Source organism: Cryptomeria japonica, chromosome 6 (genome assembly GCF_030272615.1).
Source record: "Cryptomeria japonica chromosome 6, Sugi_1.0, whole genome shotgun sequence".
NCBI classification, from domain to species: Eukaryota; Viridiplantae; Streptophyta; class Pinopsida; order Cupressales; family Cupressaceae; genus Cryptomeria; species Cryptomeria japonica.
The window spans coordinates 115,902,829-116,047,007 of record NC_081410.1 but is presented as its reverse complement, the minus strand read 5'-3'; the positions used below and the strand labels follow the sequence as shown (position 1 = coordinate 116,047,007).

At 35.4% G+C, this 144,179-nt stretch overlaps 1 protein-coding gene across 3 annotated transcripts; it reads left to right on the top strand.

The window, feature by feature from the left end:
• Positions 1–28,770: 28,770 nt before the first annotated feature.
• Positions 28,771–98,913, top strand: LOC131074801 (subtilisin-like protease SBT6.1). Of its 3 annotated transcripts, none has more exons than XM_058011480.2 (10): positions 28,771–29,453; positions 35,158–35,286; positions 57,645–57,797; positions 69,282–69,398; positions 88,575–88,759; positions 93,549–93,812; positions 93,994–95,065; positions 95,166–95,843; positions 98,148–98,208; positions 98,289–98,913. In XM_058011480.2, exons 1-10 carry the CDS (start codon positions 28,902–28,904, stop codon positions 98,375–98,377), a joined length of 3,300 nt encoding a protein of 1,099 aa, XP_057867463.2. In that variant the 5' UTR covers positions 28,771–28,901; the 3' UTR covers positions 98,378–98,913. The 3 variants fall into 3 exon arrangements, with proteins under 3 accessions (XP_057867463.2, XP_057867464.2, XP_057867465.2); XM_058011481.2 differs by having other exon boundaries at positions 29,316–29,453; positions 35,207–35,286; XM_058011482.2 differs by having other exon boundaries at positions 29,323–29,453; positions 35,216–35,286.
• Positions 98,914–144,179: the final 45,266 nt, after the last annotated feature.

Sequence of the window (144,179 nt, the reverse complement as noted above, 5' to 3'; positions counted from 1 at the left end):
TGTGTTGAAGTGATTGATACTTTGTTGGATGTTTGTATGGTTTTCATCATATTATTATATCTTTTGGATCATATTAGTTACATGATTGGAGAATTCCTTTGCAATTAAATATTTATTTGGATCTCCATGTGTTCAAGTTGCTTCATTACTCAGATTTCACTATCCATCACCTTTGGGTGACTTCAAAAAGATTGTTGTGAATTATTACTAATTTTGGCATTTATTATGCCGATTGATTTGTATGTTTTTGCAGGTTTTTCACATTATGGTTCTTACAAGTGGCGATTAAAGCTAAGTTTTTCTATGATCGGATGTTCACTTGGTACCACACTCTCAATCTAGTTCTGTATTTTCATTTAGTCCTAAGTTTTGGGTATATTGTTTCATCATTTTTCTTTGTTGATGTCCTTTCCTCATTGGTTATTTAATAATCCCCTTTGGTTCTTTGTAAACATGCTTTTTCCTTGGTTCTTTGCTTAGTGCCATCAACAATGGGTTCTCATTAGTGCATTTCTCTTCTGAGGGTTTTATGGAAACACAATGACACAATGGATTTCAACAAAGAGAAATTGGGTAAAGATTGCTTTCTCCCGCACACTCACATTGAGTTGGCAATCAAACTATTATCAGGCAGGATTGATTATTGTCACATCCTCATTCTTTATTCACCAAGGTGGTATCAGTTTTTCTTTGTACCTGCATGGACTAATGGATGTATCTATGGTTTCATCTCTAACAAATACTCTTATTCAACCATTCATATTCTCGCTAATGGAATTAGAAGTTTGCTTGAATTCATTTTGTCTATGCACTTGTGAATAGCTTGTTGGTGGCTCTATACCCAAGCAACTTCTGGCTTATGCAGATTTGTTGCTCGTCATTTGATCAGGCCCCATTTGTGACTCCTTTGATGACACTCTTTTGGATATGGATCATCTTCGACCGAATCGTCCTGCTCACATATTGGATGACGTTGTTGACAAGTTTTCGTCATTACAACTGCTACTCAATTATGCTAAGCCCATATCTGTGGTGCCAATTTTGTCTCTTCCACCAATGGTTTCTTCTAGCTCTTCTAATAGTTATGGTTCTTTGGTTTTGAATTTCTCTGGTGCAGGTACTGATGGGTAATATGTCAATCATACCTTCCTTTTGAGATATTTGACTCAACGCTTATGGTACTTTTGGTTCAGTCTTGATTTTTTTTAGATATTATGGTGTCCTGCATGGGATTTTGGTATATCATTTATGTATAGGTGTTCAATCACCCAATTCATGCATGGGCTTGATATTTACTGGTTTTTATATGTACATATGATATGATTAATACAATATTTCATTGAACTATTCACCATTTACAATATTTCATTGAACTATTCACCTCTTATCAAAATATAAATAAAGTATTTAGTTGATTTTCATCCAATTGTTTGTTTCAACTTTCAAGGATGACATGTGTGGTGGCTCTATGATTATTGATACAAACTATAATTTACTAGTTTTCATAAGTTTTTTAGTTTGATTGGAAAAATATATAAGTTGGTTTGAGAAATTTGAATTGAATGAAACAAAGTTGAAGGTATGCATCTCTATCACAAAGTTTGCCAGAAAATTTGTATAAGTCTCTCAATTTTAAATAAATAATAGTTTGTTTTTATCTATTTATATGATATTTAATAGTTTCAATACATACAGTCTCTTGATATTGTATTGTCTTCTAAATTCCAAACATAAATTGAATCAAAATATGATTATGTCTTCATATACAAAGAACAATCTTCCATTCTAAAAATTAGAAAGAAAATATGAATGTGCTAATGATTTCACTTTGAAAGAGGAGTGTATGGATGCATAAATATGTCATAATTAAAGTGAGCAATATTTGTGGGAAGGTGTCGTTGACTCAACAATTCTACAAAAAGGTACTATGGATATAGTCAATCCATTATGATTTCAAGATAATATCTCTTATTGTACAAATTAATTGCACCATTTGTCCATGTTACACCATGGAAACATCTTTTATGGTAGCTTATAGGGTTTAAGGTACATGTTTTAATAAAATTGTTCATATGTGAAAATAATGTGTTAGCATCTCTTTATATAAATAACATTTAGCAACACCTTGAAGTTTTAGCATCTAGTTTTTTTAAAATATCTTTTATTTAGAGTGATTACTAATTTAATTATAATTATTTTTATTTGAGAAATCTAGATGCTCTAAACATGCACATGTACTTGGCTTAGCAGTATAACTGGAAGAGAGGTTCCTAATTCAGTACAAATGGATCATAATTGATTGATCTAAGAGTATATACATAAAATATTATAGGTATAGGATTAAATTACATAACCACGTCACTTGGATCCAACATAAGATTGTCTCTAATTAATAGATAAGCAAATTGACCATAAGGTGTTCTACCCTTTCACTTTATCAACTCATCATTCAAAAAAATGATATATTTTAAATATGAGTTATAAGGCTTTCTTAACTCTTTCATAATCTTCCAATGCCTATTTGTGTTAGGGTTTCAAGCAGATCCGAAGCAAATATGAACTAACAATTATATGCAAATTTAAATACAAAAGATAAAGAAATAAAACAGGACACAAATAACACAGAGATTTAACGTGGTTCACCCAGAATGGGTTACGTCCACCATACACAGCCGTCCAATCTTTCTTATTATCCAGCAAAAGCAGTACACCAACCTTACAATGCCTTAAGCATCCCAGCCGCTTATAAAATGTGTTTTTAGGGCAAAAACAAAGTCGGCCTTTTTTTAGGGTTTTATTACAATGTCGGTTTTCATCAACAAAAAATGGCAAAAAAAAATTTCTCGGGGGCTGCCGCCCCCGAACCCTCGCTTTCTCGGGGGCTGTCGCCCCCGAACCCTTGCCCGGGGCCCGGCCCGACCCCGGACCCCGACGAGGATACGTGCTGAGTGTACAGTACTTTGCTGATCAGTTGCCACATTTCAACAATCTCCCACTTGGAGACTGATCAGGCTCCACACCGAACAATTTGGTCTCAATTGAAGCCTACTAAAGAGGAAAGTTTGACAAGTTAGGAACAACCCCATACCTTGGAGTTATCCCCCCTAGACCCTACCCCTATGGACTTGAGGTGACACGGGCATCCTTCACCCAAGGACCGCCCATAACTCTCACTTCCAAATGGATCAAAGTCACACATAGTTCTCCTTACAAGTTCTCTCAAGGACACCTTCACTTAGGTTCCAATAACCAAAATTTGTTAATGTTTCCCTAAAAATAATAATAGTTAACAATATTTAGATGATCATAAATAAGTTCTCCATTTAGAAACCCACACTATAACCCTTCCATCCATGCAATTCATTATCTCAAATTTGAACCTCATCCCATCATTCATCATGAATATTCTAAACCTTTTCTTGGTTCAACTCAAACATAGAGGTTGGGTTGATCTCCTAATTCTCTTGTTAACATGTACACTACTCTTATTCGTGGACCAGAACACCAATCCATAATGGGGCATAGATAATAAATTACATTATTGTAATCATAGTCACCACATCTAGGATGTTATATCCCGATGCAAGCAATGTAAGGTTTTAATTGACTAGCTCACTATAATGAACACCTATTTGATACAACATTATAGAGTTGGGGTGCCTTATAACTCTAATTAGGCATGATTAGTACCCAAGTCATACTCGAGATATATAGCATCACTAAATATTTTCTATCATCATATGAAGATGTATATTTAATAATATGAATATTAATATTCTTAGCCTCCTAATCTCTTCTACCTTATGGTATAATCTAATTCTTTGTCCAAATAATATTCGCACTCACCACTTATATCTAACTATGATCTTAATGCTCATCAATAAGATATTTGGACATGTCATACAATATGCTTGCAAATAGTTCTTAACGCCGTCTCATTGAAATAAATGAGAGCCCCCTATTATATAATCATGCAATAATTTGATACAACTATGGTACCGACCCCCAGTTCACAATATAGTTCAAATATTAGGTTTCTTATTTTGATGAAGTCCATAGTCTTCATGTAGCTATGCAAAGCCTATGACCCAAATAGGAAACTAATTACCCAAAAACGTCAATTATAACAATGTTCTAGTATAAGAATATAATATAGTTTTAGTTCTAGTGATGAAGTCCCTATTACTTTTAATAGTAGGTGTTGTATGCCCACACTCATATCATGTAACTATGGAACAAACAAGATAATGCTAATAGGTCACAAAAGAACCTAGCATTGTGGAAGGAATCTATAGAATATCCCAATAGATGTAATAGTTGCTTTTCTCGACAATTATGCCAGCTAAGAAACCTCTTATCATGATTCCATGAAGAACAATGGAATCAAGATAATTTATATTCCATGTAAACTTCACATGTTCCTCAAGTGAACCAAATATATGTCGTTTATTTTCCCAAGAGTATATTTAGATAGTCTTGTAATAGTCTTGGTAAAGAAGGTTAAATATATTCCAAATTGTATATTATTTGTAGTTATCTAACCTTGCTAGTTTTTAAAAATTATGCTCATCATGCTATTGCAAATATCCAATTACAACTTCCTCTATACAAACTAAATCCACTCATAGAAAATGCATAAAGTAACTAAGAATAAATTATGCTAAATCTCTAATGACAAGAAGCACAATACCATACATTTAATTCTAAATAAGTTGTTCGTTCCTCATTTGTTTGCGAAACAATTTATAGCATATTTTGTTGTGCCATATAGGTGAAAATTTCCCAATCAAATGGTTGAAGTTATGGGTAAAGAAGAGGAAAATGAAAGAACTAATTCATCATATGCCACCATTTTCAAAGTATTCACATCACCTATAAGATGTAGCAAAAGAGACAATAGACGGTATATTGCCACACTCCTCGAGGACATTACGTATAGTCTTTTCATTAACATAACTCGACCTTCATTAGTTATTAAATATAAAGCACGCCTTCAACATAATTATACCTCATGGCAAGAGTAGATGTTTTTTTTTAATATTATTATTTCATTTCTTTTCTTTCAAAAGAGAGAACTGTGAAAGCATATTGTTGTGTAGGGGAAAAAATGAGACTAAGTGAGTAAACCCTCATCCCACTCTCACATGCACGCTCGTGGAATACAAAAGAGCCTAGGGAGGTAACACACTTCAGCTACTTCTTGTGAGAAAGAGAGAGCCCAGGATTACCTCTTAGGGTTACTATTCCCTTGCTACAAATAAGAGATAGGAGAGATGCAAAGTGCAGATTTGAATTATTTAAGCTAAAATGCAAGTGTACAAAGCTTCACTAATCTGAAAATACAGAACTGAGCATAACTGATATACTGCTGAAAAGTACAAATTAGGAGACAAATTCAAAGGTACACCTGTGCAAGAAATCTGAATCAAAATGTCCAGGACTAGAGTGTTATGCCCATGTCCTGATTCTACAGACTAGAAGCTATACCTGTCAGATAGAGATATGAAGATTGAGACATGTTGCCCTACCAAAATATACCCAAATCTGGGAGGACCAGGGTGCCACGCCCTTGTCCCAGGGGTTTATGTCCAAATTTCACCCTTGGTACAGTCTCTGTGTGCTCTATTGATCCTGAAATTCACAGCGACACTCGGATCCCAAATCTGCACCAGTAGTTGAAAATGGGGTTTTGGGTGGCTATATAGGGTTTTTCCTTAGTCAAACCTCACCTTCGGTGATTTCCACCTCAACAAATAGTCGATTTGTATAGTAAAATAGTGTGTGCAAGATCCTAGGATGAATGCAAACAATCTAGAGCAACCCTAAAGAGTAAACCCTAAATTAATGTAATTGACAAAGTAAATGCTCTAAATCAATGATGCAAAGTGATCTAAAGCATGAATGTAAATCAAATTGATGTAATGAATCTCATACAAAGACATGGAAATAACATGAAATCATACCCAACCCTAAGGGAGAGGTACAAGCCAATCTTCAGTCGATGATCTCTTGTCGCTTTCCTACATCTTCAAAAGCCCCTAATTGATGAAAGAATGCTTGATAGATGTTGTTGAATTTTTTTGAAGACTTCAAAAGATTTGCTCTTTTTCTACATAGAAGGCTCCTTGTAATCGCTCCAAAAGCTTTTTCCTAGATTCCCTTCTTAGACCTTCATATAAAGAAAGAGAGCTCTTATTTATGAAACCCTAGATCTTAATTACATCTTTAGGCCGCCCTAGGATTTGAAATTCTTGCCAATCTTTTTCGGTTAAGCATTATAATATCATAGAATTATGCTCCCAAAATTTTGGGAAAAATGTTGAGGACTAGGTGCAAAGTGCACCTAGTCTGACCAACTTTTCATCAAATTTTTAAGGTCGTGAGATATGATGAAATTAGAGTGAATCCCAAAGTTACAGTTGATTCTGAAATGTTTTGATATGCGAAATCAGGTCTTAAAGATCAATAGGACATAATTAGGGTTTATGATTTAATGATTTATTGAAGGAATATAATGAAAAGGGTCACGCTTAGGGTAAAGGGCCCAACTTTATGATGTGTGAAGGGATGAAATATGAATTAATATTTAATTAAATTAATTAATGAAATGCTTAAAGGATTTTAGAAATGCAGGATGCAAAACACACTAAGGCGGGTGCTAAACCAAGCATTGAATTATACCACCCTGGCAAGGGTGTACAATTTATGACACTACATTTAGCCCCCACTTTAGCGGTCATATGACACTACATGCATATGCAAGCTAAAGTACAAAAAAGGTAAACATTATTTGAAAAAGGATATATCTATAAGTTGTCGGATGAAGCCCCTAGCAGTATTTGTAGTACACAGTTAGGAACCATACCCTACAAAATGACATGTTAGATCACAAAATCACCTAATGCTTACTAAGGAAGGTGATGAAAATTGCGAGTAGCTATATGCCCCCCTTGTTTTAGCTTGCTTATTATTAAGGTGAAACATGGTATCATGTTTACCATGACGAATTGTGATAAAGACCTTGATGAAACATATTAACAACAAGGCTCAATTATACATCCAAGCGCTTTATGGAACAAATATGGAGCAAGAGAGCGAACTCACGATTCTGATGCCACCGACAATGCAAAAATCAGAGCCTTCTAGCTCGAGTTATGATAGATTAAGTGAAAAGGGCAAAATTAGGGTTTTTAACTTAAAATCATAAGAATGAAAAAAGTGCATACCTCGTAAATATGAAAGTGACACTTTCAGTCACTTTTTGAATTTTGGCACTGATGCCCTCCTAAATAGCACAAGGTTAGTTCAAGATCAAACAACATAAAACACACAAGATGTTAGAGTTAATCAATCTAAAAACCAAACACAATGAAGGCATTCCAAAGGAGACACTAAAAACATGCTAAATATATCTAACTAAATAAGTAAAGACAAATGAGATATCTCCAACTATCTCTTAGCATGAGATTAGCTCCTTCTCCCTTGTTCCTCTCCTCTCCAAGTTCCAAAATAGTGTAGCTCTCAGCAGCTTTTTGCACTATGGATGCTTGTGGAGGATTGAGATTTATAGAATAGCTCTAAACATGAAATGAAAAGCTATTTTTATGCTAAAATGATGTGTTTTAACCAAAAGACAATACTTAGTTATGCTATGCTGAAATGCTCTCTAAAATGGCTATAGTCTAAATGCATACAAGTTTTCAGGATCTGGATTATGAAGGAATGGGCTCTATTTATAGGAAAAATGGAGCAATGGATGGCCAGGATTGAAGGGTTTAATCAAGGGTCAAGCTTGAAAGTTGGGGATCCATGTGCACAATTGGCACCAATGAAATGATGACAAATGTCCACATAGGGTTGGGTTGAAAGAAGAGGTTGGAGGCATTAAAGGCCTGAGAAGACCTCATGGTTATCTAAAGGCTAAGGGTCAAGTCTAAATTAAGATTACCCATTGAATTAAGAGTTAATCCAAGGATAAACCTTTGTGCAAATGATTAAGAGATAATCATGGTCAAAGCATTAAATGTTTGATGAGACCTTTGGGTTGGGTAGAGGTTGAGTCAAAACAAATGTTTTAACTATGTGGGAGGGTTTGGGTTAACCATTAATGGTTTTTGAAGACTTTGGGGATTAAGTGGTTGAAGGTTGGAAGCTTTCAAAGGTTATCCAAGACTTTGAGACATTTAGTGGTTGAAGGTTGAAAGCCTTTAATGGTTATCAAAGACTTTTAGGCTCTGAGAAGTGACTCCATTTTGTTTAGGAATGTGACAATAATTAGGGGATGGATTAGACTAATTAGGAAGGGGTTAGAAGAATCTAGAAGGGGATTAGATTTTGTAAGTGGATTTGGTGGGTGAGGGAAAATTGGATTTTATTTAAAATAAAAATTCATTTATTTCAAAATGTGTGCAAGTTGCATTTGTAGAAAAATGCAAGTGGGGTGGGGATAATGATTTAAATAAATGTTTTATTTAATTTATTTAAAAGAGGAAAAGGGAATTTTAATTAAATAAATAGATTTTATTTATTTAATTGAATGGAATTTGATTTAATGAATTAATTAAAATAAATTGAATAATTTATTTAATTAATAGAAGAATGTTTGGAGATGAATTAATTAAATATTTATTTAATTAACTGATGGCTAGTGGATTTTTAATCAAATAAATACGAAATATTCATTTAATTAAAATGGACAGATTTATGTGACTACAGGCACTATTCACTATAGAGGAGCCCATGCATCAGCCACCATGCCTTGACGTTGACCTGAGCGACCCACACAGATGGAGATCCTGTGCCAGGCCATGTTGACTAGGAGACCGCTCAACGAGGTGAGTTGACCTTTCGTTGAGTTGTTATTGACTTTTATTGTTTGCATTGGTTTTCATTTTGATGATGTCAGCATCGAGATCATGCACATGCCCCCTTGTCCAGACATCATGGTGTCCTAGAGCGTCCTGGTCCCACAGGGGTGCTCTGGTCCCACCTGGGCGCCTTGGTCCTCCCAAGGCGCTCTAATCCCAGGGGGGCACCCTGGTCACCTTGGGCGCCCTAGTCCCTGCTCAGAGCGACCAAGGGTTGCATAGGATTAGGCGTCTTATGTGTAGAATAGATGCGATGATGTTTTCAATGAAATGATTGTGATCGATGATTGATTATTGATGATTTTATGGTTTTGTTTTGTAGATTCTTCCTATATACGCGAGCACACTGTCGACCATAGGAGCCTCCAGAGTCAGATTCTGAGGCTTTCACTAGAGGACAGGGAGTTTCTATACTCAGTAGGTTTATGGTATGTAATGACCATGCCCGCCATCAAGTTCCACCTTGCGATGTTGATGGCCTTGATGGAGAGATGGGACGTGGATACCTCCACCTTTCTTCTACCCATGGGGGAGATGATGGTTACTCTCGAGGATGTGTACCGCATACTTCATCTGCCCATTAGAGGAGAGATAGTGAGATACTGAGCAGATCACATCGCTACTGATTACAGTAGGGAGAAAATCTACTACATTGGGAGACAGATTCTCAGTGAGATGAAAGGCCACATTATGATCAGTTGGCTTTTACATCCCACTAGTGAGGTTCCACTAATGAGACAATTGATGATCGTTATCATTGCATTATTCATGTGCCCTAATGGGTGTGATACATGTTCATGGAGGTCTCACTTATGCGGTGAGAACCATGGAGAGACATCAAAGGGTATTCTCCTGGGGGCGGAGCATGCTAGCCCACCTCTATCATGACCTAAGAGAGTACGTTTTTGGATAGGGATGCAACCTGATGACCAACACACTTCTACAGATCTAGATACTAGAGCACATCACATGCACTAAATTTGTTATCTGTGTATTCTGCAGGCAATTATTCCACAAAATGCCCATTGATTTGGTTCTAAAGCAGTCTAGTGTGTTCGCATATCCTCTTACCCGTGAGTGGCGGTTCCAAGATTTATTGCATTGGAGAGTGACCTTTGACAGATTGAGACTGGAAGTTATCAGATGGAAACCCTACCTCGGGATGTACATGTGGGTGGGTATACATAGGTAGTTGTTTTGCATGCAGAGGAACCGTCTACTAGAGGGATGGTACAGTCACATTATAGTCCCATTCTACTTCGATCGAGTTTGGTGGCAGTTTGGGTTTGAGCAGTGTGTTGCTACAGATGTGCCTATCTATATCTAACACTCCTGTGTGACTCCTAGGTCGAGAGACATTTCGAGGCGTACCAGTGATGAGATTGATATCACATATTCAGATGGGTCAGATAGGGATATCACGATCGACTAAAGAGATGATGTGGGCACACAACAGTGGTACATCACATGGTGGGGTAGGACACATCCTGGAGCCATCTTTCCAGCCGACTTCCCTAGAGGGAACCCCAGACCATGGAGACACATGGGTAATGAGGAGGACCCTGATACATTCAAGGACATTGGTGAGGAGGACATAGATGATTAGAATGATGATGTAGGACAACCAGAGGTTGGTGGTGCAAAAGAGGGAGATCAAGATGGTGATGATGAGGAAGATGGAGAGGAGGAGGAGGAGGATGAGGAGGAGGACGGGGATGAGGAGGTTGATGAGGATGAGGATGGTGAGGAGGACGAGGAGAATGAGGAGGAGGAGGAGGAGGATGAGGAGGACGAGTCAGATGCAGTTCCTCATCACTTTGGGGACGACACAATAGCCCTAGATCTACCGAGCATTCCATTGCGAGGGGAGAAGGAACCTATAAGGGATCCTTATTCTTGTCTCCACCGTCTTGTGCCCATCATGCAAAGGCATTGTGAGCACGGAGATCCTATCGGGTCCTAGTCATAGGAGGTCCCTTTCCATGATCCTTATTGGCGAGAGGGAGATCCAGGTAAGGTTTTTCACGATTGTACCATTTATGCATCTTTAATTAGTTAGATTTGATGATATAGAATGTTGCTGATGAAAACCTCTTTCTATCTCTGCAGTTGGTGGTCAAGAGTGGCACTCCCTTATCTAAAATGCAGTTACAAACCTCATCATGACCGCACACATTCCTAGCTCCTCATGGATAGTGCACAAACCACAGAGGAGTATCGGGTGGCATGTGGACCTATTCACCCCCTTTTAGGTGGAGTTAGAGGTCTGGAGAGAGAGGGAGAGTACCTTGTTAGAGAGGCTACAATGGACAGAGTGTGATCTAGCAGCGGCTCAAGCCAAGGCAACCACATATTGCGAGATCATGATGGAGAGGGAGAGTAGGAGCTCCATGTGGAGTCACTTGTGCTCCACATCATGATACACACCCATGGGTCCACCCCCATAGCTAGATCAGGAGGGGACATCTAGTCACCATCCTCTAGCTGCTAGTCGTAGGGATAGGAGATGACTATTTTGTAGTGTGTGACACTTTTTGATGTATAGTGATAAACATGTTATGACATTCATTGATATGTATCTATTTATGCTTACGTTTGATCTCAAATATGTTATTTTAATTCTTGAAACAATGTATGCATTGCTTTGATTAAAAGTAACATATTTGGTAATGAACATGTATGTGTAATTTAATTTCCATGTGATTTATTTTTCAATGCTTCATGATTAAACGGATACATGGGTGATTTAATTAAATACTACCTTGGTGATGTAGAAGGAAAATATGTTAAGCTTAAGAACTATATGACTAATGTGATTTAATTAAGCCCAATTAAACACAACATGATATAATCCTACTCAACATATAAGAAATTGTATAACATGCTATCACATATAAAATGTAAATCTGTTACAATTTACATAAATGAATCCAAGACAAACAATAAAGTGAAGAATCATGCTTGTCAAGAATGAAGTAATGTAGACTAAACAATCATTTAATTCCACATACTTTAATGAAGATATGCTAACATATTATCCAATTTGAAGAAAGAAAAGGCGCAAGGAGAGAGAATAAACTATAAAGAGATAGAGATAGAGAGAGATAGATAGATATAAACTAGGCATAGTATCTACGAAGGTGCATAGCATTTATGGTTTCTTTGAAAGACGTACCTTCCACATCTGCTATCTTGTAAGCACCCAATCCATAGACCTCGGCAATGATGTATGGTCCAAGCCAATTGAGGCTTAATTTTCCTTTCTCCTTAGGTAAGGTATTCATGTTGTGCTGATTCTCATAAAGTACTAAATCACCTATTGAGAAGGAACATTGAATGACTTTATCATTGTAGCTTCATTGTAAAATCTTATGACACGCTTGAATATGCTCAAGAGCGTTTATGCACCATTCATCGAGCATCTAAAGTTGTTGGAGCCTTTGTTCTCTATAGGAATCATCATCCATTATACTTTTAAGAGAAACTCTTAATGACAAAATTTCTAACTCCAAAGGCATAATGACATCGACACCATAAACAAGATTATAAGGAGTACAACCCGTAGCAATACGTACGCTCATTCGATAGGCCCAAAGAGCGTAGATTAACTAAGTATGCCAATCCTTACCATGCTTGTTCACATTCTTACAACGAATTTGTTTAATTATTCTATTTGAAGATTCAACTTGACCATTTGATTGAGGATTGTAGGGTGTAGAAAATTTATGTTGAATATGATATTTCTCGAGAAATTTCTTCACGTCTTTGTTTTTAAATGATGTTCCATTATCTGAAACCAAAGCGGAAGGTATTCCAAACCAGGAAATGATGTTATCTAAGATGGATTGACAGATTACTTCAGCGGTAGTAGATCGAAGAGGAACTGCTTCTACCCACTCCGTAAAGTAATCAGTAGTTGTTATGATGAAAGTATGTCCTTGAGATGAGGGAGGATATATTTTACCAATGAGATCCACCCATGTAGAAAAGGGCCAAGACGCTACTTGAGATCGAAGTTCTTGGGCAGGAGAATAGATCAAATTGCTATGTTGCGAAGACTGATGACATTTCTTAACAAACACAAAGGAATCCTTTTCCATGGTTTGACAATAATATCCCATTCAGAGCAATCTTTGAACTAAGGATCTACCCCCAAAATTCCCCCCACAAGCACCTAAACGTGCTTCCTCAAGAGTAATAGGGATTTCAACTTTGTTAAGACATCGAAGGAGAAGACCATTATAACCCCTACTATAGAGAACATTAGAAAGGATAATGTATCTAGAGGCCAACTTGCAAATCCTAGCCCTAGTATTCTTGTTCGTAGAGGCGGGAAAGGTACCATCACTTAAATATCTCACGATATGCGAGTACCACTCATTAGAATCTATAATGCAACAGTATGCCACATCACCAGGATTATCAGCAATAGTCAGGGTAGTGAGGTTGTGAATAGTGAATTTAAGATCTACCAAGGGATCCTCTAAAGATACAAGAGAGGCCACACATGCCATCGCATTAGCATGTTGATTATATTTTCGAGGAATAGGCTCCATGGTATAAGAATCGAACTTCTCCATTAAGGATATAGCTAAATCTCTATATTGTGATAATTTATCTTGCTTAGCTTGATAAATTCATGTCACTTGCCTTGTGATTAATTGAGAATCTCCATATATACGTAGATGCTTCACATTTAATGCTAGCATTGTTTTAATTCTAGATATGAGAGCCTCGTATTTAGCAATATTATTGGTACACAAGAAATTGAGATGATATCATAAAGGGATAGGTTTCTTTTTAGGAGAAATTAAGACAACTCCTGCCCCCGATCTCGTATGACACCTAGAGCCATCAAAATATAATTCCCGAATCTCATCAACCTCAATAGATAGAATGCATTCATCGGGAAAAGACTCTGGGTTAGGTAGGGAGAAGGGTGAAGGAGCCTCAACTAAGTGGTTAGTCAATGCTTTACCTTTTATTGCCTTCTACAAGACAAACCTAAGGTCAAATTTGGTTGACATCACAACCCACTTGGCTAAGCATCCCGAGAGATTAGTTTTTGAGAAAAGATGCTTTAGAGGATCGAATTTAATGATAACATGGACTTCAACATTCAAAAGATAATGCCTCAATTTTTGGGTTGCAAAGACTAAAGCAAGGCAGTGTCTTTCTATCACAGAATATCGAACTTCGTAATCGAGTAGAGTGTGACTTATATAATAAACCGAACATTCTCTACCATCCTTATCACATTGTTTTAATAAGGCTACAAGAGCGTGAAGGGAAGCAGTTGTGTATAAAAGAAATGGTTTGGAAGGGTCAGCGGGTTGAAGAATAGGAGGATTGGCCAAATATGTTTTTAAGTTCTCAAATGCCTAACGACAATCCCCATTCCATTGAAAGATGATATTCTTTTTAAGCAATTGAATAAAAGGAAAGGTATGATTTGCAAGTTGAGAAACAAACCTACGAATAACTTGAATCTTTCCTTGTAAACTTTTTAGTTGGGAAACATTTTTAGGAGGCAACATGTTAACAATGGCATCTATCTTCTTTGTATCCACCTCGATTCCATGATGCAAAACTATGAATCCTAATAGTTTTCCACTATCCCCACCGAAAACACACTTTCGGGGATTCAAGCGTATGTTATACTTATGAATTCTCTCAAAGACTTGATGAAGGATCTTAATATGATCTATACGAAGAATGGATTTAGCTAAGATGTCATCAATGTAATCTTCTAAGATTTTATGCATGTAATCATGGAAGACAAGGGTCATAGCACATTGATAGGTAGCGCCTACATTTTTCAATCCAAAAGGCATCATAACCCAACAAAACATGCCCCAAGGCGTTGTGAAAGCAGTTTTGAATCGATCTTGAGGATTAATGAAGAATTGATTATATCCTAAGAAACCATCCATGAAGGATAATAAAGCATGGCCTGCTACAAAATCCACTATCATATCGATATTTGGAAGAGGAAAAGCATCCTTCAAAGAGGCTTTATTAAGATTTCAAAAATCCATGCACATCCTAATCTTGTTATCAGATTTAGCCACAACCACAATGTTGGGAATCCATGGGGAATAATCTATAGGACGGGTGAATACGACATCCAATAACTTTTCAATCTCAGCCGTAACAAGCAATGCTACTTTAGGATTCATCTTTCGAATATTTTGTTTCACAGGTTTAGCATAAGGAACTAAGACAATGTTATGAGTGACAATCTTAGGATCAATACCAGGCATGTCAGCGTATATCCAAGCAAATATTTTAGGGAATTTGGAATATTATTTTTATTCTTCTTGATCCAAGAATTTTCCTATCTTAATGACTTTATCTTCAATACAAGGATCCATCCTGATATCAATAGTGTCACTTATGAGAAGATTGCTTTGTTGAGGAGTGTCTTCCAACTGAGGAAATTCTTTAACTATCTCATCTTTATTTCTTTCTTTCCTAAAGTAATCTTATGTATTCAAAAAATAGGGAAAACCGTGATTATGGTGATAATGAGGAAGGTTGTCATAAACTCCTAGGAATTCCACTAAGGAATCATCAGTGGGAAAAACATCTAAAGCAAAGACACTAGAAGAGTCACTGTCAATATACTCTAGATATTTTATTGAAATAGAGGTAGAGATGACATTAACACTAATAGATGGTCTCATAGAAGCTTTAGTATGCTCAAAAGGATCATAGCCAAGTCTGAATGTTGTATCGTGGAAGTTATTTTACAAGGGAACCTTCATCCCTCATTCTTGGGCTCTGTAACCATTACCATTGTATCCACACCTAGCTAAGATGGAAAAGTCAGGACCATAATGGTTAGCCATTTCTGAAAGAGAAGTAGGATTTTCATAAAGTGAAGGATCAAAATCCTCTAGATTAGAAACCAAGGGAGATAAAGTTTGAGAAGCCACCACAAAGTTATTACTCAACGGCTCGGGTAAAGTGGATTGATTTTTAGGTTATTCTTTTCTTTCTTTTTGACCTCGAGTTCTTTAGGGGGAATTTTATATTCTCCTATGAAAGTAGGATTAAATTCAAGGGATTCCCAATCATCTTCTGCAAGAATTTTTTCAAGGGAGAAGGCATCTTCAGTAGTAGAATCATGCTGAGAAGATTCTTCCTCAAGAACCTTAGGTTTACTTGAGGAGTCATTGGGAGACGAACTAGAGGTAGGAGATGGACTTGAGGAAATAGACACATTAGTAGGAGTAGAGGTTTTGGAAGAAACATCTAGGATAGTTGGGGAAGAACCAGTTGAAGAGGATTTGGATGTTGATGTTTGTAGACAAGCTTGGAGATTGGTGTCACCTAGCAAGGTATATGTTCTATTGTTGTAAATGAATTTAACTCACCTATGCAATGTAGAGGGGACAACTTGCATGCTATGAATCCAAGGTCTCCCTAATAACAAGTTATATGTCATATTTCCAGGCATGACATGAATAGGTGTGGGTAAAGTAACAGGACCTACCTTAACAAGTAAGGTGATGATACCTAATGAAGACTTAGCAACATTATTGAAGCTTCAGATAGTAAGACAATCGGGCTTAATGAGAGATGTATCGATATTGATTTTATGCAACAAGTTAATGTTAAAAACATTAAGGCCAGAACCATTGTCCACTAGTGTTTGTCTTATTGCACTATCATTTATGATAACCACAATCATTAAATGATCATATTGATGTTGGATCTCACTAGTGGGTAACTCATATTGGGTAAACACAATTTGAGCTTTAGGAGATGTGATAGAATTAATCAAGGAACCCATATTATTGGATGTCACTGCGGGTGCGACATTCAATATTTTCAAGGCATCTTGTAACATTCCATGATGAGTTGAAGAAGTTTGAATCAAATCCCAAAGGGATATCTTGGTAGGAGTAGCTTTGAGTTGTTCAATAGGATCATATTCCTTACCAAGAGTTTGTGAAATGTGAGGTTCCTGAGGAAGAATAGGTTGAGGATCAGGAAGAGAAGTAGGGATAACTAGAGGAGGATTAGGTTGTTTATTGTTTCTTGTGTTATAAGTGTGGGAAATTGCATGGTGATTCTCCTTAGTTAGTTGTTTAGCATAACTATAAGGACTTTAAGTGGGATTTCTTCCTTGCAAAGTAATGATAGGTTTATTAGCAGTACTAAAGGAGTCATGACCATATCCACTTTGAACAGTGAAAAGAGGTTGATTGGGAAATTGTGAGGTTGAAGAAGGATAAGAACGTTGGACTATAAAAAGAGGCTTGCTATGTTCATTCACATTTATCATGTTGATTAACCTTTTAGATGTATTGTTTTTATTTGAAGATTTAGGCAAAGACATAAAGTCATCAAGGGCATCATCCAACAAAGCATGGTCATATCGATTGAAGGGTTTATCTTTTGATTCAAAAGGAGATATATCCTCGTGAATGGAATTGTTGTAGACAACCATGTCGCTAGATATAGTGGAGGAGTTGATAGGAATGTACCCATTAGAGGAATCATTCAACCTATTTTTCTCATCACCACAAAATGACATAGTAACAAGGTTGATTAATTTTTGGCAAAATGAAGGTTTAGAAGGTTTAGGGTTCAAAAACTCATCTAGAGTTTCATCTAATTCATCCTTACTAAACTCATAATCAACATAATTGCATACATCATCAAAAGTATGAACATCCTATAAATAAAAATATAACATTTTGAAATGGAAATTGAATGAAATCTAAACACACAATGCAAAATAAATAAAAGAAATCTTTTTTTCTTTCTTTCTTAAATTTTTCACTTTTTTTTTGAATTTTATGTTAAAAGGCAAAATGAAAGATACTAAATCTAGATCTAACAATGCAATACAATGAAAATGAGATTGGATTCATGTCGGGTCCACCAAAGATGTATAGGGGAAAAAGTGAGACTAAGTAAGTAAACCCTAATCCCACTCTCGCGTACACACTCGTGGAATATGAAAGAGCCTAGGGAGGTAACGCACTTCGGCTACTTCTTGTGAGAAAGAGAGAGCTAAGGATTACCTCTTAGGGTTTCTATTCCCTTGTTGCGAATGAGAGATAAGAGAGATGCAAAGTGCAAATTCGAATGATTTAACCTAAAATGCAATTGTACACAAGCAACCCTATTATGAAAATACAGAACTAAGCATAATTGATATACTATTGAAAAGTACAGATTAGGAGACAAATTTAGAGGTGCACCTGTGCCAGAAATTTGAGTCAAAATGTCAAGGACCAGAGTTCTACGCCCCTATCCTGATTCTACAGACTAGAAGTTGTACCCATGAGACAGAGATTTGAAGGCTGAGACCTACTACCTTGCCAAAATCTGCCCAGATCTAGAAGGACTAGGGCGCCACGCCCCTGTCCTGGGGGTTTTTGTCCAAATTTGACCCTAGGAACAGTCTTTGTGTGCTCTTTCTGTCATGAAATTCGCAGCGACACTCATATCTCATATCTGCACCTGTAGCTGAAAATAGGGTTTTGGGTGGCTATATAGGGTTTTGCCTTAGTCAAACCCCTATTTTGGTGATTTCCACCTCAACAAATAGCCGATTTGTATAGTAAAATAGTGTGTGCAAGAATATTGTGTGTGTGCAAGATCCTAGGATGAATGCAAACAACTTAGAGCAACCCTAAAGAGTAAACCCTACATGCTTGTAATTGACAAAGTAAACATCTCTAAATTAATGATGCAAAGTGATCTAAAGAATGAATTTAAATCAAATTTATTTAATTAATCTCATACAAAGACATGGAAACAACATGAAATAATACCCAACCCTAAGGGAGAGGTACAAGCCAATCTTTAGTCGGTGATCTATTGTCGCTTTCCTACATCTTCAAAAGCCCCTAATTAATGAAAGAATGCTTGATGAATGTTTGACATATGTTGTTGAATTTTTTTTAAGACTTCAAAAGATCTTCTCTTTTGCTACATAGAAGGCTCCTTGTAATTGGTACATAGAAGGCTCCTTGTAATCGCTTCAAAAGCTTTTTCCTAGATTCCCTTCTGAGACCTTCAAGTGAAGAAAGAGAGCTCTTATGTATGAAAACCCAAATCTTAATTTCATCTTTAGGCTAACCTAGGATTTGAATTTCTTGCCAATCTTTTTGGGTTAATCATTATAATATCATAGAATTATGCTCCCAAAATTTCGGGAAAAATGTCGGGGACCAGGTGCAAAGTGCACTTGGTCTGACCAACTTTTCACCAAATTTTCAGGGCCATTAGATATGATGATATTAGAGAGAATCCCAAAGTTACAGCTGATATCGAGATGTTTTGATATGCAAAATCGGTCCTTAAAGATCAAAATAGGACATAATGAGGGTTTATGATTTAATGATTTATTGAAGGAATATAATGAAAAGGGGCACGTTTAGGGTAAAGGGACAAACTTTATGATGTGTGTAGTGATGAAATATGAATTTAGATTTAATTAAATTAATTAATTAAATGCTTAAAGGAGATTAGAAATGCAGGATGCAAAACACACTAAGGCGGGTGCTAAACCAAGTGTGGAATTGTACCACCCTAGCAAGGGAATACAATTTATGATGCTACAATTGTACTTAGCTTTAGGAATGAACTTGATGACATCATGAATTAGGCATTGAGATCCTCTCGATCATTGGTATGACACTACTCCTTCAACTACCTTGCCTCACGTTGCCTCTACCACTGCTAGACAAGGTACCACTAATCTCTCCATGTCCTGTAATTGCGGTTGATTGAAAGTTTCTATACCCTCTTTAATGAAAGCATTTGTGCTTATTCTCTTAATCACAATTCTCGAAGGAACTTAACTTCTCCTCGTATTCCTCTTTTTTGTACACCTTCCATTTTGGAGAATAGCCCCAAAAAGCTCATTAATATTCTCTACATACACTCTATCAAAGTGATCACCTCTATTCCCATGTTCCTTTTGCATTCCTCCCCTTCCTCTATCTACAATTTTAATCTTTTATTCTTTCTAGTCATTCAATCCCTATTCCAGATTCGTCATTATTGTGTAGGCAAGGAAGATGCTAGTGATGGTCGTGGACGATTTCTCTCTTGTCCACTCTCTCTTTTCTTCCCTTGGTTGTCTTCTATTGCTTGGTAGTTTCATTATGTGTTAGATCAGAAGGGATGTTATCATTGTCGAGATAGGTGTAAATGTCATGATACCGAGGGGAACTGGGACCAACAATCTTGCACATTATTTGGATTTTGGGAAATTGTATGTTAGAAACATTAATTATTCAACACAAAATTGACATTACCTAGCATCCTATCACATCTCAAGAAATTAATGAATGATATGTATGACATTGGCATGTTGAATGCATCCAAAGATAATATCCTAAAAATAATCTTATTCTTTTGTAAGGGGAGACTATATCATCTTTGGCATAATTCTTACCGTTGAGGTATTTTATGATGAGTTAAGAATCACTGTATATTGAAAAGTATTAAATGTTCCACTACAATGCTAATTTGAGGATCGATATGAAAAATTTACACTCAACAATATTCTAGTGTGAGGAAAACTAGTTTTGAATGCTTTGGGGATGAGATCACCTTGTGGCATACAGGAACAAAATTCATGTCCCCAACCAATGCATAGTGAAGAATATATCAAAATATTTTTTTCATTCAAGTGATTCATTAAGAGATATAATAGACTTGTTCAATAATTCTAAATGCAAAGTTTGATTATCATATAATGGTGCTTCTATAAATCAATTTACAAATTCTTGCCCCTTTTATCTTTTTGATGTACGTAGTTAGTGTTGCTCTCGTTGAGTATCTTGATCTTATTTTTCATTCTAACTATAAGAGTAAATTTTAATAGAAGATGCTTTAAAGTATTAATATTAGCAACAAGTTTGGTTTGGTCGTTGACCAAATAGTGTCATGTTTTTTAAGAATAAAAATAACTAAGAACACCTTCTCAATTTGGGTATAATTGAGTTTATATAATTACCAATTTATGGCTCAAATAGTAGATGGAGATTTTTGTTCCTTGATGATAATGTTGATCTTGAAGGGTTCCAAAGAAAAATTATGTCATTAAGATGCAAAGCAATAGGGGTTCTCTTGGTGGGTTTGAGAGATATTGTTTAAGGTGCTCTAGACCCCTTTAACATTCTTTATTCTAATAAAATATTATGATCTACTAGTATATCTATATTTAAAAAATATAGATAAATTATGCTGAGAGATATCTTTTAATAGAAAGGAATTTGACGATTGCAACAATATTAGTAGTATACAAGAGTTTAAAAAATATGGATAATAATAGAGTTTATTGTTCCCTTTTTAAATATTATGACACTCTTCCACTATCATTTGAATGTAATGGTTTCATATAGTTGGAGACAAGTGGCGAGGTTTCTATTTTATTTGGAGTAATAAAACAACACCTCCACAAAAACCAAAAGATGGCATATTTCATGCATTTACTTGTCATTTGCATGTCAAATTATTTCAAAATTGAATTTTTGTTTACGGAAATTTTGATGTCATTGTAGATGACTCTCGACATAACAAATTGTGAGGTGAATCTTTTGGTTGCATTGATTTTTTTCATAAATTGTTTAGTTGTATGAGAATCTATAGAGTTATTTTTATGATCTCTTTGGTCTTGGTTCGATCAGCTTCATGCCTCTTTTGGAAATGATAAATCCCAATAGCTTTCTGATTGTGACACTAAAAATAGACTTTATAGGATTCAAACAAACTTTGTATTCCATCGATATTTTAAAATTCTTTAAAGAGTAGTGGGATGTTCTCGTTTGATTTTTTTATACCAAATATGTTATAGATGCAATCCTTGACAATATTGTGAAGCATGACATGGAAAATAATAATCATAGCTTGTTGATAGGTTTCACTAGTATTATTCAAGGCAAAAGGCATGACTTGGTAACAAAATTTTCTTAGGTGGTAGTGAATGCTATTTTGTATTGATCCTCAAATACAAGTTTGACTTGGTTATATCCTAGGAAACCATCCATGAGAGATAACACCGCATGTCCTATTGTCAAGTTGATGATCATGTCAATATTGAATAAGGAAAAATTTCTTTTAGAATAGTCTTATTGATGTCTCAAAAAGTTGTGTACACTAAAAAACTTATTGGTTTAACAAATTAATTCTCGATATTCATTCGGAGTAGTTGATTGGTCTTATAAACCTACCCTCCAAAAGTTTTTCAAGCTCTTATTTGATGAGAAGAGCCACCTTGGGATGCTTATTTATTAGTTTTTATTTGATCAATTTAGAATTTGTATGTACAACAAGGTGATACACCACAAGGAACATATGCAACCTAGAAATGTCAACATATGACCAAGCAAAAATGTCTACACATTTAATTAGGAGGATGATAACATTTAATATTTTGAAGGACTAAGATAAGTTGCAAGATTAATTATTTGTGTTTTCCTTTTTTTCCAATGCTCACATCATTGGTATCCTCAATTAGAAACTCGGGACCATCTTGTAACTCAGATGGTGTAGGGAGAAGGTTGGGGAGAAGGTTGAGTTTCTAATCTATTAGCATCTAAAAGAAGTTTTTGCCAATAAAATCATCTTTAGTTTGTTTATTTGGGTTTTTTTGGTTCAATAGTGCCTCAAAGAGGTTTCCACTAAGGTGCTTTAATTTTTATTTAAAAATATAAATTTTTGGTTTCTTTTAACTAAGAAAATCTTCCTACTCCCTAAAATATTTTGATCTATCTAGGTTGGTGTCAAACCTTTTTTATGATCTCTTGGTGGGATTTCAACCTCACTAATTTTGTGATAGCTTCAACAAATTTGAAATAAATCCATTAGTATTAATTCTTTTTGGTCCTAATCAATGAGTTTAGAGTGTCAAAGGTCGAGAGTATTTTAAAGTACTATCCTAACACTTATTGTCACACTACAACAATAATAATTATGTAACATGTAACTTTGCATCTTTGTTTCCATTAAATGACTCTATCATTAGTGCATTAAAAATAATGTGCATCATAAACCAAATCATCATGAATTAAAAATTCATCATCCACATCATGAGAAAATACAAAATAATCACTACATGCCTCACTAAATATGACATTGATAGACCATATGACAAGACTTATATAAGGTATACTATTATGAGCTATACAAGGAGTAAAGCACTTATGTTCACAAAATGAGGTGAATTGTGTAGAGGCATATCACTACTGATATAAAAAGTACAACCAAAATAGATTTTATCATCAAGTTAATCATCATATATAGGAAATCCTAAAGATAATATATATCTTGGGAGAATTATTAAAAGTATATTCATCAACAAACACTTTAGACATGGGGAAAGCACACCACCTTTACATTTAAATGAAGGGGAAATAATTTATCAATAAAAAACGGTAGAATTTTCAAAGAAGGATCAATAAAGAGAGGCACATGGAAGGGAGCTATCCTAGGATGTAGAAAGACTATGATCACTAGGTATAACAAAATCACATGAATAATTATTATCACATGTATCAAGTGAATATATGTGATATCACAAAGCATCATGTGATAAGATGCAACTATGTCTAGGATAGTAGGAAAGGTATCCATATTGAACGATCCAAAAATGAAATGGTTATAAATTAGGATCTTAGGATACTAATCATTATAAACAAGATATAGATAAATGCATTAAGAATTGTACACCATAAATTAACACATTACACAAGATATACATGGGGAAAAACCTTTCGGGTAAAAAACCCCATAAAGTATCATTTTATTGAAACACTTAAAAATGTAGCCTATCATAAAATAGACTAGAACATGGGGACACTCCTCCAATATGTCCACATGACCAATAATACCTCTCGTGCATGGTGATACAACTCACCACAAAACTCCAAATTCACCCACCTCTCAAATGAGAGATAACCTCCTTAAATATAGGAGGAAGTATGACTTCACTAGCCACACCTTTTCTATAACCCCCATTTATAAATAATTAATAATTTAATAGTTATTAGATTATAATTATTTCAAATGGGATATGCTTATAAACCATATAATATATATAAGGTTCTATAGCCTTATATTAGAACATTATATATAAATGCTATAAGGGTATGACCGCTAATAACGTTATGTTCTAACACTCCCCCTTAATATTAATATGGAGCATCACATGTCAATTTTCATAAAGGAATAAATGAAGTACCCTAGTAACATGAGTCTTCTTTGACATTGATAAATAGGGACACAAATATATGCCAACATAAAGATCATGCATTATGGACTACGTGAAAGTAATATTGTCTTACTTATAATCCCAATGTTTTAAAAATGGTACTATGAGGTTCTATAATTTATTTATTTTTATATTGGAGCTATAGTCTACTAAAATTAAAAATTAGCTTGTCCCCAAGTTCATTACATAGTGCTCATAGGTCTTAATACAATGATTTTACAAGTGGAAGATTCACAAGGAGAAGAATTTACAATATGCCCATAGGACTAATACAAGAAGCCCAAAGGATTTAAAACATCTATCAGAATTACAATAATATGCCTATAGGAATTGAAACACTTTCTTGTATGAATTATTATAATGTACCTATAGGACTTAAAAACATTTGCCCATAGGAGTTGCAATAATGAGCCCGTAGGAATTAAAACATATGCTCATAGGACTTATGATAATGTTCCTATAGGACTTAAAACATCTTCCCATAGGACTTACAATAATGTGCCCGTAGGACTTAAAACATCTACCCATATGACTTACAATTATGTGCCCGTAGGACTTATGATAATGTGCTCATAGGACTTAAAACATTTGCCCATATGACTTACAATAATGTGCTCATACGGCTTAAAAAATCTGCTTGTAGGACTTACAATAATGTGCCCATAGGACTTAAAACAAAGGATTTGGCAACTAGGTGGTGTCATTGACATGCACATGCCCCCTCAATGGTGTTGCCAAAAAAGAATCACTGCACAAAGGTTCTAATAAGTGATGGCTAAGAATCCAATATATAGTATGTGCCCATGATCTCCAATGTGATTGAACTGGAGATAACTTTTATGATGCAATATTTTCACATTAATGAGGTTCCCATTATCTTCAACGTGCTTTTCTCTCTTTAGAAATATACATTTTTTGGAACAAGTAAAATAACTTCAAGCAATCTATGGTACTTTTACATGTAACCAATTGGAGCTCTTCCACGAATCTTCAAGAGCTACATATTTTACCCTATTGATTCAAATACACATTGAAGATAGTCATTTTATTAAAGTATTGCACCATCCATGTAATAGGACTTGCACCATATATTTTGAGGGCATAATCTCGCTAGAGAAGCATCAATATAGATAGTAACATAATAATTGAAATTAAACTTGATTGTTGGTGCAAAGAAAAACCATAATATTATAAATTTGCCATTCCCAAAGATCATATAATATTCCTCGTAAATTTAGAATATAATCTAATGATTAGTAGCAAGGAGATCAACATATATTTTCATAAGCACAAGCATGAATAAATAGAGAAGTAGACATACTACTACACAACAATGAACCATAAAAAGATTAAGCAATGGGCGAGCTATCCTTTCTAGGTATACTCCCCAAATAATGTATTAGGGTGATAGCCAACCATTATAATTAGGTTCTTCTAGACTGAATAATTTTTAGTTTTTATCAAAAAATGAAGTACCTAAGTAAGATAATTGAATGGTAAGCAATCATTTTTTATAGTTATCATTATATTAGTCAACCTTGTTGTTGTATGAAACAAGGTAAGTAGATAAAAATCATTGATTAGAATAAGAGACTCTTTTGTTAAGAGGAGTTACAAATCTCAATTGTTTATTAGCTGAATAACATAAATGTTGAGTTCTTTTATCCTTATTACTCATGAAGGATTTAATTATGTGCCCATTTCATAACAATTTAGAATCAACCATAAAGATAATCATAGAGGGGTAAAAAGATTAAATTTTATGTAAACTTCCATAAGTATTACCCAACACAAGACATATTATTGTGAAGACATGAATATAATACTATAACCCATATTTTCTTAAATTTTTAATTTGTTTGAAAATTGATCGACAATAAAATACATGATGGTTTTCTTTTCATGATTGGTAATGGATGAGAATCAATTTCACTTTTTTTTTCTCATTCACTCCTTTGTACATGCTACTAAAGTTTTCTAGAAGCACTTAAAATACTCAATTATAATATCTATGTGGTTAGCATGATACTTTTTAAATGAATCACAACATTTAAAAAATGATAGGTGAAGTTTCTTAGGTTAATAGAGTTGAGATCTTCCTCTATTATCAAAGGAGATATCCATACTAAAAGATTCAATATGAATCTTAGTCAAGTATATAAAGCAAAAAAGAATATTGACAATGAAAGCGTAAACCTAAGTCAATAAACTAGTTGTAGAGTACAAATAAAGGGTGGATCCAAACACTAATAACAATTGAAATGAAAGGATATACTCATAATTTTTTTCTCTAAAACCCTAGTTTAGAATGAATAAAAACTAAGGATGAAACCCTAAGACGTGTAAGAAAGTTAGACTCGATAAATGAATGACTTGTCACATGTCTAAAACTAATTTACCTAAGTATCAATAAAAATGGATTTGGTAGATGACAAAATTGAGATAATGCAATTCTTTGTTATCTCTCAGGTTCAAGGTTGGGCTTTTGAAAGCGAACTTAGATTGCAAAATTGAACTTCTCCTACATAAACAATTTATTTTAAATATACTAATTCAAACTAATTTTCTTTGATCCAATATACTTGTGACTAACATGAGATGGTGTAAGAGATACTATTTGAGAAATTGTCGTGTAAGAATTAGTTCTGTTTTGCTCAAGCCCTTATGTGGATTGATTTAATGATAATGAAGAAATAACAAAATGCATAAACAAACATGCAATATGCCCAAGATGACATAATGCTAATGTTATAGGTATGTTCTCTATAGATGTTTCACAACGGTTCTAGGATGTAGATAGTAATAATGAATTAGGTCATTTTCGAAATACACCACTCTTGCTTGTAATTTGAAATAGTTTTTTTTACTTTAGTTAGCTCACTGTGACAAATTTGAAGGGAAAATATGGGCCCAATTAGAAAAATTAATTTTAAAAAATTAGGGTTTGAATCCATGCATGTAGGATTGATCTAGATTGATTTTGTAGCCACAAATTTAAAACAAGTGGATGAATGGTGGAGATGAAATTAGGCCAAGATATAATTATTTGTCAACTTTCACCAAAAAATATGCCAACTTACACATGATCCAATGCATAATGTGAAAGCTTATCAAAATGGACTCCAAAGAGAAGGGAAAAGGGCATGGGTGTGTGATATATATTAATTATTAAATGGGGTAATACTTTTTACCCAGAGAAATAAACCAATGAGGTCACAAATGAGGGACCTCATCCCAATTCAAACATTCAACAACACCACAAATTAATCATCACACCATGCCATTATCGACACAAGTATGTGATTTTAACCATTAAATTTACCTATAAATTATTATTAAATTTGACAATAAATTTTACCTACAAATTTTTATGACAAATACAATTGCAAGGGAATAAAATATTTTTTTACATTAATCCAAACTAACTAAATAAAAGAAAAGCATAAGCATACATCTATCCTAGATTTAATTAGAAGTTGGGTGAATAAACATTACTAAATATTAAGAAATTAATTATAAGTGATATTTGCACTTAGCTTCTCCAATAAGGATGAAGATGCATTGTTCATGCCATGTTCAATTTGGAATATGTCTTGGGCATTATGTAGTCTTAGAAATTTTTTATGGTTCAAATCCAAGTCCTTTGAGTTCAAACTTGAGCACCACAACCTTCATATGATACATGAGAATAGACTTGGTCATGCATGGATGAATTGAAATAACACAACTACAAAGACGATTCACTTTGGCCTTCCTTGTGTCTTAGTTTATGAAAGGGCAATATTTACAAACACCTTTATGGAGATTATTAGATCGCTAAGGTCAAGTTTTCATGGGCCAACCTCCTAGACAAATCAAAGAATCATGAATGCCATTCACAAGCATGCAAATGACCTCTACAATTATTATGCAAATTATGACTCTTTATCCAATTATTATGCAAATTATGACTCTTTATCCTGTGAAAAACAAAATGTGGTATAGTGATTTCGTCTCATTTAACCATCCAACATATATGAATTAACTACACATTACATATTTAAATATCAAAACATAAAAATAATTTGCACATGAATGTATCAAGTTGACTCACAATAACTAATGAAAAGAGAAGAGAATTTAAATATTAAAATTTCATGTTCTTCCTTGAGATTAAATAAAATTGATGACAAAATTATCAAATTAAAACATAAATCAAATGCACAAAATTATATCCAAATTAATAAAATGAATAAAATAATAAATATATTAGTAACTATTATTGTAAGAAAGTGTGCTTGAGTTGAAGTAGTATTGAGATAGGTGACCTCTTAGGAAGGCCCAATTCTTCACCTCTACGAGCATCACCTAGATGCAATAAGTGATATGTAGACCATTCATTTTCATGAAATATGGGTTCCTATGAACTACTACTTATGAAACATGGATCAATGAGCTTGACTCAAAAATTATAGAATTGAATCATAATAATAATATCATAATTTGATTTCTTGTAAAAAAATATCTCCTACTTATCAAAACCATAAAATTTAAGCCATATGATTATCCCATATAACCATGAAATGGATTAATGTTTACACAACGTATTAAAATGTATTTTAGCCATGAACCTAATCAATGTAAATAAATACCCATTGCGTGAATCCTCACAGAGCTCCTACGCTCCGCCATACGACCGTGCTCGTAACCCTAACCGGTTCCTTAACCGGGCAACGTTTAGTCAACAAATACACGTCTTCCTTCTATATATAATCTGCAACAACAAATTCCCTCCTGTAAATGAAGCAGCAATGTTGTTTCTCTCACCATCCCAGACCCAGCTGATTGCTATAGGATTCATCGTTTCAATCCTCCTCCTTCCACTTCCCCTGGATCGGCCTGCAGAGTCCTCGACGTCAAAAAACGCCGAATCTTTGCGGGACCAGGGATTTAAACTTCAGGAATTGGTGAAAGGCCGCTACATCGTAAGGTTCAAGCAGTACAGGCATGGCCAAGAGCATAAGCTGGCCATGGAGGAGCAGCTCGGGGCTTATGATGGTTGGAAATGGATCGAGCGCAACAATGCCGCGTCCGCTTATCCCACAGACTTTGGCCTGCTGGAATTAGAGGATGACCATGGCTTAATCGAGGAAATTAGGAAATTAGGGTTCGTTAAGGATGTTTCCGCAGAGGCTCGTTATTCGCGTGGATTGTTGTTCGATGAAGGAAAAAATCGTGGAGCCGGTCACGATAATGCTGCAGGGTTTGGAGAGAATAAGCGCCCAGGGAAATTATTTACGGCCATGTCGTATGAAGGCGTCAGTAATGGCTCGTATGGTTGGGGTCGGCAGCTACTTATACAGGTTTGTTTATTTTTTGAATAATTACAGTGTTAGGAAAATATTTTCTTCTGACGTTCTTGTTTTCCCTTGAAATCAAACATTACATTATTGTCTCAGTAGTTATGTTCGCCAAGAACCAAAATAAAAGAGGTAATTAAAAATAGTTAAGCTATATTTTGAGAAAATCAAATACAAGAGATAAACAGCATGTATAATTTACTTAAAGCAGATATCTCCAATCGTCTAGATTCCTCTATGAATAATTTTTGATATTCATTTACCTTTACCCAAGGTTAGAGGGAGTGAGTCAACTCTGTAAAGAAGCAAACAAAACTTTCTATATACATATCTACCGATTGAGTGGTCCTTTGCTATTAGACACATTAACAGGAGAAACATATTTATCCAATTGTAAGGTCTTTTTCTTGGCAGAGGTTGTAGCTAAGTAACTAAACAACATGAAACTGACAAAGTCCAAGTAGAAGACAAAGAAGCTTAAAATCTGAAGCAACCCAAATAGTTCAGAGCCATGCATACAAGGAAGTTAAGAATGCTAGAGAATGCACCTGTTCATGAATTAAGCTGTTCTCCGAAGTTCTCAGATTTTTTCATTAAAGTTCTTGTTGAACAAATGGGTCCTTGTCAATATTGTTGGCCATGCTTCCAAGGCGGAATGCCAAACTTGCCATAGCATTCTCGATCATCCTGCATATCTGATCTTGCACATTGGGTGGAGCATGGTCAATTGCATTGGTGATTTGCTCAGCAGAATTGGGCTTCTTAATGACATTGCGAGCTCGGTAGTTATGCTTCCAACTGTAGCATTCAGTCCTGTGTCAAGTTTTTGATCCAATCTGTTTTTATAACCAGTTGCTGCTGAGTTGATAGCACTGCTCAACAGACAGACATGCCTCTGCTTTTAAAATCCAAACAGCTAATTGGCTGCAGCTGTTGTGGGTTTATTCTCCTCAATTTCCTTCATGTCACCTATTCCATTAGGATAGTTTAAAAATTCAGTAGCAGATACATATCAAATGTGAATGTTTGTCTTAATGAAATCGAATCCCCTTCACATTTTGAATGACTACCATTACTGCCAAATTGATTTGAGTGACATTGAATCCTCCTTGCATTCTATCAGCCCCTATACCTGTCCTCTTTGTGGGCCTCATACTTCTCACTGCCATCACTCTACCTCTGTGTGATCCCATTTCATTGATTCTGATCTCTAAGAGTGGTGACCTGCACCCGCACATGGGTCTGAATCCCCATGGGAAAACTCTATAGCGAAGTTGATTAGAGGTAAAGCTTGAATTGCAGGTCATTGGTCCTGCCCAAAAATTATTATTATAATTCAAGTTGTGTTGAGTGTTGCCCATAGTCTTGTGCACTCAGCTTTCTCATTTTCTTCTTCTGGTTTGTGCTATCATGCATAAGGAGGAAAGGCTGTCTGTTGTCTGTGAATCTGAAATTCAACCAAGGTCTGAAAGAGGCATAGGCAATTGCAGCGTTTCCTGTGTGACACACACTTATGGTCTTCATATGCCTTTAATTGAGAGGAAACATGACCATGGACTGCTCTACCTCGTTCCTTAAAAAATGCTCTAGGGTATATCAGATAATGTACAGTATTACATATTCAAAGTTATTTACAGAGGATGATCTAGAAATATCTAATATATGATATGGTCAATTCTAGCACTAGCTCCTCTCTTATCCGTCTGACCTTCCAGTTTTCCCATCCATAATTTCTATGTACATGTTTTCTTTTTCTTGTTTTCTATCACGTTTTCTTGTATAAGATGGTCAATAACAGTCGCATTAGAAAAAAAGGGAAGGAATTCTCTCAATGTCCAGAAGCAAACAAAGTAGGCCAATAGGAATTCATCATACAACCTATAACAATAGCACGTGGGACCCAATAAGTAATGTCAATCCTAATAGAGACAAAAGACTGCAATCCTAGTAGTGTTGATTTCAACTAGGGGAGAGAAGCCTGTTATTGAGTTGGATACAATACTTGTGATGTTACTTGGAAATAAGAGGGCAATTTGTTGTTTGAGTAAATCTTGTTAGGCGTGACTTTCAAAACTAGTAATTTTATAAAAACGTACTCATAATGATAATTCAAATTAAACAAATAGCAAATAATGTGCTTATGATAATTCAAATTAAACAAATAGCTGTATACGGTGAAAAATGATGATAAACTATTGCAAAACCTCAAAGAGCCAACCACAACAAACCCTAGGCCTACAATAAAACATTTATTATACACCAATGAAGATACCTAAGAACATGCAAATCAACACCTAAGAACATGCAAATCAACAGATAGAACAATAATACTATTCACATGCCAAGTAGGGTTTCAATCTCCATTGTCTCCTATCTCCGTTGATCTTGTTTGTATATTTGCTCTAAGATTTTGTATGTGCACAGGAGCTCAACAAAGAACGGATTGTGGTTGTGAAGTTGCTTGACTGCAAGAAGGCTTGATAGTCGCATTAGGTAGACGCATTAGGTATTAGAAAGAAAGAAAGCAAGAATCCTCTTATATAGAAGATGCTTTAGAAAATAGAGGGATAGGATTAAGAGGTGAAAGAAATAAATGTTTGACTAGGATTAAAGGGTAGGTCGAAGAAATAATAAAATAATGAAGAGGTAGGTAAAAAAAAATTAAGAGATAAACGACATTTGTCATAGATGAAAAAGCTAATCAATTAATTAAATAATTTATTTAATTAATAGAGGAAGTGAGACCAATTAAATAAATAAAATATTTATTTAATTTAGCGAAAAAGATAATTTAAATAAATAAAAAATATTTATTTAAATGAGAAAAGGGCTAGAAGAGGCTAAATGAATTAATTAAATAAATAAGAATTTATTTAATTAATAGAAGACTTGGGATAAAATAATTAAATAAATAAAAATATTTATTTAATTAAAAAGGACAATTTTAGGTGTCTACAATAGCAAATAATGTGCTTACTCATAGGCACATGAGAAAGACATGACTTAATGTACAAGTTATGGACCAATTTTTTTTCTTTGTATTAAATATCAGTGAACCACGGGGACGCGTCCCCCCCCTTTTTGGGTGCGTCCCCTCGTCAGAAACGTCTCGGAGATGGGGGGACGGGGACGCGACGTCCCCCGCCGTCCCGCCACCGCCACCCAAACGCCGCCGGGACACGGAGACGTCCCCGCGTCCCCGTGTCTCCCAGGGAGACGTGGAGACGTCTCCTTGGGAGACGTTTGGGCATCTCCCTGTCCTTCAAGAGACGTGCAGATGTCTCTCCAAGGACGGGGAGACGCCCAGACGTCTCCTGTCGCCCCCACTTATATGCAATGTTTAAAATTAAAATTTTTTAAAAAAGTGAGTTTTTAAGTTTTTTGAGGGTTAAGGGGTAACTCTAATTGGACGTGGGCCAATAGAAAAATAACACCCGACGCCTTTAGAAAATAATAAAAGTATTTTTGGGAACGCGCAAGGGGCGCTGCCCCTTGACCCCGCAAGGGGCGATGCCCCTTGACCCCAACTTGGGGGCGCTGCCCCCAAACCCCCGTTGAAAAATATAGGGGGAAACCGCGCCGATAGAAGTAGGGAAAATCTAACCTCCGAGTTTGATTAGGCTCCATATAACAACACAACTTAGAAATCTTGGTATTTAGATTTAGTATTTCAAATTTCCTATAGTCTCATTTCAAATGTAATTCTTACACTGTAATACTGTCATACATCTTTTCAAAACTAGTTTTTCAAGTACTATATGTATATGTACAAGTATATGAGCACCACCACCCCGCCACCCCCCCCGCCGCCGTCCCCCCCGCCGTCCCCCCGCCGTCCCCAAATTTAGGCCCTTGGTCCCCCCGTCCCGGAAACGCGTCCCCCCTGTCCCCCCATCCCCCCGTCCCCAACGCCCGTGGAACACTGTTAAATATAGTCTTTTGTAGAAGCTTTAAAAAACAACCTTTCACATGATTCAAATCCTTGAAATGAAAATTGTAGCTTAAACGAATATTATATTTCAATGATAAATTTTTGTCCAATGATGTGTCTCCTAATGAGCACAATGAGCCTACCAACAGGGGGTGCCCTACTATTGAGCGTTATTCTTGAGGATGGGTAAACCCAAAATGGACTTTGATCATATTAGGCTGAATAATGTCATAAATTTCAAACATTACATATAATGACAAGAGAGCAAGGTTTGTTGCAATAAAAGAAGTTATGGCTAGTGGGGGGTAGGAAAGGAGACAAAGGTTGGTCCTAATTTATATTAGGAGGACCAAAATAATATTAATTATTTTGGACGAGCCAATACAACATCTATAATGTCCATAAAATGGCATATACAAAGTGAGCCTTGTGCAATCCTTTGTGGGTGGCATGGGTGCATAAATGTATTCCACAAACCTCCTAATAGTCATGGCTGATGCTTTCCTTTGGTAGTAGGGAGGAGGTGGGTAATACATGGTTGATTGGATCTCTTGGAATGTGGGCAAGAAGGTGTAGCTGAGCCAATAGCATGAGGAATTGACTCGTCATGTCTACTACGAGAAGTGGATGAAGAAGGTATTGTGGTAATTGATTGCAAAGCAAGTTTTAGTCTCATTTGTCTATAATCTCGATATGGGTAATTATAGCATTGCAAGGATGCTCAACATTCTCAACTATTGGAATAGGTTGAAAGAATGAGATAATTAATTTGGTAGTGTGTGGAGCTATTTTAATCCTAACACGTGAAGGTTCATGTCTCTTAGAGGTAAAAGGAAAAGTATATCTGCAATTGTGTCAAAGAGTCACATTCATAAGGGTATCTTGGAAATATATAAGTTTAAGAGATAGCACTTGTAAGTTAAACTAGACTTACTAGATTCTTCCCTTCCAAATTTGGATATTGGTATTGATGTGCCAACTATATTCCTGGATATGACATGGATATTGTATTCTGACGTATACATATATCTATCTTTAAGCCTTATCCAATATATCTATAAATGAAATTGCACTATTTGATACCATATCTCATTTAGGATTAAAAATTTGCCAAAAAAATAACATCAAAAAATTGTTCACATATTATTTGCAAGCACACACATACACATACTTTGCTATCCAGGAATTGGTAACCCAATGACTAGGATCAACCACTATGAGAACATGAGAATATGGCAAACCACTATAACTTGGAGCCATATATATATGTCTACATTTATTGTGTGCATGTGTGATATATATATATGCATATGTGATAACCAACCTAGATTTTTTTCTGAAAATATTGCCACGTGCTGCAACATAAACACAAAGCATAAAATGATGTGATCAAAGTATTGTGAATTTTGGATATTTGTTTAATGTTAATATTTCTGTTTATGTAGTATTCCTTTTGTGCCCTTTTTTTGTCTAGCCTGGGCTTTCACTATGTAATGCAACCGAATATTTTTTGTTAAATTTTTTTTTGTAGCAAGCATATTCTTTAAGGAAGCATGAATTGTCCTTTCAATCTATTTTGTTACCTTTGCCAGAGGTAGACAATTATTAGTTCATCCAGAGCTTAAGTAGCAGTATTTTTTTCTTTAGTAGAGCTTTTTGTATGTTTCATGATCCTCTAGAACTTTCCATTTTGTCTTCAGAACTTATTTCTTAATTGTATTGGATGTCTCAACTTTTTCTTTACTCATATGTTTTGTTTTTGCCTATATCTTGAAGCGTTCACAAATCACTTCAATGTTTGGAGCTGACAAGCTATGGGCTAAAGGATTTACAGGTTCAAAAATAAAGATGGCAATATTTGATACTGGAATAAGAGCTGACCATCCACACTTTCGAAACATCAAGGTAATATACTAATATATTTTTTGTTCAAGTAGAAACTGATTTATGTTGGATTATATTTTAAATTTGTGCTGCAAAAGTGGGAATTGAAGAGAAAGAAAAATATAAGAGTTTTGCATCTTTCTAGATCTTACTGTCATATCCCAGTTTCTAGAATTTCTTTCTGTTTTTTCTTAATCAATTGAAGTGGGTTTGTTTTATACCATGCAGAATATTGGGTTTATTCTTATTTTAGTTTTGAATGGATTGTCAACATAAGTTTCAATGAATGGTCTGCAAGCTTCATATTTTATCTTATTCTTCTATTTTACCTATTCTGGCCCCCAGCAGCCTGGATCAGGGTCCAGTACATACCCAGTTCAGGTCCTGTTCTGGCTGTTATGTGGTTCCAGCCACTGGCCTGCTAAATGGGCCCAGATTTGTCTGGTTTTGCTCTGCAGCAACCCGGGCAAACCCTGGAAGAAGCTCATCATATTTCATAGAAAGAATGAGTAAATTGTCCTCACACCTCATCACCACAAATGCCGTGCACGTTGCTGCTACATATGCCCTGCATATTGCTGCTACAAATGCCATTTCTCTGTTAATGGTGGGGGACTCAATTGATGATTCCATTACAGTTAGGGAGCTGAGAAGAAATGTGGTAGGAATGCCGTTTCTTTGTAGTGATGCCTTTACTTCTTCCAAGGATGGCTGATAAGTATGTGTTAGAAAATGATGTTTTAGTGGTGGTGTTATTATCTGCTGCATTGTCTGCATATACCTAGATATCATTTGCCTTTTCTGCATGTACCTAGATATCATTTGCTTTGACAAGGCTGTGTCCAACCATTCAGAGAATTGAAGTGGCTCTAGTGTCTTATTGTTCATCAACCATAGAGGGCACATTGTATACTCAGACTATTGGTTTAATATTGAATGTTATTGTTGCTTTTAAAATCATACAGGCTTTCAAATGGCAGAAGGAGATAATGCCATGGCATATTATTCTCTCATTCATTTAAGTTTTTTGTCCCCACTAACCTAAGTCCCTTACTTCACATCTGCTCATTATTATTCTATCACTGTGCATACTGATAAGGCTTCAATAGCCTGACAGGAAATGGACACCTTCATTATTGTATTTTTTGGTGTTATGGCAGGCCTCATTTTCTTCTCTTGTTTAACCTGATAGATTCTCTGTACTGCTTTATTTATCTTCATAAGTCAAGAGAAAATTATGACACTTGAATTAAAACTTCAATGACAATCATACTCTGCAAATTGGAGTACCTTTTGATTCCTGGTATGATAGTACTCTCTATCATTATTTATAGTAGTCTTTATGTCTCCGTCTTCAATTTTTCCAGAAAACATTTTCAAGATTTTGATTATTAAAAAATGTGTTCTCTCAACATTAAAAATACTCACTCCATTTTTTGTTTGTATGCCTATATGTTTTTTTTCCTATTTGAAATGTTTGTTTATAATGTATTCATCTCGGCGTAACTTGAAAAATTCCGTTCATATTAACTTTCTATAGTTTGTTATGTAGCTCAAATAAAATGACTTGAGATACTTTTCAATGTTCACCAATAAGTTTAACCAATTAATAATTTAATAGTTTATGATATGATAGGTTTAATACATAACTAACAACACTGTATACCTTATCAATTCTAGTGTACTCATAGCTTGTAAATCACGTTTACAACCCTACTCACATGCCTCTTTTGTTGAATACAAATAAACTATTACATATTCACTCATACACACCTATCTGTATATGTTTCTATACCTTTTGTATACTTCATAACTTCAAGTGGCTCTAGAGCTTAATTTTGAACCCGAGAAATTTGCTGCTTGAAGGAAATCTGCTAGTAGGAGTCATGGAGGATAGCTACGGAGATAACAAGTGGTTATACTTGTCAATGTTCACTAATTAGCATTAAAAATTTAATAGTTTATGATATTATAGGTTTAATACATAATTAACAATGCTGTATACCTTATTAATTCTATTGTACTCATAGCTTGTAAATCAGGGTTACAACCCTACTCATATGCCTCTTTTGTTGTATATAAATAAACTATTACATATTCACTCATACACATCTATCTGTATATGTTTCTGTACCTTGTGTATACTTTATAACTTAAAGTGGCTCTATAGCTTAGCTTTGATCCTGAGAAATTTGCTGCTCGAAGGAAATCTGCTATTAGGAGTCATGGAAGATAGCAATGAGGATAACAAGTGGTTAGAAATGGCTTCTTAAGATTGGTATGAGCAGCTTTGCTTGTCCATTGTGGTTGGCTGTGTATGTAACATCAAGATGGATAAACTTTTAATGAAAACTAAGTTACTGATTTGGGTACGGGTACAGAATCAGGTACGGCATTTTTTTCTTTCTTTGGGTATGGGTATGGGTATGGGTACGGGTGCATCCATACACACACATGCACACACGCGCGCGCGCACACACACACACAACGGGTGTGGGTGCGGGTGCGGGTGCGTCCGCACATACACGCAGTTACCAGTGCTCAACTGCACACAATCAAAGAAGCATTTGAAAAGATGAAATCAGATTACTTGCAGCTATTAATGGATAGGGATCTGGCTACCAAATTTGCAGAAGACAAGGAAAGAGAGGTGGATGAGCTTTGTCTACAGCTGAGTATGACTCAGTATTCATTATACAAGGGTAAAAATCAGACTTGTTTTGCAGCCACTCACACAGAAGATGGGTACAATCCTAAAACCTAGGAGATCATACAGATTGTTGAAGGAATCAATACCCTTTGTCATAATGAAAGTAAGCATAATGTTTCCACCATTCTCTATTCTGATGAAGCACATTATATTAATGAAGGTCAGAATGACCAGCAAGAAGGCCCATTCATGAATTTTGGTGACCATTTTTTCTATGATGCCTCAATATGCGACAATGAATCAGCTGTTATAATGGATTCTAGGGGCAGATCTCAGAATTGTCTTTGTCATGGAACAAAAATGATTAATAATCTCCCTATGTTAGGAGGAGTTGGGCAGGAGGAGATTCTCAAGCAAGACAAAGATAGAGAGGACTATGCAAGTTCAAACAGCAGTTTGCTGATTGGTATTGATAAACATAAGGAGATTGATATGCTCTATGTAAGTAATCTTGGTAAGAAGCGTCACTTGCTTCAAGAAATAAGAATGAAGCTGTAATTATGAATCCTTTTCCTTCAATAGTTTTTTCAGTGAAGCTGGGAGCTGATAGCATGAGGGTGAGTGCTCAATATAGTCATTTTTTCGTATTTGGGAAGTGAGCATGGACAAGTTGTTACCAGCAAATGATAAGAAATGCATTCCTGAAGTTGTTAAAAATCAGATTATTAATTTTAATAGTCCTCATACCATTTGTTACAGCAGGCTTGCAAATTGGTTGTCATGTGATAATAGGCTTCCAGGCTTCAGTTTTGACAAAGTAGAGCAGCGTAAGCATGATGGGTATGCGTCCAGTATATGTGAGCCATCAGTCTTTACAAAAAGAAGGGAGTACTTATCAGCTTGATTGCATTGTGAGGAGTATATATCATTTTTCTTTTAGGCTGCAAGTTGATGAGTTGTATATGTTTAGGATGCCAAATGGGAAGAGGTTGAGTGAGTGGTATAAAGAGAATCATATTTCATCATGGTATGAGATGTCCACTTCTTTGGAGGGAGGATTTGCGGCTTGCGGGATTGTCAGTTTATATCTTTCAGATGGTTGTTATGCTGGGTTATAGAGAGGAGGAATAAAGAATGAGTTGACTTCTCTAGATAATCAGGGCAATAGATTTTAGACTTGGCCATGGGATCCAAGAAACATATGTAGTTTGGGTTGCTCTTTGTGGATTGTTCAGCGGTTAGCAGAATTGGACAGGGATGTCGAGTTCAGTTGTATCATGCAGATACATCACAGGAATGTTGAAACATTTTTTCAGATTTGTTTGGGATCCTGGTATTGCTCGAGGACAAGCAATTTCTAAGGAGGGAGGACTGTAATGTCCCTTTTTTGGGACATTAGAAAATCAATTATAATTAAGTTTTAAATTGTCAAAACACAATAACTTTAAAGACAACTTAATTTAATTATTTATTAAAGCAGATTAAAGTGACTTTTATGTCAACATCAAATTATAAAACAAAGTCACTTTATTATTAAAGGGGAATTCCAAGAGACAGGCAGAGGTTATGCGAAGAGTCACAGGGATGTGCTTTTTAAGAGCATGGAGAGGCTCATTTGCATGCTTGGTTTAGACTTGGTTATTGTTCTCTCTTGGAGAGTTCTGGGAAGCTTTGGCTTTCAACAGGTTTGAGGACGAAAACCCTTGAGTTGGGAGGCAGTGGACGGAAACCCATTGTCTGTTGGAGATATCACTCAGGTGTCTCACTTTGTGCTCCAAATTCATATTATTGGTTATCCAATCCGACTATAAGTTCTGTGGCTATGATTGGATTTTTTTCTGTTGTTAATCATGTGAAGATTTAAAGGCAATATCCATATGTAATTTTTAGGTCTTTGTTCTAAACTGTTATTATATGATTTACATTGGAATTTGTTGCAAGTTATTGAATGAATAGAAAACAGTTGCATTTCAAATTGTTTGTTAAAATTTTCTGTGGAACATTCGGTAAAAATCTGGAGCAAATATCCATAGGGGATATTTCAGATTGGAGGGGAAAGCATGATAGGGTGCCCAAAAACTATTCGCCAAAACTAAGCCCGAGGGTGCGGAACATCCAACCAACACAATTCGACCCCTTAGTCCACAAGTCGCAAGACCTCTAGTCCATCCAACTTGGGGTGGTCTACTTACATTGTGGGATCTGGTCTGCTGCCTCTCCCAAACATGTTTACCTACTAACCCACATATGGTTGCTTGTAGGGAATTAAATATGTTAGTTTACTAATTATAAGAATCTAGATAGATTGGTAATTTCAATTAATAACTAGATCAAAGATACATAAGAGATCACATATTAAACAATATACTTAATCATACTGCATATCGATTACTTGCTAAATTAAATGGCTGCTGTTTTCCGAATGCAGATTATATATTAGAATTTCTGATCTGATTCGATGCCAAACACTACTTACAAATTCAAGGTTGATACCACCACTCAGATTTCTGCTTTATTTTCTAATTTTCTGATTTCCAAATATACACTCGGAACATTCCCTTTCCTCCATTGGTGACCACTTCAATTGAACTCTTCTTCCTTTTGTACCCTCCAATATGAGGGAGAAGTCATGCCTCTTCAATATTTCTACCACTTTGAAAGAGTCACAACTCTTCCTCTTAATTGCTGGCTTAAAACTTAATTATATTTTAATTATCTCTTACTCTAGGAAATTGCTGCCTTTTGAGATTTAACTACTTTATACTAATTTCTGCCTTTGAAAATTTAATCACAACCTTTTATTTAATAATTGTCATCCTCTCTAATATGTCTTCACAGAACCAATTCTTGCTTTGGTGATCATATTAATTTCTGCCTTAATGAGCTGTCATTAATTATTAGAAATCTGCACCGTAATATATCTAATTACTCCTTATTATATATTAATTGCTGCTCATAAATGTCTTTTATGAATTCGCTGCTCATAAATATCTTTTATGAATTCGCTGCTCTTCTTAATATATTTTCTGCTCATTAACAAATTGTTGCTCTCCTTAATCATGTTGCCTCTTACTAATGCTTGATTGCTCCACGATATATAGTAGTCGCTTCCTAGCATGTGATATATATGATGATATCTATCTTTGGTGCCAAATGAAGTCGGCCACCATATATACAAACATGAAAGCAAGAGAGTTTGGCCCATATTTTAATTTCAAGTCAGCTTCATTGAAGAGGTTTGGGCACTTAACAAGGAAGGAGTCGGCCACAATGATAATAAAGTCGGCCAAGTTTAATATTGAATGCTCAGCGATGTTTACATAGTGTGGTTTATTGGCCTTTGGCCTTAATGATTTATCTCATATTTCTTTTCTAACGAAGGGCATGACGTGATTAGAGAAGGATAAGCTGCATAACTCATGATTGTTACAATGGTGCACTCAAATGATAAATTAGAGATCAAAACATAAAATGTGGCTGAAATGAAGTGATTTGATCTAAACAACACCTTCCCAAGTGCCAACATGTCCAAATATTCCTCTAGAATGCAAATACGGTAAAAACTGAATAAAATGTACATGAAGCTGAATTTGGAGAAAATGTATGGATGACTTGATAGAGCTCCTGAATATCTTTCCCATGTTGCAAGAATCACAAAAATCGAAGATCTAAGCAAGAAGTTATGAGCTTGAGAGCCCAAAATGAAGATCTGACTTCAATCAACAATAACTTTTAACCAAAAGTAAGATCTGATAATGAAACTTGTACTATTGAAAAGTACACAGAACCAGCTTTCCAATGATATTTTGTTTGCAAAAATTTGGTTTCTAGATCAGAAGTTATGATTTTTTTTAAAAAAGGGCTCAATTTAGCCTACAATGATGACCCTCTTAGCAAAATAAATTTTGCTAAAAACCAAATTGGTCCAAAGTGGACATATTTTATATGAAAATAGGGTTTTTTGGGCCTTCTAAATGCATTGGCAACATCCATTGTGGCTAAAAGTGCTCAAATAAAAAGCTGTTCACTAGATTTGAGCTTCAAACTCTAGTTTGCTACTGTATCATGTGGTAGTCAAATTCAGTGTAACAAAAGCTAGATCTGATTTTCTTAGGCACTCTAAGATCAATGGTGAGCTTATATTTGCACCAACAAGCTCCAAAATAAATCTGCAATATAAAGCCAGAAAAAAACCCCCAAATTTGGTATTTCTATTGTGTTTTCTAATTCTCTAGGTCATCATTCGATGCAAGAGAAGAGCATAATCGAATTTTTGAGATCCTCCAAGGTTTGCACCCTAGAAATAGCACATGCTTGATTACTTCTTAGATTTGATAAGGGGCCTGCACATCTGAAGATTTGATACCATGTTAGAGTCACTAATGGACTCAATCCTCCAAGATCTCTTGCAAAACCAAAAGATGCCTTCCACAAGAAAGCAATAAAAGCAAAATAATGCTTGATTATGGGAACAATGGATTTTATTGATGTTGGACTTACAATGTACATTAGGCAAGGTTGAGAGATAGGATTAAACGAGATCATGAAATGTGTCTTTATCTTATACAATGAGACAACTAACTTGACAAAGATTAAATGATCTAGGACGCAAGAATTAAATAAGAAAAGATAAGATCTAGTGCTAATTAAGACTTCTAGAAATATTCGTAGTACCCAAATAACCTTAGCATGTGGATTTTATTGATGTTGGACTTACAATGTACATTAGGCAAGATTGAGAGAGAGGATTAAACAAGATCATGAAATGTGTCTTTAATCCTATACAATGAGACGACTAACTTGACAAAGATTAAATGATCTAGGACACAAGAATTAAATAAGAAAAGATAAGATCTTGTGCTAATTAAGAGTTCTAGAAATATTCGTAGAACCCAGATAATCTTAACATGTGAATAGGACGTACTAGTGAATGAGTTAGGTGAAACACTTTATTCATATCAACACCCTTGAATAACAAATCTGCTTGAATTAAACATTCTAATCATCTAGTCATATTTCCACTTATTGGAAATTTACATGATTTTCACGCTTCAACAAAATTAATTGTAGTCTTATACAAATGCTTCATTTCATCAAAACCAATAATTTGAATTCTTGTCCTTGTAATTTTTGTGCCCTAGATTAGTAATCAGATTTATATCCTTTAATTATGCCCTAGATTGTAATCAGATTTATAACATTTTAGTAACTCATAATTCAGTAAACTCAGAGATGGAGGAAGTAAACAAGAGACAAACACAAATACCCTGGGAAAACCTGCAAGGAGGAAAAACCCAGCATTAAAGACCCACAGGTCAGATTATATATTCTCCCTTAATAACACAAGTACAATACTTGGCTTCCTTGACAAATCTGAATCCTTCTTGAATGACATATCTGCACTTCTAAGCTCTTCAAGTCTGCACCAAAGATTGCCTTTGTCCTCTAGAACAAGTTCGCATAAGTCTGGACAATTTCTCACCCTCCAAGTGTAAGTTCGCACTTTTCATGCAGAGCTAATTCGCTTAATGAATGAATGATTTGTCTTTGCAAAGTATCTTTATTTATATGCATCTTTAACCTTTATTATTGCAAGTCGGCCTCCTTCCTTTTTTTGGCGGCGTGGGGTTTTAGGATGGCGCGCAAGCGTAGGGCTGGAATTAATCTTGGGGCACGTTACCCTTTAGGATAGGGCCCAGTCATTACCCATATATTACCCTAGTTACAAACAACAGTCCTTGCCATCAAGTTATGTCTTCTACTTGATGCATCGTCTACTTTATTAAATTTTCCACTTCTATGTATCAACACAAATGAATAACTTTGTAAAACTTCAATCCGTTTAACATGTTGAGTAGTTGACTTAGTTTGACTATTGAAATATTATAATGCTCGATAGTTACTATACAGAACACATTTTATTGAGAGCAAACATTGTCTCCATTTCTTCAGTGTTTGCACAATTGCATAATTTTTTATGATCATATACAATATATTTTCTCGTCATCATTCAATTTCTCATTTCAATATGCGACAAGCCTTCTTCTTGACTTCAATTGCATTCCTTCTAGAAATAACCTTATATAAGTTGTTCAGTTACTTTCTTCTTTAGGAGTTTAAAATTTTAATCAGCTACACCAGTCCACTTAAATTCCTTCTAATTGTTATTCATGGCATTAGTAATTGGTGTACATGTTCATTAATTTTTTTGATAAACTTATGTTAAAACTTGGCCAACCCATGAAAAGATCTAAATTTAGAAATGCTTGTTGGTTTTGACCATCCAACAATACCTCTGGTTTTCGCAAGATCCATCATTAATCCATTAGCAGAAATAGCAAAACCTAGATAAACCAATTCTATCTTCATAAAATTACATTTCTGCACATTCATTAACAATTTTTCTTCTCTCAACCTCTTTAGTGCTAATATGATATGTTCCAGATGCTCTTCATTTTGATTGAAAATCAAAATATCATCCAGATATACAATTTTTTTTTATCAAGATACAGCTTCAACACTTATTCATTAATCTCATGAAAGTACAAGGTGCATAAGTCAATTTAAAAGGCATAACCACCCATTAATCAAAGCTTATTTTGTCTTGATGCAATTTTTCACTCATCTTTGATTTTGATTTGATGACATCCATCCTTTGAATCTATCTTATTGAAATATTTTGCACCAGATAAACAATCCATAAAATCATCCATGCTTGGTAAAGCAAATTCATACTTGACAATAATTTTGTTTATTACTCTGGAAAATTTGTATATATTCTCTATTCTTCTCCTTTCTTTAGTGCTGTTATTGTTGGTACTGCACATGGACTCAACTTTCTCTTATCAATTCTTACTTAAGCAATTATGCAATTTGCTTGTTGAATTCCTTACTTTTAATTTGTTTCAAACTTTCAACCTATGTGTTGTGTCATAGCCCCTCAATTTTCTGTATATTCATGTATTCTCAAAAGAGAGAATAATAAATTAATATTCCCTGGTTATTATTTACCAATTAAAATACTATTTAAATCATAATAAAATATTATTCACTGATTATATTTCTTATTGTTAATAATAATAAAATGGCAATAATTGATTACTGTTAGTGGTGACTGATTAAATGATATTAAAATATTATTTATAATACTAAAATAATTAATCACTGATTTACAAATAATACTATATTGTTCATTAAATAAAAATATTAGTAAACTAATATTGGGAATAACATAAATCAATCATCGAATATTATGGAGCGGTGATTATCTTACTAATAGGCATCGATAATGGAAAGCGGTGACTTTCCAAGGAGTCACCGCCTTCCAAACTTTTCCCAAAAGTCATGTCCTTCCACTGCAGACGTGGAAGAATAAATAGGACTTGGAGAGGAATCGTGGGGGGAGTTTAAGAGGAGAGAAAGGAAGGAATTACGCCCACACAGGAAAACGATTTCCACAGGTTCGTATATCTGCAGCCATATCCTCTCAGCATGAAGGGAATTTCTGAATTAAATATTATTGTTTTTGCTGCAAACAGTATATCATCTTGTTAAAGTATTCGATACGTATATATATAAATATTTATTCAGTAATATAATTCCCAGTAAGGATTAAACTTTGCAATAAATTAAATGATTGGTCCAACTCACATTTGTTGCTGTATAAAGATTTATTCATTAACCATAATATTAAATTTTGTGTTTTGATAAATAATTGGTAAGATCATATTACCCTGAGAAGCATATAATAAAACTGAATAATATCACACATTTAAATAACTGAGAAAATTGGAAACTACGCTCCAGCACCACGCCCAGGCATACAATAATTCCCTGGTACGAATACTTGTATAAGTTAATTGGAACTCTGCATTATTACTCTGATCATTAGATTTCCCTATGATGCAACTGTTATATTGACTTATATCTGTATAATATTCAGAAGTCAAATACATTCTGTGTAATAATATAATCCTCACACAAATGCTTATTCTACAATAATCACATTAATGTCTGATAAATAATTCAGTCTGATAAGATTAACTCATTCTGTATATATATATATATATATTTCGTTTTCATAAGAATAGATTCTCTGAACAAAAACACAGTCTACAATAATCATGTTAATTCCTGAGATATGTGATTCAAGCTGTAAATCAGTACTATATAGTATATGCATTTAATCCATTATTATCTTACTGATATTTGTAATGTGATTAATAAATGCTGCAAATGCTAAAAAGTGGATAATAAACTATTATATTGGCTAAAGGATAATATGAGATGTAATAGTTACTGATATTGATGATAAATTGAATACTGGTAAACTGACTGAATAACTAGAATTTCTAAAGCATAACATGAATTTGTTTATGAACAATCTAAGCAACTATATAAACCTATGATCAGTAGGGGAACTGCTATAGGACACCCTATGTGATCACTATCAATAGGGGAACTGCTTCAAGACATCCTACATGATCACAACCGGTAGGGGAACTGTTGTGTAAGACACCCTATGTGATCACAATAGGTAGGGGAACTGTTATAAGGCACCCTACGTAGGGGAACTGTTGTGTAAGACACCCTACAAGATCATACTTACTAACTGAAAAGAAAACACCCTATCAACCCTATGTGACAGCATACAGTATTATAGTTGCTCAAACACTGAATATTGTTGTTTCTGTTTCTTTTATATATAATTTTACATGGTTATCTCTTATATAATGTGTATGTATCTCTCTGACCTTGTTTTTGCAGGTTAATGGCAAAAACATTGTTAGAAATAAGATAATTGCATTCTTTCAACAATTTAGAAATTTTAGGATGCAATGTCACATTTTCTTCTACTTTTGTGATATCTTCTTTTCTCATAATTATAAAACAAATCTTTTGTTTCTTCACATTCTTTAGGATTTGCTTGCCAGTTTATAGCGTTACTCTTGCAATATCAATTATTCATTCACCATCCTTATTTGAATCGTAAAAGGATATGTTCCACTCCATTCTTGATCAATTTATAAGTGCTTTCTCTCCCATCATGTATAGCTTTATTGTCAAATTGCCAAAATCTATGCAACAATATATGGCAGACGTACATTGACATAATATCACACAAAACCTCATTTTCACATGTCTAGTTTAAATTTCATAAGATATTTTCCACTAACCAAAATTCTATGATCTTTTGCAACTAAGATACTCTCTAAGGGTTTGGATGCTCTAGCCTTTTTAGGTTCAATTTCTCCAACATTTCACTTGCAACAAAAGTATCTGTACTACCACCCTCAATAATCACCTTACAACATTTTCCTCTAGATTTACATAAAGTTTTAAAGAATTTTTTGCTTTCTATTGGTCCTTATGAGTCATTCGGACTCCGGAGGACTTAGCAAACTTCTTTACAGCAATATCATGAAAATACCAACAAATATGATGGTTTTGTGTAATGTCCCCTACTAGGTTTAGGCCTGTTTTAATCATAATTAACCTATTTCAATGTACTTAAACTAAATTGATTAGGAGACAATTCTATCTTAACATGAATCAAATCAATGATATTCCTTAGTTCAATCAATTAATTTATTAATAAGTAACTTGCTCATTTATCATACATCCATAATTCTTAATGCAAGTGTCAAACTTTGTTGCTACTTCAGTTTTAAGGAAGAAGAGGATGTGAATGTTACCAAAGCGCTTAGATACCAAATACAATAGGTTCCCTCAAAGTTTACAGATCCAAGCCCTTACCCTATCTTGGGACCCTGCCCCTCAAGGTTCTCGGTACGCTGATCCCCACCCTCTCTTGGGAATCATCCTATTGTTTGGATTTAGACTGCCCCTCTCTGGAAACATCTCAATTCCCAACTTCTTAAATATTGACAGTAACAAGAATTAGATATAAACAAATTCTTCTTACTGTTTATAAGCTCTTTCTGATTTACAATCTAGTATTGTTATTTATCTGATTAAGACATTATAAATATATATTAAATATTTTTATTTATTTTCAGATATTATTATAATATAATTTGCTATAGAGTAGTTTCAACAAAAAATATTATAATATATATATATAATACCATTAAATCCTCTATAAGAACATTAGCAGGCTTCATATATTAAGCATACATATTAAGTCCATACCATGCATACTACTTGTTGTGAGGTATTCACACATCACCCCATTGCAAATGGGGACCCCCACTTTTTCCATTTTTTGGGTTGGTCGTCTTAGCTTAGTTTGTAGTAATCGTGTCTTTGCTATTAGCCTTTGCATTGGAGATGTATAGGTGCTCAAATGGTCAAGAGGTCAGGTCAGTTGAGTGATTAGGGGTTATTTAGATCATTCCTAAGGTTTTTGTGTACTATCCAGTCACACTTCAAGTTGCTAAATCAAACCTTGGTTGAATGCATAATGTCCTCCTAGGTCCCGTCCCTTACATCAAGGTCAAAACGAACTTGCCTTAGAAGTCTGGAATGTCATCCTGATCCTGAAATCGCCTGAAATTTGACTAAAATTTGACTAAGTCTGGAAATTTGAAGGATCTTCCAAAAACTAGATTTTGTAATGTCCCCATTTTGCGAGCATCAGAGTTTGTAAGAATTAGCCTATCATTTGACCCTCGTAGGCTAACAATTATTGATAGAGGGCCTCGTGTGGCAGTTACTTGGTGATTAGAGACATTACTCTTCAGCTGGATTCAGGTTTTGGCCTTTGCACAGGTTTTTTGACTCAGATTGGCACACTTACTATTTATAGTAAGTTACTATTTTGGGAGAGTCAGGGTTCCTATTAATAGAAAGACACCTGAGCAGAGCTTATTGGCAGTGTCAACCTTGATTGGGCCTTTGCAGCTATTTCTAGACTCAGTTCCACATACTTACTATTTATAGTAAGTCACTATTCAGGGTTTCTATTTTTAGACAGGCATCCAATCACATGGAGAATGGGGAGAGTCGACTCCTGGCTCAGACAGTTTAGCAATCAGACAAGTACATCAAGAGATATTAAAGTTTAAGTGACTTAAGTGATTTATTTAATATTTTAATATTATTATAAAGTTCTAAAGTAACTTTATAATAATGAAGTCACTTTAATATAATAAAGTGCGTTAAGTGAATAATTTAATGTAGGAATAAATCTTTTATCCCACATTGGCCAGGAAGGTGTTTGAGCTCTCTTAAGGAAAGAATAAAAGGAAAGGCAAGAGTTCATTCTCGACATCCAGTTGATGAATAGTATTTTGATTGATTTTTATTGTGGAGCCTAGGGCTTTCGCAATTTTCTTCTTTGATCATAGGAAACGAAAACTTCCTATTGATAGCAATTTTGAAGGTGTGAAATAACATCTGAATTATTGCAGTTGTGGGAAAGAATACTTCAGTTCTTTCATTTGTGCAAATTGGTGAAGTTTTCTACAAGGGTTTGAAGTTTATTGTTGAAGAACATTTATAGTTGGTTGTGAATCATCCTTATTTGGCAACAAATTATTCAAGGTTTTAAGAGCAAATTGCAAGTTTGTTCTTGCTGCTACAGTGCGCATGAACAGTGCGCGTGAACAGTGCCGTGAACAGTGCGCTACAGTGCTGTGAACAGTGCACATGAACAGTGCCGTGAATAGTGCGCTACAGTGCCGTGAACAGTGCGCATGAACAGTGCGCTACAGTAGTTGGAGTTCTATAGAAGGGGATTTAGAGAGGTTGAACAGCTATATATATGTGACAAGGGATTTGCATATGAGGAGATTCAAACCAATATATCAAGGCAGCCATTGAAATACCAGGTTTTCTATCTATGGTCATTGTATTAGAAAATCATTACTTCATTGCATCATTTTCTATTATGATTATATCATGAAATATTTGGAGGTTGCATATGTTTAATGGAGATATAATTTGCATATTCCACATTCAACATTGATCAGCCATTTAGCTTTCATGCCAATTGTTTGCTTAAATGCCTAATGGCTGTAGGTGTACTTTCGGATGCATGACAAGTGTTTGTCTTAATGTCAACTAGCTGTACTAGTTAATTTCAGTCATTACATATGTGTGGAAAGGTCTAAAACAGCTAGTATATCATTTCTATAACAACTTTGCATTGTTAGAAGCTTTCCATAACTTCATTTGCAGCCTACAAACCCAAAGAAGACAAATAAAGAATTCACTATAGCGGCTTCAAACGTTGTATGCCAAATGTTTGACAATATTCCTTGGTGTTCATATAAGCAAAACAGGGTCAGATTAGCCAAGGGATATTATAGCATTATAACTCCCGGAGGTTCGAAACCACTCTCAAACATCCTGACAATATATATGGAATATAACTTAAAGTATAAGTGGCATTTACTCACTTATACTTAAATGTTATATTCCATATATGAATCCTGACGGAGAGACTAACTTGTCAAATAACTTCATGACTTGACCAAGATGAGCGAAGTTGATAGCTTTGGGAGTTGCAAGAGATGAGTGAAGTTGATAGCTTCGGGAGTTGCAAGAGATGAGCGAAGTTGATAACTTCGGTAGTTGAGGGAATGGAGCGAACTTCATGATCTCACCAAGGAGAGCTAACTACATGATCTCACCAAGAGGAGCGATTTTACAACTTCAGCCTCAAGGAGATTGGAGCGAACTTCAGGTGCAAAGGTTTTGGAGCGAAAGCATTGCTTCATGAGTTGCACTTCTCAAGCGAATTTCACAAGTTAGAGTGAGATTCAACATCTTCATGACTTAAGCCTTTGGAGCGAAATTCATATTTCATGAATTGAATGATTAAAGCGACGAACATACTTCATGCATTGAGAGATTTGAGCGAAGTTCATACTTCATGCATTGGGGGATAGGAGCGAAGTTGACAACTTCGGGAATTGAAGAAATGGAGCGAAGTTGCTAACTTCATGAATTGCTGTTTTGGAGCGAAGTTGAACTTCATGTTGGAGGCTTTTAGAGCGAAGTTCCTAACTTCATGACTTTGCATAGTGGAGCGGATTGTCTACTTCATGAGTTGGGATGTAAGAGAAAACTTCATGATTTACTGTTTTGGAGCGAACTTCAGGTTTGAGATAACTTCAGGAGTTCACCTTTAGGAGCGAAATTCCCTACTTCAGCAGTTGCAAGCCTCAAGCGAAATGTCTACTTCATGCTAAGACACATTGGAGCGAAGTTCTTACTTCGGGAGTTGAGTGATAGGAGCGAAGTTCATACTTCAAGTTTGAAGCTTTTGGAGCGAACTTCAAGTTCAAGATGTTTGGAGCGAAATTCATAAATAAAACAACTTCATGACTTCATACTTTGGAGCGAGTTTAACAACTTCATGACTTGCCTTTTAGGAGTGGTTTTTCAACTTCATGAGTCAAGGAATTGGAGTGAACTTCATGAATTGTCTCCTTGAAGCGAAGTTTGCAACTTCATGTTAAAGGGATTAAGAGCGAACTTCATGTCTAGAGGGAATGGAGTGGATTTCACACAAGCACAATGAACTTCGTGAGTTTGAGATCATGAGCGAATTTCATAATTTGGAGAGGAAGAACAAATTTGATGAGCAAGGTAAGAGAAACAAACTTCAGGTGCACCCCCTTTTGAGCGGATTTTGCAACTTCATGAGCTATTGGTTTGAAGAGATTTTATTTCTTCATGAGTTGTAGGATGGGAGCTAACTTCATAAGTTCAAGGTTTGGAGCGAATTTTCTACAATGGTAAACTTCATGACTTAGAAGATTGGAGCGAATTTCATGAATAAGCAAGGTGATTGAAACAAGTTGCAAGTACTCCATCTAGAGCAATCTTCATCTTTACGCCTACACAAGCAAATCTCGACTTCATGAACTTCACAAGTTCAACATGCAAGAGTAAACTTCATGATTTGACCTACATGAGCAAACTTCACAATTTGAAGGGTATGAGCGAAGTTCAAGAAAATGAAGAAGATGAAGGTGAGGAAAGCTTAATGAACACCAAGGATGGAATACGCTTAAAGAGCTCCTCTCTAAGAGTGAAAATCAACTTCAAGAAGCTCCTTCTTGAAGATGAATTCCTCTAGATCTTCTTATCAAACCTGCAAAACACATAAAATCAAGGGATATATCAAGCTAAGAAGAACTATCAAAGTTATATATTATGTATTTGATATCATGTTTGTTTTGTTTTGCAGATGGGAGGCGATGGTGATTGCAAAGCAAAAAGGAGGAAAATTGTAAGACCTACACCACTGTGCAAGAGGAGAAACTTCACGCCCAAGAGGAATTTCAACCTTCACCGCACCATGGAGACATGAAGAGAAGTTATACAATCACTCAAAAGCAAGCAAGTAAAGATTCAGCTACATCAATAACTCCCATCACAACTACTTTGAGCGAGCTAGATAATGTTGAGTATCAAGAGATACCTCTCAACATCCCTTCATCATGATGAATCAACTCAATTCTACAAAGTGCAAGAGTGAAGTGGCATCCCAGATGGCGTTCCGGTCACCATTCCTCTAGTCAATGAAGTCCACATCAACGCATCCAAGTTCAATAAACCAAACTCACCAATGATGGCACAAACTTCGAGGCACCTACCCTTGTTATCTATTGGTCAAGCCAAGGTGTTGTAATCATTTCATTGGCCAATTTGAGTTTGTTGTAACAAACCCTAATTAGGGTTTTCATTGTAAAATCTTAGCCATTGATGGAGATTCAATCCTAGCCATTCATTGTAATAAGCTCTCTATAAAAGCTCAAGCTCTTCATTTGTAAAGGTTAATAGCGAATAGTTAGTAGCAAGAGGAGAATAGAATAGCAATTAGAATAGAAGTTAGATTAGGAGGAGAAGGCAGAAATTGTTGCCTAAGTTGTAAATGAACTCCATTTTCATTGAAGTTATGGTGAAGTGTGATGTTTCTTTACAATGTGCATGGTTTCTTGTTGGATCTTCATGTTAGATGATAAATTAATTAGATTGAATGGAGGAATTTGTTGAATGCATTCATGTGGAATCCGTTTAGTCCATACTACTAGCCTCTTGCTGATTGTAAGTACGCCTTGCGTGGTCAACTGGAGTGATATGAGTCTAACTTTGAATCGTTATACGTCCATTGCTTATGCATTAACTTGGATGGTGATCAATGGTCGATGGTAATGATTTGAATATCTTTGAAACATCAATAGAAGATTGCACCGAGCTTGTGTCAAATTGTTTAGTTTGATGGTGAGACCTGGCCCAGTAGGATTCCGGCTAATCATTCAACTATCTTCTTACATTCTTAGGATTAGAATAGACTCTCTCAACCCTTCATCTTTTGTCTTTTTTTCAATTCAAGCTAGTTTAGGATAAAAAAATTCACCATATAGCAACATCAGATGATCGAGTTCCAGCAAATCAAGCATTTAGGCATTCAAACGTAAGTCTCCTTGTGATACCAGCAATCACATCAACCAACTGTGCTTATCCACACGTAGTGACCCTACATTCATGAACCTTGGAGTCTTCTCAAGTGATCCTTAAGCTAATCTTCAGCATTTGAGAGATTTTGTTCAAGAGAGGATAAGATACTTTTGTGTATTTTTTTTTGTGTTCGCATGTGTATTAAAAACACATCAACACCACCCAGAACAAGAATGTTACTGCCTGTAACTTAATATCAGTTCCGATCTGATTTTTATTGGTATTATTTGTTTTATATATTTTTTAATATCCCTCCATATATCTCCCCGTCACTTCTACATCATCTTTATTAATACCCTCACCTAACTCGTCATTAGTGGGACACATCTCTTCACAAAGGAAGAGTCATACTTCATAATTTCTAACCAATTCTTATCTTGGATCGTTAGACTATTTGCGTTTTACTAATTATTATTGTTGGGTTGCAAATGCTATTATATATGTTAAACGTTGTCTTCCTTTGTTTCTGTTTATGGAACCAGTCTTACCTTAGTCACTGCATGCTTAATTTAATCAAAGTCATGATTATTAATCCTTAAATGTCCTAGATGCTCTGAAATGGATTGGTTTGTTAATCATACAACTGAAGGTTTTAACTTGCAATTTCCATGATAAACATGTGATCATCAATTACCATTTTGATCTTAGACTTCCTTAATATAGGTGCTGACTTCATTTATGGTTTATTTAATGGATGGGAAGGCAGACAGATCTGACATGCGTCAGATCTTGTCTGCCACTTGTTTTATATTGTTTATTAATGTTTTATTATTCTTAGTAGTTATTGTTGCCTTGTCAATATTGCATTATGATTACCATGTAAATAAGAATATTAATATTATGTAATATTTAATGTAAATGTGTTGTTAATGTAAATATGCGTAATAATCTATTTATTATGTTTATGAAACTGATTACATAATACTAAAGAGTTTGAGTCATAAACTCATATAATTAAATAACTGATACATAAGTATATTCAGATATCAATCACTATTATGGGGACATCACATTTTGTGCTAGCATTACTATCAGCACACCTTTAAAGAAGATGCCATTGCTCCTTGAATACCATGAGAATGCTCATGAAGGAGACGGTTTTGTGAAGAGGATGGTCTTGTAGATTCCATGCTATAAGATTACTTCTTAGGCAGGTTTTTTGTGTGAGCTACATACTATGTGAATACTCTTGAAAGAGATAATTTTATGGGCCTTGAACAATGAGAGAACTCTTGAATGAGTTGCTTTTGAGGGCTCCATGTTGTGTAAACACTCTTGGAGAAGGTGGTCTTGTGTGCTCCAAAGTAGATTAATTCTGTAGGCCACATATAATGATAAACATGGTTCAAAAACTTCAGACTCAATAAAAATTCTTAAGGCCTAAATTTGATCCATACTCGGTGACTTCACATTTCTGATTTTTAAAAAAAACATAAATTTGTAAAATAATCTTTAAAAACATGTGTAAAACTGAATGTACAGAAGTTATAACCAGCTTTTCCTTCATTTATAGATCAAAAAATTAGTTTAATGCATATCGTAGTTTCATATGATTATAAACTACAAATCTATATTAGTATTTTTACAAGTTTCATATGTGGAAAACATAGGCCGAAGACAAATTTAGTTTTTGCTTTCATAACCAAAGTAGGGTTTTGCGGGCAGGTTCCTTTGTGGGGTTTGGGGTAATTAAAAACTACGTGAGCCTTCAGACTCATTAGTCTATGAGGGAAATCTTCGCTCTCTTATGACAAGGAGAGTTGTGAGTTGCCTAGCCAATGGGTGCCAGATGTGACAAGGAGATTGTTTGCTCGGAAAAGGGACTGCTTGTGCAGCCAAAGGTATACTATACATGCAAGAAAGATACTTGCACACCAAAGACATTAACTTTGCATAGCAAAGTAGTTTCTTATGCAGCCACTGGAAACACTTGATAAAAGCTAGGATTTCTTCTGCAGCAACTAAGATATCTCATGCAACAACTAGGAATGTCTTGTGCAGAAACTAGGATCGGAGGGAATTTTAAGTTTGCTTGTTAAATCTGCTCCAAATTGTTCATTTTTACTCAAACAAATTTGCAAATGCTGTGTGAAAAAATGGGATTGTTGGAATTTTTAAAAAAGACCAAAAGATCATGCTTTTCAATGTTTTTGCTGCATTTTTTTTCCTGCGTCTGGCAGTCTACCCATGTGCGGTGAGTTTGTGTGGCAGACTCCTGGTACCTGTGGTGAATCTGCAGTGCGAACTCGCAAAACTTGGTGAGGTTGGGGTCAAGCTGCTTGGGTGAAAATTTCCTGTGAGTACTCAAATGAGTTTTAAATCTATTGTGGTAACAGTGTTGAAGAAGATGGGCTAGTGGGTTCTATACTAAGGAGTGTAGGTCCATGGACACCCATTGTAAGGGGCAGCACCATGAGGTGTCATGTTGTGGCATTGCAGTAGAGATACCATGCCTAAATCATAACACATGTCTTGGTCTTTCTAGACATATTACAAATGAAAACATTGTGCATGACAAATGTAACATGGTTCAGTGGATAGCATACAGAACCTGTTGGACTAAATTGTGCATGATTGTGAACAATCTTGCAATGTTCAGAGAACATACTTATTTCCCTTTCCGTCATGTGGGGTTTCATCTGCTAATGAGGATTCAAGTTAAATGCCAAGGAATACTCAGAAGGGATTAGAATATTGTAAATTGAAGGTAGCTTAGGATCGTTGGAGATTAAGTAGGCCGTGTTGTGTAAAAGAGTTCTGAGTAATAAAAAGTGTGTTTCTATTAAGCTAGTTATTGCCTATGTGCGCAATTCTTCTGTACCAATAAAGTTGCTGCTTTTGCAAGGTATGATATTTTGGCGTCCATATTATGTTGATGCACTATGAACTTGCTGAGTGCTTGATATTTGCTCATTTGACCCTCAACCTTGTCACCAGTAAAAGATTGAAATTTCTTTAAGCATTATTGTTGAAGTCAAAATATCATCCTTTCATGTTTAAGGGAAATGATGACAAAAGTAAAATGCCACATAGCATAAACTTACAGTCAGCTAGCCTGTGGAAATAGGAATGGAATATATAGGAGCTATAAAAATTAAAACCTTTATGTGGCATCCACATGATCTGAACACAAATAGGGTGTTTCTAACATGGATTTCAAGATTTGCATCTTGTTTTAGGTCAAAATGCTATCACATGATCTTGAAACATGCGGAACCAATCAACTGGACTTTTGTCCTAACCCAGTCATATGAAGTCAAATTGACCTGAAGTTTTAGATATAGTGTGGTGAGACTTATTTACTTGTGCCCAAAAAATTTACATGCTGAAACCTGCTCCATCACTAGCTTTAAAACCCCTATTCTCCAATAGCTCTGGTAAATGCAGACTAAGAACAGTTGTATGGATGAAATATATATATATATTTTAATTACAATATTTCTTTAGATATTATGATTAGAAATGTAACTAATATATGAAGGAAATATTCACCCATATGGAACAGCATGATTGAAGAGATTTTCATTAGGTGCAAGAAGGCAATCTTAATAGCAGCAGTTCTGCTAATATTCAGCTTCTGGATACATTACTAATATCACCTGGTGTAAATAGATGACATCACAAAAGAGTACACGAAACATGCACTCCCATGGTAAGAGTTACTTGCATGGTAGCCCTATATTAAAAACTCAAATCGATTGAACCATGGACACTAATGTTATTGCTGTAGGAAGAAATACATAGCAGATAAAATCTCTTAAATATTTAAGGGGCAACATATTGATAAACTGAAAAAACCAATGTCCTTTGTGAAGTTATGAAATACGTCTGGTACTTTATTTATCATAAATAATAAAAAAATATCTTGTCTTTTCTGTAGAGTTGTTGATTTACTCCCTTCTTTTCTATTGCTGGTCAAAGGTTGACAATGTTGCATGCTACGAGCATTTTTCAAGGGGTCTTGGGAATTGCATTTAGATCTGAAGTTATTAGCTGGAAAGATATCTTGCATTTATATCTTTTTTCTTGTTTATTTAGCATTGTATGCAATTCGTGGATCTTCAGGGGCTGACCTTTTTTGGATGACATGCATCTAATTCTTCCAAACAACATGCTGGTTACTGAATTATGTTGAGTGGTTTATGAGATACATTCTCTTATTTGTCATTGAAAAGGCCACAGTCCTCCTGTTGTCTTGTTGCCTGATGATTTTATTTCTGTAGATGTGTAGAAGTTATAGATCACATGGATATGATATTATAAACATAATCATTACACCGGAATGTGCTTGCAGGAGCGTACAAACTGGACGAATGAGGACAGTTTAAATGATAATCTTGGACATGGAACTTTTGTCGCAGGGGTGATTGCGAGCCAAGATATGGAGTGCCTTGGATTTTCTCCAGATTCTGAAATCTATGCGTTTCGTGTGTTTACTGATGCACAGGTAAATGCTTCTGAGCTTGACTCTGCACTGTGATGTAGTTAAAATGTTTTGTTTTTAGAGCATATTTCTAGCCTTTGATTTGAAGGAAAAAAATGTAATTATTTGATTTTCTTTTATTCGCGATCTTTTTAATTAACCCCATTCTTCCAAAGCTACAGCTCACCAAATAGCAGTCTTTTTCATATAAAATTACAAGCAAATGCTTGTGTAGTGCAACTTAAACCGAAATCTACTTGCTGTCTATCATGATTCATGATAAAACCCAAAATTCAATTGTAGTAAATATGTTGTTTGTGATCCTGTATTTGACAATTGATGTGAGATTACCTGGTAGAGAGACTGAATTTATTCATATATATATATATATTTTCTCTCTCCCTCTCCTACAGGAAATACAATCAGCTTTCTTCTAATAAGGTTATGTACAGCAGGAATGCTCAGTGATGGGAAATTTCACAATATTAGGGCATTAAGCAACAAAGTAGCAGGTTTATCTTTGGTGTTAGGAAAGGTGTCTCAACTTGCAATCCTATGTATAATACATATTCTTCGTGATAAGTGGGGTTGAAGGCTCCCCCACAAGGGGGTGGGATGGGGGATTGAAGAAGGGAGCGTCATGCATTTGGGAGGGCAGCACCCCCAAACGTTCCCCCCCTTTTTTGTCATATTTGTGTGTTCTTCATGTTGTTTTCTTGGCCCATGGTTTTGGTGCTCATGGTATTATAAATCTACATTTTTGATGTGTCTATTTATATTCACACATGCATTAGGGGTTTGATGTAGTGAGTTTTATAGGTATCGTTATGTTGCCAAAATTGCCCTAGATCTCATGTTGGTGGTACTCTTTTTAAAGGTTTAAGACTTTACAAGTGTATAGTAATCATTGATTATTGAATGACACATTGAGTTGCTTTGGATTGTGGAGTTTTTCTTTCGAAAAGGTTTTCCCCATGCAAATCACTGTGTTATGGTATATTGCCTTTTGTGTTTATTTCCTTACAATTGTGTGATCAGTTTAATTTTTGCACATACCTTTTGTCATACATTAGTGCAGAAAGCATATTTCTTGCCTCCACTTCCTTTCATTTAGTAGTAGATCTTGATCACCTAGGGTCCTAGGTATATAGGAACAACGTTCTTTGTTCTAATCTTGGTTTGATGGGAGCTTGTGAAGGAGATCTTGTTGCAAGAAAATGACAAGAACATCAAGGATAGAGTTGGAGAGATTCATTGATGCTAACTTTGAGCTATGGAAGCTCAAGGTAGGATGTTTTTATAGACAAAAATCTATGGGGTGCTGTATCTGATTCAAACCCTCTGTAGTGTCATAAGTCGATTGAGATCTATTGGACAAAACAGAAAAGGGTTTCATTAGGATCTGCTTGATGGATTTTGATTTGTTGAATGTAAACAAAGAAGCCACATAATAAACTCTTTGAAAGAACTTGAGAGACTTGTATTAGGCTAAAGCCTTGGTTAACAAATTTTTCTTGAGAAAGTAGATGTACCTTGAGAATGGCTGATGATGGTTTTGTGTCCAATAATTTAACATGTTCAATATGATTGTGACCTAGTTGCACTTTGTTGGAGTGCAAATGGAGGAGGATTGTTGCATAACACTTCTTTGTTCTTTGCTAGACTTGTGGGATCACTTTGTGATGGCAATTGGAGGAATTTCCTCAAAACTCAAAATGGATGAGGTACTTGCTGCTTTGATGAGATGTGGCGAAAAGGTTTCAAATCTTCTAAGGAGGCCCTAGTTGTTTGTGGAAGATTGAAGGAGAAAGGCAAGAAGAAGGTCAAGCAGAAAGAAATGTCTAGATCCAAATCTCTAGGAAAGTCCAAGGTTGTGATGGAATTGTGGTAAGACTGGACTTTTTCATAGATATGGCAAAGAGGAGAAAAGAAAAAGAATTATGATTCAAATGATGAGTTTGAAAAAACTTTTCAAGATGATGTAGATGCCTTTATTGTGGCCTTGGTAACTCAAGTTTCATAAGGTGTGTGGCTGATAGACTTTGAAGCTTCTATCCATGTAACATTCATTGAAGGTGGTTTTCATAGCATGAAGAATATAATGCCTAGAAAGTGTACCTTGATTATGATTCTCATTTGAGCATAGTTGATTGTGGTAGAGTTCATATTTGACACCTTGATGGACAAATGAAGGGGATCACCAATGTGCATCTTTGGTTTGACACAAAATTGTCAATGAGGAAACTCAATGATGTGATTGTGCAAGTTCTTTTCTTTAAAGGAGGGTGTAAGATGGTGCAAGGTGGTATAGTGCTTGCTATGGGTGTTCGTGTGGTTAATTTGTTTTAGCTAGATACATGCATTGTCTCGTGCAATTATTCTTTTGTTCTTGTAATGAAGAGATCTTTAGAATCTACAACTTTACCATTATAACCAACAACAAAAAGGGGCATTTTGTCTACTTTTGATGGCTATACTTTTTGGTTACCTAAGAAACCTCTCATTTTAGAGAGGAAGTTACTTGTATAGAAAAAAATGCTATGCCATTAGAAAATGGGGCATATAGGTGAGAAGGGTCTAAATATTTTGACAAATAAGAATCTTGTTGAGGGGATGAATAGTTGTACTCTTAATTTTGGTTTTTGTGAACAATATGTATATGCAAAACGAAACTATATTTGGTTTTATTCTAGTTCTCACAAATCTTCTAGGGTGTTAGATTTAATTCATTTAGATGTATTGGGTTTGGTTAATGTTCTTTTGATTTCTAAATCCTTGGGCTTGTAATATGTATGTTTTATGGATGATTATTCTAGAAGGACATGGGCATACTTCCATAGGAGTTAATTTGATGGCTTTAGTTGGTTTAAGGTGTTTAAGGCTCTTTTTGCAAACTAGACTAGTAAGAATATTAGGGTTTTGTGGATTGATATTGGCATTGAGTTTTTTTCCATAAATTTTGATAGATTCTAGAAAGAGCATGAGATCGAGAGACATAAGACAACTCCATATACCTCTAGTAGAATGGAGTTGAAGAAAGAATGAATAGGATGTTAATGGAGAAGGCTAGGATTATGCTTAATGGGGCTGTCTTAGCTCAAACTTTTTGAGCAGAAGTTGTTGCTATGGCTTGTTACTTGATTAATAGGTCTTTTACACCAATTCTTATTGAGTTGACTCTTGTGAAGGCATCGATAGGCAAAATGCCCTCACTACATCTTAGAGTTTTTGGTTGCAAGGCATATGCACATTTGCCTAGGGAGAAGTGGTCAAATTTGGAGAACAAAGCAATACAATATATCTTCGTTTGCTATGGTGTCATTGTGAAAGGATACAAACTTTGGGACCTTGTTGTTGAGTAGTTCTTCACAACAAAAGTGTTGTTTTCAGAGAAATTAACCCTTCTTGTATAGTATTGCAGCCAAAAGAGGATGGGAAGGCTCAACTAACCCTAAAGACTAAGAAGGTTGAACTAGAAACTTATGGACTTAGAGTAGAAGAGAGCTAAGATAGTTTTGATACTTTGGAAGAGGAGGTAGAATCTCCACCTATGCTCTTGAGGTCCACTTGACAAAGATAACAATCATAAAAGTGTAATCCTAATTGGAGTTGTGTTTTTGCATTGATAACTAATGCCAGTGATTTTAGAATTGTGAAGGGCATTATTCCAAGTCTTGGATAGTGATGTACGATACATGGTACTTGGTATAGTTACTTGATGGATGGAAACCTATTGGTTATACATGGGTTTTCAAGAAAAATTGTAGTTTAGATGGCAATGTTGAAAAGTACAAGGTTGGTTGCAATATTCCTAGGCAGAGGGGATAAACTCTGCTGAGTTTTGTTCCTTAGTTGCTAAGCTAACATCTAGTAGTTCTTAGCTCTAAATTTTGATTTAGAGATAGAACAAATGGATGTGGAAACAACATTCCTACATGGTAACTTGGAGGAGATTTATGTTCTAGTGCAATGTCTTCATGAAATATGACAGCAAATATTTCTTAAACATTTCACAAATATATAATTTAAGTTATATGCTTAGATACCACTATCTCGACTGAAATTTTAATGCAAGTAATTTTGAATACCACTATGCTTAGATTTAATTATTTTTGTCTTATCTAACAAATCTAAATTTATTGGTAGGATTCATTGTTAGAGACTGATTTCTATATTGAAATGCCTACCTAATCTTGCAAAACCCTAGATTTATCATGATTTACACTTCAATATTGATAACTTGGCAGAAAGATTTCAGATTTATGTAATTTAGTCAAATTTAATACAAATCTAGATCACAAAAAGGTTGCAAAGTAGTTCTTGCATTGATGGGACTGTAATACATTATAAACACTATTATGGCACCGATAACATCTGAAAATACAACAATATACACCAAAGATGGAAATAAGGACTATGCAACCACAATTGCAAGATAGAAATACAATACAAGAACCCACGAGAACTATGATGTCATGCAAACTTGCTATTGTTGAGTTTTGCTGTTGTGAAAGCTCAAATACAACTCCTAGGTGAGATCACATCTTCCACCAAGAGGATTTTCGTCCTCAAATTCGAGCTTTTGAATGCAAGTGATTTGAATGGTTTTCAATCGACTATTTTTCATAATAATCCTTTTGTTCTAACTTTGTTTCCTTATGACCCACATAAAGAATGTCGAAATTTGCATTAAATGTCAATATCTCTTGATTGGTATTGAACAAAGCGCCCATACTTACTAGTGCCTTTTTCCTTTGAATCACACCCAAAATTTGCTTCTGAAGAGGTATGGAGGAACATATTCGAAACTTGCAACAACTATGAGCACTGATGGCATGATATCTGCGACCACAAACCCTAACTATTGCATTAATGGTGGCTAGGGCAATATACTTGGCTCTTGCGGAAAAAAATATAGGAGCCACTTCTTGTAAATAAATAATGTTGTTGGCAATATGATACCACAATTGGAGTTACGTGTAGAGAATAAGCATCATGACATTGACGTGTTAGGTGGTAGGTGTGTGTGTGAAATTTGGGGAACTTGCAAGGGCACAAACACCTCAATAAACCATTATTTGCATGGGTTAGCTAATCAAAAACAACAAAATGAAATCCATTGCAAGTCGGCTTATTGCCTCGTAGAAAGTGCAAGTGTGGATTGCTCTTAGATTGCTAAGCTATCTAGTGACTAGACTACACTCAAACGAAGGATTTTTAAATGCATGCAACTAGGCGAATGCAAGATTAATGATTGAATGCAAGATTAATTGATTAAGTGAAATGAGATTATCAAGCTAAATGATCAAAGCTCTAAATGAAGCTAAGCTAGATTATATGCAAGAAATTGAATCTAGATAAGAGAAATGAATCTAAGCTAATGAACTAGAAGTCTAAATGATTCTAAGATGAAATGAAAGCTAAATGAAAACTAAGTTGATTGATGAATTAAATATGCAAAGCTTCTTCAAAATTTCCTCGATAAACTGCAACACAATATTAGCATAATAACAATGTAAAATTCTCGGATGCTGATTGAAAAATGAGAGCCTGAATTTATAGAAAAATCAAGAGGGAGACCAAAGGTCAGGATTGATCTTTAATGAACGGTCGAGATCGATTCGAAGGAAGCATAATCTAGGTGAAATGATTTGATTGGACAATTTAATTCCATTTTGGAGAGATAAGATTGAGTTCAAATTAGCAACTTAGATTCTTTCCATTTTTCTTGAGTTAAGTCGATTTGTTTCCTTTTTTGAATTTTTGTGCTCGTAATTTCCAATTTATTTTTCAAATTAATTCCTCTTTCTTGATTTGTTTCCTTTTTTTGAAGATTTATGGCAATTTTTATTTATTTATTAAATATGCAAAAGATATTTAATTAAATAAATGAGATATTTGATTTTAAAAAGATTTTCTATTTTGAATTTTGAATTTGATCAATTAATTAAATGATAATTTAATTAATTGGAATTGCCATGTTGCATTTTTATACCTTAGGAATTAATTAATCAGGCTCTCATGATTGATTTAAATTGATTATTTGATTTAGGACCTTGATGAATTTTATTGAATTAAAGCACATTAGTTGAGATTAGGGGCCCATGGTTTTGTTGGGATAAAGTAAATATGTGAACTTTATATCATAGTACTTTAGCATGGCATATAGTAGATCAATGACTTTTCCTGTTTCTATGGAACTATGTTCTCATTTTATGAGTGTCCCCTGACACATGCTGAGATGGAGGATATGATTCAATTTCCTTATGTTGGTTCACTTCGTAGTTTGATGTATTGGTTTGTGCAAGACCAGATATTGCCCAAGCAACAAGAGTCTCTGAAACATTATATGACTAATCTTCGACATGAATATTGGTTTGCAATGAAGAGGGTTTTCAAGTATTTGTGGGGTACTTACTAATATTCCATTTGTTGTCATGGTAATATGTTAAGGGACCAACACTTAGTGGATATACAAGGTTATGTGGGGATTCGAATTGGGCAAGGCTATTGATAACAAGAGATCTACCAGTGTATATGTGTTTGACCTTTTTGGTGGAGTAGTGGGTTGGATGAGCAAGGGCAAGCTATGGTTTCTCTATCCATTATAAAGGTAGAGTACATGGTAATTACTCATGCCTAAGAAGGCCATTTGACTTTTGAGGTTGTGCTTATATGTGGGGCTAAGTCATGGAGCTATTATGATGCTATGTTACAATCAAAGTGTCGTTTATTTAGCAAAGAACTTGACCTTTTATGTGAGGACGAAGCATATTGTTGTCTAATATTATTTTGTTTGAGACATGGTTAGAGGATGAGAGGGTGATTTAAAGAAAGTTCACACTTTGTAGAATGTTTAGAAGCATTGACTGGGCCAGTGAGCATAGATAAGTTTAGTTGATAATGTTGGTATTCTTTTGCTCTTGCAAGGTGTTCGATAAGTTGGAGATTGTTAAGAAAGGCGTCAAAACCTTGCAATACTATGTACAACATAAATTATTTGTGACCTTGGGTGTGCGTGTTGTAGGGCCCTCATTTTCTTTGGCCTTTATTGGTTATTTTCGTTTTGTTTTTCCGACCCATGCTTTTGGTGTCCATAGTATTGTAAATCTTCGTCTATTAATATTCACATATGTATTAGGGATTGACATAGTGAGTTTTATAGGTTTTGCTGTGCTGCCAAAATTGCTTAAGGTGTTTTGTTGGCGATGCTTCTGTAAAGACTTATACTTTGCATGTGTATTGTAACCATTGGTTACTCAAGAATACATTAAGTTGCTTTGGTATTGGGGTTTTTTCTCTTGAAAGAGGAAAAATAAATCGCTAGTTACGGTATTTTGTTTTTTGTGTTTATTTCCTTCTAACTGTATGATCAATCTAAATTTTTGCACATACCTCCTCATAGATTAGTGTAGAAACCATATTCCTCATTTTTATTTCCTTTCATTTGGAACTTTTTCTTTTCATGACTAGAAGATTAACCAGAGTTTTTAAGTTTTGCTCATTCCTTCCTTGTTTGCATTGGGATGCTTCCAGCTATTACTTTTATTTTGCAATAGAAGCATAGCTTTTGGTAGTAATCTAGGATAAAATTTATGTTTATATCAAATCCTAATAATAAACAGGTTGGACAACTGATTGTCGAGTATGGTATTTACTTTGTTCAAAATTCATCGTTTTTACATGCTTGAGAGGTATTCTTTGCTGTGTGATGCTCTTTTGAAGAGAGATTTTTGCTTTGTGATGAAATAGTGGGCAATAATATACATATGTTGCATATTGTTTGAAGATTTTTTAATTTAATACACAAGTTAATAAATTACTCTAGGAGTAAGGGGCTACTTGTCTTTAGTAGGTGTCGTGCAATAATGCATTGTGGTTCATCTCATATATGTCCTTACAATTTAGAAAATAGAAAATTAGTATTACAAGCATTTGGCATCTCCACCTTATCACTCCGTTGCTCGTGCATGGCAGCTCACCCTTATTGCTCCTTTGCCTTGCGCAAGTGTCACCTTATCTCTCTGTCCCCACATGTAGGTGTCACCTTATCTTTCCATCGCCTGGGCGTAGGTATCTTCTTATCTCTTTGTCGCTTGCACGTAGGTATATCCTTATATCTCCATCTTCTGCACACACCTGCTGTTTCGACATCCGGCAGCCAATGTGGACACCGTCTGCTACCATCACTTTGGCGACCTTAATAGCCACCGCTGCTGCCACCACCATATCCTTCGCTACTGCCACCGTCTCCATGTTAGCTACCGCCACCTTTGGTTGTTGGGGGTGCTTGCCAGATGAAAGGCACAAGTTTTGAACTCATGACCGCCCTATCAACAGGGCTCATGACTTAATGTCACGCTGCGGGGTCATCCCCATAATTAGTAATTTATTTAATATAATGTAGTTTATTAAATTGTAATATATTTTAAAATATATTACTGATTGTAATTTATTACAGTAATATATCTTAAAATATTTAAATAAATTTGTAAAAATATATAAAATAAATTACAATATATTGCAGTAATTCATCTAAAAATATTAAATTATAAATTACTGTAATATACTGTAATTTATTTTGTATTATTGTAATATTATTCTAATATTAGATAAGTTTCAATTTATTTAATATTTTAAGATATATTGTAATTTATTTAATATTACTGACTAAATTAGATATTACAGTAATATATTTCAAAATAAATAAATATTATTAAACGATTTTCTGCAATTTTCTACATTTTTGATTGTTTTTCTGCAATTTTCTGCCCTTAAATATATATAAAAAGAGTAGTTTTTGATTGTTTTTCTGCATTTTTCAATGTTTTTTTGTATATCCCATTTTTTCAAAAAATCTTGTACTTTTTGTTTTGCCAATTAATTCTCCAAACAATTAATTCTGCTATGTCAAATATATTTTAAAATTCGTAGAGTCAGTAGTGTGTGTGGGCGCGTGTGTGCACGTGTGTGTACAGCCATATTGGCATACCTCATCGAAAAATTGCCGTATTGGTGTACCCAAACTGACAAGCAACTTCAACTTTATCGATTTATTTTAGTGTTGAAAGGTCTGGATTAAGTTTTGTAAATTCAAATATTTGATTAATGCGTAGGGCTATATTCTCAGTAATTTTATTATTACATCTGGTTTGTATACAAGTTCATTTACTGCCCAGTTTGCATTTGTTTAACAGCCACATCACCTCTGCTCTTTCCATCAACTTCACCAGACCATCTTTGGTTGTAGCTTGCATTTTCACTGTTCTTCTACTTCATCGATTTATTTTGGTGTTGAAAGGTCTGGATTAAGTTTTGTAAATTCAAATATTTGATTAATGTGCAGGGCTATATTCTCCTCAGTAATTTTATTATTACATCTGGTTCGTATACAAGTTCATTTACTGTCCAGTTTGCATTTGTTTAACAGCCACATCACCTCTGCTCTTTCCATCAACTTCATCAGACCATCTTTGGTTGTAGCTTGCATTTTCACTGTTCTTCTCAACTCTGACAAATATCACAAAATTGTCAGTCTAATTTGATAATACAAGGTTAGACCATTGTTGCCCAAATGCTTGAAATGATCAAAGCATGTTTCAACCTTCACATATATGCTAGATTCTCCATGATCAATATCCTTTTAGAAATTTCCTGCTCTATCAATCTGGCTTGTTATGTTTCTTATTCAATCTTTTACTGTTAGATTTTTCTTGACCAGTTTGATATCAATTTCACAAGAATCTCCTTGATTGGCAAGGCATATGCCATCTTACTGTTATTCATGCTAAGCTATCTGAGTTTTACCTCTTGCAAAGTGGCTAGCGTTTTCTTGGCCTCCTCAACTAAGTCTATGGCCTTTAGATTAACATTTCCACAAATTGCTTCAGTGAGAATAATGGGCTTCATTAAGCCACAATCATCTGGTATATTTTACATTCCTCTTTCCAAGTACCACTTTGAGGCTATGGCTTTGGTTGTATATTCCAGCTTTGCACTTTATGCATTTCTCTGTACACCCTAATGACATTTGTACATGGTGTTAGTCCTGAGGGTTGCATTTTATTATATTCTTTCTTTATATGAATTCAATAGTGAAATTTATTCTTTTCTATTGGTTAAGTATTTCCTTGTAAAATTCATGGTGTGTTAGCAGTAATTTTGTTTAGCATCTTTCTCAAGATTAGGGGTCCCCAAGAGGGGGCAGGGATAATCAGGAAGTCCAATAGGTCTCCTTTCAGTCAAGATGAAACTTTTGGGTTGGCCAAAGGAATGGTATAGAGAATAACGGGTATATAAAAGTGGATTTGTTTTCAAACAAATAGAATATTCATTGATTACTTTAACGAGTCAATAAAGGTTGGTATATGGCCTATAGATGAACTATATAAATTTCCTAGTACTTCTAAGAAACCTGTTGAATATTTCAAATTTTTGACATTGCGTAAGATATTGTTTTCAATATATTTTAAGGCCAGACAGTAGACTTGACTTGTGAAATATAAAATATTTTTCTGGAATCCTTTCTTGAAGTGTGCTACTGGATCAGATGTTTGATCTGTTGACCAACTTGCGTGGATTAGAATACAATAACATGTTGTGGGTGTATATCATGTATAGATCATTTGAGATGGATGCGAAGTGTGATGGTAAATTGGTTCATATGTTATGGATTAACAAAACTCAAAACTATTGCTAACCATAAAAGAACAATGAAGTAAGTGTACTTTGGATTATTTTATTTTTGGATTATGAAAATACATATATTTACATTCAAGTGTACTTTGAAAGACAATCCTGAAATGAAAACAATTTTGTGGTTAGTCACATGATTCAGACACCACTTGTACTTCGCAAGGCAAGTGACTTGGAACTTGGAAAGAGATTCAACAATTAAATGTTTCATAAAAATATTATAATTTTCATAATCGAGCATTAAGTCTAGCAGATCCTATTGTGACAAGTGTAGGCGAGATTAGGGATTATGGCTTACTCTATGTATTTGAGAAATTCAAGACAATTTGATTTTGATGACAAAAATTGATGGTACTGTATACAGGAGGTTAGTTTGGTTGTCAAGTGTTATCACAGAATCCTAGAAGAATAGGAACTACCAAACCATTATCACCAAAAGGTTTTTTTATCATAAGGTTATAACAAATTTAACTTAGTTGAATGAATGCTAGTAATTCCTATATTTTTAGGTTTCTTTGAGTCTTTATCATATCTTGTTGCCATGTTTCATGGCTTTCAAATAGAACTATCATATAATATTTGTCATGTTTCCTTGAACTTAATCAAGAGCCATAAATTGGTGACTTCTATTGAAATATGTTGAATAAATTAGGGTATAGCATTCAGATTCTTCTGATTTGGTAACTTACATAGGCTATTGGAGTTATCTTTTTGAATTTTTAAACTCTTGTAAGCTTTGCATTCCAATATCGCTAAATTTTAATGCTATACATTACAAGATTATGAGAGGACGGGTTTTCAGCTTGGTTGCAGGTTTCATACACGTCTTGGTTTCTGGATGCTTTTAACTATGCAATTGCAACTGGTATAAATGTGCTGAACCTGAGCATTGGAGGGCCGGATTACTTGGATCGTCCGTTTGTGGAGAAGGTAATGTGTTTCCTATCAAAGTTTCAGACAATGCTCTTAAGCACCCTTTAAAGATTTAAGTCAGTTATATATTAGTGATTTTAGGCTTCTACAGTTAATAAATGAAATAGATTCTTCTAGAAATGGCTTTTGATGCAAAATAAAAAAATGGATGCTTGAGATTGCAATATGGGTATCATCAAGATGACATTATGTTAGGATTATGATTTTGAGCTCCTTAGATGGACATTTCTATTAAGCATTCAAAATGTAGGTGGGGCTCATATTTTAGAGGAAACACTAACTAATCAATAACTACTATGACCTATCAGAAGCTAGCTGTCAATAAGCTAGTTCCAACCAATTAATTAATAATTAAGACACTAATTAAGACACAGATTCTGTAATAAATAATTAAAACTATAGTTAACTAATTAAATGATTGATTATTCCTCCCAGGTTGAGGGAGCTGCTCCAAATTCGAGCATGATGGGTTTTTATGCTTGACATAAGCCTAGACCTTTGTTTTTTCAACTTTTTGTTCAAGTTGTTTGGATGTTTTTCAATCTCGAAAGCCTACCTTAGTCGCCTCTTGTAAAACTGATCTTCATTAGTGATTCTCTTCTACCTTGATACAAATGTGATGTTTCCCAAATGTTGGTGGCTTTGTTTTCACAATTGAGATTTAGTGCAGATGTTCAGGTAATTTTAAGCAGTCATTTTTCAATCAAACTCTATCTAATTCAGTCAATAGTAATACACATCAATACTTGGTAATTTTGCTAGTTATTTGAATTTTGACAAACACTTGGCAATGCCAAGGCAAAAATGGTTGAAACTCTTAAAATATTCGCATAAGGCTCTGTTTTCACTTTTCAGCCTTTTGCACTTTTCTTTCATCTTTTGCATCTTTTCCTTCATGGCCAAGGAAGATCCTTCAAATTCTTCCACCACATGAGTCGTGGAAGCATGCCCCAAATCAACTTCTCTGATTACATAATCATCTGGCATGATTTCATTTCTGTCCTTGCCCACTGCAGGCTCAGCTAAATGTAAAGTTCTGGATCCAGACTCATTCCTCGTGATTTTAGAAAATTTTCGAGCGGCCTTCTTTTTCGTTGGTTTATCCATTCTTCTTAGAATTTCTTCCAAATCCTGTGCTGGATCCACTTTTTGTTCTGGTTCTTTTCTCAATCTGTCTTTCAGCCATTCTGGAGCAGCGGTCAATTGTTCCCGAATCTCCATATGTACATGCTCTTGTGAAACTTCCTCCATTTCTCCAAGGATTGTTTCAATGAAACTATCCTGGTGTGGCTCTTTTGGATGGGAGGGAAGTTCTTACATTTGAACTCTCGACTGAATGGGCCTGTGTGAAGCACTAACGCTAAGTTCATCTTGTGCAGGTGCACTATTAGGAAAATCACCCTGTGGTGGATTCATTGGATTTCCTTGTGTGAACATTTCCACCTCTCGAACACTGGAAGAACTAGCTGGGGTTTGAACTTCTTCCATCCTTGCTCTTTTTTGTTGTGGTTCTTCCTAGTGGACTTCTTGCTGAACATTTGGTTGGGCCTCCTGCTAATTATCTTGTTGGACCTTGTTGAACATCTGGTTGGATTTCCTTCCTCTTCCTTGTTCGGAACCCCTTCGGAACATTCTTTTCCTTATTCTATCCGATGCGTTCCTGCTGAATTTCTCCTTTCGCATGGGCTTGCGATGATCCCTCTGTGGCCTCACTATGGGAATCCAGATTTCCCATTAATTGGTAAGTTAGGTGAACATTTGCATCCTTCAATGCCTTAATGTGCTAATCCACCCAGTGCCTAATGAACTTCATAACCGGTCTGGCTAGAATATCCAAGTCATCAATTTCTGGCTCTGCCCAATTCGAGGCCTAGATAGGTTTATCTTTTATCTTCCCAAATTCAGGATGAACCATGTCCTGATCTTCCTTTATTTGGTCTGGCACTTGAATGATTTCAGCCGTTCTGATTAAGTCAAGGGGTAGTCTAGAATACATAAGCTTCATGATGTCAAGATCATCCTTGGCATTAAACCATAAATCCTCCAAGTGAACTTTGTGCCTAAACTTTGTTCCAACAACCATCCTGATTTTGCTATATAGATCAAAGTATGATCTGGATGTGTGGAATGTGAGATGGTAGAATGCCAGCTCATCCATAGATTTTTCTGCCTCTGCCAAATTTGGGCACACTTCTATGTAGTCACCAAGGACAATAGGGAATTCAATAGACAACTTCTTCTTCTGGATCATATCATAAGCTGTCAATTGTCTGGTGAGTTCCAACAACACCAGTTTGTCCGATGGGTACCTCGATAACGTATGCGGCTGAAAAGACAATCTCTGGGTCCGGATATATGTAAACTTTGGAAATTGAAGGTACACAGCTCTAAACTTCCGTATTAATACTCCAGCCTTTGGTGTCACCCTTGTGTGAAGTTCACCTTGCAATAACTTGGTCCAATACGTCGTGAAAGTGTCATTCTCTAGTTTGAAAGAATCAGTGCTGCGCAAGTGCAATTGGGGGTAGCACTCGTGGACCTTCAGCTGCGCGGGCCCACATCCTATGACTCCCTTTCCTAGTAAGCCATCAAAGTTGCCCATCCTAGCCAATGAATAAATCACATATGAGCTCATGTAGAAAGATTTTGAATGCCTCTCCTTCAAATCCTTTAACTGCTCATGCACATAATGATTGATCATTCTCGCCCAATCCACTATCCCATTGGCGTTCATGACTTCACCAACATAGAAGAACATCCAGGTTTCAAAAGTAAAAGCATGCTGGCTCTCCATAATCCTATTCAGCATTATTACTAGGTCCGCGTACTCTTGTTTGAAGTCCAGACTAATCATATGCTTAGGCATCTTGGAGATATGAGGTCTTGGCTTTTGCATCCATGTCTTGTTGATTTTCTCAGCACATCTATCAGGACCCACATTATATACTGTTGTCACTCTATCCTTATTCCTGTAAGTCATGGAATGATAGGATGGAATTCCAAAAGTCTCCCCGATAGCCTCTGGAGTTAGGTTGGCAAGAAGTTTTCCATCTGATGTCAGAAGTGCCCTTCTTTTTGAATTGTAGTGCTTTGCGTATTCTAGAATCAATTTTGGACATTGAACGGGAAAACCGATTGTCGAGACAATTTTGCTTTTAACTATTTTGGTAGTGGTAGGTGATGGAGCACATCCAATTGTTCCAAACATTTGTATCTGGAAAGCAGCCGAGTTGAAAGTCCCCAGGTTGGTGTTGCTGATTTCCCTCCACTTGGAAAAGATTTTAGATTCCGGAAGGAATCCTTTCATCTCGCTCTTAAACTCTTCTTGCTTGGAAGTAGCCGCCACCTGGAATATTCTTTCTTTTTGTTTCACCAACTCGCCATTCTTTCCATTTTGAATTTTGAAGGGATATTCGAAAGATTTACTTTAGATTTTGAGTATCTATCCACTTGGCAATGAACCCTTGGAGAGAGAGTTTGTGGAGAGAGAATTTTATCTAGGAAGAATTTCTTGTGTCTTTTGAGTTCATCTAGTTCGAGGGAAGCTTTTTCATTGATTTTCCACAATTCCTATTTTTAGGAATTTTTTCAAATTTGAGTTCTGGGGTCCAGGGGAGAAAATTCTCACTTAGCCAAATCTGTCATTATCTTGAAATTCGGATTAATTTTCATGCCTAAAAAAGGATTTTCCAATTTTTTTCCCGGGAGAAATTTTCTTTAAACTTCATCCTTGACTTCCAATTTCCATGCCTTGGAATTCATCGTTCAACCTTGGGCGTAGAATTCATGTCATGGAGGAATTCATGTCCGGAAGGAATTCCTTCCTAACTTCTCTTCCTAGCACTCCACAACATGCTTGGGCGTGAAAACTATCATGAGGAGGAATTTGACTCTGCTTGACTTTTTCCATGACACCCCTCATTTGGTGCCCAAGGACCTGACTGGGCAGATTTTTGCCTCGATGGAGGAATTTATGGTGTGAATTCCTCCACACCTTCATTTTAGTGCTTTCCTTTGCACTTGGGCGCCAAAACTTCCGTGTGGAGGATTTTTTACAACTCCTTGCTTTTCCTTCCAGACTTAGTTTGATGCTTCATTCCAGATTTGGGCGCTCTTTTATGTTGCTCAGGAATTTTGACTTGAGATGAAAAAATTTCTTTCCTGCCTTGCTTTGATGCTCCCTTCTAGGCATGGGCGTTGTTTCCTTAGTGTAGAGGAATTCGTGTTTGGGGGAAAAAAATCTCCACTACTTCCTTTTAGCACTCTCCTCTACACTTGGGCGCCAAGCACACCTTGTGGAGGATTTTCATGCCTTACGAAATTTTTCTTGCTCATCTTGGTTTAGCGCTTTGGCTTGGACTTAGGCGTGGAAATCATGTGATGAAGGAATTTGACCTTGCTTGACCCTTCCATGATGCCTGGGATTCAACTTTCTTTCCTTGACCTGGGCGTGAATTTGATGTCTTGGAGAAATCTATAATAATCATTGGCTTTTCTTGCATACCCCCTACCTAGCGCCCATCTTCCAACTTGGGCACCAAACACATGCCTTGGAGGAATTTTCAAATTTCTTGCTTTTCCTTGACACCCTCCATTTGGTGCTCCACACTTGACTTGAGCGCTAATTCTTCCCCATGGAGGAATTTCGCTTCTTGGGAAGAATTCCTTTACCCCCCTTGTCTAGTGCTCCAACCCTAGATTGGTCGTTGTTTTGGCATAGTGAAGGAAAATTCCCTAACTCTAGTGCTTCCTTAACAACTTGGGTGCTAAAAGGGCATGATGGAGGAAAACGTGTCATGGAGGAAATTCCTCCATGACCATGATCTAGCGTCCATCTCCTTTTGATATACATTTCAATGCCTTAGGATGCCATTTTGGATCAAAGTGATTTTATTTGCCAAACTTAGAGGATTTTCAATGCATTCCACTTCTGGAATGGAAGTCCACACTTAGCCATTTTTCGATCAATTAGCTTGCCTTTTCAAACTTTTCTGATTTAGAAATGTTTAGGAATGTCTCGTCTTCAGTGCCAACACCCCTGCTTGTGAAGAACTTGCCAAAAATAGACTTACTATAAATAGTAAGTACTTCAAAATGTTAAGATTAGGGCAAAACGGGACAGGATAACACTTACTAAACATAGAAACTTACTAAAAATAGAAATTGCTAGAAATGGTGTGGAAGCATCAATGGACTTGAGGAACATGGTGCCACCTAAAATTTGAAAATAAAGCAAAATTAATGATCATTTAATAAATCATAAATTAAAATATTAAAAATACTAATCACTAAATTAAATTAAAATTATTCAATGCATTGAGGGAAGTAGAATGATCAATCACCTGCAAAAGAAACAAGAAAATTCAAGAGCGTCTTGTTTCTCCTATTGGTCCAACCATTTGTCATGATGGTGCAACCCTTCTTGCTCCATATCTCGCGCTTGTCCTCTCATGTGGCTTTTTCATCACCCACCATTTCTGTCAAAATTGGGCCACTCAAGTCATTCAAAAGGGGCTTTGGACCTCGGCCACAACTAGTGATGGCATCAACCATGCGTTGCCAATAAGGAGACTTGTCACAAAATAATTTTAAATAAGATAAGTATGTCCAATAAAAAATCATTACACAAAGCAAAATATAAATTTTAAAACAATCAAATAAAAAGGAATTACCTGGCTGCAAAGAATGGAATGGTGCAATACTACCTGCACGTCTAGCTACATCATGTACCTCCTTGTTCCAACCCATGCCCTCAGGTGATTGTTGGGCACCAAGAGTGTTGTGTGGCTCAAAATATGAATCCATTCTAGATTTATGAATTCTAGCATCAATGCTAATACTCCCACTACCACTGGCAGAAGCACTCGCACTAGCACTAGGATGATATCGAGGCATGGAAGAAGCCTCTCTAACACAACCAATTCTAGCCAACTCCTCCCTTTGCCTCTTCTTCATTTCTTTTTGCACTTCAAAGCGTTCTAGTTGCCTTGGCACTCACGAATAGCCTCAGGAAGTGCTAGTGTGTAAGGGTCAGCATCATGGCTGCGTATGCCGACAATGTGGTATTTCAATCTATTTATGCCTCCATGAAAGATTGTTTTGCAATATTTACATTTTGCCTCTCCTTTTTTGCCCAAAAAAACTTTTAGTATGTTTCTAAGCCAGATCCCTTCTACCTAGGATTGTTCTAGGAGTAGGCTTATCACTAGACATTGTGAAAAATGTGATTTTGAAAAACTCAAGGCTGCTGCAATAAAACAATTACAAAAAAAGAAACATTTGGGCATTGTCATTTATAAGTCAATACAAAAAAAAATTGTATGTTTTCTTTCAAAAAATAATGTAGGGTTTGTTTGAAAAAAATGTAGGGTTTATTTATAAAAAAGGTAGGGTTTGCTGTTTGGTCTTTCTTTAAGGGAAATCAAAATGAAAATGTTTAAAAAGAAAAAATGTAATTTTTGCTTACAAAACACAAATTTAAAAATAAATAAATTCAATCTTACCTCTTAGAACAAACTTCAAATCAAATGCAACATCTTTCAAATCCTTTGTATGGAGCTCTTGATGCACCAAATGTGAGTAATACACTGCACCAATGTGATTTGTTGACAAATTTTTGGTCTTCCTCCTTGTTGTTGGTTGCTTTACAAAGCACTCTTGTTTTTCCTTACAACTCACTCTTCTCCTCCTATTTTGCCATTACAAAGAAATAAGCTCACTTTTAGGGTTGGGGAGACAATATAACTTAAAAAAAATTCAAAAACACTTAATTTTTTTATGGTTTTTTGTTGCCTTTTTTTGTTGTTGTCGTCGGTCGAGTCGAGGCTTCAGAACTCGCCAAGTTTTGGCTGGGTTGGTGAGTCCTTGGACTCGCCCAGGATTCGGATGAGTTCAAGTTTCAGGCCCCCGTGACTCGCCCAGGGTCACCCAACCCAAGAATGGCCGTGTCTTGGCGAGTCTAGGTGAGTCCTGTTTCTATTGTTTGAACAACCCCATGATTTGCTAGGTTGTCAACCACCATATTTGCCTCTTGGTAGATATGAGTAATAATAAATTTGCCCAGTGCCTCCAATTGTTTCCAAGCCAAATCCACCCAGCCCTTAAGTTTCCAATTTGGCGTTGCTTTCTTAATTAGGGCTTGTATGCATAAGTGGGAGTCTCCCTCAATGTCAATATGTTTCATTTTTTTTAATTTGCATAGCTTCAGTCCAAGGACCAATGCCTCTATCTTGTCTTCATTGTTCGTAGTTGCTCCAATATTTTTCGAGAGGGCGCCGTCTATGCAGGGGATCATTTGCACCTCCCCGATAGTGTATTTACAAGGAGGATACTTGTAAATACACTATTTGGGGGGGGGGTTGCAAATAATCCCCCCCACAACCAAGCCCAAACACAATTACCTCGACCGTCTCTAACGACGCATCTTGCACCAATTTGCCTTTTGTAGCCCTGCCAAAATTAAGCTTCCATCTATCAGATTTTGGGGCTGTCCATTTTGCGTCTTTCCTATTTTGTTTCATGTGACTTATCATAGATTGTGGGTGTTTGATCTCCTTCCAGTCGTTTTGTATTTCTTCATCCCATCTTGAAAAGTTTGTATCAGATTTTACTCTACATTTTATGTTGGCAACTTCGATAATGCTATCCTTGGTTATCTTAATAACATCCTCGACTTGTTTTTGTCTCTTTGAAGATTCTTTTGTTCCTCTCTTTCCATATTTGTGATACCAGAAGAGATGGTGGATGCGTCCCTAGTTTTTTTTTCAGACATGCCTGTTCCGGGGACATCCCCATAAATTCTGCATATTGATAGTGAATTTTAACAATGAATTCTATGAGAAATTTGACTTTCACTCCCAATTTAACACAAATTTGACATAAGAACTCTACTAGTTCTTACATGTTTAGGTTCTATAATGTATATGTGCATACTTTATCCATGTTTTCATATGAATTTTTAAATTTCCCTATATATTTTAATTTTCCCTATTTTTATATAGCCGTCCCCTAGTTGTTCCCAAAATTGGTAAAAAAATTGCCATCCCGGAAATGCGTATCCTCGTCCCCTGCCGTCCTTAACCCGGAAACTCGAGGTAACGTTGGCAATAATCCATAAATCTGGCCATAGTGATTTATGTTTAATTCGTGGCCAATTGTTAATGACTTCAGCAATGTCCCAACATCTTATTGCAAAGGGGCACTTCAAAAGGAGATGATTGATAGTCTCTTTGTTGCTTCTGCATAATGGGCATATTGATGGACTGTTAAATCCTATTGATCAGCTGTTAGTATTCTTTTGTGCATGACTGTCCATAAGAATGCACTGGCTTTGGGTAATACTGAGGGATTCCAAGAGAGATGAAGGTCATGATGGATTGTTTTGGATCTTATTTTGTGTGGAATACCCCAAGTTAACTGAATATTCACCTGTTCTCGAACTGCACCATATAAATTGATCTCTCTGATCATTTATTGTAATTCTTCGTTTATTTAATTCTATTTGTGGAGTCTGTAGGAGGATATTTGTGTTAGAATGTTGTCATTGATGTCAAAGGTGAGAATGCCATTAGTTGTTAAGGAATTGGATAGCTGTGATTTATATCAAAGAGCTTAATACACAATCCAAATGGAAATCTGGTCATTGATGTCAAGAAGGTAAGAAGTAAAATATATAGACAAGTTTGTCATAAAGATGATTTGAACATATTGTTACCGATGTCTAAAGATTTTGCTATATGAGAATTATTGGTTTGATTATCAAGGAGATTGAATAATGGCCAAAGGCCACTAAATAGTGGGATAAGTCTACCTACCATCAGCAATCAGGTGATTACACATTCTTATAGGGTCAAGGTGAGAAGTGGAAGGAAAACTGAATTACCATTGTTAAAGTGAAGAATCACTAAAGACAGAGGAGATATTTGTTCTTGTTGCCACTAATGGACCATTTGATCTTAATGAAGCTATCATTCAAAGGATGCTTAGGAGAGTAATGATAAGCCCATCGAATTGTTTCTGTGATCCCTTCCAATACTCTAAAGCGTAATCAAAGTTGATGCGGCAAATAAAGACTTAAAGGGTGTGATCATACAAGAAACTGACTGGCTCCATTCATGAGAGAAGCTAGCCGACTAAAGTGCAGTGACTAATAAGACAACGATTAAGAAGTAATAAGTTAACAAACATGATACTTGCAGCGATAAAACAAATACAGACTAAGCAGCGATCACGAATGTAATACACTTAATATGCAGCGTTCGGCAGATTAAGGTTATCCCCAACTTGGCAATAAGTAAGCCCAAGGTAAGGCAGGTTGGGCGCTGGGCTGGGTCGCAAGGATACCTCTGTGGTTACAAAAAATAAAAAGGTTATAGCATTTTGAAGACAGCGACAGTAAGTATAGTGACTAAAGGACAGCGCTAAAGACATAGAACAACAAGTGATCCTATTAAGAATAGACGTAGTTATGGAGCAATTCGAAATAAGGAAGACAACATTATATAGTTATTCTATGTGTTGGGAGACGTGGCTATGACAGATTAATAACAGTAACTTCATAGACATTGATTTGTATTTACACTATGATTTAAAGAATAGTTGACCTCCTAAAAGACAAGTCTGGTTAAGTGATTTAAAGCATAGTCGACTTCCTTACCCATTGAACAACGATTGCAAAAATGGAATATAAAAGTCAGCAATTGAATAGGATATGCAATTTCTGTCAATTCATAATCAAATACAAGCAGTGGCCATTATCAACGAAGAAGACATCGATCCTCTTGAGAAGAATGATCATGGTTAAGAGAAATGATTTTATTAGAAATCAATAAATCGTATTCATTAAGAAAAGACAAACAACAAATCAATTCTGAAGGGGTGCAATTGAAAAAGAAGAGCAATTGTATTGAAGAGGTGCAAATTAATTAAACATCATGTAAACAATGATTTCTATGTAATGTGTTTATCATAAATGTAGTGATCTTGATGAAGGAAGCAACTATATTTAGTAGATTACTAGTACAATTAACAAAGGGATGCAATTAAGTATTAGAAGGATATGACTTGTTGATGAAACATCTTTTGGAAAAGGTATGACCGCTTGATGTAAAGATATATATACAGAAATCAGAATTTGGATTGAAGTGTGTGGTGTTTGTTTTCAAAGACAACAAAACATATGCACCAAGAGTCATTGATGAGGAGATAGATTGCAGACTTAGTGAAGGAGGAGTATGAGAATATTATTTCAGATTTAAAGAGAAGAGTTGAACTTGTGGCAGATTTTGAAGAAGAAATTATGACAGATTTAAGGAAGAGATCATAAAAGCTTCATGGAATACTATAACAAAATTTGTGAAGAATAGGATCATCCATCATCCGTTAAAAGGTGGAAATCTGAATGAGGGCTTGGTGCCTCTAGTGGGCAAAGCACTCACTAACTGAATGGGGGGTTGGTGCCTCTAGTGGGTAAAGCACTCACAAACTGAATGAGGGGTTGGTGCCGCTAGTGGAAAAGTGTCTCACAAACAAAATGAGGGGTTGGTGCCTCTAGTGGGTATATACCTATGAATTTGTATATAAGTTTTTTGTAAGGGTTTTCACGTATATATATCTTATGTTCTAGTTGTGTTCATAATAATTAGATTTCATGTGAATGTTAGTATGCAATGAATATGTTTTGAGATAAAGTTAGATGCTTATATTTTTCAAGTTGAAAAAGCCAAAGTTTGTTATACTGCCCACTCTCCCCCCTCGACCCTCTCAGTATAACTGTGTTCTCAACAATTTGGAAAAGAGAGAACTTTGGCATTTAACCGTGTATGGGAGATGCTCTTTGCACTGTGTATGATCTCAACATAATCTGCAACCCGTGAGCCAACCAACAATCTGATATTTTCTATTTGTTATGCTATCCCCTCGATTTCTATATGAGGCTTATGGCTATTCCATGAATTGTCCCAAAAATTAGCACTGAGACCGTTGTTAATTTTCCATGTTTAGTGGTTAGTTATCAAATTCTGGCTTTCCCAAAGGAATTTCCAAACAGCAAAGCCTCCGACCGAGTTGCTTATTGTTAATATGCGGCTGAGGTCATTGCAATCCATGTATTATGTATTTCCTTTGGAATATTCTGCACCAGTCTGTGAGGTTCTCTGTACATTTTCCATGAGAGTTTTGCTTCTGTTGTGACGTTTTCACACATCGCCCCATTGCAAATGGGGACCCCAACTTTTTTTTTTGTTTTTAAGGATAGTTGTAGTCTCGTGTAGCTATTAGCTATCATTTGGAACAAGTGCGAAGTTGAAAAATCTAAAATTTGGCTAAGGCATGAAGTGGTTTGGGCTTCCAATTTCTTCGCACCCCCCTTCCAGTATTTTTGCACCCCGCTTCTAGTAGTATTCTCGCACCCCCCTTCCACTTTCATCGACACTCCTTCCAATGATATTGATACATTTTGTTGATCACTGCGAGAAAGTTGGAAGGAAAACCAATGACCTGCAAGAAGATTGGAAGGAAAGTGAAAACTTGAGCAATTATAAGTTTGAATTGATGAATAGAAGGTGGCAATGCCTTGATCAACATGGTGAATTTCATTTAATGAATGTGGCAAGTAAGCAAAAAGCGCATGCAATGTTTAAATGATCAATGGTATTATCTTAAGACCTGTAAGTCTCAACAATGCAACCTCCAAAAATGTATTCAATGACAAATTTTAAAAACTCGAAGAGGATCATGATGTGAGTAGCATTGGAAATGGTTTTAATTTCGAAGTCAAGTGATTGCAATACATATGATTGGATCACATTTTATATATGATGTTTGGCAATTCAAATTCAATTGATCAATTTAAAAAAAAAGCATCATAATTTAATCAAATGACGTTAAATACAAGAACACAGCTATTTAAAATATCAATAATGTCATTTAAATTTGGTGAATGGATATTTAATGAAGGTGGACGACTTGCTTATTATCCCGATTAAAATTCATTTAATGGAAATTGCCCAAGATGTGATGGTCTATGGATTCATATAAGCTTCAAATTGATCACTATGTTTGATCAATTTGAAATTGACTTGCCTCTGTCTGCCCATGATCGAATTGCACAAACTGAATATATACATCAGCGATTCAAATTTTGATCACCTTAAGGCAGCGATTCTGATTTGATATAGGCGAGTTCACCATTGGACATCAGCGATTGGAATCTGATTAAGTGTGGGAGCGAATCCATCGCAGACATCAGCGAATTCATCTTAGACATCAGTGATTTTATCTGAGACAGATAGCGATTTCATTCAAGGATGGGGATTTCATTCCAAGACGAGTTGATATGTTGCAACATGATCACCATCAATCAAGTAATTCGCATTCTCCCTGTCTCCATAGCGATCAGAATTTGGTCATTAGCAATTCGCAATCACTCAGCGATACATGTTCAAGGAAGCTTCAAAGTATACAAATCGCACAGTAATTTCAACTTTGAAAGGTCACGATTCTGAGTTTTGATCAGAGATTTATATTTCAACAGTGATTGGAGGACAGTGAATTTGTCTCTACCCAACAAATTTGACCCCAAGAGTGGTGATCCAAGGTTCAGGTCTGAGATTTAATTGCCTCACTGATTATCAAATTCGATCAAGAATGTTCCACTTTAGAACGATTTTCTGCATTTTGAAAGTGTGGTATACAAGATCAAGTCATCTCTTAAGCCCAGCTGGTTGACAAATTTTGAAGGTTTGAATGCGATCAGCAATCAATCATTAGAGTATATGAATTTGGTTAAAATGCAAAAATATTGATATATGACTTCTCTTTGAAATTACATAACAGATCTGAGATAAGTTTCTTGTTCTATGAGGAATCGAACTTTATGTTATGACTGGTCTGGTTTTCTTTATAAGGGTGTTTTATTCAATAATGGTCAGATTATCAACCAAGGGTTTTAGTTTAGCTTAAGCGATCGATTCATATTTGCAAGCAATTATCATTTCATGAAATTAACTTATCCAACTCTCGCAGGTGCAAAATGCCAATAGCTAGGCAAGCTCTCATCAAGGAGGATATCACACTTCAAAGTCTTTATAAAGAAGCTGTTGGGATTGTCAAGTTGTAAGCTCACACAAGGAGAAGTACGATCGATGCACTTCAAGGCACAATGAGGATCAAGTAGAGGCAAGACAAGACTACACCAAATGCAACATGAAGGAAACAAATAACTCTCAACATCAAGCACTCAAAGAATAAATTTTCACAATCTTGAATTTCCTTCGGAAATCCAAGAATCATTGCCAGTATAGCTAAATGGAAGCTCCAAAATGCAAGTGATCAAGACAAGAAGAGTTAATCAAAGTTAGAAGATCAACTTGAGCAAGGTCATCATCACATCAGGAGCTTGATAATGTTGAGTATCAAGAGATATGCCTTATTCATACAATTACAAACTTGTGATGAGTTACAAAGGACAAACTGAGGTGGCACCTCGTCATCATTTAACCAATCACATCATTTCAGTATAAGGTGTCCGAATTCAATGTACTTGACTCATCCTTCAAAGAAGATCACTACTACATGGGCACGAAGTTCGATGCACCTACCGCTGTCACCTATTGGTCAAATTTTCTAAGGACGTGTCCCATCAAATGTAATTTTATAATTGGTCAAGCATTAAATATTTTGTAATGGGTTCTACAAACCCTAATTAGGGTTTCTATCTTTCGATCTTGGCCATTGATCTCAAATTGATTTGAGCCATTGAATGCAATGAGAGCACTATATAAGGCTTCACTCCTTCATTTGTAAAGTTAATAGCAAATAGTTAATTGTGAGTAGTTGAAAGTCAAATAGATAGCAATTAAAGTAGAGTAGGAAGAGAAGGCAGAAATTGTTGCCTAAGTTGTAAATAAACTTCCTTTTCATTGAAGTTATGGTGGAATGTGTTGTTTCTTCTACACTTGCATGGTTTCTTGTTGCATCTTCATGTTAAGATAGTGATGATTAGATGAATGGAAGGCTTTGTGTATGATCGATGGTGAAATTCTTATATCCATACTACTAACACCATGCGGATGGTAAAGTGCCTCGCATGGTCAACTGGAATCATTTTGCTTAAGCTTAACTTCAATTATCATTCCTTCATTGATATGCATCAACTTGATGGTGTCTATGCATGTGGCGATGATTTGAAAATCAAAAAGCTATCCTTAGAAGATCGCACTAGCCTTGTGGAGATGTTCATAGCATGTCAAAGCAAGACTTATTGGAATTTCATCAAAAATTGTCCTTTGTTCTTACATTCTTAGATTAGATTAGCCTTCCTAAACCCTTTTCTTTTTTTTTAATCAAATGAAATTCCACGTTCCAACAACATTTGAGCAATCAAGCATTCAATGTAAGTCCACCTTGTGATACCAGCAAAATCACATCATACACCATTGAAGCTATCCAACAAGTCAAGACCTAACATAAAAGAACCTTGAAGTCATCTCAACTGATCCTTATGCGAATCTTCAGCATTTGAGAGTCTTTACTCAAGAGAGGATAGAGTATTCAATACTTTATTTTGTGTTCGATAGTGCATCAAAATACCATCAACAACTCCTAGTTTTGTATTTTGAGCTTCATTTTTCTTAGATCAACACCCCCAATCATTGTTGGGAGGTATGCCTTCTCCCAATGTATCAGTGGAATTTTCTTGATTTCTTTTGAGCCTACCCAAAGGAATTTTTGTGAGAAAAATTTCCTATTTTGTTTTTGTTTTATAAGTTATCTGGTAGCAAGACATTAAATATATTGGCAACGCTGATAGAATTGACTTGATCCCGATAATTTGACTTGCTAAAGTAAGCCATTCGCTTTTCCATTCAGCAACTTTGTTTCTGCATTTCTCCGCAACCTCTTCCCAGTGATTTGAATGACATGTCCCTGCAAAGATTGGGGCCTCCACATGCTTGGCTAGTAATGATGCAATGGGGAAACTTACGAGATTTGCTATTCTTCTTTGAATGACCTTGTTTGTATAAAAGAAATATATCTTTGATTTATCTGTATTCATAACTTGTTCTGATATTTCAGCATATTTCTCTAGAGCCTCTTTAATTACCTCTGCTTCTTGCATATTTTCTTCTCCAAATAGAACCATGCCATCCGCAAACTGCGCATGTGTGATAGGATCCAAATCATCAACCACTTTAATACCTTTCCTTATCTTGCTGTCTCTTCTTTTTTTGAAAGCCCTTCACATTGCTTCAACAATTATCACAAATAGAAAGGGTGATATAGGATCACCTTGCTGTATACTGCTGGTTGCCTAGAAAAATCCACATAATAATCTTTTAACCAATATGGAGTATCTGACTCAGGATAAGCAATATCTAATCATTTCTAACTAGAGAAAAGAAAATCGCCCAAAATCGCCTGGACTCGGTGAGTCTCAAGCCGAGAGTCTCGGCAAGTCCAGGGGGCTCGGACTCGGTTGAGTCTAGGGTCCAGACTTGCCTGGATTTGGACTCGCCCAGACTCGCTGAGACTGGCGAGTCCCGACTCCCAGATTCGGCCGACGACAATAAAATAGGAGGAGAAAGGCGAGTTGTGAGGAGAAACAAGGGTTCATTGAAGGAAAAATAGCAAGGAGGAAGCTCAAGATTTCGTCCATAAATCACATTGGGGCTGCATTCTACTTTCATTTGGTGCATCAAGAGTTGGAAAGGAAGAGTTTGCATCTCATTTCAAGCTTGTTGTAAGAGGCGCAACAAATAATTTGTGGAGAAGTTGAATGATCTTGTCTTTGTTCACTACAACCTCCGCCTCAAACAGAAACGGAGTGCACAGAATGACATCTCCCCTATCATTCTAGAGGAGGTTGATCCTGAAGCTGAGTGGACCATAGAGGCTACAACACCTATTTTTAGTGACGACGACATTGATTCGGTCGACCGGGCAGATAGAGAGGTCAAGGCTGTAGCCATGGAAGAGGAGCAAAGAACACGAGCAGAGACAACAGAGCCAAAGGCAGACACAGATATTCATATACCTGATGTTGGTGAGGGTGGCATGGTGTCACAGGTAGAGGCTATGGCTGCCGAATCATCCAGGACCTACCTTAGACGTCTTCGTAGGAGGGATGTAGGCTCCTCTGAGCCATAGGCTTGTAGTTGTTTTTACTTTTGATATTTGTATGGAACATTTGATCATATGATGACATAGATTTTTTATTCCATGAGTTTTGTAATATTGTATACATTTGACAATATTTATATATCTATGTTTGTTATTTCCTTAAGCTACAATTTGCGTTTATGCTTATGTGATTGATGTATACTTGTCTATGTAATCAAATTAGCTTCTATTTGATGATGTTATTGTGTCTTTAAGGTGTATTTAATAAAGGGTGCATGAAACAAGTTTTAAATCTTTAAAAATCTGTAAATTTCTTGAGTTTTTCACTTTGCCGAGTCCAGCCGAGTCTGAGCCGAGTTATTTTTGCTGCGTCCAAGTCCCAAGTCGAGTCGGCCTCGCTGAGTTCGAGTTGACTCCGAGTTCCATTTCTATGTTTCTAACCAATGGTTATTGAAGCCAAGTTTCCTCATTACTGCTAGTAAGAGATCCCATACAACTCTGTCATAGGCCTTGCTAACATCTAGTTTTATCGTCATTCCTTTAATCTGCTCTGTTATCATTCTATGTATTGTTTCACTTGATACAATAATATTGTCGGTGATTTCTTTGCCAGGAGTGAAGTTGTTTTGCTCTTTTGAAATAATGGAACCTAATATTTTCTTTAATTTGTTGGCAAGGACCTTTGTTATGAGTTTGTTAATTTTATTACATAGCGAGACTGGTTTGTAATCATTGAACGATTCACATGTTTTCTTCTTGGGAATAAGGGCTATGGCAGTATCGTTAATATCTTTGACAGATCCAAACTCTTCAACTAGGTCCCAAACCTTTGACCTAAGGAATGCCCGACATTTTTGATAAAATTTTGCCAAGCACTTTTTCAGGTGTGAGAGATCTATCAAGATGTAGTTGAAATGTTGCAACCCGTCCTATTCCATGGTGATTGGATCATGTAGCATCTGTTGTATGCTGTCGTATGTCTGGGATATAATCCAAATCGAATGAGTTTTCCTTGGGTGTGGTTTTCCTGCCTAACATTACCCAATTAAAGTTAACCGTTGCCTCCTCAATTTCAGTTCTTCCATTGACAACTGAACCATCTGAATTTCTTATTGTTTTGATTTTACTTTTCATTCTTCTGGCATTTGTAGATGCATGAAATAATTTCGAGTTATGATCTCTGGCCAAAACTTCTTTAAGTTCATGATTTAGAAGTCATTCCTACTTGAAATCTTCTTTAAACATACCATATGCTATGATCTTGTTATTGAGATTCTCCAAATCTTGTTCGATTGTGTGTTTCTCTTCGAATATGTTTTTAAAAACATCTTTTTTCCAAGCTTGGAGTTTTGTCTTCAAGAATTGCAACTTTATCATAAATCTGAAGCTGATTGTTCCATTTATCTGACATTTGTTACACCTTTTCTCAAGATAATTGACAAGCTCCTCCTCCCTTTACCACATACTCTCGAACTTAAATGTTGATTTGAAGGGCCGTTCATTTGCTTTAATTTCCAGGTTGACTAGGAAGTGATCAGAGACTGATATAGGGAGGATCTTTGCTTCAGTTTGGAATGAACCATTTAGCCACACAATGGATGTCATAAATCTGTCTAGTGTGTCCGCAATATTTATGAATCCCCTTCTATTAGTCCATGTGAATGTCCCATTTGATGTAGCACAATCCACCAATCCAGCCTCTTTAGCAAAATCCCTAAAATTATGTATGTTTTTGTTTATCTTTTTTAACCCCCTAATTTTTTCTTTAAGATTTCAGATAGCATTAAAATTGCCGCCCATAACTACTAATACTAATTCGGGACAATGGTCACATGGACAATGGTTACCTCTCCAGATTTGCGTACGCAACAATGCAGGAATATTGATGCACAGGGAAATAGAAGTCGGCAGCAGAAATGAAGAAGGCTGATGCATTTTTCCGTATGAATATAAGGCCGAATTTAATTAAAATATTTGAAATTCTCCAAAATTCGAATTTCATGTATGGTGTTCGATGAATGCTGTGGCCAACTTTTTGCTCAAAATAAACCAACTTTTTCTTTTTGGATTTAATGTTTCTGGTAAATACATTGCTTATCTATGTGTGTTTCTTTTTTAAGAGGGTTTTTCATTATACCCCAGTTTGGTGTTGTCTAAATCTGCTATTCATTATACTCCCATTGACTTATTTGGTTATTAGTAATTTAGTACAATTACTTTGACTTATATTTTTTGTGTATAGTATTTTGTTGTTTTGAGTGTAATGTGTAGCCCAAGATGAAAGGTCCCAAATGTTCCAAATTGTGGCAGAAAGATAGCAATGAAAGTCTGTATGGAAATCATGGTGCATTATATTTTATGGTCAAATCAATTTCAAATGTTTTGGCATTATATTATAACAATTGCAAAATATATACTCTGCATTGGGGAAATGGTGTTATCTAATTCCCATGAATTCATAATGTATTCTAATAAATATAAATATCTATGTTTCCCACCAATATTTGAGCAAATAAAGTGCTAGTGAACGTCTAATGCACAGAATGGTCATTTTCTGATGTCGATTATTAACATTTACTTCCAGTTGACATTTCTTTCAAGAATGTAAATTCTGTCAATTTGGGCACACTGGACATTATACTATATTTGGTATTTCAATCGAAACGTAAGTGTAATTATTCTATAATTGTAGCTTTTCAAAAGCAAGTTAACAGTTTTTATGAGTTCTAGTGATTATCTTAGAAATTCATAAATTGGTGGATTAGAAAACAGAATCAATTTTATAAGTTCTGAGTTTCTATTTTTTAAAATCTTTTTCTTTTTTTGAAAATCAAATTAAAATCTGCTTCCTGGTTACCTCGTATGGGATTTATTCATGTCCTTTTCTCTTCTGCTATAAATTCCATAAAACATTGGCTAGTATTGTTGGTACTTTCAAATTTTGAGATGCCATGTCATGTTACTGGTGACCCTTATTGTAATATTAAATGCAACTAAGTCATGAAAGTATTTTAAGACGAGTTAGTTTATGTTTTTCAATTGAATTTGGTGCAGGTTTGGGAAATAACTGCAAATAAGATTATCATGGTATCAGCTATTGGAAATGATGGTCCTCTTTATGGTACACTCAATAATCCAGCAGACCAAAATGATGTTATTGGGGTTGGTGGGATCGATTATGATGACCATATTGCTTCATTTTCATCTCGTGGCATGAGTACATGGGAGATTCCTCACGGGTATATTTCATCTTTCATTTATTTTTGTGCTAAAAAACTCTGGAGGTTGTTTTTATTCTAGTTTAATTTCCTGTTTCCTGCATTGGCATTCATCAAATTTGTGCTACTGGCTACATATTACTGGAAACTGATGTATTAGGTCTTTGAACAGTATAACACCAATGCTGAAGCTGGAAGAATATTCACATGGAGGTTAAGCTCATTTGTAGTCGACATGCAATAACTTGTATTTTTATTAATATATTTAAGGCCCGACAATCTATCTGACCTATTGCAAGACTTCAAAAGTTAATGACGAAGAATGAATATTGTAAATCTAAAAGAACTATGACAGCATTCTAATGTTATTATGGATTAATTCTTTATTTTGTAAATGACTTTGGACACAATCAGTTGGATGAGATGCACATCAATTACTTGGAATTTCTTTTGTTTTTTTGGAAGGATCTCCTTGAATAATTTCAAATGGATCTGGCAAACAAAGATGAAAATGAGTTGAACAATTGAAATTGTTATAACCTATGTTCCATGGTGTGGTCTTTCCAGTACAGGGATGGTGTAATGGCAGTCTGAGGGATATATATATGTCTCTGTGTGTGTTATATGAGAGAGAGAGAGAGAGAGAGAGAGAGAGAGAGAGAGAGAGAGAGAGAGAGAGAGAGTTCTACAAATTACTGAACATCAGTGTAACTGCAGCAATATAACATGACACTCTTCAAATGATGTTTGATGATGTCCGCAGAATCTTGCATGCCAACCGTATTCCAAAAATAAATTGTTTGTTTGCACTTCTTACACAATAACAGTGTACCAGACATAGCCAATGGACCTTTAATCTCATTTGCAACTGACAATAATAACTGACTTAAATAGCAGATTGAGAATTCTTTGAACAATGAATCTAGAAATCCAAATTATGGCTGTTAGTGTTAACTATTATAAAACTTATCTTTTAACTATGAATCTGAATCATGATATATTTATTGCTGTCATTACTGTCGTGATTAATTTAATTGCTGTTATACTGCTGTCATGATATACTTAATAGTATTTTTTTTAATGTTATGTACTGTTTTTTTTCAAACATTATAAAAAAATTGCTTTGCTGTAGGGAACACCCAGCTGTTCTTGGGATGGTTGAGGGAAGACTGAGACATCCCTGCCTGCCTTTGGGATGGCCAGGTGCCCCCAACCAATTCCTGCGGTTTCCTTTAAATGGGGAAGTGTTTCTGAAGCGTTTCCAGACTTTGCTTGTTGGTCGAGGGGGATGGGGTTGGCGAGCGGAAGAGGACTGACAGGGGATGTCCCCTGGTATCCCGCCATCCCTGAAATGCCTAAGGGAATGGTGACAGGTGTTTAAGGGCTGGGGATGCACCCCCATGTAACACAGGTTATAACCATTTACTACTCACGAATAAAATCCCTCATCATGCCTTCACAACCAAGATAAACAGAAACATTCAGAAGAAAACACAAGTTGAAGTAAAAATAAAATAAATAAAAGCTAAATAGCAATTATTATAACAAAACACAATAATTTGATAAAAATACAGATTTGTTTGCATTGCAAATTAACTTTTCTAAAGGAAAGGCTTGCCGTTGAGTGGTGAAGGAGCTTGACAATGATGATGGAAATAATAACAAAAAGTGTAATAAATGTGAGTATAAGACAAGGAAGGCAATTCTATTATATTCAAAATTTTTCAAATGATATTTGTCAATTGGATCTTGGTCCATTTGTGTGAATCATTTTGGTTCTTACACAGTAAACTATGCTATACTGTGTAAAAGGGATGAAGATGGGGATGGTTGCTTGTATAAAACTAGCTTCACTTTTTCTTCAATTATTATCTCTATAGACTTATATGATATTGGTGCAGCTTCAAGCAATTTCCTTATTTGTTAATTTAGGCAGATTGTCATTGTCTAATGCTGAGGAAGTAATCTCTAACACCAGCAGTATTTGTCCTTTGTGAAGTGTATTTCATATTGTAATTCCCAGCAATAAAGCTGCTGCTTTCAAACATTAGAGAATGGGATTTATTGCTGCTGAGTCATCCAAACCATCCAAAAGCTACTGCAAGGATTTCTAACGTTGCCTCCTTGAATGCATTAATTATGATGCAAATGGGAATTGCTGGATATAGGAGTATTGAAGGATATTTTGTTTCAAAATGAGTCATTAAATGCATTGAAGAAGAAAAAACGGGCCCTATTCTAAATGAAATGATACAAGTTGACTTTGACTTGCTTTGATAACATACAATATTTTTATTGGACTTTTACACACTGACACCAAATATCTTTAGAAGAATTAATAAGTCGTTTTGAGACACTAAACCGACAATAAGTAGACAATAAATTATAATAACCTACCACTAGGAAACTATTAAAAACTTAACTTCAATCTAAAAGCTATCATTAGAGACCCAATCGACAAACATAGACTTTAAAAAACAATTCAATGATTTGATTCAATGCTAATTGACTTTTCTAAGATAGTTACAACTTACAAGCTATAATTAGAAATTGAATTGATTAAAACACAACTTGACACCTATGCGTTGGAGGTGAAGCATGGTTTTGACAACACACAATGGTCGGAGGAGGAAACTGATAGTGCACAGATAAAAAGATTTCAAGCGGGGCTAGTAGTAGGAAAAAGATATAGATTATTAAAAACATTTTCTCTTTTGTTGAAATATTTTTGCCATCCACAAAGGTTTGGTATTTTCTTGAAAGTGTTCCATTCAAAATGATTGATGACATCATTGGAGTAATATTTTTGGAACATTGTTCATTTGTGTACATAACAATAAGTTTTAGATGAATATAGATCTTCACCACTATTGCATCAATGCACCATGTTCATTCCTTGCCAGTCTTAAAGAATACCTCGTGTTACAGGGAGATATATAGAGCCAAACATGGATATGGTGAATTAACAAACATGACTGCAGCTAAGAAATTGTTAATTTACTCGATATATGAGCTTGGAAATAGCAGAAATAACCATTGATTCATTACATTGTACGCCCAGATTGGTTACTCCTCTATTGCAAAGACTCTGAAGCAATCGTATACTATGCGTGGGCAATAGGCTATTTAATAAACGTTTGAATTTGTCTGAAACCAAAATATTCTCGCATGAGGAGTAGGCTGATAGAAAATCTCTTATCACAAACTCCGCTTTCCGCCAATCAATAGAAAACAATATCTATGAAGGTTGGAAAATAAGTAGATGTTGCGAGTGGTAGAAAATCTAAGATCCTGGTTTGTGCACCATTCCTAAGCTCCATGACTGCCCAAGACTGGAATGTTGCTTTGATACCATGTAAAAAGAATGCGACAAGGATGCTACAGTAATATTGTGCTTCTATATTTTGTTAACTGAAACATAATACAAATTTTTTGGACTGAAATCTCTAATATTATAGGAATACTCATGGGATAAAATCATAACAAAAACTCACAGGTCATTCTTTGTTGTGATAATGCAAGTATTTCCATTCCTGTAATAAGTTTTAGGTGTTCACATTAAAGTTCAGGTCATAATGGAGGCAACATTGTATATGTTGTGTTCATTGCTTTACCTATCATTTGGTTAAGTGTTATGAATAAGTCACCTAATATTGAGTTAAAAAAATCAATTTGAGGTGTTCGAAGGTGCTTCTTACATCTAATGCTGTTGAAACCACATCACAATTGAAGCATGGAAGGACTCCTGTTTCACATTGTTATTCTATTAGTCTCAAAGTTGCCACACAAATTACTCTGTTGTTGGCATGAGTTTGCCTCAGTCAATGAAGAATTGTTTAATTGGTTTTGGTTTTAACTCAGTATATTTTTCAATTGATGTTTCGGATCACACTTAATGATCCATTGTCAGGAATAGGAGAGTGATGGATTGGATTGCACAGAATCAGCCTTAAAGAGAGGTGGGGGGAGGAGGTGAGGTGAGGACTGGAAAATGAAGAATAAGGCAAGAGGAAAGAGTGGGGTAAGGTGGGATGGACTTAAAAGATAGCATAATTGCGTGGTAATAAATAAGACAGATCAATATGGTGAACTAGCAGATAACAAACATGTATTGTTCACTAAGAAATAAAATGACAAGAGGTTATAAATAAATTATACGCATTCAGTAAGAATTAAAATGACAAGAGGACTGAAGTTAAGCATTTGCTTAAAAAATATGAAAATTATATGAATATAGAAGAAAAGGTGAATATATAAATGTGTATAATATGTATATTTATGATAAAATTGTGAGTGCTTATATAGGCAGATAAATGCATTCATTTCGATGAGAGAAATATGAGTGTGTGCTATATGTGTCGGTGTATTTAAAATTGCTCAGTTATAATATGCCAATGGTTCTGAGGGTTAAGATTCATATTTGTTACTATGAAATGGTTTTGGTTTTGGTCTAATCTTCCTCTATTAATTGTAATATGTGTGCGCATCAGATCACTAAGGCTTTGTATCTGAAACCTGGATGCTAAGTTAAGCAAAGGATGTTCATTATAATGTAAAGAAGCCTTGCTGTTATATGTTCTGGTTGGCATGGATCAAAATAACTATATTCCAATCCTAGTCATTTCCTTTTTTGAGTATATTTGCTGACATCGATTTTGTTTAAAAGCATTTCTTTGACAGTGGAACTATTCCATTTGCAAGATTAGTTAGTGAAAGTAGTTCTTTTGCATTACTTCTTCTGAAACTTTATAATGGTACAACATGATAATCAAGTCAGAGGCTAAGCTTTCATTTGATTTCTATTTTGTAGGTATGGACGTGTCAAACCAGATGTTGTTGCATATGGAAGAGATATAATGGGTTCAAAAACTAGTACTGGCTGCAAAAGTCTTTCAGGAACAAGCGTTGCAAGTCCGGTAGTTGCTGGTGTAGTCTGTTTGCTGGCCAGTGTGATTCCTGAGAATATTCGCTGGGACATATTGAACCCAGCAAGTATGAAACAAGCACTAGTTGAAGGTGCTGCAAAACTTGGTGGGCCAAATATTTTTGAGCAGGGTGCTGGTCGACTTGATTTGTGAGCATATATTTTTTTCTTTTGAACTGGTTTTATTGATCTTTTTTCCTTTAGGCATGTATAATAATGTATATTTAATAAGCTCTGACTTTTTGCGCTAATTTTCGAATTAAAATGCATGTGTTATGGATTATCTGACAGCTATTGAACTTTCTGTCATGCTTCACTATGTCTCACTCAGGCTTGAATCATATGAAATTCTTCTCAAGTACAGGCCTCGGGCAAGCATTCTTCCAAGTATTCTTGATTTTACAGATTGTCCTTATGCATGGCCTTTTTGTCGTCAACCATTATATGCAGGTGCAATGCCTGTTATGTTTAATGCAACTATTTTGAATGGTATGGGAGTGACTGGGCATGTTGAGAGTGAACCGATATGGCATCCCTTCAACGAGGTTGGGAATCTACTCAATATTCACTTCACCTATTCTGATGTTATTTGGCCATGGACTGGTTACTTGGCTTTGCATATGCAAATCAAGGATGAGGGGGCTCAATTTTCAGGACTTATAGAAGGGAATGTAACATTCACAGTAGTTTCACCTCCTGCAAAAGGGGAGACCACTCCTCGGAGAAGCATTTGCATACTTTTTTTAAAATTGCAAGTTATTCCGACTCCACCTCGTTCTCAACGGATTCTGTGGGATCAATTTCATAGTATTAAATATCCTCCTGGATATATACCTCGAGACTCACTAGATGTGAAAAATGATATTCTTGATTGGCACGGCGACCACCCACATACAAATTTTCATGGGATGTTTGATATGTTGAGGGATGCTGGATACTACATGGAAATTTTGGGGTCCCCATTGACATGTTTTGATGCCAGCCAGTATGGTACACTCCTAATGGTAGATCTTGAGGATGAATTTTTCAAAGAAGAGATTAGTAAACTGGAGAATGATGTAAAGATTCATGGTTTGGGGTTGCTTGTATTTGGAGATTGGTATAATGTGGAGACTATGACGAAGATGAGATTTTTTGACGACAATACTCGTAGTTGGTGGACTCCGGCTACTGGTGGTGCCAATATTCCTGCACTAAATGACCTACTCAAACCTTTTGGTATAGCATTTGGGGACACTATCCTGAATGGTGCATTCTTCTTAGGAGGAGAAAGAAGTCACTATGCTTCTGGCACAGATATTGCAGAGTTCCCAGCAGGTGGTTTCCTTCATAATTTCTCATTTCAAGAAAATTTTGATGGTAGCACCACACAGAATGTAGTGCAGGCATCTGGTCTAGCCAAAGTAAGTTCCTACTCACCTTGTGGGTATAGTGTTTCATAGTCCACATTTTAGAACAGTTCCCTGTCAAATCCTAAAAGAAAGCATATGAATTTCTGTGCAGGTAGAATCTTCTGTTCTTGGAGTTTTAGAAGTGGGTGGTGGAACTGGTCGTATTGCAGTATATGGAGATTCAAATTGTTTGGATAGTAGCCATATGGTGGTTAATTGCTACTGGCTTCTTAGAAAGCTTCTAGATTTCACCAGTCAAAATATTAGAGATCCCAGGATATTCCCAGCATCAAACAGATTGGCTTCTCCACTGATTAGGAATGATGGTTCTTTTCCAGCCCGGCGAGAAGATGTTAATCTTTCATCATATTCTTTGGTGATGAATCACAATCTAATGTGTGGGAATGATGCTCGTTTTGAGGTGTGGGGAGCAAAGGGTTATAATGCAGAGACTTGGAGGAATGGAGAACTCCCAGGGATTCCTAGTCCTTTCATAATACGACAGCCAATGAGAAGCAATCCTGATACATCTCAAAGCATTATTGGTGCAAGGCCTGCCATTGGAAATTCAGAAACAAATGTAACAGCTGAAAGGGAAACTTATCACTCTAAGGAATATTCCTTTAATGCAACCAAAGATGGTTTTGGTATTGACAAAAATCAAGGTTTAGAACAAGTTGGGAATCATTCATTGAAAATTCCTCTGTCAAAAAGAAATGTCTCAATAAACATCTCAAGCAGAAGACAACGTGCAAAGATGGACCTTCTTGGGTGGCTCAACAGGGATGAGGTAAGCATTTCACTGCATTTACTTACAAACTGAAAGCTCTTTACGTAGAAGGTAATTTAATCGTGAAATGTAAAGATATTCTTTAAAATCCCGGAAGTTAGGATCTTCTTTATTTGCCAGGGATCATTTGAAACTATGAAAGTTTGGGGCTTGTAATATTTTTGGCTTCCTGAAATGACTCAGCAAAAATATAACTCTTTATGAAGTTTGAATGGTGCAATGTCGAGAAAGCTATATTTCTTCTTTCAGAGATTTTGCTTGTATTTACATTTGGAAAGCTGATTTGGTATGCTTCTGGTAATAACTGTTTGATGTTTTTTTTGTTTGACCCACTTGATTTTAATCTTTGGAAGTAATATAGGTAGATAAGGATCATAGGAAGCTCAATACCTGATGTGGCAGAGTCCCAGTTCTTAATAGATATAAAACGTAAGATTTTTGAGGAACAACTTAATAACAATTTTATGATAATAATTCCGCTGTACTTTGTTGGTGTTGGAAATAAGCCACACCCAGACCGACGATGGACTGGTCCAAGAGGGGCCAGTAGCTCAGTGGTAGAGCACTCCAGCAGCATATGGAAGGTCCTAGGTTCGAGTCCTAGCTGGTCCATGTCTCAACATGGTATCAGAGCCAGGTCCAGGCTAGGAGCCCCAAGCACACGAGAGGTGTGGCTTAAGGGGGGGTGTTGGTGTTGGAAATAAGCCACACCCGGACCGACGATGGACTGGTCCAAGAGGGGCCAGTAGCTCAGTGGTAGAGCACTCCAGCAGCATATGGAAGGTCCTAGGTTCGAGTCCTAGCTGGTCCATGTCTCAACATACTTTGTTAATTGCCCTGCTGCTGGATTAATGTGTGAAAATTCTTTCCTCTTAAATGCTGATACCGCATTAAAATCTGCTGTACTGCTGCTGCCTTGGGACTTGCTGAGTCTTTGTGAGCCCTGCTGAGTCTTGTAAAACTGCTCTATGGGCACCACAAAAATGGTTGTCCTGAGCACACATTTGGCCAGCAAAGTTTGACCCTAACATTTTTTTGAAGGGCCTTGTAATTTACAGGGATTTTCACAATTGATTAGTTATGTCGTTTTTCAAACCTATTCCAGTGGTTGGTAGTGTTTGGTGTCTTTCAGATGCTATGGATGCATATGCAGATGATGGGATTGCACCTCTCTCTGGGGGCAGTTACCAAGGCACATTCATCCTCTTGTTCTTAACATTGTGGACCTGTTCCATGAAATTGAGGGTTTGCTACTTCTTGCTCATATTCCAGGATATCCAGTCAGATGCATATTATAGTTAACGTGGTTACAAGCTTCCTTTATATTGCTATCATTTACGAAGGATAAGAAATTTTCTACAGTTCATTCTTAGTGTTCACTAGGGCAGTTTGACTAGATCCATTTAGTTCCAGGTCATACTTATATAATTAAATTTACATCATCAAATCTTCTATTGACTTTTTCATGTTTGTTGATGTGTATGCTAAAAGCTAGAACTAGCTTTAATCTCATGTCAAATCTCCACCAGCCTTCATGTAATTTAGAATCATATGACTTTTGCCTGTATTGACATGTTTAAGGGTTATCCCCGCTTGTTTGTTAGAATCACAAATTCTTTTGTGCTTACCTTGTAGCTTGAAGTCTTTTGTTGTTTAAAGATTCAGCGCTCCTTTTATAACTCCCACATGCTATTATTAGTGGTTGGTCCCTGTTGACCTACTGTGGTCATTCATGGGTATCAACATAGTTTGTCTTTGTTTCACCCATGCACTACCTTTCTTTTGACTTTTTGATCAGTCATTCATGGACATAAATATAGTTTGTCTTTGTTTCTTCCTTGCACTGGATTTCTTTTGAGGTTTTGTCTGCAGTCTATTCTATCAGAGCTTCTCTTTTCATTGGGAAGTTACATATTTGGTGACTTGAACTCTTTTAGAGCTTCATGTTGTTTGACTAGGAGTGATTCAATTAGGAAACACTACTTTTTCTTTCTGTGGACTTCTTTCTTTTTAAACTTCAGTTCAGTATAGTGTGTTTCTTGTAGTGCGTGGCATAGCCACTTGCGCACAGAGATTGCTCTTCTCGTCAATCGTACGTGTTGGAATTAGAAAATTGTGGTAAATTGGCATTTATGATGTCTCTATAATTTTTATCTCTTGAAGCAATGGTGTCATCGGAAATGTTTTAGAAACAATATGGTGGTTTTACTTTCAAAAGTTCGTTTAACTGTCAAGTTTAGGGTTACTGTTATTTTCATTCGTATCTAACATATATAAACCTCAACCTTGCTGGCTATTTTGCAGCTTGATGTACCAACCTTGGTTGCATTTCAGTGGCTTGTCCCAGTTCTTCTCTGTATTACTGGTGAGTAATTGATATTGAAGCTCAAGGGTTCCTAAGGGTTCAATGTTCATTTTTGCTTTAAGTAATTTGTTTCCTTGTAGGGTTTCTTCTTGGTTTGAGCTTCTGGCGAATGAGGCAAAGGCGACGCAGAAGAGCACGGAATCGAACGGCGCGTCCCATTGCTGTTTAATAGTTCGATACAATTTATAACAGTTGACACCAAAGTATGCAGTGTTTAGCTATTGGTGCAGCAAAATGGAAGTCTTCATGGCCTTGCAGTTGTTTGCTAGAAATGATCTTTGATTTAAATGCTGTATATTAGTTTCATATTTTGTATGAGATGAGGAACTTAGATACCAACGAGTATGACAAGGAAACGTCAGCTAGAGGTGCATGGAGGCGACCGTAAAGAACTATTTTGTGAATACAGCAATTCAGTAGCATGACTTTTTAATGTAATTATAGAAATTTTGTCAACGTAACTTGGAAGGAGACTCAGATGGCTTTCAAATATTACTTTGATGTGGCTGCCGGGTGTCTCCTCTGGTTTTGCACTATGCCTTGTCTTGGTTGTGGGTCTGTACCAAACAGTGAGAGGATCTGGTTCAGCCTGCAAAATGGCAGGAAAGTAAGTGAGATGGTGCTTTCTCTGTATCATAGTCAAATGGTTGATGAAAGGCAACCCCAACGTATGTTTTGAATAATTAATTCTCAGTTGTCAATCAATTTTTGCTTCCCTCGAAAGAAGATTTCTTAAGCTTGTCTATTGGTAATAAGATCACGTGCACATGTTGAGTAGTAAATTTCCAATGCTAATAATTTGTAGGAATTAATGGTGGGTATTTTCTATTCTTAAGAATTTGTTATCACTGCATTTGTAAAACCTACAATAATTTGAAATCCTTGAATTAATGCCCTCCCCATTATTTTTGAGGTTATTGATGTAGGTTGATTGGTTTGATGGTCAAAACTGGTCATCGATCATTGGAAGCTGGCATATTTGATGTTCCAGTGTATATGATTCAACAGTATTTAAATAATATAGGATTCACGGGAATAAAGCTTCTCAATGGATGGATAGCACATAGGGTTTTAATATTGCATTTATAATGAGCATGAAAGCCAAAAAGATCTAATTCACTAGTCCTAGACAATTTCATTGTTTTTCAGATATCTAGATGTTCACCTTTTCTTGAAGAACAGACGAGACAGTGATTGCAGCAAACCACCGTGTCAGAATTCTGTATTGGTTGGGGTTAAAAATTGCAAGGTTTCATTTGCGCTGCTTCTATGGTGTCTGACATGTAAATATTTGCATAAGTTTATCATATAAATGTTGTGGTCTTCCAAAAGAAAGATGTTATTGTCATGACAGATAATGCCATCATGGATTACTATAGAAAATCTCGCGACTCTGGTTTCATTGTGCTCAATAGAGTTGACTCCTTTAACACCTTACATAAACAACCAAAGTGTCTGAAGGCTTGAGCCTTGAACTCTAACCATCATACAGTTCAATCTTTGGTTGCACATGTTTCTACTGAACAACTCGACACTTTTGATTATGTGACGATTGTTCAATGCTTAAAGGTTATGTTGAACAAAATCAAACACTTAGGCAAGATGTAAACAAGGAACTCAAAATGAAATATGTGACATTTTTTTGTTAACTATGAAGGGAATACATCATCTATTTATGTCAAATCTTCCTAATTTGACACTAAATATAAACTCAAATGACGTGTAGCAAGCAACACATGCAATTTATTGATTCTACACCCCCTGAATATTTATTTTCTTATCAAAACGCTACGTTTTGCAAACTTTATCCATGCAATCTCTCTTGGACTTCCCTAGCTTGCACGTATGCATTCCTTGCAAGCATTCTTCTCTTTGATGATTTCTCCTTAGGTGTAGCGACTTAAGTACTGTAAATTAAATTAAATTTATATCTTTATGATTATTGTGGAGCTTTCGATGGAAGAGTGAACCATGGGAAGATGATAAAATTCACCAGCTGGTTCTCACAAGATGTTGAGGGCTGAATTATATTTTAATTATGTGTATGCATATGCCAATACATGTATCTATGTAATGATGAAAACTGCATACACGTGCTCTTTTCTCATCGGTCAGACCCATTTTGATTAGATTGTCATTTATGTTATAAAACAAGTCTACAAGTGACATTCTTAAGTAAAAATGACATCATAATCTTATCTTAACATGTCACCATCATGACTCGGTTTTAGGTAACATGATGATCTCTATAGCTTTCATTTGTCACTATGGTTTAGATTCATGGATGCAAAATTAACATAGTTCACTTTAAGTGTAGATTTGAACTTTGAATTTTTAAAATACAAAATTTAATTTAACTTTCACAATTTTTTCTAATAGCCATTGTGAGTTGGCGTAGCACCCATATATCTGAATTTGTTTGCTATTTTATTCTATTGAAGGATATGCCCCAAATTGTCATGGAGACCTATTAGAGAACATTCATGATACATCCATAGAATAGAATAAAAGGGCATCAATATTGTATCGCTTGTTGTCATAATTGTATGCATAGTAGATGCTTACTGTCTTTGATATTTGTTTGTTGTCATTAAATCAATAGCTAGGCACTTGAATTCCTTGCCTAACAAGCTCCCAAATAGTATTAATCGCCACCTCGCTTTAGGTATAGGTACAAGAAGTCGAGCACATTTAGAACATGCATAATTTTTTTGTTAGTTCTATATTGAAAGTTAGGTTCATCTCTATGCATAATGTTCACTTTTATAGGCATAGAGTTCAATCATGTCGGTGAATATTTGAAATATAGTGACATACAATCAATTTAAATTGTTACGATGCTACCATCCAATAAGCAACTATTTTTTACATATTGACAAATAATTTCTTGACATCTTCAACAAAATATCCATGCATCTAAATTTTAAGTTATGTATCACATTTCATTTATTTAAACTATATAAATTTAATTTTAGATTTATTGTTCTAGTCCCAACTCCTTATCTTAGGTTGGAGTCATTTATTATTGTGTTTTAATTAATTTTACATCAAATAGTTATATAAGGAAGATTTTATCCTCATCACATTTTTTGGTTAACTCGACATTTGAGGCCTTTAAAAAGGAATTTGATCATGTTTTTTTTATTTTTTTATTTTTTTAAATCAAGTATTTTTAATTGTTATACTTTCATTTCATATTTCGTTTGGGTTTGGAGTATCCTTTTCATTTGCTTTTTTGTTATGCTTTCTATTGTGAGATACCGTTATTTCAACTTGTAGAGTTCCATTTGTTGATTTATTTAATGATTTGATTGCTCATTGATGTTTTTAGTTTTATATTAGAGCTTCATTGTCTTTTATATCATTTTTCTTTTAGGGTTTTCTCATTGCTTTGCATTCCAAGGTTTCATCCACATCCTTGCTTAAACAATCCTCATCTAAATATTCAAATGGCCCAATATGTTGAGAACAATATTTTTTGATAGTGATCACATGGGTAGTATTGTTGAGCTTGAGGTTGACAACTTCAATCATGAGGAATTTGGATCAATAAATTATGCACGTGAGCATGCTTGGTCATTCAATGTTCATCATCTTGCACATTTGTTTGAGGTCTTTCATGATTTGTTGATTAATAAGTCTTTTGGTTTAGAGGCTCTTCAAGGCATTAGATCTCGAGTTACTCTTTAAATTCTTAGAATGTTGCATCTTCCCTCCCCCATCCTACCTAGGTTAATTTCTCTTTCCATAATCCTACTAGTTTTATTGCCTTATTTGTCATGCCTTTATTTGCTTCCTTACCTACCTCTATTTTGGATATTGTTGTTTAGTCTATTTGTTATCTTGAGCTTTATACCTTAACCCCTCTTCATTCTTCATTTCATCTTTCTAGTTTTTTACCTCCTTACCATGTTATCCACACTAGTGCCATGGTTTACCATGTTATCCACACTAGTGCCATGGTTAACCATGTTTTTAATATTACATCTACCAATTTCATTCACGATATTAATGTTGTCTTCTTTTCTCCTTATCAGTGCCATGCCTCATTCCATCCCTTGTTCAATGCCACATTCCATTCCTCCCAACATGACCATGTGTATGTCTTATCATCCTTCCTATTATCAACCCACCTATACCCCACCTTTTGCATCTCTTGTTGCTAGTACCACCATCCCTTCTTCTACATTAGACACACTTATTCGAAATATAGACAAAGTAGGATTTTAGGTATAGAGTAGAATTTTAGGTAGATATTAAGTTGAGTAGCCAAGATATAGGCACAAAATACACAACTTAATACTCAACTTGCTTTTGAAATTATTATTTATTGTTGGTGTAAATAATTATTCATCATGGATATTATTACACCTTACTTAAGTTTACTTAGGATAATGCATTTCATAGTAGTTTGGGTATGAGACACTTGGGTGTTTGTGCCACATTGGGATAGTGTTTGCAAGAGAATTTCCACCTTTTATGGTGTGATCTTCTTACCACTCTATCATATCCACTTATTGTGGAGTGATAATTCCACCTTCGGTGGGTGATCCACCTCATGTGGAATATTTTATTGTTTTTCCTACGTACCACACCTATTTCCTACCTACCCTTGTTTCTTATTGAGCAACATGTCATGTTTGTGTGCTCACATATCCATATTGCCTTGCCTATATAAGCAGGCTCATATTAATTGTATGTAACTATTGAATAACTATTGATTTTTTGATCATCTATCTATTGATGAGAATACAATTTATTCTTGTCCTATATTTTGTACTTTTCATTGAGCTCTTGATCTTGACAAAATCTCACATGGTATTAGAGCCATTAGAGCGTCTTTGATTCGTCTTTGAGAGGCATTATTGAGACATCAAGAGGTAGATCTGAGGAGAAACATCTTTTGGAGGCGTCCTAGACCAGATCCGACCTCGTTATTGCGTTCGGGTGGTCGTTTCCATGAATTTTGAGTATATATTCGCCTATATTGGGTGAATGTCGAATTTGGGGCTTGGAGAAATTTTTTGCCCAATTTGGGTAGTACGGTATGGATTTTCGAAAAAAAAAATTCATTTTCAATCCACAGAAAGTTTTTGATTTGAAAAGTTTTATTAAAAAAAAAGAAAATCAAAAAAATCAAATTTGTATTATTAGGGGGGGACCCCTGTCCCTGACCCTCTGTACTTGATTTTCGTGTCTGTAGGTTTCTCCGGCTCATAGTACCATTGTCGTACTCTGCAACCCTCGACGCCATCCTCGCAAGTCTTCCTCTCGGCGACCCCGCTCCGCACATCCACCGGCCGCAAGCTCCCGCCGCCGCTACCAACAGCCTCCCCGACATCCCCGCTGATGGTCTTCATCGCCACCTCTCGGTCCTCCGGTTCCCGCACCGGTCTGCTGCACCACCCGCCACCGACCGTGCTTTTGCCGCCCGTGCTGCATGTCCTCCGGTCTTCGACGACTGTCTTCTTGGCCGCCGCTCACCTTACTCCGATGTCGCTGCAGTTTGTTCGCCCTCGCCGACAACCCCCTCCAGCAATCTTCTCGTCTGGCGACCCTGCACGACCGACGCCGGCTCTCGTGGTCTTCCCGTCGGTAGCCCCGTCGACGACAACTTGTTCGTCGCCCGTCGGACGACCTTCCTCCCGCCGACACTGGCCCCGCTCGCCGGCGGACCTCGCAATCCCTGCCACGCGGTCCGATCACATCAGCAGACTGCCACATGGCAAACCAATCACCTCGCGAGCTCCACATCAACAGACCTATACAATCATTTGCCACATCGGTTTTCGTACCTTGCCACGTCATTCAACACACCAGCGACTGTACGAACACATCACTTTTTTCAGCCAATTAGATTCTGCCACGTGTCAATCCATACTGTACGGACGCCCAGTCAATGGGGAGGTGAAGTTTTCGCAACAGTTAGACGACCATCAAATTTAACCTTGTGTTTTGTTGACGTCATCAATTTTTTGAAAATTTGTCAGGCCCCCTCTGTTGAGTTTTTTTGATTTTGCAGTTCAACTTCAAATGCCCATATCTTGCTCATTTTTGCTCCTTTTTTGGTCCATTTTTTTTTTTAAAATGGGCTAATTTTTCGTATATATTCTCGTGGTGGCATTATTTTCTAATTTTGATGGACAAATTTTTCAGAAATCTCAGTTTTTGGTGATTGTACCTGTCCAATCCCCGTTTTTACAACTTTCGTGACTCCGTTTGGGCTCATACGAACTCCTTTTCAGGTGCCTTTTTTTTTTAAAGTGCATAATTTTTCGTCTACTTTCATAATATGCTATCAGTTTGCAGCGATTTTGGGTAGAAATTGTACTTTCGGCATATGGTCTTTTTTGGCCAATGTGGCACTTGTATTGCATAGATCTATCTTGCTGATCTTTTGCATTGTAGTTTTCAACTTACTGGGGCAGTTGTAAAACAAAATCAGAAGTCCACCTTGCCATTGTTTTCAAGTGGCCTATTGTACACACACTACATATAAAGTGGCAAAATTATCATTTTTTTTTTAGGGAGGGAGGGGTGGGGGGTACTTTGATTGATTGAATTTGGGGGGGTGTCTCTTGTGCTTTTGTGCTCTTATGTTCCTTCCTTTTTGCTGCTATGGGTTCTCCTAAGTTTCCTCTCTTAACTCCTCATAATTATGCTACTTGGAAAATTGATGCATGGAGTAAACTTATGGAGAATATTGATTGAACTATTGTTGCTCCCACGAATCCCAAGGTTGATCCTGTTGCTCACTTGGACTGGCTCACCAAGAATATTATGGCAATTGGTACCTTAAGAAAGTATGTATCAAAGGATCTCATTTTTCATATTGAGAAATGTACTCTAATTAAGGATGCTTGGAAAAAGTTTCAAGACTTGTATGGTCAAGTTGATGAGATTAGGGGATATCAGATTGATAGTGATCTCACCATATTAGATCCCAAGAAATTTGATACTATACACGATTATGTCACTAAGGCAAAAGAGTTGAGGGCACAACTCAATGATTGTGGCATTGATAAGAAGTATACTCAATTGATCTTCAATTTGATGGGCAAACTTCCACAAGAATATGCAACATTTGTTTCTAGTTTCCAAACCCATAGGATGACAATGGGTTCAAGCTACACAATGCCTACATTTGATGCTTTCGCTAAAATGTTGATGATGGAACAAACTAAGTTGATAAGAATGGGCATTCTTAAGACTTCTAAGTCTCAAGCATTAGTGGCAAATCAAGGGAACTAAGGAAATCAAGGAAAGGACAACTCAAACAAGAATAAATGGCAATCAAAGCCTAAGGACAAAGCATCACCTTCTCCACAACAAGGAGATTCATCCTCTTCCAAGAAGGACAATTCACCAAAGAGGGAGAGGCCTACTTGTGCCTATTGTAAAAAGTTTGGTCAAGAGGAGCGTCGTTGCCATTCTAAGAAGATTGATGAGCTCACACACATCTTCAAAAAGCACAATATTGATTTTCCTAATGCCTACAAGAAGGAGGATTCATCAACTTCCACTTCCTCTCATTCAAAAGGGAAAGGGCAAGCATTCATGGCTTCAACAAGTGGGAAGGCTCACTCTTTTGGGACAAGAAAAGGAAAAGCTCTTTGTACTACTACAAGTAATGATTCAGGGAGATGGCTTCTAGATTTAGGGGCTTCTCATCATATGGCATCTTCGCAGTCCATGTTCTCTTCATTTGAGCCTTGCACCATGCCGCGGATTTTGATGGGCAATCATACATACATGGATATTATTGGGAAATGATCTATTGCCATTGGAGATAACTCCTTCAATGATGTGTTGTGTGTACCCCACTTGACAAACAATCTCCTTTTTTATCTATCAAATCACACATGACACAACTAAGAGAATTGTGGAGTTCACACCCGAGTTAGTTTTCATTAGAGACATGGAGACTAGAGCTATCATTGCGACTGGGGTGGTTGATCATGCATCTCGGTTACATTCCTTTTTAGATTTTGTTGATGAGGATGATTTCACATATGATGATTCTACACATGATGATCACACTTCTTATAATGATTCAAATTTTGAGAACTTTAGGTACTTGAACTTGGGGATTCTCACATGTGACCCCGTTCTTGAGCCTTGTGTTTCATCTTCTCCTATTTATATCTCATCACCTCTTGCACTTGATGATGTAGCTAGTGCAACAGCTTTGCCTTCTTGTGATTCAATGCAACAAGATATATCTTGTCTTCCAGCTTCAGTTTAATGGGATGACTACTTGACAGACATTGCAGGTTTGTTTGTGGAATCCTACATTGTAGATTTGGGAGACATCATTGATGATATTCATCTTCTCTTTGATGAAGATGATCCTTCTTCGATTTTTGTGAGGGAACACTCTGACCCTCTTGTTCATTCTCTACATGATCATTCTTTTGAGGTTGAAATGATTGTGGATTCTTATGCACAACAGTTGGAGGAGGTCTCTTTATGTTTAGAGGAGACATGCAAGTCTTTGGATATTGTTCTACATTCTTCTCCACTAGATCTTGGAGTACCTTTTTCAGCAGTGTGGAGCTGTTTATCACCTTTGGAGGGGGTATCTTTCAGCATCGACATGGGGACACTTGAGCAGTTTTCAGAGACTTCATTCATCCTGAGTTGTTTTCATACATCTTCCCTTCATGATTGGGGAGACCTCATGGATACACCTTTGGTTTTGTTTCTTCCCAAGGGGAGGAATGTTGTTCGGCGTTCATGGAGCAGTTTCTTCATACATCTTCGAGCTTCTGTCATTGGTGCAAATTCTACATTGAGGGGGGGCTACCTAGCTTCTCTTCTTCTTTCGTATGGGGGGGACTTTTTCATCGGACGAGGTTTTGTTCCTCACACACTTCTATGAGATTTCTCTTGTATAGTTTTCTTCTCTCTTTTTGGGGGAGGGTTTTTTCCCATTGGGTTTTTCTCTCTTTCCCTGCTTTGTGAGAGATTTCATTGCATTGGTTTGCTTTGCATTTGCATTTGTACATGGGTACCTAATATGGCATCGTCGTCGAGACCCATCTTGCATTGCTTATTTGTATTGTAGACTTAAGTACATTCCCCTAAGTTGCACTTAAGGGGGGGTGTTGGTGTAAATAATTATTCATCTTGGATATTATTACACCTTACTTAAGTTTACTTAAGAAAATGCATTTCATAGTAGTTTGGGTATGAGACACTTGGGTGTTTGTGCCACATTGGGATAGTGTGTAGGAGAATTTCCACCTTTTATGGTGTGATCTTGTTACTACTCTATCATATCCACTTATTGTGGAGTGATAATTCCACCTTCGGTGGGTGATCCACCTCATGTGGAATATTTTATTGTTTCTCCTACCTACCACACCTATTTCCTACCTACCCTTGTTTCTTATTGAGCCACATTCCATGTTTGTGTGCTCACATATCCATATTGCCTTGCCTATATAAGCAGGGTCATATTCATTGTATGTAACAACTATTGAATAACTATTGATCTTTTGATCATCTATCTATTGATGAGAATACCGTTTATTCTTGTCCTATATTTTGTCTCTCTATTTTGTACTTTTCATTGAGCTCTTGATCTTGGCAAAATCTCATACTTATCAACTACCTAGAGACTTTGTAGTATGTCATTATGAAATGCACAATGGTAAAAGGTGATCCTAATGCACATTTGAGACCCTTCATTGCATTTTTGCTAAGTTATTTACACACACTTTAAGGATTGTGGTATTAGGAGCAATTTTATCTCTTAACTAATGCATTTATTTGTTTGTTTTTCCTCTAAGTTAGGCAAAGCTTCTCATAAGCATTTGAAAGTCAACACGGGCTTAAAGACTTATTTCAAATTTGTTTTGAATGTGCTCAAGGACATGGTACATGCATACATACTTACATTACTAGATTCTAGTCCTTATGTGTTAAGTTACAAACGTAACTTCTTGATGATGAGCTATAAGACAATTTCACTAAGGGATTGTAACTTCTTGATGATGAGCTATAAGACAATTTTACTAAGGGATTGTTGCTACACATCAAAGGTAATGTGCATCTAAATACTTTTGCATTCTTCTACGGATTTGTGTGCTTATGTGAAGAATGTTGATTTGGATTTGCCTTTGTCTTCTATGCTTAAATATGGTTCATATATAGTCTCCTAGTTCTATTTCTTCTCACCCTTCTAGTTTCAAAAATCTTAATAATTTTTTGTAGTGCAATGTTCCTAGAGACAAAAAGGATAGCGTACATCATGTTGGTAATACTTCCAACATTTCTCATTTTAAGCTTTGCAGTTTCATAATTTTTTCCAAGTAATAAGAACTCTAGAATATCATGCTTCAAAGTTTTTTGAGTTCTAATTTGATTACCTTTGAATCTATCCATCTATTAAACTAATAAAGGGTGAGAATGCATTTTGTAACTTCCATAGAGTAAAGGGTCACCATAGTCAAGGGTGCATGAATTTAAAACATAAAGTACAAAATTTGGTGGACAATAATATAATTCATGTAGAAGGTATAATGATGGGGCAATCCTTCAATTACTCTGATTACCATTTTTAATGAAATTTTATACTAATCCATTTCATAACCATGCTAACAATGCTAATGCACCTTGTGAACACAATTGCGTTGCCATGGCCAATGCACATGTTGATGAAGATTTTGTATATTATTATATTGATTCTCGTACTTCGTCACATACAAATGCTTTTGTGGGTATGGTACATCATAGAGATGTACATTATGTTTTTCCATTAATTATATTTTTTGATGATGAGATCCCACAAAATAACTATTATAGTTCATTATATGTGATTTAACCATGTTATTGGTTCTTCACGCAGTTGTTTTCTCATTGATATTACATGTTAGTTTTTTAACATAAGAATTGAAGAGTTTTTATTTAATTATCTTATTTAACAATAATTTAATGCACATCTATGTGTTTCATTGGAAATGACTACTAGTATGTTGATTGAGACTTTAGGTTGTGTTATCCCATGTTTAACAATTGGTCCTAAAGAGGTCCTTATGAAATATAATTCTAGTCCATTGTTAGATATATTTGGGAGGTTGTTTGATAGACCAGATATAGAACAATACAAATCAATCCTTCTATTTTATATCGATGTTTAAATTTTTTTGATATAGGCAAAGTGGTTAAAGATGATAGAAAACAATATAAGCCATTATCTATTTTGAGTAATTTTACTTTGGATACATTATGGAGACTACTAAGGAACCTCCCTAAAAGAATAAAGACATTATACATGATTTACATAAGTAATAAAAAAAAAAAACAATGGAGTTCAAATAAGAATTAGAATCCACAATTTATTATATCTACAAAGCCTATATGGTTCAAGCAAGCTTACTTATGCATCTTATTTTAAAGTGCGTAAAGAAATGGAGGAGGCATATAGAATCTCAAATTTCACATCCAACAATGTTTATGCATGAAGGTATTGATATATGTAAACCTTTAAATACTCCTTTTGAGGAACATATTATTCATGTGCCAAGACAACAAGATAATTAGGTATGATAAATCCACATTTAATCCTAAGGGAATCATTTCTTCATGGGTACCTAAGAAAGAGATTATGGTTAAGTAGATTTAGAATTTATCTAAGTTGGCATCTCCAAAGAAGCAAGAACGATTATTAAAGAAAAATAAACCCCTCTGCATATGTTGTTAATGTTTTTACTAAGAGAGCCACTTCTTATCATGATCAAACACATTTATTTGAGGACGTAAAACACTATGTTATTAGTTGGAATGAAGATTATCTCTTGGATACTTGTCTTTTTAATGTTATGGGTTGAGGCGTTAAGAATTCTTATGCTTTACTTATGCCTACCTTGTTTTTCATATGTGGATCTATTTTCATGTTTTTAGTTCTTATTTTTTCTTTCTTTCTTACATGTGTTTATACTTTGGCATTTTGTTTATGTTATGTTTGTGTGAATCTCTTATGTTCATTTCACCTTCAATATTGTGCTTTATAATTATCTTCATAATTTATCTTATATTAAATTTTGAGGATATACTATGTGACCTTAATACTTGAGCTAACACCAACAAAGAAATGAAATCATGAACACAAACTTGTATAAACAACTCTTAAAGGAGTGGTGCATGTAGAGAATGGAATATAAAATAGAACAAACAACATTCAACTAGGTAGAACTAAATGAATATCAACTTTTCCTATATTTTTGGTGATTAAAGAATGGTATAGCTATTATATATTTTCTTTGGAGTATTGTTCTATCCAACATTATCATCTTTGTCTTCAAAGCTTGGCAAAATAAATGACTTCAAAATGGTTGAGAAATAGTTGCTTATAGTGAGAAGAATATTCACCTCAAAACCCCATTATGTCACAAAATGTAACGCCACATAGACACTAAGAGTTTACACCATAGAAGATATTTGGGGAACATAAGAACCAAATCTACCAAATCCAAGGTTGTAATAGATTCTACAATAGGAGCCACAACAAGATGTGTTTCCACAACTAAAGTCATACATTTTGAGGAAGTGACCTTGTAGTAGAGGACCACACCAAATTTGAGGGAGAGGTATCTATAGAAGGAATTTCCCTATCATCAGAATGGCCATTCTTGACTCCAAAGTGAAGTGAAGGAGCTAAAACCTCTATAGAAAATGAGATTTTACGAGCAACTTCATAGCCTTGCAAATATTCAAATATAAGCACTGCACATTTTTTCACCATGGAACCTACCTTGCAACCTTAGGTTTCCCCTTCAAATAATCAACCACCAAGTAACTTGCTTTAAAGCATTTAAAATAAAAAAATGTAAGTTTTTCATAGTCAATTTGTTGTTTCCAAATGTGATCATTAGGTTGCAACAAATTTTTTCACTAGTAACCCTTTCATAATATCAATCTCTACCTAAATTTGAGTATAAGCTAGATGGGCAAGAGCATTAGTTTCTAGTGAAAGAAATGATATTTAAGATGTTATCGATGCCATGTAAGCATGAATTAACCTAAAAGTGGAGTGGGGCATAAAGTAACCTAACCCACATTAGAAACACTAATAACGATATAAAGATGACGTGAAAACCTAAATACCAAGGCTTAAGGAGTAGAATATATTTCCACCCAAAACACAAACCATTCTCTACAATAATATCCCTATCCTCCATAGAAGCATGTAAGAATACAACAAATCCTCGTGCATAGAGGAAATTTCAATCAAATTGTTAAGAAAGTGTTGGCACAATTGGCCTATTTATTTATTTAAACTTGGCAGACTACATCAAACATTATTAAACTTACATATCAAACCGTTTTTGATATAATTTGACTCTTCTTGCAACACATCCTTACCTAATGTCAATGCAAGGGGATCCACTAAGTAATGAATAATGCAAAACCTTTTTAATGGTCTAATTGATGTGGTAATCCTAGGGTATTCACCATCAAATCAACCTCTAAATTGACTATTGAAGAGTCATTATAAAGAATGAGACTCCCATCCTCTAACCACAATTGAAGCATGAAGATCTATCTTGTAAGGAGTTGTGAGGGCCACAATACAATCCCCAAATTAGTTGAAGCATCTAGAATGTCCACAATGATAAAGACTTTGGGTTTAGGCTTTGTAGTATCATGATCAAGAGTAGGCTATTCCATTATCATGACTATGCTTGTAGGCCTATGTTGTATGAGCACTATCACACTCACATCTCTTACATCTTACTTGTGCTTACATGTTTCTTAACTAGTGTTCGTGGTTATTATTATCACATTATTTCATTTCAGTAGGGAAAAATTTAGGTCACCTTGCTTTACCTCGGTATATGTGCTTACATGATCACATCTTTGTATGTCATTTCATGATTATCAAATAGAAAAAACTTTGACCAGTCTTGCATTTTTTTTATCATGGTCATATGCTTTTCTCCTCAATTGTAACTCCTTACATCTTTTGTATGAAAGCAATTAGAAGGGGCACATATATGTCACTAATGTTCCTTTTGTGAGTTATGTTTTTAGCGACAATCTCATAACCATCCCCATATTGAAGGAACTTTATGCACTTTTTTCATTGTTAGAATCTTCTACGAAGTTAAAATCCTTTTTTCTTACTAAAACCTTATAAATTTCTACTTAGGTAAAATATCTTACTCTTCTCCTTTTTACTATTACTATTTTTGTAGATAGTTTTCAAGTAATTTTTACCTAAAACCTATTTAATTGTGTGTTAGATTCTAATCATTGTATGCATTTTCCTTTGAGTGTTTGACTTATTTATTTTTTGTTTTGATTTTTTTTTAGTTTAAAATTCCTCCTCATAGTATTTATCATGCACATCAAAGTGGGTTCCAAATATAATGGTGAAAATTGTATACCCATTCTTTTTTCCCTTATTTTTTGTGCCCACTTCAACTAGATTATCCTTTATGCAATAAAATTTCGATAATTGGCATATTCTTTTGTTAAAATAATATCAAAACCTTATCCTAACTTGTCCCCTTAATCACTTATCCCCAAGGATCAAATTTGATTCGTTAAATCCCTTTTTCCACACTAGTTTAGATTTTTGGGATTAAATTAACTGGATACCTACCATGCATGTATAATTGAACTAAGCCACTTTTTCCATACAAATTTGAACCCTAAAATCTTCTAACTTAAAATTCAAATTCGATGTTCCCAACCTTTGTGAATTTGTGTATGCTATGTTTTTATATTTAAGGACACACTATAATTCATCGTCTAGACCTAGAAAGGATAATTCATGAATTAATTATACAAGAGAACAATTAGAGAATACACATTACATCATCCCAAACATATTGTATGCTTATTTTTTGTCTTCTATATTTCTTCATTCTTGGTAAATTGATTCAACTAGGGGTTTTACCATAGGAGAAAAAATCCTCACCTAACAAGATACGAAATATTAAAGTCTCAATACCACCACACTTCAAACATAGGTACACCAATATGAAGTGCATCTATAATAATCACAAAATTTTTACCAATTCACTTTTGCTATTAGATTCATTTTTGAACTCCATATTTACTTTCACATACATGTTGATTTCAATCACATGTGTGAAGTTCAATTTTGTATATACAAATATGAACTAGAGAAAGATAAAACCAGCTTATATATTTTAAAGCATTCATTTGACAAAACCTTATTTTTTCTACATATTGCACGAGTCACATGTAGAGAAATGGGTCCAATAATCACTTGTGTGATCCTCCTATTTTCAAGAATATATCCCTCTACCTTCAGTGGCTCTCTTAGTTTGAAAAGAGAATATAGTAACAGAAGCTATGTGCATATAGCTTCTGTTACTATTTTCTTTTCCGAAAAGCGAAAAAAAAGCTAGACATTCTAGTTATTTCCCCTGCATGTTAAAATTTCTCTTTGATTTGAATAAAAATTAATTAGTTGTGTTTATTGTGATGAGAAAATGGAAATAAAGATTGTCTGGAAAATTAGGTTTAGATTTAAGGGAAAATGGGATTTGATTAGGTCTATTTGTTTTTTGTGTTTTGGAATTCTAAATTCGAAGACTTAAATGAATTCTGCAGCTCTTGATCTTTGCAAAGTTCTAAATTGCTCTTAATTTTATTTCATTTGAAAATTGGGGGTTAGTTTGAATAAAATTGTGAATCTGGGTAGTAGATTTCTTGAGTTCGAAATGGGTTAATCTCTTCATGCCTGTGATATTGTTCTGTGTTTTCATGTTTGATTTATTGTTGTCTTCATATATATATATATATATATATATATATATATATATATATATATATATATATATATATATATATATATGAGCAACATGTGCCCCTGCCTCCCGTGTTCTCCATACTTCGGCCGCTTGCTTTATATTCGCTGTGCAATATTGACTTTGACTTTTAAGAAATATTGAGTGTTGTGCGTAGTTTATGATTGGACTCTTCGGTTTGTAATATAAGATATATATAATCATAAATCTAATATATTACAAAACAACAGATCGATAAATTTAATTACATCAACCCCAAATATTGAACTTGGACTCAACTTTTATACTAGATAGTGAAAAAACCAATCCATATATATATATATATATATATATGTTACCTTCATTTTTTGAATTACATCTTTAATTGTAAATGACAATATCATGACAGTATAATGGATTAATTGTATTTTGCTATCTTTTTTTTAATTGAAGAATGAAATGTTGTCTCTATTGTGCAAAACCATAGAAATAGAATGAATAAAGATGTTTGGAATTTGGGATATTAGATCTTAGTGTTAAATTTGAATTAATGATGTTATTTGTTGATTAAGTAAAGTCATATTGAAATACTAATGTAAGAAGACTATGTGTGCTTATATATCTATTTAATTGTTATGATCTCTTTTATTATTGTCTTTTTATCTTTGGGAATGCTAATAAGATATTACACAATAGATGGATATTAGTATTGTGTTTCTTCTATAATTAGATAAGTATCAATTCTAATATGTAGATTAAAGTAATGTCTTTTATATGGAATAACTTAATATGGGAATCAAAGATATTTGAAAGCGGAATGGAGCGGGAATTCTAGATTTCAAAACTGGAAATGGCGGACTTTCTAGGGAAGGCAGATTTCCTGGGGAAAGCAATTTTTCAGGGGTCAGATCTGGCAACCAAGCAAGAGGACAGTAATCTCAAGGGTCAGAAGAGGACAAGGAAACAGTCAAACCGGGGGAGGAAAAAGATTCAACAACTGAGGTCCCACATGACAGAGGTAAAGGTACAAAATGGTCTTCGCTCTTTGGAGTGAAGCTGTTGGCTGAATCTGGGCTCCCGAAAGTTAAAAATATCTCAGATCCAGTTTGAGGGCTGGTTTCTATTTCTGTTCCGAATAAACTGGTAGATCTGATTGTTGCATGTTTAACCATGACCTTAGTGGGACGATTTTCTGGCTTTAGGCCTAACATTGATGTTGTTAGGAATTTCATAAGGAGGAAATGGATTTTAAAAGGTCAAGTGGATGTGGCAGAGCTACCTAGGGGGTTTTTTTCCTTTGCTTTTAACTCTGAAGAAGATATGAATAAGGCTCTATGTGAAGGCCCATGGATGTTCGACAAGTCAACTTTGGCTCTTCAGAAATGGGTCTCAAATCTCGCCCTTGATGATTCCTTCTTTGTTTCTGCGCCAGTCTGGACTCACCTCATGGGTCTCCCGCTAGAATTATGGAATGAGGAAGTCTTCAAGGGTATTGCAAACTCTTTTGGAGAACTTCTTTCGATTGATCCGATGACGGCGGCTAAATCAAGGTTGGTCTTTGCTCGCATTTGTATAAACGTAAATCAAATGACTGATATGCCCCAATCTATAGATATCATTTCTAAACTAGGAAATGGACCCAAGCCATTGAACATGAATCACTTCCATTTGCCTGTTTCCATTGCAAGAAATTGGGGCATTGGGCAAAATCTTGTCCGCTTAAGAAGAGAAAGGAAAGCAAGACTGACAACAATGTCAAGTACAAAAAGACCTGGCAAACGATTGATAAAAAAAGGAGACTCATCTACCGAGTCTGATCAAAATAAGGATGTAACAGAACTAGTAAATGAAGTCAAGAAGGATGAGAACAGTAATAATGAAAAACGAGATTGTGTCTGCTCTAATAACCAAACAGAGAGTTCTAAAGAAGGGGAGCAAGGTACATAGTTGAACAACAAATACAACCCAGAGGTCCAAGAGGTTGGATCCGTCAAGCCCCAATGAAGTTGTCCCTATTTCTTCTCTCTCAAAATCAGTAGAGGAAAACTATAATGAAGCTCAAGAGTGTAACTCTTCTGATATTGAGCCTTTATTTCTTTTAACTAATGAAAGAAGGAAAAATGAATAAGGAGGATCTCAATGGAGGGATTTAACTAGAAGCAGGAATAAGAAAAAGGCAGATGTTGGAAGCCAAAACAAAAAGCAGGGAAGGCCATCTCTAAATCATCAAAGGGAACAAGAAAGCTGGAAGAACCGTGCTGATGGAACACAGTATTCCATCGAGTCAGCCATATCCCAGGTTAAAGTATGAAGATAATATCCTGGAATATCAGAGGGCTGAATGCCCCTCATAAGTAGGATGTGTTACGAAACGTCATAAGAGATCATAAACCGGATGTGGTCCTCATTCAGGAAACCAAGATGTCCAAGGAAAAAGTGGAAAAGATTAGAATTTTTAAGAATAATGGTGTCATAGGATCTAGCTCAGAGGGAGCTTCTGGAGGAACTACAATTTTTTGGAACCAAAAAACCATCAAAGGTAAGGAAATTATCTCTGCTCTCAATAGGAACTCAGTGCAACTTGAGCATATTAAGGATAACTTTGTGTGGGTGTTAACTAATGTCTATGGCCTAACACCAAAACCAGGAGAGTTAAATATTTGAGAAGCCTTGCCGATGATAGACTTAAGTTTGCTGATCAAAGCTGGATTATAATGGGAGATTTCAACACTCCACTAAAAGAGGAAGAGAAGATGGGAGGTCTCCCCTTGCAGCTTGATGGGAAACAAGACCTTATGGAGTTCATCAATGATCAAGCTCTTATGGATGTGGATCTTCAGGGCAATAACTACACATGGACTAACAGAAGAACCGGAGCTGACTTGATCCAAGTAAAGCTAGATAGAACCTTAATTTCTCCTGAGTGGTTAACCAAGTATAGCTGATCCCTTGCTTCTGTTATCAAAATTGGGTCAGACCATTATCCTATCTCTTTTACTGCTAACTCTTTTTCGGCTAAAAGAAACTTCCCTTTCAGATTTGAAAAAGTGTGGCTATCCCACCCCTCTTTGGAAGCTTGTATCGCTGAGTGGTGGAATTTTGAGGTTCAGGGTATGACTCTCTTTAGAATAGCTAAAAATCTCAACATTTTAAAAGCCAAAATCAAAATCTGGAACAAAGAGATTTTTGGGGACATTTTCAAGAGTAAAATTCAAATCAAAACTCAAATTAAAGATGTTTAGGATAGAATTCAAGAGATTGGGCTGTCTGAAGAACTTAGGGTGGCGGAAAATGTTCTTTTGTCTAAATACCACACCATTATTTCTAATGAAGAGACATTCTAGAGACAAAGATCTAGAGCCTTGTTCTTGAAGGAAGGTGATAAAAATACCCCGTTCTTTCACTTAACCGCTCTTAAGCATAAGACAAATAACAATATTTCCAGATTATCTTGCAATAAAGGGATCTTAACGGAGGATAATAATATTAGAAAGGAAGCTATGGAGTATTTCAACACCTTGTTGGGAGAAGTGGATAACTTGGATATTAGTAATCAAAACATCCTCTTGCAAGCTATTCCTTCTACTTTGACTGTTGATGATAATAACTTTTTATCCCGTATTCCCTCAAATCAGGAAATAAAAAAGGCGGTGTGTTATTTTCAGGGAGATAAATCCCCTGGACTGGATGGTTTTCCAATGTTTTTCTTCCAAAATTTTTGGCACATCGTGGAGACAGACGTCTGCAATGGTGTTAAAGAATTCTTTGGCTCTAGAAGGCTCCTAAAGGAATTGAATGCTACCTTCATTGTCCTTATTCTGAAGATCCCAGGTGCTAACTCTCTCAATAAGTTTAGACCCATTAGTCTATGCAACTCTGTGTACAAGATTTTATCCAAGGTTCTGACCTCCAGGTTGCTAGAAATTCTTCCAAGAATTATCTTTGTCCAACAGAATGGTTTTGTCCCCGGTAGACAGATTCTGGATTCCATCATATCTGTTCATGAAAATATCCACTCCTTGAAAGTGGCGAATAAACATGGTTTCTTTCTGAAGTTAGACATGGCTAAAGCTTTTGATAGAGTGAACTGTCAGTTTCTCCTAAGGATCATGAAAGCGTTTGGTTTTGGTGAAAAAGTTATTTAGCTTTGTTCAACTTATGGAAACCTCCTCTTCTGCTATTTCCCCTATCATGTTTACCATTTTAGCTGAATGTTTGGGTAGATTTATTCTTAAAAATGTCGAAGATGGCAATCTTAAGGGTCTGAAACCATCTTCATCCAATGTCACTTGCTCCCATGAATAGTTTGTTGATGATTCTATTACTATGGGGGAAGCTTCCCTCTTAGAAGCTAAAAACATGAAGAAGGTGTTGAATACTTATGAATCTGCCTCTGGGCAACAAATTAATTGGGATAAAAGTTCTTTGTTCTTCATTAACACCCCTATTCAAAGGCAACCAAGGATTGAAAGAATTCTTGGTTGCAATATTTCTGAGCTTCCCTCTTCTTATTTGGGGCTTCCTCTGTGTATTAATCCTGAGGATTCTTTCTGGAATAAGATGGTGGATAGATTTAACTCAAAACTTGCTGGTTGGAAAGGGGTTGTCCTTAGTCAAGTGACCAAAGTTACTCTTCTTAAATCCACTCTCCAAAACCTACCTGTCTATGCTCTTAGTTTGTTCAAAATCCCCAAAAAATTTGCGGAAGCTATTGAAAGAATCCAAAAAAAGTTTCTTTGGTCGGGGGTGGAAGTCAAAAACAAAATTCCCCTAATTGCTCTGAATAAAATCTGTTCTCCTAAGACCTCAAGTGGGTTGGGTTTAAGGAATATTAGTTCCATGAATAAGGCTTTATTAGCCAAACAAATTTGGAGAATGAAAGGGGAGGAAAGATAATGGAACTCCATCTGGAATAACAAATATCTCTATATGCAACCTTCTGAGCAAGAATTCTTAGATGATTCTTTTATTGTTGATGGTTCAGCTATATGGAATGTTGTTCAATCTGCTAAAAGCTGGGCTGCTGCTGGACGAACTTGGAACCTTGAGGATGGTAGGAGAATAAGATTTTGGGAAGATATGTGGATATTGGACAAACCTTTGGAGGATGTTCCAATCATTAATGAATGGAAAGATTGGTTCAAACACAGGTTTGGGGAGCTGGTCAGAGACTACTGGAGAAATGGGAATTGGATTGATTTCAGCCAGCAGTGTTTGGGGCTTAAGTTCCTTCAGATTGCTCTCTTTGCTATAGTTCCTAGAGACAACAAAGATGACATACTGATATGGAGGGAAACCCCAGATGGGAAATACTCTGTTTCCTCAGCTGTGGCTATCCATAATGAATATGTGGAGGAAATTCCTATTTGGTTGGCTAAAGTCTGGAACAAGAAGCTAGCTCCTAAAGTTAATGTCTTTTTTTGGATTTTCATCCAAAACAAGGTTTTAACCCTGGACAACCTTCAAAAGAGAGGTTTTGTTTTTCCTAACATGTGTTCTCTTTGGTGCAGGGAAGAAGAGACTGACTGCCATATTCTTAATCAGTGTACCTTTAGTTAGGATATATGGAAAATTATCTTAAGTAGGTGGAACTTGAGCTGGGTTTTCCCGAACTCCCAAGGGGAAACTTGGCAGCAATTGGCAGCAATGGCACTGCCCCAATTCTAATTCGAAGATTGTGGAGACTTTGAGACTTACTCTTTCGAATATTATCTGGAATATTTGGAAAGAGCACAACAATAGGATTTTCAGGGGTAAAAGTGCTACTCCTAAAGTGGTGGCGGATAAAATTTACAGGAGTATATTTGAATGTATCTATGGCACTGATTATGGACCAGTTGCTAAAGATGACTTCAAAGATAGGTGGAACCTCTCCACTACTACCTCTAGCAAGGAAAAGGGAAGAGAAGGTCTCTTTTGGTGTTTTCCTCCTTTGGGGTGGATTAAGGATAACTTTGATGGGGCCTCTAAGGGGAATCTGAGTAAAGCTGGATATGGGGGCATTGTTAGGGATTTTGCTAGAAGTTGCTTAGTGGCGGTGGCTGGTCCTTTGGGGAGTCAAACAAGTCATTTTGCCGAAGCCTCAACTACCTTGAACACCTTAATTATAGCCAAGAATCTTAATCATGATAAATTATGGCTCAAAGGAGACTCACTTAATATTATTAAGTGTCTGAAGGGGGAGTTGGAGCCATCATGGTCAATTGAAAATATTATCTTGCAAGCTAGGTAAATTATTGCTAGTTTTAAATATATTATAATTCAACATGCCTTTAGAGAAAAAAAAATGGTGGTGGATTGTCTGGTGAACCTAGGGGTTAGTTCTAATTCCCAAATGATTTGGCACGGGGAAGATGTCAACATAAACATTAAAGTGCTCCTTCGAAGGGATAGATATATGGGAAGGGAAGGACCGCATAATCATGACAAAGCATATGAATAATTCTTGCCTTGATGGAAAGGTAATTATTGCCTGGCAGAGCGGCAGATCCCCAACCATTTCTTATAATACGTTGCACGCTTTGTGGGTCACCCAGTTCAAAATCTCGAGTAACTACAGGAAAGGAGTGTTGAGTTTGCAGAGGAACAAAGTTGATAATCCGAATTCGAAGATGGGAGGAGATTTAAGGAGGGAGGAACCTGATAATCCATCAACATGGAAAGCGATGTTGAAGGTGTGGGCAAAACTGGAAAAAGGATCCCTCACTAGCTTTATGGAGAAGCTTGCAGATTATGATAAAGGTAGGGTGAATCTCGCCATTACCAAAATTTCTGAAAATTGGTGTAATGGTTCCTTTAAAATCTATATCTATTGTGACTAGCATGCCCCATACTGGGCTTAATTTTTTTAGAGACCTTAAAGTCTCCAAAAACGCGGTTAATCTGTTCCCGCAGAAGGAAAAAGAGAGGGATAGAATTGGCAAAGCCACATGAGGTTACTATGAAGCTGCTAATATCAAGAAAATCCAGGGCTAGGTTTTGAACGCTATAATGGAATATATCACGGTTGAGGGTTGTTTCTCTAGGGCCCACACCTACCACTTTGTTCTTTTAAACCATTTCAGACATGACAAAAAGGTATCCCTACCCTACTACCTTTTCAGGTCCCTTTCCAGGTCCCTCAATAAACACAGTAAGAATCCCTCTAGTCCGGTTCTCCATTGTGGGCTCTTGCTGCTCATCTATGAGCATTGCAAAACCCTCACCCTACTGGAAAACAAGAGGTTATCCACCTCCCTGGGGAAGAGAAAGATGGAGGGAGGCGATTCCGACAAGGAGAAGTCATCTTCTAGCAAAAAAAGAAAGAATGCCCCTGGGATGGAAACAAAGGAAATTGAAAAAGAAGGCAATGAAATGGAGATGGATGATTTCGATGGTGATGACGACTAGAAAGATGAGGAGGTGGGTATTGAGGAGGAAAGCGGTGATAATGAGTCTGACAATGAAAGCCCTATCCACAGCGAATGCCCTGGCAAGGACAACAACGATCCTATGGAGGATGTGGATTACAAGGATAATGAGGAAATAGATGCAAATTCCGAGAGAGAAAGGAACAAGGAGCTTGAGGAAAATATGACTAAGGAAAGTTTAAGAAAGGACAAGGAAAATAACGGGTTATTCCTAGATAACGTCAAAAAACTTACCGATGCGAGACTGGATTATGATAGATGGACCTATGAACTCTTGGAGAACCTGGAAAAAAGGGGAAAAATACAGATGAGAAGAAGGAGAATGATGACAAAGAGCAGATAAAATGGAAGCAGGATATGGAGGAGAAGGTTAAATCACTGGAAGAAGGGAGAGAGGCCATGAAAATTTTTATGGGTATTATCCCGAATATCCTGTCAACTGTCACTAAAAATTTGGAGGATATAGCTAAGGTCTTCGATCATACTAGCTCTCCTAAGGTGGTGGTGGAACTTGACATGGATGATGAGACTATCCAGATTGGTAGTGGTGAAGCTACTCCAGTTGGTGGTGCTGCCAAGAGGACTAGGGTGAGTGTCAAGAAAGTTATGGCTGCTTTTGCTAAGGATCTCCCAAATCTCAGGGATAACATCAAAGAACTGCATGGGATTAGCAACACCCTGGATAATGCTCTGAAAAAAATCAATTAGCTTTTCTTCTTGGGTCTGGCCGGTTTTGCTGGCTTTGTGGGGCTTTAGCTGGTTTTATTTGGTTTTCTGCTAGCTTTTCGTCGGCCTATTCCTTTTTGTTTCTTGTTGCTTTTTCTGTTAAGCTCGAATTGTAAAGGTTTTCGGGGCCCCTTCAAAACCCGTTTTTACCTTAATCAAAAACTTAATATGGGAATAAAATGAATTATAATTATATGTATTGGGTTGGAAGGTAATAATATTAATTTGAGTTCATGAATGTATAGAAGATAAATTGGTCCTTTTGGAATTATGTCAAGAGTGAATTTCTATTATGTTTGGCTTTATGAGACCATGGTAATGGTATGTTCAGTCTATCATAGTTGGATTCTCCGATTGCTTAGCTTATATGTATTTCAGTCCCTGAGTCTAGGACAATGTTGGAGTTCCTCTTGTGCATGTTTTGCATTATCCTTGAATGTCATGATATTGGCATCTTGTATGACTCCCTTGGTAGTCAAGCCTTCGTTGTTGGACATTGTTCTATTGCTTCTCCTAATATTTTGGATCAATGGTTTATTTTTTGTGTGCTAGATGGTCATTCCTAGCCTATTGTTCTTGCTCCTTTTGAAGATCTTTTCTAGCAAGTGGACTGAGCCTTGCTATGGTTGAAATCCTTGTCACCTTGTGTTTTGGTTGTCATGGCCTTGTGACTTATATATTTTGATTCCTAGGTTCAAGTGAAGGGGGAGTGGCTTTCATTGGGGGTTGGGACCCAAAGTGGTCGCCAGGGGAACTCAATGGGAGTTTTGTAATCAAGTTATAACATAAAATAATGAACTTGGGTGGGTAGCTAGATAACATTAATAAAGATTAATCATCGATGCCTCTCTTACACTCAGGTACTTGTATAGGGCCGAGGTAAGTAGAGAAGTGCCTGGAATGGCTTCCACCAATCTTGTCCCTTCGAAAGGTTGGTGTGGTACACTAGTGTTTGTATGGGGGCTGGGGGTCAGGAGAGGTTACCAAGGTAACCCAGGATGGGGGCAGGGACCTAGTGAAGACCTACTAGGGTAAATCATGACAACCTAGAAATGACACTCTTCCCTATTGCTACCTAGTGGTAACTTGCATCTTTTGATTCCTTCTGTGGATTATTTTTGGAACACCAGAAGTGATTGATTATCTTATGTTGGTCTATCCTTTTGTGGATTGCTTCGGGCCTCTAGAAGTGGGTTATTGGCTTTGGTGTCTGCTTTGACATTTATGTTGTGAGCTTCTTCTAGAATCTATATTGTTTAATTCTCTTGTGAGCCCTTGTGTACTCTGTCTTGTGAATTCCCTTGTGAGTATATCTTGTGGATTCTTTTGTGGTTCTTGATTGGTACCTTTGTATGTTTGCTTCCGCCTTGTGGGTCTGACTGATATCTCCTAGCACGGGGGTGGACCTTATGGTACCACACGGTTGGGTGGAGTGCTATTGGCACCCATTGGGTTTGGCTCATCTTGCTTCATGATCGAGGAGGCTTGTGAGAAGATTGAAGATTGTTATTTTGTACCAAATTCATGTATTCATCCCATCATGGGACTCTTGGAGATTTGTATCTTGAGGTTCCATTTTAATGTATATGATGTTCTTATGTGTAATATTCAACAATATTATATGTATCTTGTATCTATGCATTTGAGCAATGTTGTTATTTGTATAGCAGTTCTTTTGTTGGGTTATGGATGATGTCCAACCTTGTGTGGCATCATTATGGGGCCTTGAGGATGGTTGCTAGATGTTAAATGTGTATCATTATTCATCTTGATGTATGTATCTCTATGCATGTGTAATGTAATCTTTTTTAAAAAAAATTATTCACTTTTTCATTGTCTATTTTGTTTTGTCCTCTGGGCCTCATGGCGGGGGGTGACACTACCTGAATTTGAATGTAAATATAACATTTAATTTATTTAAATTATATAATTTGTTCTTTATTATCCTATTTTCAACACCTTACCTTAGGTTCCATTTCATCATAAATATGTATTTGTGTATGCATGAACATATAAACATATAAACATATATACATATACATATACATATACATATACATATACATATACATATACATATTTGCATGTACACATATACATATACATAAATACACACACACAAAACCATACACATGCAAACATTTATTACCTTTATGTAGATAAACGCATACATACATACAAATAAATAAACTTGATGCATTGCATGCATAATATATGAAGTTTTATGAATCAATGGATTAAAAGATCATGTTGATACTCATATATTGGAACAGATTTTTTTTTTTTAATGCATTGCACACATAGTATAGGAAAATTTGGGAATCATATCATTATGTCTTTATTTAGTTGCTAAGATAAAAGCCTTAGTCTTAAGTAGGTGTGGTGTGGATTGTTGAAATGTTTGATTTGATCAAATGCATAGATTAAAGACAAGATGATATCTCCTTATCCTATTCAAATTCAAAAGAAAGTGTTTGTTCCATGAATTCTAGCATGATGAATTGATAGTGCGTTTTATGCAATGGTATTGCAATTCCATATGAATGTGCCTCTTGATCACTAGATATGCTTGACTTGTGAATGATTATAGTTAAGGGATAGTAGGAGATAAGGACTGAGTAAGGCAATATATGCATGTAGTTTAATTTGTGTGCATGGTATTAAATGGAAATTAAGTGGTGGTAAGAAAGATTGTGATATCAAGTTTCATGCTTAATATAGGCAATTGATTGATTAATGTTATGCGTGTTAAAATATGTCACTAAGTGATTAATTGAAGAACCAACACTTGTCTTTACTATAACTTGGTAAAGGTGATCATTCTATAGGTAGATATCTTGAATATTAATCATGTGTGAGTATATGCATTGTGTGCGTATATCTTCTTGCATATGTATTCATTCATAAAGGATAATTGCCCAGATTATCTTAAAGGATTGCATTGCAAAAATATTGGTAAAAGTAACTTGAGTATGTAAATATATTTATGATTAAAATGTTGGTGTGCACTCTCTAACACATCCAGGGCACTAATCCTGGGTGTTGTTTAGCGGCTACTACCTTTAGAGTGACTGATGTTGGTCGCCTCGTGATAAGGATTTTGGTGAATTGGTTATTTTGATTTGAGCTATTAATGTGGCGTTGTTAGTTTGATTTTTGGATGTTCTTGATCTTGTGGTGGCACCTGTCACACTTTATTTCTTGGTTGATTCACCATCAAATTTTCTCTCTTTTATGATTTAATGTTGTATTCAATGATCTTCACCTTTTGGATTTTCTCCTTGTTGTCCATAGTGGTCATTCAGTATGTCAAGTTGTGGGCCCTCATTCTATGTCAATGTTGTTCTAACATGTTCATCTCAAACCTCTAATAGTATGTGCAAGGGAGGACACTGCGGAGAAGTGCACTAGCCCTAGAGAACAATTGGATAATAATGACATTAGTAGAATATGAAATATGTTGGTAAGATGTCATGTATTGGAATTTTATAGATTTCATGAAATGTTTATTTGAAGTGCAGTGGATTGGAAGAATTTGTGAAATGTGAAGTAGATAAAGAAAAATAAACTGTTGATTTCATATCCTCATTGAATGTCTATGTCTCTATATCATGCAAGTGAATGAATTATAATTCCTTTTAATAATTGATTTGATGATGTGTATGTAAATGTTTGAATAAGAGTAGCGTAGCAGAAGTGTGGTAGAGACTGAGTAGGTTGAATTTTGCAAATATTGCTTTCTTTTGGGAATTATAGAACCTAGATCTCTGTCAGTTGTGAGAATTTCTTGATTTTATTCGGTCATGAAGAAAGTTTCTGCAAATTGCCTCATTTAGATGTATAACATGTGGCTTCTTAAGGATCTTCCTATGTGTAGCGCATTGTGTAAAATGCATATCTATCTTCTTAATTGCGTACAATTAGATGTTAAAGAAGTATTTCCATGCTTGAATAGTGAAATTTATTGCAATTCTTGCTTATAGATGCCAACTCGGATGCAAGAATCATAGTTTTAGTCTTTCAAAATGTGGTTAAATAAGGTTTTCTTGGAAATATTTTAATGATTTTAAATGCTTATTATAATTAGAAGGAGTTTTGAGACTTGTTTTGTCCCTTATGTGACATATTTACTTGGGATAATTGAAGCATAAACAAAAGAAATTTTGTTTTTATTATCTTACTTGAACTAGGAAATATTTGGATTAAGAGGTTTTGAGTTGTTGATTGTATGCTTTCAATCTAACTCTTGGCGACTTCCAAGAGTAAGTCGAGACCAAGGGGGGGAGGATGTAGTGTCCCTCCCTGACTCACCTTGTATTTTAGGTATCAAAGGATTGTATTTCCCTAGTTTAGTCTATCTTATGAAGATAGTACTAACCCTACTTCATTACTTCATAATGATGATTTTATAAAATGTGTTTGTATTGGGTGACTATCTTTGTGAAAGGGATGATGTCTTATCACTCATCGCAAGCATGATAAGGTGTTGTGATTCTCTTTCACTTGCATGTTACTATGATATTGTATATATGTTCTTTTGTGTTTATCGGTGGATGCAAGATTGCAGGTACCAGACATCGACTCCACCTGGTCTTACAGGTTTGAGCGTGTCCTAATCCCAATGGAAGTTGTTGGAGATGACTTGGTTTTCCCTCACCTACTCATGGTCTAGTATGTTCACCTTGTCAGTCTTGTCAAGTGTAAGTGTTGTCCAGTCTTGAGTCGGTATCTTGTTCTATCTATGTGTGGTTGGTTATGTGTGTGTATGATTTATCATGGATTGGATAATTATCCTATGATTGGATAATGTTTATTTAATTAATTAATTAATGTTGAGTAATAGTTATTAAAGTTATAATTAATCAATTAATTAATGGATATTTGATTTATTATTATTGAATTTATTAATGTTCAATTTATTAATTAATTGGTTTTATTTTGGATTTAATTGATTGTTATTTATTTAATCAATTTATTGAATATTGTTTTGTTTAATTAATTTTATCCTTTAAATTTTATTTATTGTTAATTGATTTATTTAATTTATTTTAGATATAGTTGTTAAGTTGATTTTGATTATTAATAATTATAAAGGTATAAAGCCTAGTTCTATTTCTACACTCCTAAAAAGCAATAATATTATTATATTGCCTTTACTATGCATGGGAGGTGTAAAAATAAAATAAAGTTAATCTTACCTACCCTCCTAATTGATTGGGTGAATTTGGAATAATAGGTAAGACATATAATAAAATATTCTTACCTTGGAACTATATACGATAGGTAAGAAATATTGATTTTTGGATTATTTTGATTGGTTGGGGTTTTTGCATAGTTTGTTGTGTATTTTCTATTTATTTCAAATTTCTGGATGATTGTCGGGTTACCAGTGGGCAGGATTTTGATTGAAACTTTTGGGATTTTGGCTTGGATCTTGGTCTGCATTTGGATTTTGGAAGCTTGGATTGTGGAAGCTTTTCTTCAGCTTTCATCCTTGGGTTTGTGATCTCCAGGTTGGAGTTCTTTCATTTTTTAGTTGTTCCGAAATTCTTATCTTCTCTGTGTCTTCCCATGAAATGATTTATTTATGATTAATGAATGGATGGGGAAAAGAAAGACATTATAGTTAGATCCTTCGAAAACAAAATGAATGAAAAGGGGGAAAATTGCAGATTGGATCTTATGTTTGGGTGAGATTCTTGAGCTGATTTGTCTGTGTAGTGAATAGTGGATAAATTCATATATGTATATAGATTTTTTGTGTGTTTGTAGAATGTTCTTTTTGGTATTTCAAATTTTTATTTGGTATTATACTCCTTGTGAACACCTGGTTGTAATAGGGGTTGTGTCTCTATGTTTTGAGTATTTTTGTGACTATGTAAGAGCTCATGAAGATCCCTGTGACTGTCTATGCCATGTTTCAATATATTGTAATCATGTTTCAAGGGTATTTAATTGTATGGAGTTGCATTTTTTAAGTCTATTTGGCCTATGCAGAGTTAGAGCTATCTCCCATGCACTTAGACTCCCAAAATGCAGATTTAGCAATTAAGATTGTGCAATGAGCTACAAACTCATTCATGTGACTTGCATTTGATGTGTAAACCATGTTTACACCCTTTCTAATGCTTATCCAACCTTTTGGTCATGCCCTTGAGGTCATTTTTGTCTCCTCAGTCAATCTGGGCAGTTACCTTACCTTCAAGATCCTTCAAACTTGAGATTTTGCACACTTTACCAAAAATGCCACCAAAACTACTATAAATGCTATTGTACTAGCCAAGAACGCTACCATACTAACCAGGAATGCCACTATGCATACCAAGAATGCCATAGTTCAGACCTAAAGAACTGACGAACTGACTAGGAGAGCTAACGTTCAGACTAAGAAAGTTGACCAATGAACCCAAAACACTGTGTAATCAACCAAAAATTATATGCTATGTTCCAGGAATTCTACCCTGCCAACTAGAAATGCTAACCTACATACCAAGAAAGCTAAATTGCTCTAGAAGGCCCATAAAGGTCAATTTTAGTGCTGTAAAGTCCTAGTATGGATTGTGTGAGTTCCTAGAGGCATGTGAATTCTATGTTGACCAATTTTAATTGGTTAATGATGTTCTATGAGGTTTCATGATGTATTTTGTGCTACACTAAGTGGGATTATGCCCTACTATTGAGGAGTTTCTTTATGATGAAGTTGCTCCAGTAAGAGGTTGTTGCCTTGCCGTTTGAGGATTGCTTCTATGGCTCCAATGAGATTTTTTGTACCTCGCTATTGAGGATTTGCAGTAGTTTATGATGTGGTTATGTTTCTTGTTCTTTCATTTGTACTATACCTATGAGGCATTGGTGAAGGCCCTATGCTTGTAATGGTTCATATGTATGATCTATGAGCAGTATGTTCTCAGTAATGTTATTTGTTCTTGAAAGTCTTTAGTGAGCATTCTTTATGTGTTGTGATATGATTTTATGTGTTACCCTATGGATTGACATATGATAAGGGGGAGTGGGATTCCTTGTGATTACCGAGGTCGCGTAAGTTGGGTTGCTTGGCACCTAGACCTCTAGGGCACAATGAAAGTTTTCCTTTTTTGTAATTCAATGATAACATTTAATAATTGATTGGGTTTGGGTTTCACCTAATAAGATAATTCTATTTGGTTGGGCCATATGAGATGGAAAGTCAATCTCCCTTGTACTCACATAGGTTGAGATGGCTCCCCATGTCTGTTAAGGGATTGTTTTCACCCTTCTTTTGTGAGGGTATCTTGTATGACTATTAGGAGTATGGACTGCTCTTCTTTGTGAGGATAGCATGCATGTCTACTATGGGTGTATATTTACCTTCTTTGTGAGGCTAGCACATAGGATCATGACTTGTAAGTATGGCCACATTCCGTTTTATATGAGGACAACATGTGATGACACTCCATTCCTACATGTGACCATGTCCATATGCCATAATTTATTGTACGCTTCTGGAAGAGTCTATTGTTGATTTCAACCTTGTGTTGTCATGTGATTATTGTTATGTTGAGTTCATTGTGTTCTATCTTGAGTCCCATGGTTGTTAGGTGTCATCCTAGGTCTTGAGTGAGTGTTGGAACCCCATGTCATCTCCTAGCATGGGGGGTGGTTCCTATTTGGTTCCACATGGTCGGGTGGTTTGATGCCTTCTCCCATTGGGATATTCTTCATTGGAGTTGAGTGTGTGGATGTGGATTCTATTGTTCTTCATTATGTGAGAAGACTTGCATCTGATTCTATGTATTGTATTACTCTTGTATTCATGATGGCATTGTATTAAGGAAAGGATCATGTACCTTGTAAAAGTGAATCTATGTAATGTGACATTGTAAGACTAGAAATCGTATGTAATAAAATGGTATTCTTGAATGCGACACGAGTTGTCTTATTGTATGTTTAAATAAGTTGATGTATGATTCTTAGATGGAATATGGACTTGAATTAGATATCATGGATGTATGTTAATGTAATTGTATATGAAAGTAATCCTAATGTTATGCATAAGATTCCTAGATCTAAGGTAGTCTTAATGGAAGTAATGATTTATTATGGAATTAGTATCATGAAGTTAGGAAGGATATGTGTTAGCTTTATGATGATAGAATTGATGCATTATATGGAATTAGGAACATTTGGTATTGGTGCTTAAAATGAACCTAGACTATATGATGTTACTCTTAAGTAGTGACATTGAGATACCCTAGGGGAAAAGATGATATGATATGTTATTCCACTTGCGTAAACTATGTTAAGATGTGTTATGTAATGTGGTAATTAAGATTAATATGTAATTTGTAATGATTCATATAGTAGATGATGTATATGATATGCTTTAGATGGATGTTATAAATGTATGTGTTGTTTAGTAGATGCCCTTTAAATTTTTTTTTATCTCTATTTGTAGTTAGATTAGGTGTACTTCTCTAGGGTATTTTGGTGGGAATTACACAATAAACATACACATACACTTGTACATACATGCACACAATCTAGACTCCATGATTTTTAACATTCAAGGAATTGTGAAAAAGATTTGGAAGAAATTGTGGCATGGGTTATATTATAATTGAAAGCTTAATTTTTTTTTATCTTATGTTGTAGTTGTAAATAAAATTCCATTACAAAAACCCTATGGAATTATCCTCTCATATTATCTTATTATTTGTATTACAATTACTAAAATTTCACAAACATAATAATAGTACCCCACAAGTCAATAAAATGCATGAACATAATAGAAAAAATAGATAGCAAATAAAAAAGTAAAAATAAGGCATGCAAAATTTTAAGTGAAATGAATGTTTGAATGTTGAATATCAAACATAGCCACTTTGAGAGGGTAACCTCCTTACTCTTATAATGGGCATAAAACTCAAAGAGTCGATGTAAAATACTAAAGAATACCTCCAAATTATACCATAATTAAGCTATAGGGACCCACAATCCTAATAAGGAAAATTATTGGTCTAGATATTAATTCTATAAATTATCAAATGATCACATTATTGGTCTAGATATTAATTCTATAAATTATCAAATGATCACATTAAAGGCATTTTATTCCACATATCAACCATTTTGTGTCTTAGTACATCAATAGAATTAAGGTGCATTCTCACCTTCTTGTTGGAAAAAGTGTCATCCTCAACACACTAAATACAAACAATTTTACATGAAGCTTTAATCTTCCCATGTAACATCTCTCTATAGTAGCCTATTCCACTTAATGAGATATCAATATTCACACTTCATCAACATCCTAACTACAGTTTAGAATTTTTTATCATTATTTATTATCATTTCTTCTTCATCTGGTAAATCCAACACATATGCCACAATGCCAATCTTGTGTAACACCTTATAAAGAACATAATACTTGGTTGTAAATTTGGTTTTATTCTATTGCTTTAAAGATATATTATTATATGATTACAACCTTAGAAAGACTAAATCTCATACATATAAGTATATTTCACTTTAATATTGATCAACATATGATTTATTCTAAATTTTATGCCATGGTTGTGTTCCCTTTGAGAGTAAATATTATTAATTGCTAAATATGATCCTCCACCATAATAACCTAAAAAACCCTTTGAATAATGATGGGTAATAGACATAAAGTGCCGAAAATAGGATTATTTTAGAATAAGTTTGATGTAAATGCTAAACTACCATTTTGTTTTTTTTGTTTTTTTAATTAAGAAATCAACAAAACAAGGGTGCTTGCTCATTTTACAACAACCCATAGGCAGCAAAAGAGAGACAACAAAACAAGGGCACACACCCAAAACAAAACAAGGTCATATATGCCTTTGACAACAAGGTATAAGACCACTGTAAAAAACTTTTCAAACTTGCAACAACCCAAAACCCAACTCAAGAATGGGGAGAAACTCCCAAAACACGAAAATGAGGGGTTTGGGGGAGGGGGGAAGACTTCCCCTTCCACTTGCGACAAATAATAGTCTAGGCAATACTGTCATTAAGACCATCAAAAGAAGAATCCAGCAGGGAGGACCCTGCAAAGTTTTTGTTTGCAACAACAGACTACTGTTGCAGAACAACAACAAACTATTGCTGCATAACAACAATAGTAGAAAATACACTAGGAGTAGATCAAAGTTGCAGAGAAGGAGCAACAAGTGTGGGAGCCTCAGGGATGGAGGATGCCACAACAATAGTAACGAGAGGGTCAACAAAGGCATCAACAACATTAAGAAGCACAACATCATCCCGAGAGGAAACATCGTCCTTTTGAGAGGAGCCAACAAAACCAGAGTATAAAGAATTAACTGTCAAGTGATCAGTAGTAGCATCCTTACACCAAGTAGCAACACCTTTGTGACACGAGAGAAAACAATCTGAAGCTAAGTGACTCGTTGAGAAGCATCTCCAACAACGAAAGGGGAGACCCTCATAATCCAATGATTGAGTCCATGGCCTATCCGCAACCATAAGAAATGTCATTTTGTTAGTGACAACCAATTAACTTAGTTTAAAACTAATAATCCATTGTAAAACAATGCATAAGTGTTCAAGAAACTATCAACAATATTGATTTTTCCATAAAAATAGAGTTGATAAGGAGATATATAAAATAATTGAGAACCCCAAAAGGCGAACACAACACTCCAAAAGAAAGACTAGTGAATATAGGATCCTTCAATTTACAAGTTCCATGTATTTTCTAAATTATTTTCATCAATGCTATTGCAATGACACTTTCTACAAAACAATGAGATAGAAACCAAAATGACATAATTCCAAAGTATATCCTTTATGAACTTAATGATATTTTTTTTAATATTTTGGTAACTTAATAATATTGTGCTAAATTTTTTGCCAAAAATATGATCAGTGATGTCATATTTATCCAATCATATCTCTCTTTACATTCACAACATTTTGCAAAGTTATCAAAAAATTACCAATTCCTTGAAAACCAATATAACTAGAAACCTAGAACATTTCTTTGTGAGAGATACTAGTTTTCTCTTTAAAAAATCTTCCAGTTCATTATTTTGATTTCAATTTAATGAAATTAATAACAATATATAGAAAATCAAGATAGTGCATGAATACAGTACTGTAATAGTTCACAAATAAAACCATTATATAAGAGATTCAATCAATTTAAGAAAGATGAATAGTAGAATGTTTGATAGCAAATCAAATCATTTCAAGGAAGAAACCTCCACTTACAAGATGAAGAATTTTTTTAACTATGATATCAAACACTAAACCACTACTTCCTAATTATAACATAATTAGACTACGTTGATCCATAATGTGAATTAAATTGACCATTCCCACAATTTATAAATTATGAAACAATCAAGTTAAATATTATTTACACCAAAATAGGACATTTATAACCCAATACATCTAATAGATCAGGGTTTGACTTTATTGTTCTAATCCATCTAAAAATAGGACATTTATAACCAGATATGAATATGCATGGAAATATAATAATAAATCTTTTCCTCAAAAGGATGTAAACATTATGTGGAAGTATATCCTATTTTTTCATATTACAGATGATGATATTTAATATGATCGCTACACTTTAAGATGTAAAATTATAATATTAAAAGGGAGAAGCCCCAATTGAAAATGTGAACCATGGTTTCATTTTTCTATATGATATTTTTTCTAATATAATATGAATATTTATTTTGTTAGGGAGCATCAATTTCTAAATGCTAGAGATATTATAAAAAATCTAGATAATTATGTCATTTTTTTCTATAAGAACTTTGAGACTATTTTGTGTCTTTTATTTGTGGGAATGCAAATACATCAAAATGTTTCTCTAGACAATGCATATTTGTAGCAATAGATTGCATAAGTAAATGTATGCATCTATTTCTAGTAAAATATGGAAAGAAAAAGATAATATCTTATAAAATTATTTGGAAGATTTAAACTACTAGTTATATATGAACAAAATACACCATATTGCAAGAATTATAAATGTTATAGGAAATAACAACATTGGCTAATTTTCTTTTAATGATGGCTCCCACTCACGAGACATTTTTAAATAAGCCTACTCTTACAACAATTATTGTCTCCACATTTTTTTGGCTCTCTTCACTGATACACGGTCTGTTCTAGCACTTGTCTTTCATGTGGAGGTTGTTGCACGTTTGGTTGGGTTTGGGTTGTTGTCTTCTTCCTCAACTACAGTGAAACCTACGATTTTGATAGCGGTTCTTCCTAGTGGTTCTCTTGCACTAGTTCTCACTGCTACTTGTTAGAGAATTTTGCCCCATGTACATTCTCCTAAGAGACCTACTCTTGGGTCTTTGGTTGTTGTGGGTGTTAAGCTCCCCCCTCCAAGGCCCCTTCCCTCTATTGGTAGATGGAGATTTTCCTCATATTGCCAGATCTGTTGCTATTCATCCTCCCAAGGGGAAATATCATCCTCTTCCTTGTGCCAAGACCTCCTGTATTGTGGTTTTTGGCCAAGGTAGGGTAGAAAATGTAGCTTTCTACCAATGTTTCAGGTTATTGTGCAGATTTGTTGGTCTTTGGCCTTCTCTCTTAGATTTGCATCATTAGGTGATGGATTCTTAGAAGCCCTTGGTTGATGGTAACATTGAGCTCTTCCCTTGTGCTAAAGTTTTTTTATTTATTCATTTGCTTCATCTGATGATCATGACTTGGTGTTCAACAAGTTGTTGCATTGGGGAGTTAATTGTCTCTCGATCAAACCCCGAACAACTTATTTTAACCCTCTTATTGAACCACTCAATGTGTGTCTGGTGTGGATTTGTCTTCCCAACCTTCCCCTTCATTTTTGGGAGAATTCTCATTATGAGGCCATTGGCAACTCTATCAATTACTTCTTGAAGGTTGATGATATCACTTCCTTCATGGGTCATTCTTCTTTCTCTCACATCTTGATTGACATTGAAATATTTACACCTCTTCTCGAGGATGTGGTTCTTATGGTTGGGGATAGGCCATGGACTCAGTTGCTCGATCATGACACCCTCCTCTTTTGTTGTCGTAGATGCTTCTCAACGAGTCACTTACCTACAAATTATTCTCTCTCGTGTCATAAAGGGACTACTACTTGTTGGAAGGATGCTTAAGGTGATTACTTGACTGTTTCATCTTCCAATTATTCTTTTGATGATTTTAAGCCTCCAATGATGATTTTAAGCCTCTTTCTACTAGTGTGGCCTCCTTTGGCCCTATGAAACTTACTCATGTTTCTCTTGTTCTGCTCCAACCTTTGCTTGTTGGCGCTCAACAATCTGCTCCAGGTGTTAACAAACCCTCTAAGGGGATTTCCCCTCATGGTCCCACTTGTAATGATGTTATAAATAATAGTATTTCTTGGAATATTGTTATTCGTAGGCGGAAAGGTAGTTCCTCCTCCCCCCAAACTCTTCCCCAAGTTGTGGGCAAAATTTCTACCCATCCTTTTGGTGGGTTCCCAACTTTACTACTAATGTGTTGTAAGTGGTATGTTGTGGATTCTTTTGTTGTTGATAATGGTATGTTTGTGACCTATTGTAAGTAGCATGTTCAACTTGAGTTTGTATAGGGTCAACACCCTTCTTTTACTACTTTTATAACATAAAAAAAAACATTGGGTAGAAAAATAATTTTAAAAAATAAAAATTGGGAGCAAAACCAACAATAGAAACAATTTATTAATCAATAATATTCCTATTATTAAGACAAATATGATTATTATAATAAACAAATACAATTTTCAAAGTTTGCACACATGAATCTGCTTGTTCCAATACTGGATAAATACACGTGATATATTTATTCACACTACAAACTTGTAAATAAATCAAATTGGTACCACATGATAATAAATAAAAGAATAGATGACCATTGACAAACTCAATCTAATGAGTGAATCTTGCCTCACTTCCTTGTGATGAAAATGATCCTATATTGGTTTTAACTAGTGTTCTTTTTCCAAGCCTTTAACAACATATCGACAACACAATATATTTTGAAGCACCAACTATTTCATTTTCATTTTTGAAAATTCATGCAAGAATACACACATATTTTGTTCCTTCAATTATTTGTATGGGATAACGACTTCCTAAAAATGGATTAGAAATAATAAAATTGTAAAGCAATTGCTATGAAAAAATACTATGAATAGATTAGTTAAACTGTATCACGTTCCATGATTATGCCAACAAACCAATTAATTATAGCTTCACATTTGTTAACAACAACCATTCCTCCTTTGCATTCAACTTCCTCTTACCTTTTCACACTCGTTTCCTTACAATTTTTTATAATTCTATTATTTTTCCACTGTTCATTTTATCAAGCAACACTAATATGATTTGGGCGCTTAATGCTAAAATCATTTCCTTAATTTGAAACAAATAATTAATTGAATCAAACTTATAACAAGAATATTTAACTAATTAAAGCAATAGAATATAATTTAAATATCATTTTAAATGTAATACTAGCAATTTCTCCTTTTTCTTTTATAATTTCATGATTCCCAAATGCATAATAAAGAATTACCATGCAATTTTCATTTATCAAAAGTAAAAAAAATGCAATAAGGCAATGTGTAATTACATTTGAAATGCATTTTTTATTTACCCACAATACAACACACCTGAATCAATCTCAATGACACATCTAGCATTCAATTCAAGCCTAATAGGAGGTAGAAAATACATTAGACCCAATGCTACATCTTGAATATAACCACCATTGGAGAAATAACCTTATATATGCACACTCAATTCATAAGTCAAGTGTACTTGTATATACATATATTATCTAAAGCAATATGAAATCACCCAATGAGGTTAACATGAACATGCTATAATCGTCACATCCAAATCACTCCATTCCATAGTATATCATCCAAACATACAATAAGATAATAAAAAAATATTACTATCTAAGAATTGCAGTATCACATGCATCTTGTGATATACACTCAAAATCTAGAAGCCAAAACAAAAGAACCAAGAGAAAATTCCAAATACATTACACATCCAACAACCTTAAATATGTCATAAATTGTTTGTTGACCTTTAACAACAAAATGTCTATGTTTCCTAATGATTATGGGTGCCACCCATGGTGCTTGTTTAAATTTAAAATTTCTTGCAAGAAATTTATTCACTCAATCCACAAATAGCTTGTCACAACATCCCGCACATAGAACCAAGACACAATGAAGGATAGAAAATGGCAACAAGAACTAAGCAACCTCAATAGCACATGAAGGTCATAGGGTAATAATGGTGCAAGGCATGGAAAATTAAATTTAAGGTATAATGACAAGACATTAACTCATAATCTTAATGATAATTTAGGAGTATACTATGATAAGGATATGCTACACCCATTGTTTGATCCACCTCACCCCCAACTCAAGTCATGAACCATCCTCAATTACAAAAAAGTGCCACATGTATAAAAATAGAAATAAAGAATACTAATTAAAGTTAAAATAAATAAAACAAGAAAAATTCTACCAACTAAGTTATCAAGCATATTTATCTCTTGTAGCAAGAGTAATGAGGAAAATGTGCATACAAATGGAAGAAACAAAAAGTACAACAATATAAAAATATCGAGATGAAAAATGTGACAAGATCATATAAAATAGGTTGTGACCACAAAGTCCCAAATGTATTGATCTTGCAAAAATACTAGTTGATAAAGACAAAGGAGCAATACATAGGAAGATGGATTTAATTTTCTTGTTTGTTTTTCATCTATTTGTGGATTTTTATTATACACTCATCTTCTAGTTAGTGGCATCAAAATCAATTTACGCCACTAAATTTTTTCTTCAATTGGAATCTATCAAAGACTAATTTTTGAATTGCAATTGTCAAGTAACACACAAAGGTTTCCATCAGCAGATTGGCAAATTCTATGAGTATGCCTTGCTCAATGATCAAATCTTCCAATTGATTTGGCCAACTAATAGAGTGAACCTTTCGAGGTTGCTAACTCCCTCACTTCTGACTCTGCAGAACTTAGGTGGGTGTACCTACTCACCAATTGATTCTCTTACTTGGTGCTTTTTATAGTAGATCTGTATATTATACTTTTTACCTCTGTTGTTTATCTCAAAGTGGTATATGTCTTTGGGATAAACTATTTCATTGATTTCAATTATATGATTTCTCCTAGTCTCTTGGTGATCTTCTTTAATTGATATATTTTTCTCTAATCTGATTCCTACAGTCTGATTTCTAACTATCCTCCCTTTTAACTTCTACTTATATCTCTTACTAACATAAAAATGAATCTGAAAAAATGTGGATAAATGATTTGAATTGAAATTTGTATGCAACTAGGCCAGTGCCTTATTTCTTTTGGGCAATAGAGTCATCCACTTGCAAACCCTATGTATAACTATGAAAGATAATTTTTAAATCCTCCCTTGGATGGATCTTGGAATTACCTAAACCTCAATGTTACAATTAGATATCTTCAATTATAGTTAGTCTGATTGAATTTCTCTCATAGAAAGACCAATCAAAATAAAATGCAAATAACTGCCTTTTGTCTCAAATGCACTCTATATTTTTCTAACTTGCAATTACAACATAAAATCTTCACACAAGGATTTAAGATAACAACCACTTGATTCAAATGGTTATAACAGAGAACTAATCTGAAGAGAAATTTATTATAGCACAATAGAGAAGAAAGAACACTGATTGTATTTTATTTATTTCTATTTGATGATATTTTACAAATCTGGTTTTTTTATACATTACCATTTTTTCTCCTTTAAAACCTTCTAAATTTTTACATATAAATATCATACATTAGGGTTACATCCCTTTGATTCATCTGTCATGTCTTCAAGTTTGCACCTTTCTGCTTTTTCATTGCTGGAAACTGTTTGTCTTTTTCGTTATTTCGGCATAGGTTATATTGATGAGTTGTTACTAGTGTGATTTTGGTCTTCAAGCTACCTATATAGAATGCCTCTTGGGTGGTGCTCATCAGGATTTTTTTAATTATCGACATACCAAAAAACTGTATGTCCAAGCTCACAAGTTATCTAGATAAAGATCTTCACATTTGATTCTATCTTTTGCTATAAGTTATTCCGATAGAAGTATTCAGTCGAGAGTGTGTTGTCGAAGTAGCTGTTCCGATGTCACTTCATATACTCATTTTTAGGATAAGTTGTTCTATCGGGTCATAGATGATCTATTATTTTGATCTCACTAGTTATACCGATACATATATCATCTTTATTTTCCTATATTGCCATAGGTTTTACTGATGTTAGTTCCTTGGTCATAAGTACATATTTGGGACAATTCCCCCGATATCATTCTATTTATCTATCATCGAGATAGTTTTAGTAATTGGAACCCTATTGATGTTCTATTCCAACTTCATTGGTTATTTTGATAGGTATCCATATGCTTGGTTCAGTATAGCTATACCGAAATGGCGATATCAGGATAGCTTGTTCTATCAGAATCACATAGAATTGTTATTCTGCCTTTAGTAGTTATTCCGACAGGCAATCAAGACTTCATGTTCAACATTGCTATCCCGATGTTCGTGTTCAACACTGATTTATTGGATCGGGTTAGGTATTCCAATAAGACTATCTAATATTGATTTATCAGATCGGAATAACTATTCCGATATAGTCATGAAATGTTTGCTTAGTGAGGTTATCTTACTAATCTTTCTCAGATTTATCAGGAATTTTTCACATATCATTAGGGCACAATGGATATAATATGTGGGATTCTATGTTAGGTAAAAGAAAACTTTTATAGCTTCAACATTTCACCACTTTAAACACAAAAGCTTGGTGATCATGTCAGGGGTATTATTATGAAAATTTAGGGTTCCAACAATGGCTCTGTCTGGGGATGTATGCGTTGGATTATTGGGGAGATTGTTGGATTTGGTTGTTCATTGCTTCTGCTAGGATATGTTGTTTTCTGATGTCAACATATTCTTGTGAGTTATTCCGGTGAGTTTGGGAAGAGTTTTTGATCCAGTTTTGTAGTTTGGTTTTGCTGATCACTGTTTTGTAGAATCCAGTATTTCCTCTGGTATATTCCGGTGTGATCAGATATTGTGCTGAGACTTTGGATTATTGTTTGGGATTATCTTTTGTATCTTCATTTCAGATGGTTCATGATTTGGTGCTCCACAAGTTATCTTTCCTCGTGACTGTTTCTGATTGGTTGTGTTCTTGAGCTTTGAGACATTGACCGATGAAGATTTGAAAAGAGGTGTTGGCGCAACTGTTCCAGATAATTCTAACGTGCTTTTTGGTATTTCCTAGTTGTGACCTATTTGCTTTGGTGATCTGCATTGATCGTTATGCGATTTTTTGGTGATTTCTATGAACCGGTGATGATTTTCATGTTATGTAGTATTTTGGGTGGTGTAGCATGTTGCGGTTGATCTTGGAAAGATTTCCGATGGATGTAATTGTTTGTGAATTTGAATTAGGTCCATGCTATGTAATGTAAATCAAAATATTGGTTTGGTGGTTGATCTTTGTATCGTGCAATGTAATTTTTGTAATTGTGAGATGCGGGTTGAGGGTTTAGCTCACCTTGTTATCTAGGTTGATAATTTGTATAGATGGGTGAGATTCTTATGTAATTTAGGTGTCGATATTATGTCTACATTATCAAAGATTGTGTGAAAAAGAGATTTATCATTCAGTGAAGTGTTGAGGTGAGATTGGTGTTGCAAAGCAGACAATTATGCTTAACCGGAACTGTCATCAGGCATTTGTAGATGCTATCATTGCATTTCATTCCTTTCGTATTGTAGTTTAAATCATATTGTAAGTCAGTGAGACTTCCCTGAGGGTTGTAGCCTTTCAGGCATATATCTTTTGAGCAGTGAGCTCTAGGCAGTGTGCCTGAATGCATGTGCATTCCCCATTGTAATATTTTCACATACTACTACAGAGTATCATCTTACTATGGGTAGGTTCCCATAGTGGCTTTTTCCTTAACCGATTTTTCCACATTAAAATTTTTGGTATTGTGTGTTGTGTTGTTAATTTACTTATCTATTTGTTGTTTTAGTTTATCAGTTTGGAGTTTAATTTGTTGTGATCCGGTGAAGACTGATTCACCCCCCTCCTAGTCTTCCTTCTTGATTGCTGCTAACAATTGGTATCAGATCTAGATCCTTTGGTAGAAGCTTAATCACTTGGGATATCCAGGATGGCAGCTCAAGGTATTCTTTTCAAGAAGGATAGTCCAAGGTTTTATGGAAACAACTATACTATGTGGAAGAGACAGATGGAGGTGCATTTGAAATGTCTTGGAGAAGATTATTGGAAGATTACTAAGAATGCCTATGTTATTCCTTAGAATGGACCATCCACTCTTGATGAGGTTAAGGAAGTTGAATATAACATGAGAGCGAAGGAAGCATTTGTTAGTGCCCTGTCTGATTCTGAAATGACAAATTGTATGGAACTTTAGACTGCACATGAGATCTGGGTGAATCTTGAAATCTTGTATGAAGGTGTTAGTCAAGTGAAAGTTGCTAAGTTGCAGAATTTAAAAGGAAAGTGTGGACATTGAAGATGGGAGATGATGAGAACATACATTCATACATGACTAAGGTGAATAAGCTTGTCCTTGGTATCATATCTTCCAGTGGAAAGATTGAAGAAGATGAGATTAATGCTAAGGTGCTGAGATATTTGCCTCCTACTTATAAACATAAGGTTGCCGCTATTGATGAGATCCAAAGTGTAACTACAAAGACAAGAGATGTGTTGGTTGGAAAACTTGCTGCATTTGAACTGAGTGAATTTGGAGAATCATACGAAAAGTTTGAGACAACATTCAAAGCATAAACATTTGTGTTTGGTAAGCAGAAATATGATTATGATGAGTGTCAGATATCCAGATATGAAAGAGAAAGAAGAGAGATAGCAGAGCAAGAAAGAGATCTCGATGAGCTTGAAGCACTGATTGCCCGTAGATTGCCTAAAGGTGTCGGTAAGTATGATGGCAAAGGTAGAAGAAAAGGGTGAATGGGTGATTGACAGTGGTTGTTCACATCATATGACCGGTGACAAAAGCAAATTTGTAACCATGGAAAGGTATGATGATGGAATAGGTATATTTGGAGATGACAAAGAATGTGTAATCCATGTGAGAGGTTCTATGTCTTTTGATGGTAAGCATAACACTGATGATGTTTTGTATGTTGTCATTTTGAAGCATAATCTTTTGAGTGTTGGACAGATGGTTGATAAGGGTTATGATCTACAATTCAAAGATGGTAAATGCAAGATCTTGAATGCCTCTGGTATAAAGATTGCATCTACAACTAAAACAAAAGGTAACATTTTTCATTTGAATGCTAGTGAGAAAAGTTGTTTTATTGCTAAGATAGATGAGAGTTGGTTGTGTCATAGAATAATGTGTCATGTAAACTTTGATTCATTGATCAAGATCAGTTCTACACAAGTTGTTAGGGATCTACCTAAGATTGTTAAACCTATCAATCTGGTATGTAAGGAATGTCAGTTGGGTAAGCAAACAAGAATTTATTTCAAGAGCAAACAATATACATCTAATGGATTGTTAGATATTGTGCATATTGACCCGTGTGGACCTACAAATGTTACAAGTGTGCAGGGTGATAGATACTTTAACTTGCTAATTGATGATTATTCCAGAATGATGTGGGTTGTATTTTTGAAGGAAAAATCAGAAGCATTTGATAAATTCAAGATATTCAAAGCTAAAGTTGAAACTGAGTCTGGATTGAAGCTAAAGTGTCTAAGATGTGATAGAGGTGGAGAATTTTGTTCCGGTGAGTTCAATTCTTTCTGTGAGATGCATGGAATCAAAAGACAACTATCTGCTCCTAGGACCCCACAATAAAATGGGATTGTTGAAATGAAGAACCATACTAATTTGGATGCTGCAAGAACCATGTTAATTGAAGGAAATATTCCGAAGGTCTACTAGAGAGAATCTATTAGCACTGCAGTCTATACATTCAATAGAGTTCATATCAAAGGTGATACCGATAAGACCCCTAATGAGATTTGGTTTGGCCATGTTCCTGCTATGAAATATTTCAAATTTTTTGGTAGCAAGTGTTATATCAAGAGAGATGAGGATATTTGAAAGTTTGATGCTAGAAGTGATGAAGGTATCTTTTTGGGATATTATACAAATAGAAAAGCCTACCAGTGCTATAACAAGAGACTGAGAAAGATAGTTGAGAGTGCAAATGTGAAGGTGGATGAAAACCTTGGGAAGGATATCAAATCTTATGATGATGGTCAACATGTTGTTTTAGCTCCTATTCATCCTAAAAAGCCTAAGCAAAATGATCTGGTAGAAACTATAAATCTGGATGTTACTATTGCTAGTGATGATGCACAGGAACTTGAAGATCAAAACAATCAGAAGACTTTGAGATATGTCAGACTAAATCATTATAAGAATCAGATTATTGGTGATAAGAATAAAGGTGTGATGACTAGAAGAAGGTTAGCTGCAGAAGAAGTTGAAGCCTGTAAAGATGATAATTAGATAAGGTTCATGGAAGAAGAGTTAGATCAGATTGAAAAGAGCAAAACTTGGGAACTTTTGCCTAGACCTAAGGATAAGAATCTTATTGGTACTAAATGGATTTTTAGAAACAAATTGAATGAAGTCGGTGAAGTAGTCAGAAATAAAGCTAGACTGGTCTACAAAGGATATTCACAACAAGAAAGGATTGATTATGAAGAAACTTTTTCTCCGGTTGTTAGAATTGAAGGTGTTAGATTTTTGCTTGCTTATAGATATTTCAAGGTATATCAGATGGATGCCAAATAGATGCATTTTTGAATGGTAATCTAGAAGAAGTTTACATTGAACAATCTGATGGATTTTCATTGTCTAACAATGGAGACATGGTCAAGTTGAAGAAAGCACTTTATGGATTAAAACAAGCTACTAGAGCATGGCATGCTAGGTTAGACAAATACTTGCTAAAATTGAGATTTATCAAAGGTGTTGTTGATAGTAATCTGTAC

Bases quoted from the DNA above. Each gene is read 5' to 3' on its own strand.
- LOC131074801 (XM_058011480.2), top strand. From the start codon at position 28,902: ATGTTGTTTCTCTCACCATCCCAGACCCAGCTGATTGCTATAGGATTC. The intron at 35,287-57,644 runs GTAATATACTAA...ATGTGCTTGCAG, and splicing joins CACACTTTCGAAACATCAAG to GAGCGTACAAACTGGACGAA. The intron at 88,760-93,548 runs GTATATTTCATC...TCTATTTTGTAG, and splicing joins ACATGGGAGATTCCTCACGG to GTATGGACGTGTCAAACCAG.